General features: G+C 33.9%; 1 long non-coding RNA gene and 2 pseudogenes across 1 annotated transcript; all 3 read left to right on the plus strand.

Annotated features, from left to right (window-relative positions):
- The first annotated feature begins 38680 nt into the window (after window positions 1-38680).
- On the plus strand, window positions 38681-38781 carry LOC112826241 (U6 spliceosomal RNA; annotated as a pseudogene).
- A 4165-nt stretch (window positions 38782-42946) lies between these two features.
- Window positions 42947-105519, plus strand: LOC141372496 (uncharacterized). Its single transcript, XR_012377760.1, has 3 exons — window positions 42947-43051; window positions 60405-60477; window positions 105316-105519. It is a non-coding gene; the product is annotated as an uncharacterized lncRNA (long non-coding RNA).
- A 6560-nt stretch (window positions 105520-112079) lies between these two features.
- Window positions 112080-113601, plus strand: LOC112826120 (ETS domain-containing protein Elk-4 pseudogene; annotated as a pseudogene).
- Window positions 113602-144179: the final 30578 nt, after the last annotated feature.

Below are 144179 nucleotides of genomic sequence, written 5' to 3' on the forward strand. Positions count from 1 at the left end.
CATACTTGTTTTTTATATCATACTTTAAATATCATTCCAGTAGTCTTTTCATTCAAGAGCAAAAAAATATATATACTCTCTAAAAATAGGAGTAAGAAAATTTCCCTAGGGTGACTTTCATTCCAAAAATGTTCTTTCCTGTTCTTATAAAACTTCAGATCATTATATAAACCTTTTATTTTATTTTTTAACTAAAAATCATAGCCACATATTTCCCTATTGGGGATTTTATTTACTATGTTTACTGAAAAGAAAACTCTACAGAAAATGAACATATTTTCAAAGTGATTTCTCAAGCCTTGTTTGCAATTATATGCAGTTTGATATTGTAAATTATGTTTGTGTGAGCTCTATATAAGGTGTGTTTCATCTGAATATATTTTTGTTCTCAAATTTATTATTAATAATAAAATAGTGAATGGATACAGTTTCACTGCTGAGTCATATATTGGCTTGAAATTTTGGTGAAGAAGTGAAAGCATGGAGGGTATGGAAAGGGTGGATGCATGAGGGACACAGAAGAGGAAGAAAGAATAACAAAAATGTAGATATGTGAATTGGGAATTTATATAAATAGAGAAAATCATATTCAGCAATAAACTCAGCAACATGGGCCTAAGGGGGAAAAAGGGAGAATATTAAAAGTAAACATTCATAAAATAGAATTAAAAGCACAAAACGACATGGAAAAAGTCAGCCTTTTCTAAATCACTTAAAGTACATGTGCAAAGTATATATTTTTGGAATGACATAAAATAGACTTTAAGTGTATGTAACTCAAAATATGACACTATTTTAGATTGAAATGATAGATATTAAAACATTTCAAAATATCTTGGTAAGTACTAAAGGGAGAATAAAGATACTGACAGTGTTATAAGTTTAAAATCAATGGACCCAAGCCAACATTTTTAAGAACTGCCTTTCCTTTGAAATCTGTTCTTTTTCCAGTCTATACTTTGCCACCAAGAGTATTAATCCAATGTGGGTTTAATTAGAAATGAAAAAAATCAATCATTCTTAGATACTACTCTATACTTTACTATGATATTTCCTGACAAGGGCATTAAAGTGAGCCTTGAGGAGAGGGAAACAAAAGACTATAAAGCTTGAATGTAGAATATAAGAAAAACATTAAATTTTATTCATTTTCTACTTATTTTAATATGTTAGGGTGGAAAAGGAGGGCTGGATATGAGGTGCTTTACAAGAGATCTGCAAATCCAAGTTAAAATGTCCATATTTACCAGTAAGTAGTCTGAAGAAACTGATTTGGATCTACTTGAGTGCCTGTGAAAGGGAGGTATGAGGAGTAAGTGCAAGTCTGCCCACTGAATCTATGACCCCACATTCGGTACAGTGATCTGGCACTAAGATCCCTGATGGTCACAGGTCAAATGCCTGATGATCTTCAGGTCTCAGTTCATATTGGAGAGACAGTGAAAAGATAACTTGAAAATCTGCTTTCATAATGAGGTCTCATCCATTAGTTCGCTTCTCTCTGGGCTTTCCTTAAAGTTCTCAAACCTTCATAGATATAATGTGGCAAATATAACAACTTCTCTGATTTCTCTGAGTGGACTTAGAGAGTTTTGTTTTTAATTTTTAAATTCTTTTCATTAATTATTGTTTCCTGTAGGGATGGACTTTCTTTTTGTCTTTTGGGTTCTTTTCTCTGTAATTGATGGCTTTCTGAATATGTCTGTCAATATTCAGTTGTTTATTCATATTTTAGAATAAATATTAATTAGTTGGCTTGAGTTTCTTCTATGACTGGGTGATAAGCTTCTTCCATGAGTGGCAACTTGGAACTCTTAAGTGTGTGTGTTGGAGCATGGGGGTTCAGGGCAGGGTGGGGGAGGACTGGCCTAATTCTAGCTTCCCAAACTGCAAAACTTGATGGAAGTCAGCTGTCCCCCTGTGGTGTCCCCAGATATTAGAAATATAATAACTTTATATCAGAGAACACAGAAAACAAGTGTGAACTGGTACTATCCTGAACAAAGCAGGATGTGTTCACCTTTTTTGTAGAGAACAGATGCTGTACAAAAGCTTGCTGACTTATCAATGTAAATACAAAAGACTTGGTTATTCCAAAATAGTTAAAATAGCTCCACTGTCAGTGGGCATACAGATTCTTTCTGCATTTCTACTCAAGTATCCTAATATCAGATTCTATTCTCAAGATCAATTCCTGGTCAAAGACAGCTACTGGAGCTCCAAATTTCACAACTGCATTATAGGTTAACAGACATACAGACGGGGCAAAATACTTTATTTGAAGGATTCCTTTCTCATTCTCTCTCTCCCCCCACATATACACACACACACATAAATGCTGTATTATATGTGTGGGCCTGTGTTTTATTTTTATATTTTTGTTTTTCCCAAAATATTCCTTACCAGACACACACACTTATCCATGTGCATGTGAGCAAAATTTTCTGTAAGAAACATATGGAAAATAGATTTGCTAATATTATATATATACTTTGCTTCCCCCTAAATTGTACTAATTTATACTTCTGGCAAGAATATATGATTATTATCAAATTCCTCAATGTTTACCAATATGATCAGTAAAAAAAAAAAAACAGTATTCTATTTTTATTTAAATTTGAATTTTGCTAATTACTAATGAAATTGTGTTTCCTTCCATGTGTTATTTGTCCATTTCCATTAGTTTTCTGTGCTATTTACATTTTTTGCCCATTTTCCCATTAAATTGGTTATCTTTTCCTAATGACTACTATAAGCTCATATTATATAGGAACAAATTCTTTGTAATATATATTTTATTTTTATATCAGCTTGAAATTTGTCCTAATATTTTTCTATTCTACATTTTGTCATACAAAATTTACATATTATGTAATCAATGTCAGTTTATCAAAAATTTTTGAATTTTCCTCTTTTTTTGAAAGAGTTCTCTCATTACAAAATTATAAAATTAAACTATTCTGTATTTTCTACTTGTATCTTTTGCACTTAGCTCTTTAATCTGTCCAGATTTCATTTTTGCATGGTATATAACATAAATTAGTCTTATCACTATCCTGTTGAAAATGCAGATTAATTATCCTAAAATCACTTGTTTATTAAATTGTTCATCTTCCCTCAGTGATTTGAAATGCCTATATGTTATTTTAGAATGTATTTCATACTTATTCATATGAATATATGTTTCCTGTATTCTAGAATGTGCATTTTATTCTGATTCATATTTTTAAACAGCACTAGGCTGGACTTCTGACTGCAATGGGAGCTTCAACACACAAAATAACAAGATGATGATTTTAAATTATTTATTCAAGGCACAGTCAGAGCATTATAAATCTTCTATGACATTTGTAAAATTGTCATGCTGGATCGATGAAGTTGAAAACAAAATAGTGAATTTGATTCAATGGCTTACAGTATTAAGAAGTAAGTTAACATCACAGTCTCAGCAGATTTCTGATACTCAGTTTGGCAAATTGTTTGGAAAAGAGTGGGAATCTGCACATTGAAATAGGAAACTACCGTGGATTTGGATGAATCTGAATATGTGGAATTCCTTAACGCTGCTGAGTTTCCTTTGCTGTAGAAGCAATTTCTTACCCCATCTGATGAGCCTAATCCTGCTTTGTATAAAGATCATAGAATGCCAGCTTTGATCATTTATCTTATAGGGAGATGAAAATTTTTTTAACTCATCATCTACCCTACCAACCCTCATTTCCTTCTGACCTATAATGAGTTTGCAGCAGATTCCAGAAATAAGTACAAAATCTGGCCAACCATGAAATGAATTAAATAGCAAAAGGATGAGAGGTTGTTTTGTTTTGTTTTGTTTTGTTTAATTTATATTGACAGAGATTGGCAGAATATGTTTTAGAATGAAGTACAAATCTGTTAAACCACATTGGGAAAAACAAAGTATGAGACTGGAACAAATTTATCACTATGGATGCATCTATCAGACTGTAATTTTTTAATTTCGTGTGCTAGGTTGAATAGTTGGAAATGGCTCTATTTGCTACGCTGGTTTTCGAGAACAGGAAGAAAACTGTCACCTACATTAAATAAAAATCAGATTCCGAAGTTTTCTTGGTATAACATAGAGAATATAATTCAAAGAGTTAGTGAGATTAGAATGTTAGCGTTCTTATATCAGTTCAAATACCTTATTTGAAATACATTTTGAAATGATATTTTATGCAGTTTATATAACTCAGACATATGCTTTCATTTTGGGTATCTAAAAATAAAGACAATGGGTTCTTTTAGTTTTATCTCTCTCTATATATATATAGAGAGAGAGTATATATAAAGAATAGAAATACTAATTAATTTACTATAAGTAATTGGTTCACAAGATTGAAGATGATTCACAAGATGATTATGGAGACTACATTTTAAGATTTATAATTAGCAAGATGGAGATACAAGAGAGTTGATGGTGTAGTTCCAGTCCAAAGGCAGGAAAAAACTATGTCAAAGCCCAAAGGCAGTCAGACAGGAGGAATTCCTTCTTACTCACAGAAGGATTTGCTGCTTCAGTACTGTGGGAATATTTCATCCACAGTGCCACTGGTATTCCTCTGATATGTTCAGGATGATGATGAGAAGAAGGGTTATGTTTGCATGGAAAGTCTGCCAACAAGACTGTCAAGTGTCAATGAGCAAGAGGAACAGAGAAGCCTCAACTGAAATAGATCTCCCCAAGAAAACAGACGCTGACCACATATGGGTGATTCTAAGTTCACTGTTGTTGATTCAGATTGACCTCAGCTTCTACACCACAGACTCATGTGTGAGGATCTAGGAGAGTGGATAGCTGAAACAAACCTTCATTAAAATATTTAAAAAGCATTAGTAATACAAGGCACAAGTGTAGCAGAGGCTGGTAGGGAGGTGTAAAGGCACTTTCGAAACACAGAATTATATGAAAATGGCTGCAGCAGCTTAGAGCTGGAATATCCAATATTAGTGCCTAAATAGGGTGTGTCAGTCTGGAACCACCATAGAGTCAATAGCTACAACTTATTTGCCATGCTTAGATATCATCATTCCCATTTTTCTTTGCAACAGCAGACATCAGGGAGTGTGAAAAAAAATGGCTAACTCCACATGCAACCATGTTCGAAACTATGTCAGCAAATTCAGATGTGTGTGGAATATTAGAGTGTTGGGAGGTCTCATAGTATCGAAAGGAGTCAAAACCAAAGAAATATTCCAATTCTGTGATTCCAAGTTCCACTGAAATTCTGTCTCTCTATGGATTATAAAAGGTCATTGCAAACAGCTGCTATTAATTTACTATGTTTAATAGAATATAAATTGAAGTATAGTTATTTTGTCACAGGAAATATAAGACAAAATGTATTTTTTCTTTCTTACTGAATTCCTTCAAACTAAGAGAATGAAAATTTTGTGTACCATAGGTCTTAATATGGTGAAACCTTTTTTTTAAACATCTTATAGGTGATTGTTTGAAATGCAGATAACTCCCAATTATATACCATAAAATTATCACAAGTATATATAGTGTCGTACCATTTATTCTATATTATTTGTGGCTCTCCAAAAGTTTTCCTTGTGGAAGAAAGCTCTCTCAAACTATTTCCACCTCTTCACTCATGCTTTACCTGTTCATCATTATCGATATACTAGAAGATATAATATGATTGTGAAATGTTTTCCAAAACTTATGTTTCAGGAAATCTGCCTGAAAGATATTGATCCCTAGATATCAAAACATTGATGACGAGGGTAAATACTTGCCAACATCACCAAGCGTGTGCACACACACACACACACACACACACACGTGCACGTATATGCACACTACCCATATGGATCAATGTCTACCATGTGCGTGTGCTCAACATTCTTTATGTGGCAAATACCAGGCAGATTACTTGGAAACTTCCAAGGATAAGCTCGTAATACCTATGCTTCCTGATCTTTTGAAAATTGGGTGTTCTTTGTGGCATAGGTAAACAAATCTATGAAACCTAGGAGACCATGAAATCGTTTTTCTCATATTCAAAATCAGCTGCTATGAATATAGTATTTAGGAGTGGGTTTTGTAGGAAAACTTTGGTTTAAATACTGCATCTGAATTTTCTAGCTGTGTTATCATGAACCACTAACATAGAAAGTTTTTAAGCTTTGATGCCTGTGTCTGGAAATGTCTCAAGATAATTATACGAACCTCACAAGATCCTTGGGAGGACTTAATGAAGTAATGTCTAGAAAGAGATTAACACAATGCCTGACTCATAGTAAGTGATCAATAAACTATTAGTAGTATTATCATTATAAATTATAAAGAAAACAAATTTTAACTCCAAAATAGCTTTATTTTAACACCTAAGGAGAATAGCATTTTTGAGCAGAGACTGGTTTCTTAATGCTGCATTAGTAAACATATTTTCAAACTGACTCATATTCTTTTTTCCGTCTCCTCTTTTTCCTTCTCTTTCTCATTTCCCTGTTACTCAAACTTGAGGTTTTTCTTTAGCTTTATCATAATTCATTTAGTTTTGCCAACAAATTAACTCTTTTAGTATTTTAGCCATCTAGCTCTGAGAGTTTACTCAGTGTTTCTTCATATAAAAATATGTTACTCAGCTATAAGTATGGTTTGCTTGTTTTGGCTGATCTAACTGAGTGCACGACTTATGATGTTTACCTCTCCATGAAATTTTACCTTTTATAATATCATGTGTTGATTGGATACATAGCAAGGATTTATGATGAATAGATTTCAATGAATAGTTTGATTATTTCTATAAGCCTCTAATTCAAGATTCTCATGTTTTTTAGATTTACTCAACTATTGCAACCTAAAGATGAACTTATTTACTTTATATAGAAGTACATAAAATGCATGCATACCATAGTTCTCCCATATAGATGATAAAACAAAACAAAACAAAATAACCCAGCGCATTGTAAGCAGAACTGGATTTACAATTTATATATCCTTAGTTTCCTGTCTAACGTTGATCTGGGGGATAGTAGAAGCTTAGTCCTACTCATGTTTAATAGATCAATGGAACAGACTAGAAAGCCCAGAAATAAACCAAGAACTATATCATCAAGTAATCTTTGACAAAGCAGGAAAGAAAATCCAATGGGAAAAGGACAGTCTCTTCAACAAATGGTGTTGGGAAAACTGGACAGCAACATGCAGAAAATTAAACTGGACTACTTTCTGACACCATACTCAAAAATAAATTCAAAATGGATTAAAGATCTAAATATGAGACATGAAACCATAAAAATCCTAGAAAAGAACACAGTGGGTAACATCTTTGAAATTGGCCATAGCAAGTTTTTTCTAGATATGTCTCTCGAAGCAAGGGAAACAAAAGCAAAAATAAATTATTGGCACTACATCAAAATAAAAAGCTTCTGCAAGCAAAGGAATCAATAAAAAATAAGATAACCTTCACAAGGGGAGAAGATGTTGCAAATGACATATCCAATAAAGGGTCAGAATCCAAAATATATGAAGAACGTATAAAACTCAACACCCAAAAATAAATAATCTAAATAAAAATGGGCAGAAGATATGAATAGACATTTCTCCAAAGAAGATATATAGATGGCTAACAGAAACGTGAAAAGATGCTCAACATCACTGATGGTCAGGGAAATGCAAATCAGAACTACAATGAGCTATCACCTTGCACCTGTCAGAATGGGTAAAATCAACAACAGAAGAAACAAAAGGTGTTGGTGAGGATGCAGAGGAAAAGAATCCTCTTGCACTGTTAGTGGGAATGCAAACTGATGCAGCCACTCTGGAAAACAGTATGAAAGTTCCTCAAAGAGCTAAAAGAGGAACCCTGCCCCTCCACCTTGCTTGTGCTTGTTCTCTCACTCACTCTCTCTCTCAAATAAATAAATAAAATCTTAAAAAACCTGCCATGGTATCAAAAATCAGAAGACAGGATAACAATGTTATATGGTAACATGGATAGGACCAGAAAAGATGCCTGGATAAGATTATGGAACAGAAAAGGAATATTAAGTAAAAGCTAAGGAGATGTAAATAAAGTATGGACTTTAATTAACAATGATGAACTAATATTAATTCATTGATTGTGGCAAATGTATCATACAAATGTAAAATGTTAGTAAGAGGGAAGACTGGGTGTGGGGTATATGGGAACTCTGTAATATTTTGCAATATTTCTAAAATAAAAACTTTAAGATATCTGTTTAACAGGTAGCTTACAGATACACCTCCACACTTAGTGAGATAATCAAGAAGGTTTTTTTTCCTCACTCTATAGCAAAATAGTTGTTTTATTGTTTTTGTTTTGTTTTTGTTTTTTTGAGCAGGCTTTCTATAGTACATTATTAGAGGTTGTTTTGGAAGTATTGAAATATGTATTTAGAAGTTATATATTTTCTAGGAAGAATATATTTATATATTTATATATTTATTTTCAGGTTAAATAAAAATAAAATATAACTTCAAGTTCTAAAGAAATTTGCAATCTACTGAGTGCTTTCATATTGTCTCTCTTTTTTTAAAGGGAGTAGAAAAAATATTGCTATTCACAATTTTATAATGAGGAAACTAAAGTGCAGGTACATTAAATGTGGTTTGTAAAAAAAAAAAAAAAGACCATCTTCTTTCTGTTTAATCCAGATGCCTTTAATCTCTCTTTCTTTCTCCCCTTTCCTGCCTCTTAGATAGGCTTACATCTTATTACAGTACAACTTCCTACAACTTCCAGTACTATATTAAACAGAATTGATTATATGGACATCCTTGTTTTATTCCTATTCATAAGTGACTGAAAGTCTCTTCTTTTTCACCAATAAATATGGTTTTAAATGTGTTTTTTTTTCCATAGACGTCCTTTATCAGATTGAGAAAGTTCCTTCGTATTTATAGTTAATTGAGGGTTTTTATACAGTTTTGGATTTTGTCAAGTGATTTTTCTGCAACTGTTGAGATTCCTCTGTGGTTTTATTTTTCCTTTCTTTCTGTTATTATGGCACTTACATTAATTGGTTTTAATATGTTAAATCCACTGGATCATAATATATAACCCTTGTAAAATGTTTCTTAAACCCTTGAAAATATTTTGTTAATGATTTATGTTTATGTTCATGAATGATATTAGCCTTTAGTTTCCTTGCAATGTCTTTATCTTGCTTTGATATATAGATAATCATGACCTCATATAATAAGTTTGAAAGTGCTCTATCTTCTGAAAGAATTTCTGATGTTGGTATTATTTTCTCTTTAAATATTTGAGAGATTTCATTACTAAAGCCATTTGGATTTTCCTCATGGATACAGTATTAATTACAAATTCAATTCCTTTACTCATTAATGATCTATTCAAATTTTCATGTTCTTCTTGAGTCAGGTTTGTAGTTTGTGTCTTTCTAGGAATTTTTACATTTTATTAAATTGGCTAATTTGTTGGTATAAAGTCAACCATGTAAGCCTTTTCTTTTCTGTAGGGTCAGTAGTGACCTCTCTCTCAGTCCTGATTTTTGTAATTCGTGTCATATATCCTTTTTTCTTGGTCTGACTAGAGATTTATCAGTTTCGTTCATTTTTTCAAAAAGCTCACTTTGGTTTCATTTATTTTCTTTTTTTGTTATTTACTATTGCATTAATTACTGCTCTAATCTTTACAAATTTTTTTCTGCTTCTTTTGGGTTCAGCTTACTCTTCTTTTTGTAATTTCTTAATATCCTGTTTACATGATATATCTGAAATACTTCTCTTATAATATAGGCATTTAAAGATACATTTTTTCCTATAAATATTGCTTTAGCTGTATCCCATGCTTTATTAAAATGTGGTGTTTATATTTTCACTTAAAATATTGTTGAATTTCTCTGCAGATGTCTTCTTTGACTCATGAGTTGCTTAGTAGTAACCTATTTAATTTTCAAATATTTGGGAATTTCCCAGGTTTCTTGCTGTTGCTGATTTCTAATTTGATTTACAGTAAGAAAACATATTTTGTTTGCATAATTTGCTTGTTTTCAAACTTACTGAGACTCATTTTAAAGGTTAGTTTGTGTTCTAAACTAAAGAATGTTCCATGTGTGCTATCTTTCAGTTGTTAGTTGTAGATTAGGTCTCACAGTACAGATTTTTCCTTTTAATAAATAGATTGAATATCTTTGGGTATGAGTGATATAAATCTATCTTATAATAGAATTCCCCTTACTAAATAGAAGAATGTAAAGCATTGTACTATATGTGAGTCACTATATATAACATGAATTAGATATTTTTTCTTAGCCCAACTCATGAAGAAATATTCTTATATCTTTGGGAGTATTAACCCTGTCCTTACCACTGTGTCATGAAAATAGTAGGTATATAAAATGCCCTGTTTTAGTTTAATTGTAAAAATTTAATTGTAAAAAGTCCTGGAAGATTGGTTCTAGTTGTAGATACATTTTTATAGAGTAAATGATTTTATTTCTCTTGTAACACAAATGATTAAAATACTGAGGAACCATTTGAGTGTTGCCTCTTTATTGATGTGTGAAAGCAAGGTTCTAGCATAAATTAACACTAAAGGCTCTAGCATAAATTAACAATAAAATTTTTCATTTTGTTTAGCTGCCATAGGTTTTTTATGGGAACAGCAGCATGTGTAGAACTTTTTAAGCTTTTATTACATTTGGTTACTTTTCTGGTAAAGTCTTTACTATAAGTACTTTAATTTGTTGACAACAATTGACTACAGTAATCCCCATGGTGTTTTCTACTCCTTGGAAATTAAAACTTAGCTTCAGGGATAATTCTGTTGCTGTATATTTGTACATGCTGATATTTTATGTACTTGAAATGAGGAATGTCTGGGGCGCCTGGGTGGCTCAGTTGGTTAAGCGACTGCCTTCGGCTCAGGTCATGATCCTGGAGTCCCGGGATCGAGTCCCACATCGGGCTCCCTGCTCAGCAGGGAGTCTGCTTCTCCCTCTGGCCCTCTTCCCTCTCGTGCTTTCTATCTCTCATTCTCTCTCTCTCTCAAATAAATAAATAAAATCTTAAAAAAAAAAAGAAATGAGGAATGTCTGAATAAATAACATGATTTTCTCTGGCATTTTTCCTTAAATATTTTGACTAAGAGAATATTTAAGAAAAATACCCAGACTCAAATCCAACTTTTTGTACTATTACAAAAAAAAATATGTATACCACTTACTTTTAACAGCTTTATTGAGATGTAATTCACATACCATATAATTCACTCCCTAGTACAATTCAGTGGTTTTTATTATTTTCACAGAATTTTATGCAAACATCATCACGATTTTAGAACATTTCATAACTCCAAAAATAAACTCTATGCATATTAACAACCATTCCTCATTTCCCTCATAAGATCCCATCCCTAGTAAATGACTATTCTACCTTCTGTCTCCTATTCTATATATTTCATATAAATGTAATCAGATACTACGCAATCATATGTGACAAGCTTATTGGACTTAACACAATGTTTTCAAGCTTCATTCATGTTGTAGAGTATATAAGTAGTGCATTCACTTAAATTAGTGAATAATATTTCATTGAATTTACACACCACATTTTATCTATCTACTCTTCAGTTGACTGAAATTTGGGTGGTCACCACTTCTAGGCTATTTTTAGGAATAATGCTGCTGTGAACATTGGTGTACAAGTTTTTGTGTGAACATAACTTTTCATTTTCTTGGGTATACACCTAGGTATGGAATTGCTGCATCGCAAGATAACTCTATGGTTTAACATTCTGAGAAACTGCCAAACTGCTCTAGAGTGACTGTACCTTTCCACCTTCACATCTGCAAAGTATGGCAGCTCCAGTTTCTCCAATTCTCACAAACACTTGGTGTTATCTGTCTTTTTGTTATAGCCAACCTAGTGAGTGTAAAATAGTGTCTCATAGTGGGTATGATTTGCATTTCTCAAGTGAGTAAAGAATTTGTGATTCCTTTCACGTCCTTATTAGATGTTTGTACATATTCTTTGAAGAAATGTATATTCCTTTCCTTTGTACTTTTGAAAATCAGATTATTTTTCTTATTATTGTATTGTAAGAGGTCTTTAAATATTATAAATATAAACATTTTTAAAATATTCTCTTCCGGCGTCTGGGTGGCTCAGATGGTTAAGCGTCTGCCTTCGGCTCAGGTCATGATCCCGGGGTCCTGGGATCGAGTCCCGCATCGGGCTCCCTGCTCCTTGGGAGCCAGCTTCTCCCTCTGCCTCTCTCTCTCTCTCTCTCTCTCTCTGTGTCTCATGAATAAATAAATTTAAAAAATCTTAAAAAAAATAAAATATTCTCTTCCAATCTGAGGATTGTTTTTTTCACTTTCTTGCTAATGTCCTTTAAAGTATAAAAGTTTTAAATTTTGTTGCATTCTGATTTCTCTATTTTTATTTTCTTGCTTATGCTTTAGGTGTTATATCTAACAAAACTCTGCCTAACCCAAGGTCACAAAGATTTACTCATTTTTTTCTTTTAACTGTTTTATAACTTCAGCTCTCACATTTTGGTCTATGATCAATTTGGAGTTAATTCTTGTGAGTACCCAGCTGTCCTAGAATCATTCATGAAAAGATCTATTATTCTTTCCCCATTGAATTGTCTTGGCACAATTGTTGAAAGCCAATTTTATATCCCTTACTTTGTTTTACAATACCAAGTGGTAACTTTTCAACTAGACCTTATTATTTTAATCTTAATTGAATGCACTGTTAAAAACAAAAAAACAGAGGGGAAAAAAAGAGACAAAACAAACAAAAAACTCTTAATGATAGAGAACGAACTGCTGGTTACCAGAGGGGAAGTGGTGGGAAGATGGATGAAATGGGTAAAGGGGATTAAAGAGTACACACATCAAAATGAGCACTGACAGTACTGTATAGAATTGTTGGATCTCTATATTGCACACATGACATCAATATAACACTCTATGTTAATTATACTGGAATTAAAATTTAAAAATAAATAAATGTACTGTTAATATTTATCAAGTGGCTCTAATGAATATTTAATTCTTGATTTATTCACCTTATTATTTTATTTCTCAATTTACTATCAGTTGTATGTTAAATTTCAAGTGATGAAATATGTATTTATTGGCTTTCTTGATAAATCAGTCATCAAAGTACTCTGAATTGATAAACTTTGATAACAAAAATGAAAATTGCTACTATAAGTATAAGGTGCACCTCAAATACCTGCTTAAAATTCATCTTACCAAAATAAATACTAGTTGAAAATATTAATATTTTTAGAAAATCAGGTATATTATGAATTAATGTCTAGAGGTGATAAAGTTAAGTACATTGTAGGAACTTAAATGAGGATAAAATTCCCTGAGTAGGGGTTTTCAGGGAAGAAAAGAATGCAAGAGAAGATTAGCCATGTCTGGGTCATCTGGACCTGGGTAAGACATGTTTAGGAGTTTTGAATTTATTTCAAGAGAATTGGAAAAACATTATAATGTTTTACATAGGACATGTGAACAGATTTGTTTATTTGAAAGAATGTTCTACCTAAGATTAAGCATGGATTGAAGAAAAACACAACCTGAGATGAGAATGCCAATTGGAAGCCTATTTTGTATTCAAAGAATACCAAATATTAGCAGAGACTGATGACATAATAACAGCTTGGTTCATAAAGAAGGGAGTAAAAACAGAAACAAGTAAATGGGTTTGAAAGAGATTTTATAGATAATTTTAAGGCCTTTGTGGTGGATTGTGTATGGACAGATTGGAGAAGTAAGAAAATCTACGTACATCTCTAAATATCTGAGTGGAACTCCCTGTGTTTGGTTGTGCCACCAGTGTTACCTGATCATGAAAGAAAGAACCAGAACATTAAGAGAAGAAAAATGATGAGATTATACACATTGAACTTGACCTTCCCATATGTTATAAAATAAAAGTATCCTATAGGCAAATAGATAAAATATCAGGAACTCAACAGTGAACTCCAGGCAGAGAATATTGTGGACTTTCAGCATATAGCTCATAACTGGGGACCTAGAAGTCATTCATCTCATTCAAAGAGATGTCATAAAACAAAAAGACAAAAGATTTTTGAATAAAGTAATGAAGGAATTCAACCTTGGAGATGAAAATTTCAAACTCAAGTTTTATTCTGGGGCCAGGTGGTGTAAATTAATAAAATAGTCGATGTAAAAAATAATAATAATTGCATAAACCGATGATAAATGGACACTGACATTGTGGTTCAGAGTCAAGTTTCAAAGAAAGTGGTGGAGACAGTGGTGGGCTCTGGAACAAATGTCTTCAAGGGAGTGATGTTAATTCCAATAAATTTTTCCTATTATAAAATTTACCTAGGCTTTTGGCTCAGGTTGTGATCTCAGGGTCATGAGATCCAACCCAGTGTCAGGCTCTGTGCTCAGCATGGAGTCTGCTTGAGACTCTCTCTCCCTCTCCCTCTGCTCCTTCCCCCTGTGCATTCTCTCTCTCTCTAATAAATAAATGAAAATAAATAAAATTTACCAAGGAAAACTCAAACTCTGGATATTAATATGATTCTTAAATATTGACAACTATTTATATTTTTAAAAAAGCAAAAACATTGTGAGTACCAAACAAAAAATAATGGTGTGTAGACCAGATTCTATATACGACCATCCCATCCTGTTTAAGGAATGAAATGAAAAAAAAAAAAGAGAGAGAGAGAGAGAGAACCAACAGAGGAGACTTAGAATGTATGAACAGAGGTATAAAAATGCAGTGATCTTAAAGAGTTAATAGATGTCCTTATCCACAATCAAGTGGTGATAAGCTGTGGGATACTAGATCCTTGTGCTTGGAAAGGACTTCAAATATTAAACAGCTTGTTTTGATATTATTCATAACTTTGCCTTAAAGTCTTCCATTTCCTACTGTTCATGCTCATCACATAGGTCTTACTGTGTTCCCATGTGTATGAGTTGCATTTCTAGTTGTTCTACTGGTAAATGGAATAAATAGTTCATCTTTTCCAGAAATATCTGTCATTGTGGTTTAACATTTCTTGTACTTCCAAATATTGTTTCAGGAATGTATTCACCCTAATTCTTTTTACTTCAAGATATTTTCTTCTATTTTTCTTTCCTTAAATAGCACAGCAATATATTCTTATTGGATAGTTTTCTTGATAAGCTTTTGCAAATGCTCCAACTGGAAAAGAATGTGGTTGCCAGGATCTGTGTAGTTGGAACGACAGAAGTACATTTTTTTTTGAGGGATTTATTGGGTAGAAGTCAAACCCTGTATTGACTTGGCTCTAACAAGTTTTCTCTTATGCACCCTATAAGGTATTATACTTTCTTGGCAAGTATGAAGTGCTAACTCCTCTCTCCTGGGATGGAGGCATATCTTACCCAAGCAGAAGGATGAACATGATAATCTAGGAGGTATTTTTCCAATCATGACTACTGTGATCTAAGTCCAACAGACAGCTAAAACTTTTTAAGCATTTCATTGAAAAATAATTACACTTAAATTATCTTAAAATATATCCTATGAAATATATTTTTGCCTTAACATACACTGAAGCATTCTGAGCAATTTCTTCCAGCTGTACTTTGCTTTATCCTAAAGTTTTCAGAAAGAAAATTGGGAAACCCAATGTCCTATATAATTTCAAGAGAATGTCAAATCTGAATTCACATTGTGAAGGATGGTATTTTCTCAGGAACTGTATCAATGTATTAAACCCCCAATATTCATGTTTTCTCAAAATTTATATAATCCCCAAATTTACTAATATCACCCTAATCTGTAACTTTCTTTATAAAATTTGATAAAATATGATGAAAAGACAAGCCTGTGAATGTTTCATATTTTTAATTTCTACCATCATTTGAGTCATTAAAATAAATCTAAGTATTCAAAACAAGTACATAAGTTTGTACAAATTTTTACTATATATGAACCTGATTTATATATCAATGCAACTGGGTAATCAGCTATGTTCACCTATTCTTTCATCCCTAGGCATATGAAATTTATATTTGTACTATAAAAAAATCAATATGTATTAGCTTTATGGATTCTCTGGTCTCCTATAAAGGAAAAAAGCTAGAGATGTTGAAACCCCAAATGGCAACATTTAAAAAACAAATAGAGTGGTGGGGGGTGGGAGGGATGGGGTGGCTGGGTGATAGACATTGGGGAGGGTATGTGCTATGGTGAGTACTGTGAATTGTGTAAGACTGTTGAATCACAGACCTGTACCTCTGGAACAAATAATGCAATATATGTTAAGAAAAAAAAAAAAAAAAAAGGATAGCGGGAGGGTAAGAATGAAGGGGGGGAAATCAGAGGGGGAGACGAACCATGAGAGATGATGGACTCTGAGAAACAAACTGAGGGTTCTAGAGGGGAGGGTGTGGGGGGATGGGTTAGCCTGGTGATGGGTATTAAAGAGGGCACATATTGAATGGAGCACTGGGTGTTATACGCAAACAATGAATCATGGAACACTACATCAAAAACTAATGATGTAATGTATGGTGATTAAAATAACATAATAAAAAAAGATTAAAAAAAACAAAGTACAGGTTAGAAATAGTAGAAAACTTTACACAGTAATCACTGTGTTCATCCTCTCCCTTCCTAACAGTCTATTATGTGGTTATCACAAAGTGCATTTCTCTTCAGCCTCTCTACCAAATGATTCTTCCTTGACTGCTTTTTATTTCTTACTGTCTTTTTGTTTCTTTCTCATTCCATTTTCTTTATTAACCACTTTACTGGGTTATAGTAGACACACAAAATGCTGTGCATATTTAATTTATATAACGTAATGAATTTGAAGATAAGTATACACCTGAGAAACCATCATCATGACTTATGCCATAAACATACCAATCCCCTCTGAAAGTTTTCTCCTGCCCTCTTTATTATTACTAATACTATTATTATTATTTATCTGTGTGTGTATGTGTTTATGATAAGAAGACTTAACACAAGATTTTACCCCATTAGCAAATCAGGTAGTTATTAGTTAAAGAATATAATGGTAAAGTTATACAAGATGAGTAAGTCCTAGATATCTTGTGTACAGCATAGTACCTATAGTCTACAATACTGTATTATGTACTCATTATAATTTTTAATCTTTAATTCACCCTCATCTTGAGGAAATAAAGCATGTGTCAGGTAAAACGTAGAAAGGAAATAGAAGCAGCAAAGGAGCGTTAACTTAGTTTGAGTACTTACAACAAGCAGTTTACTAGCATCTTTTTCAGTATTCACACTAAGCCCCAATACTTCAGTGTATCCCACATTCTTCTACTTTATCACTCTCCATATTTAATCTATTACTACGCCTAAATACCTCTCATATATTTTATAAATATCTCAGTTATGAAATCACTTCTATCCACCCTGTCAAGTATAGGCCACTATTATTCTTCACTAAAAAATTTATAATTGATTTCTCCATATAGACTTATTTTATTTGCACTATTGTTCAACATAGTACTAGAAGTCCTAGCCTTAGCAATCAGACAACGAAAAGAAATAACAGGCATTCAAATTGGCAATGAAGAAGGCAAACTCTCTCTCTTTGCAAATAACATGATACTTTATGTGGAAAACTCAAAATACTCCATCCCAAAATTGCTAGAACTCATACTGCGATTCAGGATTGTGGCAGGATACAAAATCAACGTACAGAAATCAGTTGCATTTCTATACACTAACCATGTGTCTGAAGAAAGAGAAATTAAGGAATAGATCCCATTTACAATTGCACCAAAAACCATAAAACGCCTAGGAATAAACCTAACCAAAGAGGTAAAGGATCTGTGTACTATAAACTACAGAACACTTATGAAAGAAATTGAATAAGACACAGACAGATGGATAAACATTGTTAAAATGTCTATGCTGGTCAGAGCAATCTACACACTCAATGCAATCCCTATCAAAATACTATTGATATTTGCTATGTTTTATTAAAACAATATCAAAGATGCATACTTGTTATGACATTTCAACAGCTTAAAATCCTGCACTGGCTCTTACACAAGACCTATATATTTCCAAGTATGTGTCAAATTCCCAAATGATTTACTCCTGCCCACCCTTCCAAATTTACTCAGTGTCATTTTTTAACATGGTATCTAGAATTATTCAGTTCCTCAAGTATTCAAAACTCCATTTGACTGTAGGGCATTTTCACATGCTTCTCATCTGCATGGAATGCTCACCAGAATCCATCGCCACCACCACATGCAAGTTGAACTTCAGGTCTTTCTCTTTCCATGGCATGGTTTTCACCTAGATTCCATTTGGTTCTCCAGCCTATACTTTGCAAGAACTTAATACTTCTTTTTGACAATTAATTAAATTTGTATTTAATTACATTTTTACATGTGTTTTTCCACTCTGGGTTGTAAAACCCAAGTATCTCTAAATGCTTACAGTGTTTAACATATTTTAGAGTTGACAAATATTTGATAATGAATAAATAAAATAAGAAATAGCCATATATGAATAATTTGAATTATATTTTAGGATATGAAATTCCTAAATGATCTCTCTAAATATGACTCACATAGGTAGGTAGGACGTTTGACCTATATTTAGTGCTCAACAGATATCATTACGTTAAAGATGACTTAAGACATGAATTATGAGTCAATTTAAAAATGTTTTTGGTATAAGTAGTATATATCTAATAAAGGAAATCTTTTATTTTTTTTTTAAACTATGGACAAATCCAAGTGGAACAAATGGTTTTTTTAATATCTCAAAGGAAATGTCAATACTGTGACTAGAGTAGTTTTCATTATCAAACCATTGTTTCCACTTATCTTTTGACTCTCAGGTAAAAATGTATATTTTGGAATATTTGGAGGATATTTTAAAAATGGAACAAACCATCAAGGTGCTAATGAATAGCTTGAATTTTTAAATTACAATATGGAGTACCGTGGCTTAATTCACTAACAAAACACCACAATTAAATTAAAAAACATTTTCACGCATTCATTTACTACTTATTCCCCCATTTTTTTCTATAATCCCTGAAATCCTTTCTGCCCATTTTTCCTGCTTTTCTTTAGCTTCCCAGGATCATGGGACTTCACCAGAATATCAGGTCTGCTCACCATAGTGTAGTTAGAGAAGTAGTACTGTGTTATGATTAAGAGTGTGGCCCCTAGAGCCAGCCTGCCTAGGTTTCAATACTTATTTTATCACTTATTAACTATAGAAATATTTCCTAAGCATCAAAAATATGGAGCAGTTAATTTGATGGCCTTTAGCTCAGAGTGTGAATGCTTATATGAGGTTTTTTTTTTTAAGATTTTATTTATTTATTTGACAGAGAGAGAGATAGCGAGAACAGGAACACAAGCAGGGGGAGTGGGAGAGGGAGAAGCAGGCTCCCCACTGAGCAGGGAGCCCGATGCGGGCCTCGATCCCAGGACCCTGGGATCATGATCTGAACCGAAGGCAGCCGCTTAACCGACTGAGCGACCCAGGCGCCCCAATGCTTATATAAGGTTAATGCTGTGCCAAAAAGCTCTAAATAAATATAAATAATCTGCCAACCTCAACATTAACAAAAAATTCTAAGGCAAAATATCCTATGATCCTAGGTTACCTCAACAATTTGAAGACATGCTGCTTACAACATCACTATTACAATCAAAGACTCATTTCCTTTAAGCATTTCACTAGACATAGACCACTGTACCCACACACACACACACACACACACACACACACACACACTACAATACAATACAATAAGAGAGAATTTGCACTATGCCAATCGACTGATTGAAGTATTTGGGGCAACTTTTACCAAATGTTTAAAGTTTATAATTTTTCCTTAAAATGGAAAAATGTTTTTTTTTTAACTTAGAAACCTTAGATTTTCAATTGGCAAGGAGTAAGTTTATAATTTCACTTTTTATAGGTACTTTTTCTTGTAACTTTATAGATGATTAAAATAAGTTAATAAATAAGTTACACTGGATTGCAAAAGCAATAATTGCTTTACTGAATCAATACCATGAATGCACTTCTATTCATTTTTAATTCATTCTTATAATGCAGTGCTGATATCAAATTATTTCATCTTAAATAATCATATTTCATAGATAACTAAATAAAAGGAAATTAATGATTTTTTCTTCTTAAGCAACGATAGTTAAGTAAAATATTTGGAACTACATAGTTAATGTAATATTTAAAAGATGCAAATTATATGTAGCAAAAAATAATTTCATTAAGTATTTTCCTATAAAATTTGAGCTAGTATTACATAGTCAAAAATGACCTACTTTTGTTTGGGGGCTTAGATATGTTTTTTTTATATAAATCCTCATTTAGAAAATTTAGAATGCATTTCTATGTATTTCTTGGCTATCTATGTGCTCTCCCACTTGTACATATAGCACAAATATTGTCAATGGCATGATGACAGTCCAGTACAAGAGGAATACCTTGGCTAATATACCACAAGTCATCCTAGGCTCAGTTCAGAGAGGCATTCAATATAGGTGCATGTTGGGGCACGTGGGTGGCTCAGTCAGTTAAGCAGCCGACTCTTGGTTTTGGCTCAGGTCATGATCTCAGGGTCCTAGAATCAAGCCCAGAGTTGGGCTCCATGCTCAGTGCGGGGCCTGCTTGTCCCTCTCTCTCTGCTCCTCCACGCCCCCATAAATAAATTAAAAAAACTCTAAAAAAAATACAGGTGCATGTTAACCCTGGCTTAATATAAATCAGAAATGATTAAACTAAAGAGGGTAAGGTCCAGGTCAGAGATAGGAGTACTTTGGTTGTCTGTTAAAGAAAGTAACTCTAATAACATAAATGCTAAAGAAGCATAATGAAGAAGCTTTTATCCTAAGAGCTGCATTGCCATCCAGTGGCTCTTCCCTTTCTCCAAGAGTGTAGTTGTAAAGGGCTTTAGAGTTAATATCACAAAAACATTTAGAGTTCTAGTGGACTAAAAGCAAAGAAAATCTTTCTAAAATTTAGCAGTACAATTGGCTCCCTTAAAAAACAATGAGATTCTTTAAAAAATGAGGAGTTCAGAGGTCAAACATTACTACAGCTGGGGACATTACAGAAGGCTTTATTGTAATCAAGACTATTTCCCTATATGTTTCACTTGCCTATCCTTATGCTCTCCTTCTAACTGCTCCAGACAATAAAGGGAATTAGTGTCATCACTCATCCACATGACAGACCTTCAAATATTTTAAGGCAATTCTTTGGTATCCCACTGCTTTCAGCTGAATTAGGGAAATATACATATTCCCATACTAAAGACCTCTTGATTTCTTGGATAAGGGGCACAATATAGAATTTGGTAACTCCAAGTGTCTGGCAGATAAATGGAAGTTTTCATCATCTTTATCACCAGTGTTCCAACACTGTGGTATTCACTCTTTCCTCAGACAGATACAGGGCTCAGGCTGAGTCTGTTAGAATGACATTGAGGTTTCCCAAGTCACATATGTTCCAGACCAATACATGCTGTATGATAAATAATCAGCTGCTGACTTGAGTCACTTTAAACTAATTTTCTGAAGCCTTCCCTCTGCTATGGCTAAGAATCATGTATCCAACTCCTTTTGCCTTCTCAAAGTCTGGAACACTCCATGGAAAATCTAGATATTTCACAATGGAAGTCTGGTAAAGTTATTCTCCACTCAAACCAAACAGTGGCAGCTCCACAAGAAGAGTTTATGATTCTTTCTGGAAAAGTGTTATTTGGGGGATAACTCTTTTTAAGTCTGTTGCTCTATTGTGGCAAAATCAACCACAAACACTAAAATACAACATACACCTCTCCTCTTGTGCCTAATTTTACCCTGAGTTGATTCCTTGGAAAGGAAAGCCTTCCCAATTTGATTATTTTGTTAATTCACCTGTTACCCAGAAGTCTTCTAGTTTTTTTTTTAATAGGGATATAACTTCCGTTCATAGGACCCAGCCATTTCTCCAAAGGCTCCTGTGAGACACCTAGAATATTATTCAAAATATGTCCCTATTCCAACATTCATGGATTACCAGCATATTTTTTTCACTGATACTAAAGTTGGAGGTTATAAAAATACCTTTTTGCAAATCACAGTACACTGCATTCCCCTTCAATCCTCTCTGGTCTAGCTAAAGATTATGAAATATGATATCATTAAGATGCCAGATTTCTACCTTCATGCAGGCATTAAAAAATTAAATCTCACATTTTTATAGCTATGATATTCATGTATGTTATATTTCCTTGGTTACAAGTGAGAGATAAATTTCAACTAAACCAAATTTGTGAAGTTAATACTTCTGTATCAGATTCTACACCAAGATGGAAATGAAACAAAAAGAGACCATACTGGGGTGCCTAGGTGGCTCAGTGGTCAAGCGTCTGCCTTTGGCTCAGGTTACCATAAAAGGGTCCTGAGATCAAGCCCTGCATCAGGCTCCCTGCTCCGCGGGAAGCCTGCTTCTCCCTCTCCCACTCCCCTGCTTGTGTTCCCTCTCTTGTTGTGTCTCTCTCTGTTAAATAAATAAATAAATAAATGAATAAATGAATAAATGAATAAATGAATAAACCTTTAAGAAAAAAAGAGAGACCACGCTAATTTCTGTTTGAGGAAAGTACTACCATTGTTGTTTTATGCATAATTACAAATCTTCCTCTGGCATTGACTAAATACACATGTTGGCACTTGGAAATTGTGAACAAATAGCTTTTAAAATTCTAAATGAATACATTTTGTGATATGAAAGCAATTTATCATACAAACTCAAAAATTTTCAAACCCATCAATATTATTTAGAATATTAAGTAGTCTCATGATCTTTGTATGCTCATATTAATGGCTGTTTTCAGTATTAATGTTTGTGAACCCTCATGGAATATTGATATTTCTTCACACTGTGTTGAATAATTTAAAATATGTAAAGCATTTTAAAAAGAGGCTTGAAATATAGTAGGCATCATATGAATATAGCCTATTATAAATACTGAATTATTATAGGAATATAAATTTAAAATAATCTTAATGTGATACTAACTTCCATTCAATTGTGAAATATTTATCATGAGGAATCAATGTATTATATCTTCAATGTCACAAAAATAGACAGGTTTTGAATTCATGTGTGTTTCATTCTTTATAAGTCAGTATACTGTATTATATAACATATGGGTTTAATTATTTTGATATATTTGGGAATAGAAATTCATCCTTGGGCAGAAATAAGAAAGAATCTATTTTATAAAACACATCTCTGAACATAAATTGATCTGATGAAAATATATTCATTTTGAAAGCAAAATTTATGCTTTCAGATCAGTCTAAAGAAAGAGTTAGTCTCAGTGTAATAGTTCTATATAATAAAGAAAGAAAAGGAAAAGGAAAGATATTCCCAGAATTGACTGGAAATGTTGACAGGATTTTACACAGGTTGTTATGCAAGCCAATAAAGTGTGACCAAAAAATCATAGCTAGATTCAAGAGGAGGTGTTTGTAGTGTTTTCTGCTATTCCATGGTATAGATTTCCCAAGCTCAGCTTGCTGAGTTAGAGGGATACATATGGCATTCCATGTTATGTGTATGTGTATTAATCAAAATCAATATGTTGCTTAAATAACACAGGTGATGAACAACTTCTGATTATTGATTGTATTTGGGGGTATTATGTACATATATAAGTGACTCTGCCTTAATTCCTGTGGTTTTTTAAGATAGATTCTTAAAGATTTAAAACTAGAGATATCAGAGAAAAATTACCTTAAATTTAGATCAGTTTTAAGAGAACCATTACTGTGTTATTTCATATTTTTTTAATTTGAAAAAGTATTACAACTAAAGTTTGCTTGTGTGATATGTAAGGTATTAATACTCCAAGGGATAAAAACTGAACTAAATAACTGTTTTTAATGTCTTTCATGGATACTTGAAGAAGTAAAAAAAAAAAAAAGTCACTACAATGAGATTCACAGAAATGGAAAGGGATTTAGGTGTTTACAACTAATATATGGTCTTCAAAATACATCTATTATATTCTGCTACTTAGACAAACCTAGAAGGAAATCAAAATATTTGCAACAAAAATGACCCAATTTAAAAGTGGGCAAAGAACTTGAAGAGACATTTCTCCAAAGATGATACACAAATGACCAATAAGCATATGGAAAGGTGCTCACTATCACTAATAATAAGAGAAGTGCAGGTCAAAACCACAATGAGCTATCACCCTACTATTAAAAATAATAATAATAAATTAAAATAAATTTAAAAAAAAAGGAAAATCGCAAGTGTTGATAAGGATGTGGGGAAATCAGAACTGTTGTCCACTATTGGTCTTAATGCAGTCCTTGTGAAAAACAATATGGAGTTTCCTCAAAAAAAACAATTAGTATACAATATAGCAATTCCTCTCCTGTGTGTATGTATATATAAAAGAACTGAAAGCAGGATCCTGAAGCGATATTTGTGCACTCATGTTCATAGCAGCACTACTATGGTAGTCAAGATATGAAAACAACCTCAACGTCCACTGATAGATGAATGGATAAATAAAACATGGTATATACATGTCACGGAAACCTTAAAAAGGAAGGAAATCCTGTCACGTGCTACAGCATGGATGAACCTCAAGGACATTATGCTAAGTTAAATAAGCCAGTCACAAAAGAACAAATATCATATGATTGTACTTACATGAACTATCCACAGTAGTTAAATTCGCAGAAATGGAAAATACAATGGTGATTACCAGGAGCTGGGAGGAGGAGGAAATGGGGAGTTGTTCAATAGGTAGAGCTTTAGTTTTGCAAGATGAAGTTTGCAATACAATGAAAATATACCTAATACTAATGAAATGTTGAAGATGTTAACATGGCAAATTTTATGATTATGTATTTTTGCCACACTTAAAAAAGATTAAGCAACTCAGAATAATTTATAAAAATGTTTGATTAGAAACAGTCACTAGAAAGTGTAACTTCGCTTCTCTCCTTTATACCTTCCAATACTGATGCTTTTCTTGCTTGTGTTTTCTGTTAGGAGAGAGATCTACAGTATAATCACCTGGGCAACGCCAGCTCTCTTACTAATACTGTTTGCATCGTATGTATTTTTTCTATCCTTGTACTTTCAACCCATTTGTGGTTTTTGAATATAAGTTGTATCTCTTATAGACAACATACAGGAAGTTCTTGCCTTTGTATTCAGTCTGACAATCTCCAACTTTTGTTTGGAATGTTTACACCATTCACCTTTACCCAAAATTTTCACTGACTATTAGCTGGATTTACATTTACTACTTTGTAGTTTGCTTTCTATGTCTCTGTCTTGGTCTTCTCCTCCTCACTTACTGCTCTCTTTTATGTTAAATTAATATTTTTTTGTACCTCTGATTAATGTTATTGTATGTTTTGAGTTACTTTCTTGTAAGATTGCTCTAGGGATTTAATATTTATCTTAACTTTTCACAGTCTACTTCAGATTAATACTAATTAACTGTGATAAATATAAAAACTTTACTCCAATATAGCTCTCCTCCCTCCCCCCTCTTTTGTGTTCTTATCATTTACATTATATCCATGCATGTTATAAACTCAAGTATAGGGTATTATAATAATGATTTTTTTAATCTTAGATCTTTAAAGGAGTAAGAGCAAAATTGAGAAACTTATTTATAGTACTTTTATATCTACCCATATATTTACCACTCTTAATGTTCTCCATTGCTTTTTTTAAAAGTATCGCGTTGTCATTTGTTGATATTTCCTAACAACCCAAAGGATTCCTTTAGTATTTCTTATAAGTCAGGTCTGCTAGCAACAAATAATCTTTGTATTTGTTTATCTTGTAATATCCTTATTTCACTTTAACTTTTGAAGAATAGTTTTGCTGGATATTGAATTCTTGATTGAGAGTTCATTTTCTTCAGTGGTTTAAAAATTTCATCTCACTGTCTTTGTCCCCCTTGTTCCAGTAAATCTTTCATTCTCTAGTAATCTATCTGCCAGTTTCATATCTCAGCTAATGTATGGGTAGGAGAGTGCAAAGTTAAATCTTTTCACAAATCTTCTCTGGTTTTCATTTTACACTGGACCGTTTTGTGTCTCATATGTACACGTGCACATATTTGGGATTGGTTGGAATATGTGGTTTGCTTGGGCCCTCTCAGCCGCCACTAGACATGCACACAGTTTCAGCCAGCAATACTTTAGCCACTGCCACCAATGTAAACTCTGGCTAGTAGAGCCATTTGTCTTTCTGACTCACAGAGTGCTAGGTCATTTCCACTAACAATGCCGCTACATGTGAGCTCAGTGCACATATGTCAAAATCTTTGCAGCTACTTTTTTTGGCACAGGACTGGAAATTCTGTTTTTGCAGGTCAATATGCCTAAGTAAAAATAATTTTCACTATAAAATAATTTAACAAGTAGTTTAGTCTACATGTGATAATTCCAAAACAGGTTTTTGAATTTTCAGGGAAAAAAAAATACCTATGGATACAAACACAATCCAATATCCATTTTTGTTTTCATGATTTTCTTATTTTTTCCCATTTTATTGAAATATAATTTAGATATATCACTGTATAAGCTTACAGTGTACAGTATAATAGTTTCACTTACATTTATTGTGAAATTATTACCACAGTAAATTTAGTTACCATCCATCATCTCATATAGATACAATAAAAAAAGAAAGCAAAAAGAGAAAAAAAAGTCCTTGTGTTAAGAACTCTTAGAATCTACTCTCTTAACATTCATATATATCATGTAGCCATGTTAGTCACAGACATCATAATATAAATCATACCCTTAATACTTATTTATGTTGTAACTGTAAGTTTGTACCTTTTGACCACCTTCTAATTCCCCCTCTCTCCAACTCCTTTCTCTAGTAACCACATATATCTGATGTCTTTTCCATGAGTTTGGCTATTATTTATTTGTTTTTAGATTCCACATTTAAGTGAGATCATACCTTATTTGTCTTTCTCTGTCTAACTTATTTCATTTAGCATATACCCTCAAGGTCCACCCATGTTGCTACAAATGTCAGAATTTCCTTGTTTTTATGGTTGAATAACATCCCATTCTGTATGTGTGTGTGTGTGTGTGTGTGTGTGTGTGTGTGTGTGTGTGTGTGTATATATACCACAATTTCTTTATCCATTTATCTGTTGATACACAGTTAGGTAGTTTCTGTCTTGGCTATTGTAAATAATGCTGCTATGAAAATGGGGATTTGCAGCTACTTTGATGCTAATCCTTACCACTCATCTATCTCTGGCAAAAACTCCATACTGACTTATCTGGGAGGGGATTGGAATTGGAGTTTGGAGCAGTCCTGGTCAAAAATGGCAAGATTTCTTCTGTTCTTATGTAGAATTTAGCATTTTTTAAACAAAATGCTTCTCAAGTTATGATACACATTTTGTCAATTTTCAAAGCTCTGAAATAATTTTGTTAGGTTTTTGTTTGTTTGTTTTTAGTTTTAGAATTTCTTTAAGAAATAGGAGATTTTTACTTCTTCACTCAGTCATATCCAGTAATGGGTGAAGGGGTGAGGAAGATGTAGGCCTCCAGTTATGGAATGAATGAATCATGGGAATGAAAGGCTTAGCATAATGATACAGTCATTGATACTGTAATAGCTATGTAACAAGACAGATGGTAGCTACACTGGTGGTGAACATAGCACAATGTATAAACTTGTCAAATCACTAAGTTGTACACCTGAACCTAATGTAACATTGTGTGTCAACTATATTCAAATAAAAAGAAATATAGGTATTTTTGTTAGTACATCTCAGTTTTTTTCACAAGTAATGGATATTAATCTGAAGACCAATATACATCTTACAAAGTGCATTTCTGAGGATGCTTGCATATATATTTTTTAAAGATTTTATTTATTTATTTGTTTATTTATTTATTTATTTATTTGGGAGAGAGGGAGGGGGAGGGAGAGAGAGAGAGAGAGAGAGAGAGAGCATGAGCAGGGGTAGGTAGGGGGCCGAGGGAAAGGGAGAAGCAGACTCTCCTCCAAATAGGGAGTCCAGCACTTGATCCCAGGACCCTGAGATCATGACCTGAGATGAAGGTAGATGCTTAACTGACTGAGTCACCCAGGTGCCCCAAACTTGGTTTTCCACAGTGTAGATTTTTGGTACTGAGGTGGGGATGAGTTTTCCCTGATGGCAATTTTGGCAGTATCTGGAGATATTTTTGGTTGTTAGGACTGGGGACAGAGGAATTATTGGTATTAGTGAATCACAGACAGAGATGCTGCTTAACATCCTACAATGCACAGGACAGCCCCCACAATAAGAATTATCCAGTCTAAAATGTCCGCAGTGCCACTTTTTTAGAAACCCCAATCTAGATTATCCTTCTTCAATTGATATGTGTCATTCTTCCAAAACTTATTCACATGCTTTCCACAAAGGCACTCCTAGCACTTTAAGAACCAGAGAGGATTACTCTCATTTTCTGCCCCTTGAGAACTATAGTTTCTTAATCACATTTTTGTCCCAGGAACAAGCACATGATCTGTATAAGAGTAGGCCCTCAATAAACATTTGTTAAATAAATAAATGAAGGATGGAAGTGTTGAAGGAGGGAAGAAAAGGAGTACATTCAATGGGAATTAAAACAATCATAAAGATGTAGGCTTTTCATGAGAAGACAAAGAGGAATAAGATTTTTGAAAGTTTATTTTTTAAAACACTTCAGCTAAATACAAACCACTGTTTTTGCCTACAATTTTTCTATTCATTTTAAATAATACTTATAAAACTATAACCCACACTGAAAAATTTTGCACAAAGGTAGTTTGAAAGTAAAAATTAAGTTATTAAAATTGATTGATATTTTATGGATATCTGTAATACATAGCTCACCCATAGCTACTTTAAAGCTGCATCTTTTGTACATAATCAAAGATGATATGCTGTGCAGGATATCATGCATTCCTCCTTCAGAGGCAATTCTCAAAGATGATATGCTGTGCAGGATAGATGCATTCCACCTTCCTCCCAGCTCTTTAAAGTATGCCTTTATTAATCATCCTTCAAATTATACAATTTGAATGAGTTTCCTCTATTTCTAGCTGGGACGTTGGCTGTTACCATATAGAAGTAATTTCTAAGAATATGTTGGATATTATAGATGACGTTACAAAAATAAAAATATTAGTATTTCCTATTTGGCAGACACATGTTTAAACACTATAAACTTCATAAAGGCAAAGGAACTGGAGACATCTTTCAATTCAGTCCCTCTTCTCTACTTCTAATGTCATTGTCCCATTTTAGACTTTCATCATTTATTATGTGCATTGTGATAATTGCCCTGTAGCTCTATTCTCCCTGCTTCCAGTGTTGTTCTCTTTCAATCTATAGTCTAGAAAAAAAATAACCAAATATGCAAATCTACACAGATTAAATCACTGCTTAAAAATCAGCAACAATTAATCACTACCAATGTCAAATTCTAGCTCTATTTTTTGAACTGCTTAGGGTGTTAAAGCACCACCTTTCTAATTACATTAGGAAGTAGTTAACTATTGACTCTGGACAGCTAATAATTATCATATCTTTTCAATGTTTTGAAAAATTAGTAGTTGTTACTAAGAAATTACTAATTCCTAATTGATATAAAATATAAGCTATGAGATTTAAAGAATGGAAGAAATATTTGAGAACCACCTGATGGCTACAAGATCAGAAATAAGATTAAGAGGACAACCAAAATCACAAGATGCTTATGTAAATTTTAAACATATATTTTCTATATAATGCCTTTATTTTTAGTATTATGTGAAAGCAAGCATTCAGGCATATAGTCGATTTACATGACAGCTGTTTGTTCACCATTGAAGTATGTAATTGTAAATTCATTCTGTGGTCATCACTCAACATACACACTGTATATGAAATGCATTATGTTGCATAAGCATCTCATCCAAGTTTTTATATGTATTAATTTTAATGGTAACATTACTATATATTAAATGTATAACAATATACAGTCAGAACAATATATTTTAAAATAGCTTAGGGAAATGTAATAAATAATCCTAAAGATTCAAAAAAATACAAATAAGAAGCAATAAGAGAATAAAAATCACTTCAGTCACAGAGAAAAGTGCTTTCTTTATCTTCCCCTCTCCCACTGTCTCTTTCTCTCTCCACACACACACACACACACACACACACACACACACACTTAGAATAACCTACTTTTTTTAACATTACATTGTGAGCATTTTCCTTTAGCCATAAATCTCCTCTAATGACAATATTGTTATATGAAAATTGCTATAATCTGTATACCTAAACTCTTTTTTAAAATATTTATTTCTACTTTTTTCTTTTCGAACAATGCTATAGTAATGGTCTGTGTGTGTGTGTGTGTGTGTGTGTGTGTGTGTGTGTACAGCCAAAATAAATACTTAGAAATTATATTTTTGAGCTAAAGTACATGTAGCACTTTAAGAATGTCAATTTGCGCTGGCCACAATGTCCTCAAAAAAGTGGAACTATGTTTTTAATAACTCAAAACTATGTAGTTCTTCATGTAATGTCTTTCAAACACAGAACTAAATAAGTAAAAGGGAAGAAGACAGGCTGACTTATTACCTTATATTTTATTTAACTCTAATTGTACATAATATAAGAAGTAATTTCACAGGGTTCATTTTACAAAAAGTTCATTTATTCTTTCTACCCTCACTCTCTGCTCCCTCCAATGAACACACACACAAATCCCTCCGTGGCTTCCAAATAATTTAAAATATTAATGAAAATCAGTTTCATATAATTTTCATAGATATATTTTTAACCATTTAATGCTGCACAATTATAATACAAAATTACAATTCCTGAAAATTTAATCTATTTTAATCTATTCACTAGTGTTAAAAAAAACCTTTCATTTTGTAGGACTTAAAAATGAGTGTGAACATCTACTGTCTTTCTTATCAAGAACTGTACTTTGTTCCTATTATTATTCCTTTTGTCTCATAAAAAAAAAGAACTAAATATAATTAAGTGAGCAAACTGAGGCTTTTGTTAGAGATTTTCGAAGCAATTCCTGAACTTTGTGCCAAGATTAGTCCTGCCATTTTTCGTATATATTTCAAATAAGGGTGCATTTCTGTGCATCATTACTAAAATTAATGTTACTAATATAGATACATGAGCAGAAAAATCTAGCCCGATAAGTAGGATCATGGCTCAACACTGAAATGAGCCGAACTAAATACTGTATCAGTCCAGAGTGACTTGATTTAGGGGGTTAGGGAGACCTCTATTTTTAAGATCATTTTAAATGAAAATGGCCAATGGCAGAATTGTCTAGGAGAGATAGGCTTATAGATGTTATGTGTATGGGTGTGTGGGTATATGTATAAACAGCTTTCCCTTCAATTCTATTATTGCCCATTGACTGTACAATGATCAATTTTGCTGGTGTTTACACTTCCTCAAAGTCACTAGAGAAACTTCAGGAAGTTACTGAATTATGAGTTGGGACTCACATCACAATAAGGTGTTGAATTGTGCTGTTTTGGATATGAAAATTTTTAAATCTCCTACATTTTTTTAAGTGAGAACAATTAATGTATATTTTACCCTGTATTTATGACTAAAGTTGAACCACACAACTCTTCCTATAGCACTTACTAGTTTTTTGTTTCCCAAAATATATTTTTAAACAGACTTGTCAAAATCATACAGTTAGTAACTACCATGAGTGAAAAGTATACATTAAGTTACTCTAAAACCTAGTAAATCACTGTGTTACTCTGCTTCCTAGTTAATTATCTATTTCTCTTACTATAAAGTGTTACTTGATTTTCAAAATAGTTAAAAAATAAATATCCTTTAGAAACCATGGATAAAACTGCTTTTAGTTGTCTTTAGTGGGGGGGGGAGCCAAATATCCCAAACACTGTGTTATTCCCAATTATTCTGTAGGAAGAGAAAAGCTTATGCATTTGATGTTTTATTCAAATTATGTATGTTGGCTATGGAGAAAACCCAGGATTCCACAATGGGTTCAGAACAGACTATCTTTTCCCCATTTAATATTCTTTGCTCCCTTGTAAAATATTAGTTAACCATATATGCAAAGGCTTATTTCTAGTCTCTTGATTCTGTTACATTGGTCTATGTGTCTATTTTTAATGCTATTACAATACTATTTTTATTACTATAACTTTGTAATATAGTTTGAAATCAGTAAGTGTGACTCCTCTAGATTTGTTCTTTCTCCAGATTGCTTTGGTTTTTCGGGGTATATGTGGTTCAAAACACACTTTAGAATTTTTTCTATTTCTTGAAAAATCCCATTGGAATTTTGATAGGGATTGCATTGATTTTATAGATAACTTTGGGTAGTATGGTCATTTTTACAACATTAATTCTTCCAATCCATGAACATGGAATATCTTTCCATTGATTTGTGTCTTCATTAATTTCCTTTAGAAGTCATAATTTTTATTGTAAAGATCCTTCCCCTCCTTGATTAAATTTATTTGTAAGCATTTCATTGTCCTTGATGCTATTGTGAATGGTATTTTCTTTATTTCTTTTTAATATATTTCAATACTAATGTAAAAAAAATGTAACTGATTTCTGAATGTTAATTTTGTGTCCTGCAACTTTATTAAATTTGTTCATTAGTTCTAAGAGTTCTTTGGTGGATTCTTTAGGATTTTCCATGTATAAAATAGTATCATTTACAAACAGAGACAATTACGCTTCTTCCCTTCCAATTTATTTTTTCTAAGATCTTTATTTCTAAAGATTCCACAGAAGACTGACTTTTTTAAGTATCACTTGTATAAGGTGATAAATCATATGTATCCTCATTCTTGGCACAATTCAGTACTTGTCTGGATATTCAAAGGCATTTAGCAGATTTTTTTTTTGCTTCTACCTTGAAACATGCATTTTTTTATTCTAGTAGTTTTACAGACTCAGGCTTATCCAACAGTCCATATTCCCATTTTTTATAAAGAAAATAAATAAGAATTCGCTTAGTTCAGATAGTACTGTATTACTAAATCTGTAAGAAAGAGAAGTATGATAAATGTTTTTTATATAAACTTTTATATTAGTAATTCTGTTTCTTTTAATATTATATGAGACTTTCAAAAAGTTAAAAAAATAGAACTGGAATTGGAGGTACTATACAGGTGTAGAAAAGATAAATCAATTTGTTTGTGTAGCATTTGTATAACTTAGTTAATATCATATTAGTCTGCTTATAGATTGATTTTTTATAGAAATGCTAACAAATTGAATCATGAAATGAAATATATTCAGTTCTCCATCCAATAGTACAGATTTCTTCAAATTGAATCATGAAATGAAATATATTCAGATCTCCATCCAATAGTACAGATTTCTTTGACAAAATAAAGAATCAGTATTAAAATATTGTGGGACAAGCATATTAAATCTTCAGTTACTCCTTTATAAAGTCCTATCCTTCAATATATTCAGAATGGTCTGTTAGGGAGGCATCAGATGTTGAAGGAATAATATTCTCTATCATCATTATGTTCCTCTTAAGTATATGCATCTTTGTTTCTCTATTGTTCTTCTTCAAAATGAGTAAGTTCAATTGATAACACTGTGAATTTTTAGTGCTCTTGAGATAGCTGGTTTTAAAAATTGTAGGCATTGGATGTTGGGAAGAAAAGAATAGTAGTAGAAAGAGACATTGAGGTGAAATAAATAGTGCTTTTAAATTGAACTTATACATAGATCTGTTAGAGATAAAATTATGGCAATTCTCATATAGTTGTATATAAAATTATCACAGATAAACTAAAATCTACAGGGTTGTTTGTGAAAAATAATTCCTCATTTGTGTCAAACCCATCAATTAAATGCTTGCTACCACCTTCTATCTCAGAATTAAAAATAATTTTGAATTTTAGTGGTAGTCTACCGCTGTAAGTCACATTAATTAATTATTCACCTAGCAAATAATTTTTGTGTAACCACTACATCAGAAATAGTACCATGTTCTGGAAATATGGTGATTAACAGGAAATACACAGCCACTGCCCTCTTAGAGATTTCCATGTTTTAGGGAGAATGATTTTGAACAAATTATACTAAAGCAGGTTGAATAACTATAAGAAGCAATAGGTATGCACAACAGGAGCACCTAAGCTTATCTAGAGGTGAGCTGGAAAATTTTCTGAGGTAATAACATTTGAACTGAAACAAAAGTCATGAGAAATAATTCTCTAGGTAGAGGGAGAAGGAGCAGAAAGAAAAAAAGAGAATGTGCAAAGGCATGAAAGCAAGAGAGGTTTGGTTTACTGATAATGTACAAAAAAAATAATTCAGCATGGCTATGCATGGGTGTGAAGTAGAAAAGGATAAGTAATAGATAGCAGAAGACAGAACATGTAGGACCACATAAACCTTGTTTTAAACTGCATCCTAGTTTAGAAATAACCTACTAGCTGCAAGACAGAAAATGGGGTTATAAGTGCAAAGATGTGAGAAGAGGAAATTATAGTTACTCAGGTGAGGGATGATGATGGACTATTTAATGATGAGGATATTGAGGAATGAACTGGATCAGAAATGTGTGTTGTAGGTAGAATAGTAAGAACATAAATGATTGAATGTAGGCAGGATATAGGGAGAAATAAAATAATGGTTTCTAGGTTTTGGATTTGACTCCTTGAGTCAGTAATGGTGATATTCACAATGTAAAGTGCATTCGTGAGAAAAGGGAGCTGATATATTCAATTTTTAACATGTTGATTATGTGGTAACTGAGCCAACCACCAAGTAAATATGTCTAATGAACATATAGATACAAAGTGCACAAGAAAGGCACTAAGCATATATAGTGATCACAAATGTAGTAAAGTATAAGTTGATGGTGAGGGTGACAAGTAATGGGATCAACAGAAGAGGAGGGAGATCTTTCAGTGCATGATTCAGGACTGTCTGGAGCTGCCCAGAGATGAGGTATAATTACTTATTTGCCTCACTAAATAGTTTATAATTTGAAGGGTTCATTCAGCTTTATCATCTTCATGTCCCTCTTCACCCTTCACCACTTTATCAGTTTCTTGGTGAGGACACTCTATGGCTATACACTCTCTGTGTATAGCTAAGCATTTCTTCTATATAAAGTAGGAAGCTGTAACCTGCTCCTTCTCTGTTTTGGGCCCAAGTCCAAAGCGTGGATAATGCTTATTGAACTCACATTCTTGAAGTCTCAGTTCTCTGGCTTCAGTGCCAGGATTGAATTTCCAAGTCCTCTCTGCCTCCATTTATGTAGATTTCTAGCAACATTTTATACTTTGATGACTTATAACAACAAGGTATTATTTTCTTGAAGGTTTTAAATGTTCACTTAAAAAATTATTCCCAACATTGATTCAGTATCTTATTACAATAGAATTCATCTTTTAAGTTTTTATTTAAATTCCAGTTAGTTAATATACAGTGTTATATTAGTTTCAGGTGTACAATTTAGTGACTCAACATTTCCAGACATCACCCAGTGCTCATCACAAGTACACTCCTTAGTTCCCATCACTTATTAAACCCATACCCCCACTCCCCTCCCTCTGGTAACCATCAGGTTGTTCTGTATAGTTAAGAGTCTATTTCTTGGTTCGTCTCCCTCTCTTTTCTTTTCCCTTTGCTTGCTTGTTTCTTAAATTCCACATATGAGTGAAATCATATGGTATTTGTCTTTCTCTGACTGACTTATTTCACTTAGCATTATAATCTCTAATTCCATCCAGGTCATTGCAAATGGCAAGAAATCATTCTTTTTTATGGCTGAGTAATATTTCAATGTATTCCAATGTGTGTGTGTGTGTATAATCACATCATCTTTATCCATTTTTCAGTAAAATTCAAATTCATATTTGTAGTGGTATAATTTCTTTACCTTTGAATGTATCATAAGTTATACAAGAACTTCTGTAATGATCTAGCCATTAAGTTACACTATTTATTCAACACGAATAAATAAGATGAAATGCATGTATTTGACTCATACTTCATCTTTTTCAATATTCTCATATCACTTAAGATATGTTTTATTTCTAATTTATAGACCTGTGTCTTTGAACAAAGTCATGAATTTAAAATTCTATAATTTTTGAGTACAATGAATGGTTTATGTATAACCTATTTAAAATTCAGTGAAAAAATTATAGGAAATACACATTTTCTTTATTGAATTTTTTGAGGAATGTTTGTAAAATAACCATGACTTTTTTAGTTGCTCTAGGAATACGTATTTGGAAAGCCTTTGTAAATAATTTTTATATTTTTATTATATAGTCTAGTTTCTATTATGCTGTATTATCTTGGAGGGTTTTTTTTTTAGTTCTGAAGATGACTTAATAGTAAAAATTATTTAGGGAACATTTTTCTTAAATGGAAAATTGTATTTTGGGGGAACTAATATTTCCTATGATATACATACTTGCATAGCATTCAGTAGCTTTTGTATCAATATGCTATTTCTTAATTTTTTGATACTAATATTAAATGAAAATTTTTTACCATTTAAATTCATAGAATATTAGATTATGTGACAAACTTCACTTAAAATCAATTCTGCATTTTAGTTTTGTTGACTATTTCCTTTGCTGTGCAGCAGCTTTTTATCTTGATGAGGTCCCAATAGTTCATTTTTGCTTTTGTTTCCCTTGCCTTTAAGAAATGTCTTGCAAGAAGTTGCTGAAGGAAAACTGAAGGGGAAGAAATCAGAGAGGGAGACAAACCATGAGAGACTCTTGACTGTGGGGAACAAACTGAGGGTCACAGAAGGGGAGGTGGGTGGGACGTTGGGGTATCTTAGTGATGGGCATTAAGGAGGGCACATGATGTGATGAGCACTGGGTATTATAGGCAACTGATGAATTGTTGAACACTACATCAAAAACAAATGATGTACTCTATGTTGGCTAATTTAATTTAAATAAAAAAATCGATGCTGCAAGTAACTCAATAATTCTATAATCTTAGACAAAATAAAGTTTAGAAATTTTAAAAATGTTGTCCAGGTGGGCTACATTTTTGTTGGGCTTCTTTCCTTGTTTTTAGCATAAAAAAACAAATCTAACCATATTCTGGCCTAAGAAAGCTAACAATTATTTTTACAATCATTTTATTAGTATATTTTTGTGAATTAGAAGTCATAGTCAATAGAAAGTAAGATTTTCTTTGTTAGGTATGTCTCCTTTCTTCATGAACTTTAAAATTCTACAATTATATTCACCAAATTTTAAAATAACATGAAAACTAAAAGATAAGTTAGAGTGAGTGGTATATGTAAATCAGAAAAGCAGCTTCTTCATTTAATACTTACTTTATAATGAATTAAGTCAAACTGGTTTATGTAGAGGTCCATTTCAGGAGTATCAAACAGATAGTGTTGCCTTTTAATCAATATCAAATCCTTTTATTATAATCCTCTTTTTTTGCTTCACATAACATTCTTAAATTTTAACCTACATAATAATGTAACATATACCTTCATATATTATACTCTTTACTTACTAATTTATAATTTGAAATGTACAATTGGTTATTACCTTAGCACTATCTAGGATGTACTTAATATTTATTCAGTTAGTGATATAATCTTGACATATGGAAAAATTAGATGCTCATTAAAACAAGAGCTAGTATTCACAAACTGTTTTAAAGTCCCCCAACAAACTTTAGATAGACAGATACATCATCGATAGATCTCTCTTCATTTTACAAATAAGGAACATAAATTACCATAAACTGTTAGTAAAGATTACCCTCTGATCTCTGCTATTAAAACCTAAAAAAACATTCTCTCAAAGGCTAGCACTTTATTGACTATTGTAAACTTATGATACAAATTATAAATTTTCCATTGGAGACTCCTGTATTTTGAGAAGTTATAACTATAGTCACCTGAATTATAGATTATTTAAATATATTAATCAACTTATCAAGTAAGTAATCACTTTGACAAAATGTAGAAGACAAGAATATATATTAGCAATTTATCCATATTAAAGATAGGTTCCATTTCAGGCCCTAAACTTTGAGTAAAAATGGATGTTCATATATGAATTACTAAAGATTTTAAACCAAATAATAAACTATCAAAGTTAGTTCAATATTTTATCATGAAAAATATGCCTTCACAAGAACCTGAAAGACCAGGATGAATTTCAAGTTCCTATACTCCTCAGATGTCCGTGTTTGAATGTTTTGGCCAGAGAGGAGCAAGACCGCAGCCCCATGTCTTCAGCCCACAGCTTCTCCCGTTGTCTTTTTTTTTTTTTATGATGTTATGTTAATCGCCATACATTACATCATTAGTTTTTGATGTAGTGTTCCATGATTCTGTTGAATCACAGACCTGTACCTCTGAAACAAATAATACATTATATGTTAAAAAAAAAAAAAAGAAGAAGATAGTAGAAAGGGAAAAATGAAGGGGGGAAGTCTGAGGGGGAGACAAACCATGAGAGACTATGGATTCTCCCATTGTCTTTTTTTTTTTGGATATCAAAATCTGGATTTATTTTAAAAGAAATAGGTAAGAAGAATGAGTCAAAATAATGAAACCAATTTTATCAGAGATCAAGAAAAAAATCCTATATTTATGATTAAAAAAATTAAACATACTTCAACAGCACATATACTGATATTGGAATGATAGAGAAAGTTAGCACAGCTCCTGTGCAAGAATGACACATAAAGTTGTGAGGTGTTCCATGTTTTTTCTTTTTTAAATTTTTTTCTTCTTTTTTTTTATTATGTTATATTAATCACCATACATTACATCTTTAGTTTTTGATGTAGTGTTCCATGATTCATTGTTTGCATATAACACCCAGTGTTCCATTCAATACATGCCGTCTTTTTTTAAATAATTTTTTATTGTTATGTTAATCACCATACATTACATCATTAGTTTTTGATGTAGTGTTCAATGATTCATTGTTTGTGCATAACACCCAGTGCTCCACGCAGAATGTGCCCTCTTTAATACCCATCACCAGGCTAACCCATCCCCCCACCCCCCTCCCCTCTAGAACCCTCAGTTTGTTTCTCAGAGTCCAGAGTCTCTCATGGTTCATCTTCCCCTCCGATTCCCCCCCCCACTTCATTCTCCCATTGTCTTCTAATAACTGACCTTTTCTTATTCCTGGAGGAAGCTCATGCTCACAAGTGTGAACACTTCAGCTCTTACTTTCAGGCTCCATCCAAACAGTCTCCCTAAAAAGCCTCCCCTTGGGGGCCTGGGTGGCTCAGTCAGTTAAGCATCTGCCTTTGGCTCAGGTCATGATCTCAGGGTCCTGGGACTGAGCCCCGCATCAGGCTCCCTGCTCAGTGTGGAGCCTGCTTCTCCCTCTCCCTCGGCCTCCCTCTCTGCCTGCCTCTCTCCCTACTTTGCTCTCTCTCTCTCTTTTGAATAAATAAATAAAATCTTTAAAAAAAAGAATTTATAAAAAAAATAATAAAAAGCCTCCCGTTGGCTCTTCCTTAGACCTAGTAGCATGTGCACAACAGTATCCTCCCCTAAGCAGAACAGACTCAAAGTAGAAACCCATGTAGAAACCGGAAATATGGCTCTGGGTCATTTGGGCAAGGCCTTCTAAGGTCCTGAAAACCTAGAACATGGCCCAGAAAAGGAATCTGTGGGCTCTGGTTAGTCATGACTCTTTGGCTTTAAAGCCTCCTCCCAGTGATGGGTATTATGGAGGGCATTCGTTGTGATGAGCACTGGGTGTGATTTATAAGTGATGAATCACTAAATTCTACTCCTGAAACTAATATTATACCATATGTTAACTAACTGGAATTTAAATAAAAACTTGAGGAAAAAAAAATAAAGACTCCTCCCAGGTCATGGCCCCTGTTGCCCTGCTATATAGATGGTAATGTTTATACTACCTATTAAATATAATCATTTTCTTATTATATTTGCTGGCATAGCCCTAAATCCCAGCTAACATTAATAAGTGATTAGATAAATGGATCTCATCATCATCATCATCATCTTTCTAGTAACTAATTTGCCCTCAGGAACACAAACTCGTGTATTATAGAGAACTAACTATCCTCCATTTTAGCCATCACTATATAGCAGGAGTTGTTTTTTGTTTGTTTGTTTGTTTGTTTTTTGCTACAGGTGTAATGATGGACACATAATCTGTTGCCATAGGATTGTTTGTGCCAAAGCTAAGTAAAGAGAATAGGTCTCCTTGTAGTAGAGAAACTTTGAAGTATGAGATAGGAGGGAACTATCTGGGAAGCTACTCTTTTCAACCAACTGGACAAAAATCTAAGAAAATGATGACAGTATGCAGAAGAAAGCAGAGAAGGGAGCTAGTAAGTCCCAAATAATATCCCTGGTCTTGTTAGGACCGAGCCAAGCTTCAACACAGCGCTTTTCTCTAGGGCATAAGGACCTTATAATTCATTCCCTTTGAGATTTCAAGACCTAAATTACATGGATATTATCAAAAAGATTATGAAAACTGCAGGAATAGCCATCAGCTTTTTGGAGAAAGTGTTCCTCTTCACTTTATCTGAGAATATCACTTATTTTACACTAGTCTGAGAGCAGCTTGCTTCTTAATCCTGTGACAGATTTTTAGTCTCTAACCTGTGAGCGCAGGGGATCCCTGTGAGTGCTAGAGACCATATGGTGCTTCTCTGCAGTCATATGGAAAACCAGCTGGGCTGCCTAAAGATTTATGATCAATTACCTATGCTCAAAGGCCATAAACCCATGGAACAATGGCTCTTTCTGAGTTTCTAGGAGAGGGAAATACCAGCTATTGTAGAGTTGCTTTGTCAATGGAAGAAGTTATTAACTCAAATTATAAAACTTGATAATTCAAATGGGCTCTTTAGTTGATAATAAAATTAATAAGTGTTTTGACAGAAGTTTTAGTCTTCTAATAATAAACCTATCCACAGACACAAATGTGCACAGAAAATATACTCACACCCACATACACAAACACTATCAAACTTGCCAGTATGATTTCAATAAACAGTGCCCTGGGACTTTTATATGAAAATCATGACTTTTTAATTGTTTTCCTTCTATATTTTCATGGATCATGTTATTCTAAGAGGGGCAAGCTTTAAAAATATTTCATGAATCTAATTCCCATTTGTGAGTCTTGTATTAGCCAATCATTTATCACCCTCTAATTTGGTGGCTAACTGCTTTTGGGAAAGTACTGAATTCTTCTCAGGTTCTCCTTAATGTAAAAATTATTCCATTTATTGGGAATTTGTTTGCATGTTTACTGTGTCTATTGGCATGTGCACATGTTTTATATCCACCTTGTTCAGGAGGAATTTGAGAAAGAATCTCTATAAACTACTTTTACTAGTTTGAGTAGATTCTTATTTATTAGTACTTAATTTCCAATATTGGTATGTTAGAAGAGAGATGTCCCTTTATTAGAAAAATGGAATATAGTTATTTCCAACTCAGTTGCCCAGAAGAAAAGAATATAGAATGATTGGAAGACTTAATAAAAAAAAAAAACTGAGACTGATTAGAAATGGGGCCATTAATTTCTCTAATCCAATTTCTTTAAGGTAAAAATCTGAAATTAAGAAAAATTATATTACATTGTATCAAAAGTCACATTTGAATTATTTACCTCCAAAAGTTTTGTATATTAGAATGAACTCTGCTATAAGCTATATTCATGTATTTGATATTTTTATCATGAATTTATGACAGTCATTTAATATAGTAATGTGAATATATTACATAAGCCCCAGGTGATTGTTTTTATATTGTAAATAAAATTTTGCTTTTTAACTTTTTATAATGAATCTGTACAAGAATCTTTAATTATGATTAATTGTAAAAGTACAAATGAATTACAAAATGGATGAGCTTTGTTTTAACAAAATCTCAATCAAAAATTATTTATGCTCTGCCCACTTTATCAAAACAGTAATCATATTAATGCTCTCACTTTATTTATCTTTATTTGGTTTTTATATACATGTCTCCATACCACTATAAAGAAAATCAAAAGCTATTTTATGAGTAATTTAAAAATCTATTTACTGTCAAAACAAAAATCAATAAACTTGAATCTTGACAATTTCATTTTTTAATTAATAGAAGTTTTTGGTACACATTTGGTACACATCCCAAGGTACACATTCTGAGATTATAAAATTATATTCAATATGTATTATATTCACACATTTCTTATTAGATTGTCATTGATATCCAAAAAAATCAAAGACAGCCAAAGCAAATATTATTTTCACTAAATTAGTTTATAAAATTATTAAATTCAGTAGAAGAGTAGCTATTTGTTTTCTATAAGATGAAAAATAGTGAGATAATAGAATTTTCTAAAATAGGCACACTGATGTTAAACATTATTACTAATATTAATGTTATCAAGTTCATAAAAGCATTCAGAAATTCAATGAGATTTTTTAATAAAATTACTTAACATTCTTTTTTTAATTACTTAACATTCTTAAAGATTAGTTTTCCAGTGTCTTTCAGCTTTACATAAGGAAAACATTTCTTTCTAAAAATTTACATTGGGCATGGCTTTGACTAAGAAAATAATTGATACAAAATTGCAGAGGTTTCCCCCCAGTGCTATATGATTTATTTGTTCTCTTATTTTTTTGTGGATTGTTACATTGGGGCACGTTGTTAAGTCAGAAAGAGAAGAAAATTGTAAATAAAATTTTCAGAAAATTACTGATAGAATTATTAATCTGTAAGGACACATATGCTCTTTATCAAGTCTCTGAGCTTCCCTAACTACATCTGTTACTACAAAAAGAACCCCTTGGCTGTAGAAAGTCTACACCATGTGGAATCATAATGGTAGAATTCTTCTCTCAGAAAACATATGGTCAGTGTGACAAAATAAATTTAGTGAGTAAATAGTAAACTTGTTCTCTAGACAAAATTTATCATAATATACCAATGTGTACACGATAATACCATATGCAAGTGGGAATCATGAACATAGATTAAGGTCTGTAAAATATTTTGAAATTTTCTCCTTTTGGAATTAATCATTATTTAGACCTTATTTAATTAGAACATGTAATTTCCGTTAGCTTTTAAATGTTTAGAGTACTAAAACTATTTTACGTATGCCTGTAAGCCTTAACTTAGAAAAGCTTTAGTGTTCATTCTCACTGCTATTCAGTCTTTTGCCTTTATTTCCACTGCTAAATCAATGAAACATTTTAAAAAATTAATTCAGACTTTGGGACATAGCAATGTTATAAAAACAATGCCTAAAATTGTGATTAAGGATGTCCATTTTTAAAGCTCCAAAATATAATTAGGAAAGATGAAGACGATATCCGAAGCTCATATCTGTTTGCACTGCCTCAGTAAAATCAGACATAATGAGCTCCCTCTAGTCATTAAAAAATATGAAAGGTGATTTAATTGTTTTGGGGGCTCCCAACCTGATGCTTATCCCAGAACAGCAGCTCAGACAAAGCATATTTATCATGTACCATAACAAGTGAACCTATAAAATCTATAGAGCAAAGTGTTATAAATCACCAGGCAGTAAATAGTCACTGGACCTCTGGACTTTCAGAATTCCCACTTCTTCAATGAAGCAATATGGACTCTGTAATAATGGTAGAAGAAAATTTTAATGATCTAGAACAGAGATGACAAACTGGTGGATTAAGGGGGTAAATATTTACTGGACTTGTGGGGCTTAAAAAATTCTCATTTCTTTGATGAAGCAAATGAATTTTTATATGGTTAAAAATATATGTAAGGATGATCTACCAAAGAGGTTGCACACCAGTGACCTGAGGGATTTAACTTAAGAATGTGTTGCGTTTTCATTGAATTGAGTAGGTAGGCAATGTTGATTCCAAATTTAACGCAGTTATCAACATTTAAAAATCTCTGGTTTTCATGTAAAAATCCATTTTCTAGTTTACATTAAAACTGAGAGAATCAGGTAGCATGGTCCTTCATCAACACAGGGACAATCCATTAAATCTGTGTAGCAGCTATATTTTAGGGTGACTGTTTTACCTTTAATCAGGATTTGAACCTCTCCTCTGAGTCATGAAGGTTGGATTTTACCTGCAACTGCCTGAAAGCCTTCCCTGACACACCCACTCGGCTTAATGCCTATCCTGTATCTCTGCACTATATTCATGGCAATTATCACTATTGAAAATTTCTTCTTTGTTTACTTCCTAATCATTAGTCAAACTTTTTCTGGAATGTAAATAACCCAAGTTTAAGGATGTTGGCTAATTCCTTAGTTCTTGCCCAGGACCTAGAATACAGACTGGTGTACAAAGGAGTCTATATAATATTTATTAAATGAATGCCAGGTGGCCATCAGTTGTTATTTATTTGCACAGTGCTTCTGTTGTTTTGCTCAGATTCAATAAAAAATATCAAATTCTTGTAGCTAAAACTCCATCACAAGTAGGAAATACAAGATTAACAAAGAAGACCGTATCTTATTTATATTTTACTTGTTTCATATTTTCTTATCTTCTTTTTGGGAATATTTTCAGTATTATTTTTGTTTAAAGTGAACAATTATACCACTGCTTTTAATGTGATTTTTCCATTTCTTGTTGATTTGTAAAAGTCTGTTTATCATATATTAGTGTTTAGAAAAAATACTGTGTATTCAATGGATTTTCACAACCTTTAAACAGCACTATTTAAATTCATTATAGCTTTATCATGCTGGTTCATATTCATTATTCTAATCTACAACTTTCTTTTTTCATAGTATCATCTCTTTATCTTGTTACTTTCCCCAAAAGAACTCAAAAATGACTGTCAGAATTGCAATACATATATTCATTTATTGGAATCAACTTGTTCTGTTCATTTTATCATCTCTACTACTTCATATTATTATATTAGTTTCATCAAATAAATTATACATTGGTTGATAAATGTTACTAATTTTGTTTTATATATTCATTGCCAAATACTTTTAATAGATTTATTCTAATTCCTTTGTATTTCTATCTCTCATTCATGTGATTATTAAATAATAGCATCTCTTGCTTTTCAAAAAATTGTGCTATTCCAGAATTCAAGTATAATGTTAACTGTTGATCTAAAGTAGTAACCATCCTCATTTTAGGAAAATATCTTTACCTTCTTAATCTTTTTTTGTGACTGTTGTAAGAAAGTGCTTAAATAAATTTTTCCAAGCTTAGACCTCTATACTTATTTATATGAAATAATTAACAACAACAGACATGGAAACAAAGAGGTATATGCATGGCATATTTTATGTAGGATGATTAAACATAAGAAATCATATTATTATATTAAAACATCTAGTTTCAATATATTATTGACTTTTTCTCCAAAACCAAGGTACATGAGCATAATTGAAATGAATCTACACAACAAATTATTTGATATATTGAAAAAAGCTGCAAATGATCTCAAAAGTGTGTTTCTTTCTTGTGTTTTCTATTTTTAATTATTTAATTATGAATAATGTACCAGATAAAAAATGGATAAAAATCCAATTTTAATTTTTAGTTCCGGCCAAGGTGGAATTTCACTCAGGATCTCATTATTACAACTAAAATATCTGGTTATAATACAATCATAAGAAGTTTAACACAAACCCTGGATTGAAACAAGCATAAGATGATTCTGAAAGGTGAAAAGAAGAAAGTAAACTGCCTAGAGACTTCAGGACTTGAGGAACAACACAGCAGTGTGTTCCTTGGGTTTACTTATTGCTTCCCATATAGCCTGAAAAGGTGCTCCAGAAACCTCCAACCTGGAACTGCCACCAAGCACAGATAAAAGCTTTAAGGAAAGCCTGGTTGCCTGGGCAAAGTCTGGGAAAAGGGTGGTCTGGCAATATACCCCCACCTCAGCCAAATATCAGTGGGAACCCTTCACACCATCCTGTACCACACCCATGATTTTAATGGTCAGGGAGCAGGGAAAACTGATCTTTCATCCCCCTCCTAGTGGAAGCAGGTCCTGCTCTAGTTATTTCACCAGGCCAATGTCATAAGTGTCTAATGGCAAGGTAAGTCTTGACTTACACCTTGCAGCAAAGACCGTGACAGTGCAGTTTGAGGTGGGTCTAGTCATCATTATGCTTCATTGCCCCACCCCTACTCCAAGTGTCAGTGGGGCCTAGGGAGGAGTGGAACCTCTACCCTACCCTGCATTATTGAGACTACATGAGGCATTGTGAATTGAAACTAGGCAATACTCCTACTTTCTCCTTACCCTGTTGACAACAGGACCCAACTGGGAACCTAGGAACCTGAATTTTGACATATACCCATCAGTAATGAGACTGAATAAGGTAGGTGGTAGGAAGCAGGGTGAACTGGCTCTCTGGTACCCTTCACTGCCTCCAGTGTCAGTTGGCCCCAGTAGGACTCTATAAATAAATCAATGTAGAATTTAAAAAAATGTTCACATACTCCCAGGAAAACAAGAAAAAATACACAAAGGGACAAGACACCAAGAAAACAGACAAAAAACAATTAATGAAAGGAAATATTAGAGCCATAAAATATCAATAATTACCTTAAATGTAAATGTTGTAAATATACCAGTTGAAAGAGATTGGCAGAATGGACTTTTAAAAATAGAGCTAACTGCATACTGTTTACCAGAAATCCATTTCAAAGTCAATGACAAAGGTAAAATGTAAGTAAAAATACAGGGAAAGAAATATCATGCAAACATTTTTTTTTTTTAAAAAGCAGGAATGACTATGTTATATTAGATAAAATAAACTTCAGTCCAAAGATAATTCTTAGAGATGAAGAGGAATATTACCTAATAATATTAATATTAATCTACCTAAAAGACGTAGTGAATCTAAATGTTTATGCCCCAAACAATAGATATTTATTTATTTTTTATTTTTTATTATTATGTTCTGTTAGCCAGAGCTTTAGAATATATAAAGCAAAAATTGGTACAGCAGAAAGGAGAAATAAATGTGTGATAGTAGTTGGTGATTTTAATACCCATTCAGCAATTGATAAAATTATTAGACAGAAAAACAGCAAAGATATAGGAAAACTCAATAACACAGTCAACTAACGCAAACTAATTAATATAGATAAATATCCAACAACAGCAGATTGCACTTGTTTTTTTTTTTAGCGTGCATGGAATATGCACCATGATAGGCCATATCCCAGGCCAAAAAACAAACCTCAACAAGTTTAAAGTAAGTGAAATTACACAGTGTGTTATCTAATATGCCAAAATCAAACTAAAATCAATAAGAGAAAGATGACAGGAAAACTTCTGTATATGTGACAATTAAGCAATATGCTCCCAGAAAATCCATAGGACAAAGATTAAAACTAAAAAAAGTTAAAAATACATAAAAGCATAGAACCCAGTAAAAATGAAAATAAAATATCAAAGTGTGCCGAATATAACTAAAATAATCCTAAGAAGGGAATATATATCACTAAGTGTTTACATTAGAAAAGAGGAAAGATCTCAAATTGAAAATCTAAGTCTTGGGGTGCGTGGGTGGCTCAGTCAGTTAAGCGTCTGACTCGTGATTTCAGCTCAGGTCATGATCTCAGGATTGTGAGATCAAGCCCCATTTGGGCTCTGCATTGGGCATGGAGCCTGCTTAAGATTCTCTCTCTCCCTCTCCCTCTGCCCCTCCTCCTCCCCCCTCTCTCTCTCTCTCCCTTCCTAAAAAAAAAGAAAGAAAGAAAAGAAAATCTAACTTTCTCCCTCAAAAACCAAGGAAAAAAAGAAAAATAAACCCAAAGCAAGCAGAAAGAAAGAAATAATAAAGATGAGAACAGAAATCAATGAACTTGAAAACAGAAAAACAATAGGAAAAACAATCATTGAAACAGAGCTGATTCTTTAAAAAAAAATGATAAGCCTCTAGTAAGATTAATAATGATTAAAAGATAGAAGACTACTAAATTCAACCAAGATGAAATGAACATTCTGAATAGTCCTATAAAGTTAAAGAAATTAAGCACATTGTTAACAAGAACCCAAAAATAAATCTCCATGCTCTTATGCTTTTTTTTTGAAGAATATTGTCAAATATTTAAAGAACATTAACACCACTTTTACAAAGTATATTACATAAAATAAAGGAAGAAATACTTCCCAATTCATTTTATAGGGCCAGTCTTACCTATACCAAACCAAAGAAGTGGAAAAAATATGATTATAGGCCCAAATCTTCCATCACCTTACATGCAAAAATCCTCAAGATAATATCTGCAAATTTAATACAGTTGTATATAAAAAGAGTTTTAAGTCCCATGTCCCAATGATACTTTTTCCAGGTATGCAAGTTTGGTGCAACATTCAAAGATAAATCAATGAATCCACTATATGACTAATCAGCAAATAAAAATTTTATGATCATATTAACTGACAACAGTAAAAGCATTTTTAAAAATCCAATGTCTGATTGATAAAATTTTTCAGTAAACTAGAAATATCATTAGAAAATGATAAAGAAAACCTATAACAAACAAAAAAGTTACAGCTAATATCTTTTTTAATGGTGAAGGACTTTTTCCCTAAGATCAGGAACAAGGCAAAAATTTCTGCTCTCACAAAACTATTCAACATAGTTCAACATTTCTTGCCATTGCATATGGCAAGGAAAGGAAATAAAAAGCAGACAAATTAGAAAGGAAGAAATAAAACTTTATTTTTGCAGATGGCATGATTATCTACATAGAAAATCTCAAGGAAGCTACAATAAACAAACTCCTAGAATAAATGAGTTTGGCAAGATAGCAGGATAAAAGATCACAACAAACAATTATATGTCTGTATACTAACAGCAAACATGTGAAAACTAAAATTGAAAACACAACACCATTCAAAGTACAGGCCTTTCACCTCTGTGGTTAAATTTATTTCTAGGCATTTTATTTTATTTATTTTATTTTATTTTATTTTATTGGTGCAATTGTAAAATGTGTGTGTGTGTGTGTGTGTGTGTGTGTTTTAATTTCTCTTTCTGAAACTTTGTTGTTAGTGCACAGAAATGCTAATTTCTGGGTAGTAATTTTGTAACCTGCCACCTTTCTAAATTGTTTTTTACTTCTAGTGGCTTTTTGGTGGAATCTTTAAGACTTCTTATGTATAGTATCATGTTGTCTGCAAATATCGACAATTTAACTTCTTCTTTACCAATATGGATGCCTCAATTTTTTTTGGCTGATTGCTGTGGCTAGGACTTCTAGTACTATGTTGAATACAAGTGGTGAGAGTGGACATTCTTATCTTGTTCCTGACCTTAAAAGGAAAGCTCTCACTTTTTCCTCATTGAGGATGAGGTTAGCTGTGGGTTTTTCATATATGGCCTTTATTATATTGAGGTATGTTCCCTCTAACCCATTTGTTGAGACTTTTTATCATGAATGGATGTTGTACATTGTCAAGTGCTTTTTCTTCACCTATTGTTGATGTGTATGATGTTAATTGATTTGTAAATATTGAACCATTCTTGTATTCTAGGTATAAATCCCACCTGAGTGTAGTGAAAGATATTTTTAATTTATTGTTGTATGTGGTTTGCTAATATTTTGTTGAGGATTTTTACATCTGTGTTCATCAGGAATTTGGGCCTATAGTTTTCTTTATTTGTTATGCCTTTGTCTGGTTTCAGTATCAGTGAAATTTGCTCTCAGAATGTATCTGGAAGTTTTCCTTCCTTTTCTAATTTTTGGAATAGTTTGAGGGGAATAGGTATTAGCTCATCTTTAAATATCTGGTAGAATTCACTTGTGAATCTATCTGGTCCTGGATTTTTATATTTTGGTAGTTTTTTTATTACTGATTCAATTTTGTAACTTGTAATTGGTCTGTTCAGATTTTCTATTTCTTCTTAGTTCCGTTTTGGAAGATTGTATATTTCTAGGAATTCATCTTTTTCTTCTAGGTTGTCCAGTTTGTTGGCATATAATTTTTGATAGTATTTTCTTATAATCCTTTGTATTTCTGTGGTGTCAGTTGTTATTTCTCCTCTCTCATTCTTGATTTTACTTGAGTACTTTCTCTTTTTTCTTGATGAGTCTGGCTAAGGGTTTTCAATTTTGTTTATCTTTTCAAAGAACATGCTGTTGACTTCATTTTTTTCTATTCTTTTTTAGTCATTACATCATTTATTTCTGCCCTGATCTTTATTTCCTTTCTTCCACTCACCTTGACTTTGTTCGATCTTTTTTTAATTCCTTTAGCCATAAGGTTAGATTGTTTATATGAGGTTTTTTCTTATTTCTTGAGGTAGGCCAGTATTGCCTCTTAGAACTGCTTTTGGTGTATCCCAGAGATTTTGGACTATTTGTTTTCATTTTCATTTGTCTCCATGATTTTTTTTTTATTTCTTCTTTGATTGCTTCATGGAGCCATTTATATTTTAGTCTCCAAGTGGTTGTGTTTTTTTCCAATGGTTTCCTTGTGATTTATTTCTAGTTCCATACCATTGTCATCAGAAAAGATGCATGGTATGATTTCAATCTTCTTAAATTTATTGAGGTTTGGTTTATGGCCTAATATATGATCTATTCTGGAGAACGTCCTATGTGCACTTCAAAGAATGTATATTCTGTTGTTTTTGGATAGAATGTTCTGTATATATGTTATGTCCAACTGGTCTAATGTGTCATTCAAAGATATTGTTTCCTTATTGATTTTCTGTCTGGATGACCTATCCATTGATGTAAGGTGAGTATTAAAGTCCCCTACTGTTATTATATTACCATCAATTTCTCTTGTTACATCCATTAATATTTCCTTTACATATTTTGGTGCTCCAAATTTAGATGCATAGATATTTACAAATGTTATTTCTCTTGTTCTATTGATACTGTTATCATTACATAATGTCCTTATTTGATTCAATGCAATTCTTATCAAAATTCCAATAGCATTTTTCACAAAACTAGAACAAATAGTATTAAAATTTGTATGGAACCACAGAAGACCTCAAACAGCCAAAGCAATCCTGAGAAAGAAGAACAAAGCTGGAGGTAACACAATTTCTGATTTTAATATATACTACAAAACCACAGTTATCAAAACAGCATTCCATGCTCATGAATTTTAAGAACAAATATTGTTAAAATATTGTCTATACCACCCAAAGCAATCTACACATTCAGTGTAATCCCTATCAAAATACCAGCAGCATTTTTTCACAGAGCTAGAACAAACAATCCTAAAATTTGTTTGGAACCACAGAAGACCTTGAAATAGCCCAAGAAATCTTGTAAAAGGAAAGCAAAGCTGGAGACATCACAATTCCGGACTTGAAGTTATATTACAAAGCCATAGTAATCAAAACAATATGGTCCTGGTACAAAAATAGACGTACAGATCCATAGAACAGAATAGAAAACCCAGAGGGGAAGCTGCACTTATATGGTCAATTAATCTTTGACAAAGCAGAAAAGAATATCCAATGAGAAAAAAAAGAACAAATGGTGTTGAGAAAACTGGACAGCAGCATTCAAAAGAATGAAACTGGACCACTCTCCTACACCAAACACAAAAATAAATTCAAAATGGATGAAAGACCTAAATGTGAGACTTGAAACGATAAAAATTCTAGGGGAGTACATAGGCAGTAACCTCTTTGACATCAGCTATAGCAATTTCCTTCTAGCTATGTCTCTTGAGGCAAGGGAAACAGAGCAAAAATCAACTGCTGGACTACATCAAAACCAAAAGCTTCTGTACAACAAAGGAAACAATCGGCAAAACTAAAAGGCAGGCTACAGGATGGGAGAAGATATAGCAAATGACATATCTGATAAAGGGTTAGTATACAAAATTATAAAGAACTTATAAAACTCAACACACACACACAAAATGGATAATCCAATTTAAAAAATGGGCAGAAGACATGAATAGACATTTTTCCAAAGAATACATATGGATGACCAACAGACATATGAAAAGAAGCTCTATATCACTCATCCTCAATCACTCATCCTCAGGGAAATACAAATGAAAACTACACTAAGATAACACCTTACAGTTATCAGAATAGCTAAAATCAACACCACAATAAATAAAAGGTGTTGGCAAGGATGTGGGGGAAAAGGAACCCTCTTGTACTATTGATGGGAATGCAAACTGGTATAGCCACTGTGGAAAACAGTATGGAGGTTCCTCAAAAAACCAAAAATAGAACTACTCTACAATCCAGCAATTGTACTATTTGGTATTTTCCCAAAGAATATAAAAATATGAATTCAAAGGGATACATGCATCCCGATGTTTATAGCAGAATTACCTACAATAACCAAATTATGGAAACAGCCCAAGTGTCCATCGACTGATGAATGGATAAAGAAGAGGTGACATATACAATGGAATATTACTCATTATAAAAAAGAATGAAATCTTTCCATTTGCAAACAACATGGATGAAGCAAGAGTATTATGCTAAGTGAAATAAATCAGGAGAAAGACAAATACCATATGATTTCACTCATATGTGGAATTTTAGGAACAAAACAAATGAACAGAAGGAGGAAAACAAAAAGAAAGAGAGCAAGGCAAATCAAGAAATAGACTCTTAACTATAGAGAACAAACTGATGGTTCCCAGGAGGGATGGGTGGAATAGGTGATGGGGATTAAGGAATGTACTAGTGATGAGGATCTGTTGTTGCATGGAAGTGTTGAATCACTATATTGTACACCTGAAACTAATATTACACTGTATGTTAACTAATTTGAATTTAAATAAAAACTTAAAAAATAAAATAAACACTATAGGACTGGCACAAAAACAGACATATAGATCAATAGAACAGAAAAGAGAATAGAGACTCAAGAAATAAACCCACATTTACATGGTCAATTAATATATGACAAAGGAGGCAAGAATATGCAATGGGGAAAAGGCAGTCTTTTCAACAATGGTGCTGGCAAATTAGACAGCTACATGTAAAATAATAAAACTGGACTGTTTTTCTAACACCATACACAAAAATAAACTCAAAATGGATTAAAAACCTAAATGTGAGCTCTGAAACCATAAAAACCCTAGAAGAGAAAACAGGTAGTAATTTCTCTGACATTGGCAATAACAGCATTTTTCTAGATCTGTCTACTAAGGCAAGAGAAACAAAAGCAAAAATAAACTACTGGGACTAGATCAAAATAGAAAACATTTGCACAGCAAGAAAAACTATCAACAAAACAAAAAGACAACCTATTGAACAGGAGAAGACATGGCAAATGGTATATCTGATAAGGGCTTAATATCCAAAGTATGTAAAGAACTCATACAATGCAGTACCAAAACAAACAATACAATTAAAAAATGGGCAGAGGGGCGCCTGGGTGGCTCAGTTGGTTAGGCGACTGCCTTTAGTTCAGGTCATGATCCCGGACTCCCGGGATCGAGTCCCGCATCGGGCTCCCTGCTCGGCGAGGAGCCTGCTTCTCCCTCTGACTCTCCCCTCCTCTCGTGTACTCTCTCTCTCTCATTCTCGCTCCCTGAAATAAATAAATAAACCTTTAAAAAAAAAATGGGCAAAGGACCTGAATAGACATTTTTTTCCAAAGACATAGAGATGGCCAACAGATACATGAAAAGATGTTCAATCAACATCACTTGTCAGGGAAATGCAATTCAAAACCACACAGAAGGGTGCCTGGGTGGTCCAGTTGGTTGAGCATCCAACTCCTGGTTTCAGCTGGGGTCATGGTCTTGGGGTTGTGGGATCGAGCCCTGCATCAGATTCTGTGCTCAGCAAGGGGTCTGCTTGGTATTCTCTCTCCCTCTGCCCCTCCCCCTGCTTGCTCTCTCTCTCTCTCTCTCTCTCTCTCAAATAAATAATTAATCTTAAAAAAAAAACCCACAGTGAGATACCACCTCACACCTGTTATGGATAAAATCAAGAAGACAAGAAACAAATGTTGGTTGGCATGGAGGTAGAGAAAAAGGAACCCTTACACACTGTTGGCAGGAATGTAAATTGGTACAGCCACTGTGGAAAACAGTATGGAGGTTATTCAAAAAAATTAAAATAGAAATTGCATATGATCCAATAATTACACTTCTAGATATTTATCCAAGGAAAACACTAACTCGAAATGATATATGCATCCCTAAGTTTAATGCAGCATAATTTACAATAGTCAAGACATGGAAGTAACCTGTGTCCACCAATAGACAAATGGATGAAGAAAAGTGGAATGTATGTAAGTGTATGTGTGTGTGCACACATGGGATACTACATAGTCATTAAAAATGATGATATGGTGCCATTTGAGAAAATATGGAGGGACCTAGAAGGTATTATGCTAAATGAAATATATCAGACTTTGAAAGACAAATACCATATGATTCCGTTCATAAATGGAATCTAAAAAATGAATAAACAAAAAGAAGAATCAAACTATAAATACAGAGAACTGATGGTTGCCAGAGGGTAGAGGGGTGAGGAATTGGGCAAAAGGCGTGAAGAGGAGAGGAAGATACAGACCTCAAGTGTGGAGTGAGAAAGTCATAGGAATAAAAAGCAGAGCATAAGGAATACAGTCAATGATATGGTCATGACAGTGATATAATGGCAAGGATGGCAGCTATGCTTGGTGGACATAGCTTAATGCATAAACTTGTCAAATCACTAAGTGATATATCTGAAACAAATGTAACATTGCATGTCAACTATATTCAAATAAAACAAAACTTCTAAAATATAATGAATGATCATAAAATAAATTTTAAAAGACTCAGTAAATTGAAATCATGTCATGTTCACATATTGGAAGACCCAACATAGTGAAAATGCCAATTTTCCTCAAATTAATACACAAAATTAATGTAATTTCTACTAAAAAAGCAAGGAAAGATTTTGGTAGACACATATAAGCTTATTCTAAAATTTATATAGAAAGTACAGGACCTAGAACAACTAAAACTATCTTGGAAAATAAGAAAGAGGGAGGAATTACTCTGTCTAATATTAAGTCCTACTATATAGCTATAGTAATCAATGGTCTTGGTTTAACAATAGACACATAGATCAGTGGAACAGAATAGAGAACCCCAAAATAGACCATACTAATATTCCTAATTAATTTTTTACAAAGGTGCAAAAACAATTTAATGAAGGAAAGTATTTTTAACAAATGGTGTTAGAGCTAGAACTACTGGAAATCCATAGGTAAAACAGTAACAACAACAACAACAAAAAGACAAGAACATCAACCTAAGTTTCACACCCTATAAAAATATTAACTCAACTTGGATCATAGACAATATAAAATGTAAAACTATAAAAACATGTAGAAAAAAGACATTGGAGAAAACTGAGATCTATGGCTAGACAATGTTCTTAGATGTGATACCAAAAGCATGTCCCATAAATATAAATACTGACAAGTTGCACCTCAACAAATTTAAAATTTTTTACTCTACAAAAACTCATTGAAGAAGATGAAAAGATAAGCTATAGTCTGGAAGAAACTATAAACCCCATAGCCAACAGAGAACTTGTATCTGGAATATATAAATAACTCTTCAAGCTCAATTTAAAAAAAAAATCCAGTTTGGAAATGGATAAAAATCATGAGCAGATATTTCACTGAAAAATATATACAGATGGCATATAAGGACATGAAAAGATGTTCAGTATATCTAGCCATTAGAGAAAACAAATCAAAACCACAAAGAGATATCACTCTACAGCTATCAGAATGGCTAAAATAAAAAATAGTGAAAACCCAAATGCTAGTGAGGATGCATAAAATGGATGGATATCTCATACATTGCTGGTGAGAATGTAACACAATACATCTGCTGGCAGTTTCTCACTAAACTAAAGTTGCACTTACATATGGACCAACAACTGCACTCTGGGACATTATCCCAGAAAAATGAAAATTTATATTCACAAAAAATCTGTATTCAAATGCTCACAGAAACTGTTTTCATAATAATCCCAAACTTGAAACAATTCAAATGGCTTCCAATTGGCTATTGGCTGGACAAACAGTGGCATATCCACAGTTGTAGTCCTCAGCAAAAGAATACTACTTAATAATAGAAAGGAACAAGCTACTGATAGATGCAGCACATGGGATGGATCTCAGTAAAATTGTACCAAGGGAAAAGCCAACCCCCACGTTTACAAACTGTTTTATTCCATGTATGTAAAATTCTTGAAATGACAAAATTATACAAAAGGAGAATAGTTTAGTGGTTGCCAGGTTTTGTAGGGGACATAGAGGAAGTTTGCTGTGGCTATAAAGGAGGGCACAAGGGATTGTTGTGGTGGAAGTATGTTGTATCTTGACTGTGGTGGTGGTCACACAAATTTACAGATGTGATAATATTGCATAGAACTAAATACATATGCATACATGTGTCCTCCCCCCCACACACACACATAAATCACTGCAGTAAAATTGGAGGAATCTACATAATGTCCAGGGATTGTATCAATTCAATTTTATGGTTGGGATATTATAGTAGAGTTATTTAAAATGTTACTGTTGGGATTAATTGGGTGAAGGGTACACAGGATATCTCTGTATTATTTCTCTCCGTTGTATGTGAATCTGCAATAATTTCAAAATAAAAATATTAAAAATAAATCCAATCCCTGGGAGAATCCTTGTCTCAGTGTAAGAATTCAAATGTCTTTGCTAAATTACTAAATAAATTGATACTTTTTATCTTCTCTTTTTCTTTCTTTTCTCTTTTTTCTTTTTTTTTTCTTTTCTTTTAGAAAGAGAGAATGTGCGAGCAAGAGAGAAGGAGGGAGAGGGAAGGGGCAACAGGAGAGAGAGAGAATCATAAGCCGACTCTACACTGAGTGGGGAGCCCTACTCAGGGCTTGATCTCACAACTCTGAGATCATAACCTGAGCAGAAATCAAGAGTTGGACACTTATCCAACTGAGCCAATGAGGCACCCCTCTTCTATTTCTTCATTAAAATAAGTCTAAATCTAAAAAGAATTCTTATATGTGTTATTTTGATGGATGGCAAGAACAATTTTGTATGGCCCTGTTTTTTGGTAAAACTTTATTTCCCTGTCCTCTATGGTTTCATCTACCATAGTTGCACAGGGTCCTGGTTAGGTCTCTTTATTTTTCCCCAACATTCCCTGCTTCATTGTAATCTGTTTTAGGAGATTAATCCCTAAAAGAAAGTTTACAATTAGAATCTTTAAATCAGGGCTCCTGGGTGGCTCAGTTGGTTAAGCGACTGCCTTCGGCTCAGGTCATGGTCCTGGAGTCCTGGGATCAAGTCCTGCATCCGGCTCCCTGCTCAGCAGGGAGTCTGCTTCTCCCTCTGACCCTCTTCCCTCTCGTGCTTTCTATCTCTCATTCTCTCTCTCTCTCAAATAAATAAATAAAATCTTCAAAAAAAATAGAATCTTTAAATCATCTCTCCACAAGATTAAAGCAGAAACAATCTAATTAAGACCTGCATCACTGTTTACCTCAACCACAATAAGAAGTCAAGACTCACAAACTATCCCTCATACCTAATTCTTTCACAATCTCACTTTCCTCTCTGACTTCAGGAACGCTTTTACTGTGCTCTTGAGAACTCACTACTGATAATTAGAAAAATCCCCTATATAAAAATCCCCACTATGAATGTTCTCTCCACCTTCTTACCCAAAGCAGACTGATTGATGAACGTGATCCCACTGTACAGAGATTAGGATCCATAAATTGCAACTCTCTCAAGTGCGTATGTGCGGAAGCTCGTGTGTATGGGGTGGGTGTTCTTCCCCAAACTCTATTACCATAAACCTGGAGGTAAGAGTGTATATTCTCCAGGCTCCTCATTGCCACTTGCCTACATTTTTTTCTCCATTCATCTTAAAGTCTCCAACTTTCTGGAATTATAGGTCACTTCTGTATACTATTTGAAGATTTTATCATCTAAATGCACCACGTTTTCTTAAATAATTTGTTATGATTTCAGTCGACATACCAGATCCTTGTAGTATCCTAGTCTTCTATTACTTTGACTTCTTTTCCTGTATTTCAACTCACCTATTCAAATTTATGATGAAATATGAAAAACATATTTCTAGGTAATGCACCCCTACCATTATCTTTATTTAAACACTCCACTCTGTACCACAGCCATTAACCTGTTCAATATTCTCCCTCTGATACCCCAATTCTCATAACTTTTCAAATACAATGGCACCTGCAATTTATTAAATATTTTGTTTTCATCCTCAAACTTCAGCTCACTCTTTTCTTATGCGGCTTTCAGAAGTTCTTCCCCGGGACACCTGGATGGCTTAGTTAAACAACAGACTCTTGATTTTTGGCTCAGGTCATGACCTCAGGGTCATGAGATGGAGCCCTGTGTGGGGCTCTATGCTCAGGGTGGAGTCTGTTTGTTTCTCTCCCTCCCCTCGCTCACACTCTTTCTCTAAAATAAATGAATAATTAAAATCTTTAAAGAAGTAATAAAAATTAAAAAAAAAAAAGAATTTCTTCCCCACGTATATCTTTAATCACAGTGTGCTGGAAGCAGTTCCTATTGCTTCCCAAGAGCATTTGTGTGCTCTTCCCACCTCATATAAAATAATGCCAAACTGATAGCTTAAATATTTATACCACATAGTCAGTAAACATTTTCTAGTGCACTACTGTCTTCTAATCCCTTATGCTCACACTCATTCACAATGTGTCTGTGAATATAGATCTGGCTTTATCTTCTCTGCACTTTGATCTCTGTCTCTGTGTCTCTTGTCATTTATACTATGCCTCTTCTTTTCTTTATAACCCCTCTCTCCACATTTCATAATTATTTGTTCAGTTATGTAAAGTCTACTTCCCCCTATGAAAACAACCTCCATAAAAGGAGAGGGTTTTTTTTTTCAGTTTGGTCCCTTCTGCTATATGAAAAATAATTTAGAATAGTTCTTAGCACATTAATATTAATAATAATTATCAACAAATTTTATTGAATTAATTTTGAATAAATGATATGAATAGTTTTGAAACAGATTTATTTCTTTAATTATTTAACATATGTGCTATTCCATAATTTTAGTGCAATATTGGTAACATAGAATCATAAATCATCATAATAAAAATCAACTCCCATAAAAAATCTGCATTTTAAGAAGTAAAATAGTACCAACCCAGTGTTTTCTCATCTATCCCGTTCTCCTTGTTCCTCTCAGAGGTAACAATTAAATTAAATAGGGATTTATTATTTCCATGAATTTTTAAAGTAGTTTCATCATAAAAATACACTGTTTGGTTTTTAAAATGATATCATACCTTGTGTAGTTTTCAAGAACTAACTTTTTTCGTTCTCATATGTGTTTTTTAAATTTAAGATATTTTATGTAGTTGTGTGATTTTTTTTTTTTTTTTAGTTTTGGTTTATTTTCAACAAGTGAACCCATGTTTTACTTAGTCACTTTAACGTACATTGTTATTTCACATATTTGAAGATATTGTGAAGAGTACTATTAAGAAAATTCTCATAAATTCTCATAAATATTGGCTGGTACACAGCTCCATGATTTACTCTGGAGTAAACTAAACCAATTGTATTTCTATTTACTATCAAGAATGATTTTATTTTTTTTTAATTTTTTTAAGATTTTATTTATTTATTTGAGAGAGAGAGAAACGGAGATAGAGAGAGCATGAGCAGGGAGGAGAGGGAGAAGCAGGCTCCCCGCTGAGCCGGGAGCCTGACCTGGGGCTCCATCCCAGGACCTGGGATCATGACCTGAGCCCAATGCAGATGCTTAACTGACTGAGCCACCCAGGGGCCCCTATCAAGAATGATTTTAAAAATAAAAATAATAACATTTAAAATAACTTAAGGGGCACCTGGGTGGCTCAGTTGGTCAAGTATCTGCCTTCAGCTCAGATCATGATCCTAGGGTCCTCGGATGGAGCCTTGCATTGGCCTCCCTGCTCAGTGGGGAGTCTGCTTCTCCCTTTCCACTCCCTCCTTCCCGCTCATGCTCTCTTTCCCATATGCTCTCTCTCTGTCTGAAATAAACAAGTAAATCTTAAAAAAAAAATAAAATAACAAAATACAAAACGCTTAAGAATTATAAGATGTGAAAAAAATCTACACTGCTAAACTATAAAACTGCTGAGAGAAACTAGAAGATTTAACTATGTTGCAAAATATACAATATTCATCTAGTAAGCAATTAGTACCATTAAAATGTTAATCTCTTTAAATTCATCTAAAGATGCAACACAATCTCAACCATGATAAACTTTTAACTCAAAAAACTTAGTATTGTATGGTGACTAATATAACATAATAAAATTAAATTAAAATTTAAAAAAACAGTATTTTATAATTCAAAATTTAATACAGGTATTATTTATATTGCAGTATTTGGAGTATTGTGCAAATTCAAGCCACAGTTACTTCTAACAATGTGGAGAATCAAAAGCTTAATCTTAGAGTAAGTATTAATGACTCCAAGGATCTGGGAAGGACCCAGGTGTTCCTTTTTTTTTATGTTATGTTAATCACCATACATTACATCATTAGTTTTTGATGTAGTGTTCCATGATTCATTGTTTGCGTATAACACCCAGTGCTCCATGCAGAACGTGCCCTCTTTAATACCCATCACCAGGCTAACCCATCCCCCCACCCCCCTCCTCTCTAGAACCCTCAGTTTGTTTCTCAGAGTCCAGAGTCTCTCATGGTTCGTCTCCCCCTCCGATTTCCCCCCCTTCATTTTTCCCTTTTAATGTCAGGAAACAAACTGAGGGTTGCTGGAGTGATGGGGGGTGGAGGGATGGGGTGGCTGGGTGATGGACATTGGGGAGTGTATGTGCTATGGTGAGTGCTGTGAATTGTGTAAGACTGTTGAATCACAGACCTGTACCTCTGAAACAATAATACGTTATATGTTAAAAAAAAAAGAAGAAGAAGAAGAAGAAGAAGAAGATACCAGGTGTTCCATTTTTAAGAAACTTTCAGGTGTTTGTGTTGCATGCCAAAGTTGGGAAGAGAGAATCGTATCTTTGTACTCAGTTTTAACTTAAAAGACTTTGATTTCCTGGTGTACTAATTCTGAATAAAATGTGGTCATTGAAGTCTAAGCAGTACTGCAAAAGCCACAACTTTAAATTTTTGCATTTTTGCACTTAACAGAATACATCAATACTTAAGAGAGTAAACTTAATTATTTTTGCATGTAAATTTTATAAATAATCATAATTATCTGTTAAAATGATACTGGAAAAGGAAATATTGTTCAATACTTCATAAGATAGCAAAAATTTCATATGCTTTATAAAAGTTATGGAAATGTGAATTATAATTAAATTCTATTATTATAAGAACTGAAAATTATTTGTTAGAATTGCAAAAGCACAATATATTGAGGGTTATTTGAGTGTTTTATTTTAAAATGGCCGTTGCCAAACATCAAAGAAAAAAGCATAAAACCTTGCTAATGCACCTAATACTACACTACAAATACTACACTACTACACTACAGGTTAAATTTTTCTCCAAACCATCTGGAAAGCAGTTAAAACTCTGAAGCATGAGCACAGATAGCCCTTTTAATTTTTATCCTTGCCAATGTAGGTCTTTAAAACATTTTATAACTTCTAAATCAGACATGTTAATGTTACCATCAGAATACAAAATGGTAGCATGATCAAAGCTCAAGAGCCTGATATTCAACAAAATTTCTCGTGTTACATATTGCATATTATCTTGGGTTGTAATTTATGTTGAGAATAAAATAAAATAACATGAAACAAAATCAAATGCAGTATATCTCAATAGTATATTTACCTGGAGTATGCCCAGTCTCTATTTGTATAAAATGGTGTGTGTGCCAAAAACAGTCAGACACTTAACCAACTGAGCCATCCAGGTGCCCCTGAACTCACCGTTTGAGCCCACATAGCACTTACCAGATATGGAGTTTTAGTCATTGCCTAATATTTTTGCTTTATTTTCCCCATTCTGAGACATACGGCATTAATATCTAACCAGAAAAATGCATGAAAATAGTGAGGTACATAATAAACTTTCAGACAAAGAATTCCTTTCATTTCTATTACTTAACATATTAATAGTATTACTATTGTACTAGTATAGTATACTATAATATAGTATACTAATATAGTATTACTAATATACTTATGTAATCTATTAATATAGTATTATGATTCTACTATTAGTAATAGTATTACTAATTCTATCACCACTGGTGCTGCTACTTGCACTGGATGCCTGTTTGAATATCAAAAATCATGGGTTTAATTTATCTATACCAAAATATGTGGTGTTAAATGGCTCAGGGGTTTTGTAATATTTTTCTTCATAGTATGGACTAAAATCTGTCCCCCATTAAGTTTTATCTATTTTTTAATTTTTTTTCTCTTTATGGAAACAGCTTCCCACTTGTAATAATCCTATTTCAGATACCTGAGAAAAAGTGTCATATCTCAAGTTTGTTTATCCCATTTTCTCAATCATTTCTCATGTAAAGTTGTTGCTATTATCATTATTGTCTTGTCCTCCTTTATATATGGTTTGGCTTATCAGTGTTCTTTGCAAATGTGATGTTGTGAATCAAAAGAAGTATTACACAGTCAGAACTTCTTATACAATTAGTGTTATAAAGTCAGGAAATATGTTTCTTTTTTACATTTTAATTGGGAAACTTACTGTTAACTTTAGAATTTTGATGCCTTGTTTCCATTAAACTTCCTAATATTTTGATGACATTCTTTTCCTGGCCCCTTTAATGAAATTAATCATCTAACTGTCATGTTTTCACCTCTTAATTATTTCTTTTTTAAAGTACACATCTGTCTCAATATCTATAATATTTTGCATTATCTCTTTGCTTGGCTGTCTCTCTTATGGGACTTGGCGGGGGGGTCTTTGTGTATAGGGAAAACCAGATTCATCTTGATATCTCCAGTGTTTTTTAAATAAACATATCAGCAAATGACTGGATTGGGGATTCTAATTTAAAAGTCCAAGATCTGGTGTTCACTTTTAAATTAATATACTTAGTAATAAAATTTCCAATCATAAAACTCTTTCCAGTAATTTATTTAAAATGATGAACCAAAAAAAAAATAAAATGATCAACCAAGAGATAAAAATCATCTACAACTTACCTCTGAAATATGTACATTCACTATGTAAAATATGAGCATTTTGTTCCTTTAATGCAAAACACAAAGTCATTTTAAAGGGTCATTTAGATAATGCTATAATATTATGAGTACTGGCACAAATAATATTCAAAACATATTCTAAAACACAGAAAACATTATATCTATATAATACTACATTAAAAAATAAGATTTTATCTAGAACCCTTTTCCCTCAGCTCAAATTATTAAGTTTAACAAATTAGCTTTTTTAACAAATGTACTTGTCTTAATATCCAGGCCCAAATCACAAATTACTAATGCAGAAAACTTCCCCTCTAGAAATGTCTATAAAGAAATAATGATTTTCTTAATAACCTAGAAAACTGAGGTTTTAAAAAATGCATCATAGCATTTACAGATGGTAAAAAATTTAGATTTTCAAGAGCCATCCGTTGATGAAAACTTTAACTGCTATTTGTTGGCACTTGTTTCAGGATAAGTCATTTCAATTTTGTATCTATTTTTAGTAAAGTTATTTCATAAAATTCAACTCATTTAAGATACTGCTATCAAGTATTAATAGAACAAACATGAGAATGTTATCTTCAGTCATCTTAGAGCTGAAAAGTGTTCTAATGACAGAGTTTCATCTAAAATTTTTAATTTTTAATAAGGATATTATAATTAAAAATATTTTTCCATGCCAAGGCTATAACTAATACTAAAGTAACTAAATAATTAATTTGATAAACTCAGAGCAACTTAATTGATTTTTTTTAAAATCAGTATTTACCTTTATCTTAAAACAAACAACAAAACAAAACTAAGTGTTCTTTAACCAAAGTTTAAAAATTCTTTTACATCCAACATAAGCTTCTCCAAGGTTTAAGTATATTGAGCCTACCAGATAATTTAGTTTTTAAGTCAACAAATCCTTTAGTGACTATTAATGACTGCTAGCTCAAAAAAGTGATGTTCCACATTGAAAAAAACAAATTACAATGTTTTCCTTCATTTTTATCCTCCTAGATTTACTATCTTTTTTGATATAATTAACTATCAAATGACACTGACATACAAAAAGTCATTGGAAGGCATGTCCCAATTCTTGTCCCAAGTGCTGCATTTTAGCATGGAAAATTTGTTGGACCCTGAAATATCTTTTATAACTTCTTAGAGCAATATTGGCCTAGATGTGAGTCTCTTTCAATATATATTATTCTTTATCCCTCCAAATTATTCTCAAAGTCACTATTTAAAGAAAATGAAGATGGAAAAAAGTAGGATTTATTTATACCTTTTGAACCTTGAGACATGTAGCACTCAGAATGAAATCTATATAAAATTTTTTGAGATATGACTTTAAATATCAGTCATGTAAACACATGTTTTAATTGGGATTCTATATGAGGTAGCAATTCATTCAATTTTCCTATCCAAAGAAGTATTTTTTAAGTAAATATTAAGTACTTGCTAAATAATTAATTTATTATTCAAGAGATTAGAAGTAATGAAATCTTTTTCTCAGTTATATACCTTATGTCTTCATAGCAGTGAATTATTTTCTACTTTAAATAAACATTTTTATTACCATTTTTTATGAGAAAAGATCTCCTTTGCCCCTATGTATTTTCTACTCATTTTGTACCTTCTCCATGAAACCTTATCTGATCATGAACACTTCAACCACACACAATTTTTTCTCCTCAATCCTAACTCATTTCACAACAAAATCTTCATGTCTTTTGAATCAAGGATTCCCCTGAACTTATTTCAGAACTATTGTGTAAAAATTTTATGTGCTTTGTCACCCTATTTTCCTTCTACTATGAAACTGGAAGCTCCTCAAGGCCATAGGCCATGTGGTAAATTTCATCATACTTTGTCACAGCACCAACACTGAACAATGCACAGAACAAGTAATTAAAAAATACATTCTGAATTAACTTACGGTTTTGCTGTTTATTGCAACTAATTTTACGTCAGAAGAACAAGTGTGTGGGGCAAACAGTATTTAGTCTCTAATAGGCATTGGCATAAGCGATTGTAACTCTGGCAAACATCATGCTGCCAGTCTAAAAGAAAACAGCTGGCCAAGAACCAACAAACTGAAATACTCAGTATTTTTTTCAAGGGTAAACCTAGGGTAAATTAAAGCTCTGAAGTCTACTAAAACAAGAATAACTAAAACATATAATTTATACTTTTTTTTCCTCCCTGTCAACTAAATAGGCATGGTTTTATAAGCATAGTTTAATCCAAAAAGCAGATGTAGTTTTTCCTTATGATACTAAATAGAGCCAACTGGCTTGCATAGCACTTTTTCTCCCTGTGGTTATTGGAAGTGGCAGGTTGAAAGAACCAAGAATTATAATTTCAGGACATGGCAGTAGATACAAAGAACTGAGTTCCAATCCTTCAGAGGAAATAGAGAAAAAAAAATGGAGAAGGAATAAAAGACAGACATTTAAGGGAAGATTACTGACATTAAAAAAAAATGATGTCAACCAGAGATTGCTTATGAAATAAGCAGTGACAAAACCGAAAAGCAAGTATTATAAGTCCCTACATAGCTCTTTAACATGTATGTAAAAGCCTCCTCTATGTTAAATAGATCAATGTCTATTCAACAAATTTGTTTACATTTGCTATCATTTGATTACTCTCCCTGATAATACATAAATCCCTTCCTCAAAGAACCCAAGAGATCATATTTTTTCTGGTATGATGGCTTGGGAGGCTTTAGTTTTTTAATCTATTGACTGTTTGGATAGGTCTATGGATTTCAGCGCCTATATGGGTCAGATGGCTAACTCATTTCTGCATTCATACCATATAGGTTAGTGCCTGCTACTCCTTAGCTACTTTTTGGCATTTTTATATACAGGATTGTAATATTCAGATGAGTTGAGTATATACTTTTCGTAGTCAGAAAAACCTCATTCTGAGTCCAACTCTGAAACATTCAAGCTGTATGATGTAGGGAACGTGCATAAATTTTAAGACTCTTTTGTTTTTGAATTTATTAAATATTTAAATTAAACTTATGTAAAGCACTTCTCTGTACACCTGGCATTTATTAAACATTCAATAAATGGAATTGTTATTAGTAATAACAAGCAAACCTAAGGGCATTACAGAATTTGATCTTATAGTGAAGAAGACACATGACATTCCAGTTCTCTTCTGGGTCACAAAAGAAAGGTTTTAAAAGTCCTGGCACATTGAGCATTCCAAGCTTGCTTTTGCTTTCAAAGTCCTAAGTCCCTAAATAGAACCACACTGTGGCAATCCAGCAGAGTCCTTAATAGGACTATTCACCTTGATTGGTGAAGGAGCTAAACAACTCCTCACAAAGTTGGAATTATCAGTGAGTCTTACACACTTTCAATTCACATCAATAGCTAGCTTTAATACAGAATGAGGCAGTTCAGTTTCAGTTTAGGTATTCAGGATACCAGTAAGGAAAATTAAAATTTGAGCATATATTAAAGACCTTGTGACTGCAGGCAATAAACTGAGAATAAGGTGAAATGGTTCATAACTACTTCTCTCCTATGTATTGTGTTATATATCAGGAATTCAACAGTGTTTAACAAGAAATACAGGGCATTTTTGTTGAAATTGGGTTCATTTTGTAGCTAAATCTAGTGTGGAATGCATAATTACATTTCAGTGTGGGTGCCAGGAATCACATGTTCTTTGTGCCTTGTAAGCTATACAAATGTGCCAGAAGAGGAAAGCCAAAACTTGGACTCTTATGTGTGTACTACAGGCTTTCAAAAGGCTCAGTAATAACAATGATAACAACAACAATAATTATAAGAGCAACTAAAATGTTGAGTGTTTATCATATATATGCCAGGTACTGTTTTGTATTCTTTACCTATATTAACTCATCTATCATCACCAGAACTCTTTAAGTCTTATTATTTTCCTTATTACTTAGGGTCCTCCAGAGAAACAGAACCAAAAGAATATTTATAGAATATATATACATATAAGAGGAGATTTGTTACAACAATGGCATCATGTGGTTATGGAGAATAAGTCCTGTGATCTGCCTTCCACAAGCGGGAGAACCAGGAAAGCCTGTTGTCTAATTCAGTTCAGGTTCAAAAGCCTGAGAATGGGAAAGAAGAGGGTAGATGTTTTAAGTCCTGGTCTGAGTCTGAAAGCCCAAGAACTAGGAGCACTAAAGTTCAAGGGCAGTAGACAACAGATGGATGTCTCAGCTCAAGCAGAGAGAACGAATTAACCCTTACTATGCTTATTTGTTCTATTCAAGCTCTCAGCCCATTGGATGATGCTCACTTGCATCTTGCATTGGTGAAGGAGATCTTTACTCAATCTACTGATTCAAAGGCTAATATCTTCTGGAGACACCCTCACAGATATATCCAAACATAATATTTTACCAGCTTTATTGGCATCTCTTAGGCCAGTCATGTTGACACATGAAATTAACCATCACATTATCCAAATATTACATACGGATAAACTGAGGGTTAGAGAGGCTAAATAATTTCCTCAAGGTTAACTCTAGGTAAATAAATAAGTTTAAAATGATTTTATAAATTTGAATACATCTTAGGGGATAGGAGTAAATAATTTGTCTAGTTTCTCTTGCGAGGAAAGCTCTACTGCTGCTAAAATGAATTATATATTTATTTTTATTTAACATTATTTCATAGTTCATATTAAACTTTAAGTTAATATCTGATAATTCTAGATTATTTTCTTTAAATTACATTTTGATTATATTTTGATTACATGCTATATCATAAAAAGTATGAATTTTTAAAAATCTTTTAATTATCTAAATTTAAGATAGATAAGACATGCTGGTTTCTGGTAGCCTCTCAGTCATTCAGGAAATGCAGATTACTACAGAGATATACAACATAGCCTGCAATTTATGGAGACTGGTGGTTAGTACTCTACCAAGAACCTGCTGGCTGAGATCTAACTTAAGAATCCTTGCAAAGCTGCGGGGTGCCTGGGTGGCTCAGTTGCTTAAGCGACTGCCTTCGGCTCAGGTCATGGTCCTGGAGTCCTGGGATCGAGTCCCGCATCGGGCTCCCTGCTCAGCAGGGAGTCTGCTTCTCCCTCTGACCTCCCCTCTCTCTCTCTCTCAAATAAATAAGTAAAATCTAAAAAAAAAAAAAAAAAGAATCCTTGGGCTGTTGCATCTCAACCTAGGCCACAGGGAGGCTTTTCTCCACAAAGTAGGATCAGATTACTTCTTATTACCAGGATTTTTCTAGTATCCATATTTCTCAGAATCTGGACTCAATAATTCATAGAATTATTGAAAGATGTTATCCTATCTCTACAATTCATATTTTATTCTCTATGATCAAGTTCTTCCCATAATAAGTGGCTTTGTGCAAGTTCACTCCCTGTTGAGGAAACCCCAATTTCTACCTATAGGTATATGACCTGCCCAATACCTCAACCAAAGAATCACATAGTTATCATACATAGATCTCAAAATACTGCATTTACATTAATACAATAAAATACATAGGATTATGAGAAAAAAACAATCATGTTGAAATAGATGGTCTTTATACTTTATGCTTTAAATAAATAGATATAGTGATGGGTCCAATTAAAACCATAATTTTGAGGGAGGAGTTAAAGTGGCAGAGTAGTAGGGGGACCCGAAGTTGGTCTCATCACTTGAATACAACTAGATAGTTACCAAATCATTCTGAACATCGGAGAAATCAATCAGAGATCTGAGAAAACAAATGCTGCAAGTCTACAAGTAGAAAAGTGACCACCATTTTGAAGGTAAAAGGTATGGAGACTTGAATCTGGTATGATATAGCTGGGGATAAGGCAGAGGGGAGGGGGGCCGCTTAAGGAGGGTACCACAAAGTATTAAAAGCAGCAAAGTACAAAATTAGAACTTTTAGAAGTCTGCTAGAGTGGGAGACATGCTTGACTTAAAGATTCTCAGGTGGTAAAGTGGGGCAGAATCCCAGGTGTGACAGCAAGGTCTCAGGATCCCCAGGGTCACAAGAAGAATGGGTGATGCCTGAGTGCAGCAGAGTTCCCAGGCATAGGAGCAGGTAAGCCAGCTGAGAACAATGAATCTAGGTGCTGGTTTTCTACTCTGTGTTGCCATAAAATGCAAACTGCTGCAGGTTGTGCAACTGCTTTCCTGGGAGGGGTCCAGCAAAAGGCAGAAGCCTGGTAAGACCACCCCATCCTCCACCCCAGGAGAAACAGCCTGGGTCCAGTGGCGGGAGTGGCTAAAATTTGGAGTTTTGAAACTTAGTTGTGTGCCTAGGATAAGAAAGTTTGGTCACAGGCCAAGTGAACACAGAGTTCTGATGGAAACTGGGGAGACAAGAGTGATTGATTGCTTTTCTATGATGGCTTCTGAAAAGTGAGGGGAGTGAATTTTCATCTCTAGGGCTAGAAAGTGGGGCAGAGCCATATACATCCTGCCCATCAGTACTGACAGACTTCAAGGAGCAAAACAGTGCCACCTAGTGGCACCCAGATCTGCTTATACCAAGCCCTGCTTCTGCGCACTGGAGGTGCATTTCCACCAGGGCAAGTCCAACTGAGAATCAGCACAACAGGCCCCTCCTCCAGAAGACCAGCATAAACAACTCACTCTCACCAACTTTACTGGTCATAGAGGGCTGCAAAACTCTTGGGGAAAACAGTATACAGCATTCTTTCTATATTTTTATTCTTTAGTTTTTAGTATTATTTTTTCAATTCTTTTTTATTTTTTATTTCTCTTTATATTTTTTGTTTCCTTTCATTGTATTATTATTTTTCTTTCTTTCTTTTATTAAGCAGACCAAAACACATCCAGGATCTAGCTGTTTGTTTGTTTGTTTTCGTTGTTATTGTTGTTTTTGCTGTTGTTTTTCTCTTTCTCTTTTCTTTTCCTTTCAGACAAAATGATGAGATGGAGAAATGCAACCCAAAAGAAAGAACAGTAGGCAGTACTCACTGCCAGGGATTTAATCAATATGGATATAAGTAAGATGTCTGAACTAGAATTTACAACAATGATTATAAAAATACTAACTAGGCTTGAAAGAAGCATAGAAGGCACTAGAGAATCACTTACTGTAGAGATAAAAGAACTAAAATGCTATTACTGAGATGCAGTCCCAGGTGGAGTCTGTAAAAATGAGGAAGAATGAAGTAGAAGAGCAAATCAGTGATATAGAAGATAAAATGATGGGAAATTAGGAAGCTGAAAATAAGAAGGAAAGAAAAGTATTAGATCACGAAGGTAGACTTAGGGAACCCAGTGATTACAGAAAGCAAAATTACATCCACATTATAGGAGTCCCAGAAGATATGGAACAGGGAAAGGGGGCAGAAGGTTTATTTAAACTGATTATAGTTGAAACCTTCCCTAATCTGGGGAAGGAAACAGATATTGAAGCCCAAGAGGTTCACAGAACTCCCCCTCAAAATCAACAAAATAAGTCAACACCTCAACATATTATAGTGAAGCTTGCAAATTACAAAAATAAAGAGAAAATCCTGAAAGCAGCTCAGGACAAGAGGTCTGAAACCTACAAGGGTAGACACATAATGCTGGCAGCTCACCTGTCCACAGAGACTGGCAGGCCAGAAAGAACTGGCATGATATATCCAACTTGCTAAATGGGAAAAATATACAGCCAAGAATACTTTATCCAGCAAGGCTGTCATTCAAGGTAGAAAGAGAGATAAAGAGTTTTTAGGACAAACAAAAACTAAAGGAATTTGTGAACACTAAACCAGCCCTGCAAGATATATTAAAGGGGAAGAAACAGAGACAATCTACAGAAAAAGTGACTCTACAGGTAATATAATGGCATTAAATTCATATCTTTCAATAATCACTCTGAAAGTCAATAGACTAAATGCTTCAATCAAAAGACACAGAGTATCAGAGTGGATCAAAAAACAAGGCCAATCAATATGCTGTCTGTAGGAGACTCATTTTAGACCCAAAGACACCTCCAGATTTAAAGTGAGGGGGTAGAAAACCATTTATCATGTTAATAGACATAAAAAAAAAAAACCTGGAGTAGGCATCCTTATATGAGAAAAACTAGATTTTAAACCAAAGGCTGCAAAATAAAATAAAATAAAATAAACCAAAGCCTGCAATAAGAGATGAAGAAGGACACTATGTCATAATAAAAGGGTCTATCCAACAAGAACATCTAACAATTGTAAATACATATGCCCTTAACTTGGGAGGAGCCAAACATATAAACCAATTAATAACAAAATTAAAGAAACTCATTGAAAATAATACAATAGTAAGGGATTTTAACACACCACTCACAGTACTGGACAGATCATCTAAACAGAAGATCAACAAGGAAATAAGGGCTTTGAATGGCACAGTGAACCAGATGGACTTAACAGATACATTCAGAGCATTTCATCCTACAGCAGCAGAATACACATTCCTTTTGAGTACACATGGAACATTCTCTGGAATAGATCACATAGTGGGTTACAAATCAGGTCTCAACTGGTACAAAAAGACTGAGATAGTACTATGCATATATTCAGACCACTGTGAAACTTGAAGTCAAACTTGAAATTTGGAAGAACCACAAATACATGGAGGTTAAAGAACATTCTACCAAAGAATGAATGGGTCAACCAAGAAATTATAGAAGACTTTAAAATAATACATGGAAGCAAATGAAAATGAAATGTATCCAGCAATACAGGCTTTCCTCAAGAAGAAAGAAATTGAGGAAGGCACAAAGAAATGGAAAAACATTCCATGCTAATGGATTGGAAAAACAAATATTGTTAAAATATCTATGCTACCCAAAGCAATCTACACATTCAATGAAATACACAACCTAACTTTACACCTAAAGGAGCTAGAAAAAGAACAGCAAAGAAAGCCTAAATCCAGCAGGAGAAGAGAAATAATAAAGATTATAGCAGAAATCAGTGATATAGAAATAATAATAATAAAACAGTAGACTAGATCAACGAAACTAGGAGCTGTTTCTTTGTAAGAATTATTAGATTGATAAACTCCTAATCAGACTTAACAAAAAGAAAAGAGAAATGACAAAAATCTATAAAATCATGAATCAAAGAGAAAACAACCACCAGAAAAGAAGTATAAAAATTATAAGAGAATATTATAAGCAATTATATGCCAACAAATTAAGCAATCTGCAAGAAATAGATAAATTCCTAGAAAATATAAACTACCAAAATTAAACAGGAAGAAATAGAAAACCTCAACAGACCCATAACCAGCAAAGAAACTGAATGAGTAATCAAAAATCTCCCAACAAACAAGAATCCAAAGCCAGATGGCTTCCCATGGGAACTCTACCAAACATTTCAAGAAGAATTAATACCTATTCTTCTGAAACTGTGCCAAAAAATAGAAATGGAAGGAAAACTTCCAAACTTATTCTATGAGGCCAAAATTACCTTGACCCCACTAAAAAGGATAATTACGGACCAATATCCCTGATGAACATGGATGCAAAAATTCTCACCAAGATACTAACTAATAGGATCTAACAGTACATTAAAAGGATTATTCAGCATGACCAAGTGAGATTTATTCCTGGGATGCATGGGTGGTTCAAATTCTGAAAATCAATCAATGTGATACACCACATTAATAAAAGAAAGGATAAGAACCATATGACCCTCTTTATAGATGGAGAAAAGGCATTTAACAAAATAAAGCATCCTTTCTTGATGAAAACCCTCCACCATGTAGGGATAGAGGGAACATACCTCAACATCATAAAAGACATATACAAAAGACCTACAGTGAATATCATCCTCAACAGGGAAAAACTGATAGTATTTCCCTTTAAGTCAGAAACACAACAGCGACGTCTACTCTCACCACCATTATTCAACTTAGTACTGGAAGTCTTAATCTCAGCAATCAGACAATAAAAAGAAATAAAAGGCATCCAAAGTGGCAAAGAAGTTAAACTTTCACTCTTTGCAGACAACATGATACTTTATGTAGAAAACCCAAAAGACTCCACCAAAATATTGCTAGAACTGATACAGGAATTCAGCAAAGTCCCAGGATATAAAATCAATGCACAGAAGTCTGTTGCATTTCTATAAACTAACAATGAAGCAGCAGAAAGAGAAATCAATGAATCGATCTCATTTACAATTGCACCAAAAACCATAAGATACCTAGCAATAAACCTAACCAAAGAGGTAAAAGATTTGTACTCAGAAAACTATAGAACACTCATGAAAGAAATTGAGGAAGACACAAAGAGGTGGAAAAATATTCCATGCTCATGAACTGGAAGAATAAACATTGTTAAAATGTCTATGCTACCTAAAGCAATCTACACATTCAATGAAATCCCTAGCAAAATACCATCAGCATTTTTCACAGATCTGGAACAAACATTCCTAAAATTTGTATGGAACCAGAAAAGACTCCAAATAGCCAAGGCAATCTTGAAAAAGAAAACCAAAGCTGGAGCCATCACAGTTCTGGACTTCAAGCTGTATACAAAGCTGTAATCATCAAGACAGTATGGTACTGGCACAAAAACAGATGCATAGATCAATGGAACAGAATAGAGAGCCCAGAAATGGACCTTCAACTCTATGGTCAACTAATCTTCAACAAAGCAAGAACGAATATCCAGTGGAATAAAAGACAGTCTCTTCAACAAATGGTGTTGGGAAAAGTGGACAGCCACATGCAGAAGAATGAGACTGGACCATTTCTTTATATCACACACAAAAAATAAACTCAAAATGCATAAAGACCTAAATGTGAGAGAGGGATCAATCAAAATCCTAGAGGAGAACACAGACAGCAACCTCTTTAACCTTGGCCGCTACAACTTCTTGCTAGACACATCTACAAATGCAAGTGAAACAAAAGTAAAAATGAACCACTGGGGCTTCATCAGGATAAAAAGCTTTTGCACAGCAAAGGAAATCATCAATAAAACCAAAAGGCAACCTACAGAATGAGAGAATACATTCACAAAAGACACATCAGAGAAAGGGCTAGTATTCAAAATCTATAAAGAACTTATCAAATTTAACACCAATAAAACAAACAAACAAACAAATACAGTCAAGAAATGGGGAGAATACATGAGCAGACATTTCTCCAAAGAAGATATATAGATGGCTAAGAGACACATGAAAAAATGCTCAACATCACTGATGGTCATGGAAATACAAATCAAAACCACAATGAGATACCACCTCACACCAGTCAGAATGGCTAAAATTAACAATTCAGGAAACAATAGATGTTGACAAGGATGTGAAGAAAGGGGACTCTTCTTACACTGTTGTGTAGATGTAAGCTGGTGCAACCACTCTGGAAAACAGTAAGGAGGTTCCTCAAAAAGTTAAAAATAGAACCACCCTAAATCCAGCAATTGTACTACTAGGATTTACCCAAAAGAAACAAAAATACTGATTCAAAGGAGCATATGCACCCCAATGTTTATAGCAGCAATGTCCACAATAGCTAAACTATGGAAAGAGCCCAGATGTCCATCAACAGATGAATGGATAAAGACGTGGTATAAACATATACAATGGAATATTACTCAGCCATCAAAAAAAATGAAATCTTGGCATTAGCAATGTCTTGGATGGAGCTAGAATGTATTGTGTTAAGTGAGATAAGTCAGTCAGAGAAAGATACATACCATATGATTTCACTCACATGTGGAATTTAAGAAACAAAACAGGTGAACATAGGGGCAGGGAAATTTAAAAAGAGAGGGAAGCAAACCATAAGAGATTCTTAACTATAGTGAACAAACTGAGGTTTGGTGGAGGGTGGCTGGGGGATAGGCTAAGTGAATGATGGGTATTAAGGAGGGCATTTGTTGTGTTGAGCACTCTGTGTTATGTGTAAGTGATGAATCACTAAATTCTACTCTTGAAACCAATATTACACCATATGTTAACTAACTAGAATTTAAATAAAAATTTGAAAAAAAAAAGAAGTCAAGAGATTTCTATTGTCACAGGTATTGCTATTAGTTTGGAAGTTAGAGAAAATAGAGATAAATTTGTTTTACCCATAACTGTTCTACCTGCCCCTAGCATTTCACCTGCAAACTCTTTGAGGGTGCTTGCAATTCAGGTTATCAACTCTAGTGTAGAGAAGCAAGTAAGAGAACCTAAACGTCTACATATAAAGGGGCCTGAGAATAATCGCTGATAATTGAGAGACAAAAAGTTTTTAGGAACAATGAAGTCTCTTAAGTAATTTAAATAAGGGAAATGAACACAGTATCTCAAAACCTGGGAATTCAAAAGTGGGAATTCTGCCCACTATTCATACATAAATGTATAGTTGACCCTTGAACAACATGGATTTGAACTGCATGGGTCCACTTATACACAGATTTTTTTCAATATATATATTGATACATTGTTTGGAGATTTGCAGCAATTTGAAAAACCTTGCACATGAACCACATAGCCTAGAAATACCAAAAAAATTAAGAAAAAGTTAGGTATGTCATGAATGCATAAAATATATGCAGATTCTAGTCTATTTTATCATTTACTACCATAAAATATACACAAATCTATTATAAAAGTTAAAATTTATCAAAACTTACACACAGAAACACAGACTGTATATGGTGCCATTTGCAGTTGAGAGAAATGTAAACAAATGTAAAGATTCAGTATTAAATCATAACTGCATAAAATTAATTGTAGTACACACTTTACTGGAATAATTTCATAGCCACCTCCAGTTGCTATTGCAGGGAGCTCAAATTTTGCAAGGGTCAGCTTAAAACACCATGTGACACTAGTCAGCTCCATGTGAGCAATTCATCTCTCCAGTAAATTACGTATCACACTAAAAAGTGATATCTTGTGATTCTTGCATCTTTTTCATCATGTTTAGTACAATTCCACAAATGTTGAAATAACACCATGAGACCCATACGAGGTGCCACTAGTGATGTTGGAAGTACTCCCAAGAAGCAGAGAAAAGTCATAACATTACAAGAAAAAGACTTGCTTGGTATGTACCATAGATTAAGGTCTGCAACTGTAGTTGCTTGTCATTTTAAGATAAAGGAATCCAGTGTAGGGATAATTGTAGAATTAAAAAAAAAAAAAAGGAAATTCATGAAGCCATCCCCATAGCTACTCTAGAAGGTGAGAAAACCTTGTATTTTTGCAAAATACCCTTTTATCTTGAAAATATAGTTTTTATGTGGGTGCAGGATTACTATAAGAAAGGGATACACCTACAAATTTTAATATGATTTGAGGAAAAACCGGAATGATTAGACAACTTAAAGCAAAAGGAAGGTGAAGGACCTAAAACTGGAGAATTTAATGCCAGCAAAGGATGGTTTGATAATTTTAGAAAGAGGTTTAGCTTATAAAGTGTCAAGATAACAGAAAAAGCAGTTTCTTCCCACCAAGAAGCAGCATGCAAGTTCCCAAATGTCAGTACAAATATCAGTGAGGAGAAAGGATACCTGCCTGAATGGGTTTTTAATATTTTCTTTATTTATTTGACTGAGAGAGACAGTGAAAGAGGGAACACAAGCAGGGGGAAGCTGGGGAGGGGGAAGCAGTCACCCTGCTGAGCAGGGATTTCCCCACGCGGGGCTCCCTCCCAGGACACTGGGATCATGACCTGAGCAGAAGGCAGACGCTTAATGATTGAGCCACCCAGGCACTTCATGAACAGGTTTTTAATGCAGATGAAATTGTCCTTTTCTGGAGGAAAATGTCACCAGGACAATTGTTAGGAAGAGAAGAAAGCATCAGGGATTAAGGCAGGAAGGGATAGGCTAACTCTACTGTTTTGTGCAAACGCAGTCTAGTTTATGATCAGGACTGCCTTTATCTATAGGCCCCTAAACCCCAAACTTTGAAGAGAAAAGATAAACAACAGGTGCCGTTCTTCTGGTCATACAACAAGGCCTGGGCAATGACATTTTCTCTGGATTAGTTCTATTGATGCATTGTAGCTGAAGTCAGGCAATACCTTTCTAGTAAGGGACTGCATTTTAAAGTTGTTTTGATATTGGACAATGCTTCTGGCCACCCCTGAGTTCAACACTGAAGGTGTCAGAGTGGTCTACTTCTGCTGAAATGCAACATTTCTAATTCATCCTCTATATAAGGGGTCACAATGACCTTTAAGTTTCATGGCATATGACACTCTATGGAAAGGATTGCCAATGTTATGGAAGAGAACCCTGATAGAGAGAACATCATGAAAGCCTGGCATTGAAGATGCCATTGTTGTTAAAAACAAACAAACAAACAAACAACAACAACAACAACAAAAAAAAAACCCACTGTGAAAGCCATCAAGCCCCAAACAATAAATACTTGCTGGAGAAAACTGTCCAGATATTGTGCATTACTTCACAGGACTTATGACAGAGCCAATCAAGGCATGAAAGAGAGTGTGGATGTGGCAAAAAAAAAAAAAAAAAAAAAAGTTGGAGGGTGAAGGGCTTCAATATATGAATCAGGAGAAATTCAAGAGTTAATGGACACCACACCAGAGGAATTAATGAAGACAATTTGATGGAGATGAGTGCTTCTGAACCAGTGCCAGACAATGAGGAAAAAGACGTAGAAGAAGCAGTGCCAGAAAACAAATTGTGATTAGACAATCTGGCAGAAGGGTTCTGATTATTCAAGACTGCTTTTGACATCCTTCATGACATGGTACCTTCTATGATTTGGCACTGGTACTAAAGCAAATGGTGGAAGAACGATTGGTTCTGTATAGGCACAGTTTTGGAACAATGACAAAGCAGAAAACTCAGGAAAAAATTGATGTATTTCCATGGTTACACAGAGTGTACCTACCTCTCCTGCCTCACCTTCAACCACCTCTATATCTCCTGCCTCTGCTGCTCCTCAGACAGCAAGACCAACACTTCCTCTTCTTCCTTTTCAGCCCACTCAAGGGGAAGATGATGAGAATGAAGACCTTTATGATGATCCACTTTCACATAATGAATAGTAAATAATCATCATGACATACAGTTTGAAACCTTATCTCTTGAGCATGTGTGTGCTTTCATGTGAAAATTTAATAACTGTACAACAAGAATTGTGTCATCAGCAGGCAGCAGCTAAGTATTCATCATGTAGAGGTTCATGTGCAAGTTTTGTGTGGAAGGAGATAGTCTATCCCTACATAGGCATAAGGTCAGTGATATTTGATATAAAATTAATAATGTATTAATTTTCTTACTGTTTTATAATTTTGCTTTCAAAGAATTACATTATCATACAGTATGCCTCTTTCCCTCATAAATGGAAAAAACTATATATCAGCCTATCATCACAGGTGAGTGGCTTTTTAAAATATGGAACAATCTTTCTAATAATGTATTAATAATATTATTGTAATACCCTATGTCACACAAATTTTATAACAACTTATTCATTAGTGTATAGTCTAGGTTTCCATGAAGCAATCCTATCAATTACACTAGGCTACTATAAAGCAATCATATTGATGCTTCTTCATTATCAATACATGAATTGTAATACCTGTAAATAAATATGAATTTCTTTTTCAAAATAAATTTATAGTATCAATAAATACAGCATACTACTGTAAATGTATTTTCTCTTGCTTATGATTTTCTTGATAACATTTTCTTTCTCTAGCTTACTTTATTGTAAGAATACAGTACAAAATACATATAACATGCAAAATATGTGTTAATTGACTGTTTGTTATTGGTAAGGATTCCAGTCAACAGTAGGCTATTAGTAGGTAAGTTTCAGGGGAGTCAAAAGTCATGTGTGGATTTTCCACAGCATGACTTGGTGTCCTTAACCCCCACATTGTTGAAGGGTCAACTGCATTTTAGGAGACAGAAATCAAGAAAAATTAGATGTTTTATTTGGAGAGGAAAGACTTGGGACATTATATGCACTTGAAATTAAAACTGCATTGGAAAAAGAAACTCAGTTCCATATGGAAGTTAAGAAGAAAAAAAAGGAAAACAAAAAATTGGTTGAGGCAAACCAATTATATTGAAATATATAGGTCCCCAAAAGAAGGAGATTGAGTTAATCTTTTTTGAATCTCAAAATATAGAATGAATTTAACTGATATCCGAGTAATATAAACTATGTAGTGATGAACATCTTTGCATAAAACTTTGTGTACATCTGTGTATGATTTCCTGGGATAGATTCCTAAAAGTAGAATTTCTGGTATAGAAATGAGTATAAAGTATAGAGAACAGAGTATAGAGAAATGAATGACATGATGATCATAAGTCCTCTTGTTTTAAAGAAATAAAGATACCTGTCAGACACTTGCTTCTAGGTTCTCCTCACCACTGTACCTTCTGGTATCTGCCACTGGACCACCTTTGCTGGTTTCCTTCTTAGAGCAGCCATATCTATTAACATAGCCACTCCACCTGCTACTAAAAGAGTTAAAACCTAGTTGGGACTGAAAAACTAAAAGTCAGCTGAGCCTGAAAATTTAAAAAGTAACCTCACTATTAACTACACTGGGAGATCAGACACTTCTAATGCCAGTTGCAGAGTTGATAGGCGATACCGTTTCTCCCAAGGTCACTTAGCAGCTATAAAATGGAAGAACAATTGCCTCTAAGTAACTAACTGCTTTATTACCAGTGATGCTCCAACACTCACTCTGTTCTACCCATCTATCACTGGGGATACCCAGTTGTTAAACTACCCTCCCCTCATGACAGCAGCCATCTCTATTTTATCCCCCTTCTTCAGGTCCTGTCACAGAAACAACTATGTACACTCCCTTTAGTCTCTTCCCCAGAATCTCTCAGAGGGAATCTGAATAGTACAAAAGATGTTTTCCTTCTTCCGCCATGGTTCCCCTGGAATTCCCTCCTTCATTGCACAGAGTCAGTAAATCTGAGTTTGTCAGAGTACAGGCTTGTGCCTAGTGGGGTTTTGGCATTAGTAGCTCCCTCAGATTATGAGTTGTCATCAAGCACATGAATGCTTCTCACTAACTCAGACAACCACTACTAAGTCATGTAGTTCCTTCCCACAATAGGCTCCTCTATTCCATCACTGCTTCATCCAGTTTTCATTCTCTGGTACTAACCACTTATTTCTACTTGTCTCTGACTCCCATGACTACAGTAGACTATTAAAGGCTGCTTGGCGAAGCCATTGCCTCTACTCACTGATATCATGAGGCTCTTTGGTCTTTTCTGCTGTAAACCACTTTGAATTTCCTACTTGACATCTCATCCTCAACATCTCAAAAGCACCTAAAACTTAATATGTCAAAATGTAAAGTCTTGAGTTTCCAACTGGAACTTGATGTTTATTCAGTCTTTCCCATTTTATATATTCTATATACTTGGTCAAGCTAAACACTCAATGCTCTCCTACAGCTCACTCTCACTTCACTAGTTCCAAGCCATCAACAAGTTTTGCCAACTCTAGTAGTAAAAAATAGATCTTACAGCAGCCTCTGCCTCCCAACTTCCTTCCATTGTCCAAGCCACATTTTTTCTCACTTGGTCTTCTATGATAGGTTCTAAATTGTATTTCCAATTTATTTTAGTTATTTTATATACAAATTTTTAATTTAAAAAATATACCATTCTTTTTAAATGAAATAAACTGTAAATTTTTTTTCTTTATGTTTCAGTTATCATCTCTGTGATAGGTACTTTAACAGATGCTACAGATACATGATGAGGTGGTACACCTTCCCTATCCACAGGATCATGGAGAAATCAAGGATTAGAGTATGAGAAGACAAGGGGAATAACTGAGAAAAATGTGGAAATATATGTGAAAATATAGTAAGAATATTCATAAGGATACTTACAATGAAGCTAATTAAGCTCAAGCTAAAGGATTTCTCATTTACATAAGCCCATTCCAAAGCCCTGAGAGAGGATTCTAGAAATCTGTTTGCAACATCATGTTTTTGTAAAATGGCAGAAGTAAGATATTTTAACCACAAATGTAAAGACCACTGTCTTTTCCCAGTCAGACTTCCTTCAGACACACATCCTTTCATCTAAGGTAGCACTGCAGTGACCATAGACATTTTGGGGAAATCTGGTAATAAGAAGTTGGGTTGGAAATACCTTTAGTTTTGGTTAAGTGGAATACACTTTTGTGGTTCACAGTTATTTCAATGTATAGTTATATTCTTGCAAGCCATTATGCAACAATAATGACTGCAAAGAATGTACTTCCCCTTCACTGTGCCAGTTCACCCATCATCTTGATATAAAAATCAGGACTATAGATTGTACCATAGATATTCTGAATTTTAGCAACTTAAATTCAAAATAAATTTAATAAAAATTTTCCCAAATTTGGATCATAAAAATTTACATGACATTACCAACAACAAATCTTAAAATAGAAAATTTTTCAAAATGCCAATGATAATTTTAAAAGAAATTATTTTTCTATTCTTAGAGAAATTTGTTTAAGATTATTGTCATATGAAGAGGCAATCAAAGAGGCTGAAACTTGATTGTTTAAAAAGTATCGACTTCTAACAGTTAATTATTTTATTATTTTTACAAATAATATATTTATAGTATTAGCCTTTAAATTTTTGTTTTCATTCCAAATAACTGTGATTATACCTAGTGGGACAAGTAATAGAGAAGGGGGCAAGGAATCCAAACCATCACTTCTGGAAACACTAGACAACAGTCACAGGAAAAAGAGAAAAGAAAGGATCACTTTGCAATTGACAGAGGAAGATATTGAGGAAGTACTTACTTAATGATCTGAGAGAAATAGACAGCTATTCCTATTCACTAAAAATAGGGGGAGAATTCGCTACATCAAAAACTAATGCATAATTGTGACTAACATAACATAATAAAATAAAATAAAAAAAATAGAGGGAGAACAAAAAGAAAAAAATAATGGTGTGGCACCATATTGGAATGATAAATGCCCAGAGACTCAGATATATTACCAATCAGGAGTGAGAAACCAGATCTTTCCATATTTGCACGATTTTTCTTACAGTTCTTATAAACTGAGATGTAAGAGCCTATTAGTTAAGGGTTAGAAAGCAAAGAAGGTAAAGTTTGAGAGTAGCTAATAGGTTGTGAAAATGTGAAAATATTTGAGTATCAGGTGGTTAATTGTAGACATTGGGGATATTAGAATGAGTTAATAAAAGGAGAGAAAGTGGTAAAAAAATGAAACTGAATAATGAATAAATGAAAAAGAATTTTCAGAGTTGGCTAAACTAAAGCTATTGACACAATTGAAGGTGTTCATAAGAATTAAACAATAGCCAAAGGATGTTTAATTCAAGTTTTGGTGGTGGATAATGAAAGGCTATATCAAGCAGACAAAAATAGGATGAACAAATGCTATCCTATTAAAGAAATTTGTCCCTTCCATTGGTCTCACCTCATTTCCCACTTGGAAAAATTAGATAAACAAAATTATTTAAAATTTTAATTTTTTAATGAACAAAGACTTTAGGCAAATATTTTATTTACTTTTTAGCATGATGAAATTTAAATAGGATGTGATATTATTCTAAGGAATCATAATTTGATTTTTTGTTCACATTACTCTGATCTTTTAATTATTGAATTATTGAAATATTATTTGAGTTTCTATTATATTCACCAAATGTGAAAATTGCCTCTCTTAGGTCTCTGATATTTAACAATTATCAGGTTTGCCTACTACATGCACAGAATAGACGCTTTCAAAGTCAGCCTCCCTAGATCTAGATATGACGGTTAGTCCCTAAATATATGTAATAGATATAATCATGTCTGAATAAACAGGAATGCCAAAGGAAGTGAGATAGAGGATGCTACAAGAATTGAAAATTCAAATTTATTGTTTTGTATGTATTGTTACAATGATTTCCATTAGCATTTATCTTATACTGAGTTTTGTTGTTTCAAAATTTTTATGCTCCTGTAAACTTAAACTTTTTAATTAGTGAAAATGGTTTTGTCTAGAAAAATTATTCTCAACCTTAAACTCTGATCATAAAAAAGTTAATATATCTTAAAACTCCTAGATTCTGATCAAACGGGGAAAAAGTTTCCACTCCTGAAAGAATTTAGGGCTGAATAGGTTGGCTGAATGCAAATTAAGAGGAAAAACAGTATATTGAACACCTTTGGTTTTAGCTTGAAAGTAATGTTAATGACAAACATAAATCTCTGTGAATTTTCACCTCACATTTTCTGTCAGTTGTCTTAATAAGAGCATCTCCCATAATGTTAACTTTGCCTTTGAAGTAATGTCAAATATTAGTTAATTTCCAATATGTTGCTATGGTGAAGAAGCCTTTGCTGTCTGCTCTTTGAAGGTAGTTAAGCTGAAAGGGTTGTGTAGCTTTCTGATTATTCTTGATTTTATTTGCAAGTCTGCAGCTGGGAAGAAAATCTTCCTAAAGAACTATGATATACAACTTGGTCAGGAATCAAAACACTTTGAAGTGGCTCCTGAGCCAGTGAAAGAAACCATCTGTTTGTGAAATATCTGTGAATGATGTCTGACAGTAAATATCAGGGAAGTGAGTGTTATGTGGCAACAGATAGCCACACACAGTTACAGTACACACTATTTCCTTCTATATGCACATTCATATGGACATCTAATTTTACTGACGAATAGCAGTCATTGCTTAGCCCATCTAACCCATCACCAAATGCTTTTTGGCATCTGTGTTGGGATGTCTGTTATTTAACCCTTTAGAATGATCTAATGGGAGTGGACAAGAGGGAATGTGGAGAAATTAAGCCTGCTAGACCAGATTATTGAAGGAATTGTCCAGGTCAATAGCCTCTCAAGAAGTCCATTCCTTTTGATCAATAGATTCCTTTACATAATTCAACCCTTACACTTGGTGATGATCAGGAGTGCTTCTTCATTTCTGGTTTCCTTTAATTAGGTTAGAATTACTTAGCAATACATTTGGGACAAAAATCATTATGGTACTTTCAGAGATAAACTCCATTAATATGTTTGCAAAATATCTTCTGGTTTTTAATCTATGTAAATATACATATATATGATATAGTACATATATTTATATAATATGCTTTTCTATAAGTATATTACATTTAAATAAAAAGGCATAAATATGTATGGAACAACTATTTGTAACTTTTTAATATGACAACATTACATGGAATATATCATTGTATTATTTAAAATATAATTTTAATCCTATAAACCATATATTCAATATTTTACTTAACTATTTTTTCTTTTCCAGTTATTAAATATTATAAGTATTTTATCAGATAAACTTTTGCATAATAGTCAAGATTATGAAAAATATTTTGACCACTTTTTCAATTTTATCCTTAAAGTAGGATACTAGAAATGAGTAAACTGGTATTTGATATGATTTTTAAAAATTTTAATAAAATTAAATTTCTAATAGTAATATATGAAATATTTTATATCATTATTCCAAGCCTAATTGTATTTTAAATTTCTGCCAAATTATAAAGAAAATATTTATTGATATAATTCTCATTACTATGAATATTTGTTAGGTTGGATAATCTTGGCTCCTTTCATTTCTTTTCATGGGTATTGTCAAGTCATCATTTATAAGTATATGTGTCATATTATGCAATATACAATATGACACACACATATATAACTCACACAACATTGTATTTATTTTCTGGGGGCTATTTTGTTCTGTTTTATTGGTATACCTTTTAATATTTGTGATGATAATACATCATTTGCCAACTGTATTTACATATTTTAATATTTAGTAATATAAGTATCTCCTCAATATTCTCTTACAAGATTATCTTGGCCAGGTTTGCTCATTATTTTTTTCTGGATTTCTTTAAAGTTAAATTTCATTTTTAATCAGAAACTTTCACTCAATCCACTAAAGGACATTATGAATAAAGGTGCTATATACATTTATGTATAAGTTTTGTATGAATATAAGTTTTCATTTCTTAGGAATGAATGCCTCAGATTTCAAATATTGGGTCATATGAAGGATGCATGTTTAGGTTCCTTAAAGAAACTGTCAAATAGTTTTCCAGAATGATTGCAATATTTTATATTTTCACCAGCAATTTTCTCTGCATCCTCATCAGAATGTGGAGTTGTCACTATTTTTAAACTCAGCCATTCTGTTAGGTTTATACAATAAAGAAGTGATACCTTATGGTGGTTTTAATTTCTCTAATAGCTCATGATGTTGAACAATTAAACATGTGCTTATTTCCTCTCTGTATATCCTCTGCCGTGAAAGTTTTCTTCACGTTTTGTCTATTTTCTAATTGGAATATTTGGTCGTTTTAATGCATTTGAGTTTTGAGAGCTGTTTTATATATTATAGATAATAGTTCTTTGTCTGATATATGATTTGCAAATATTTTCTTCCAGAGCTCCCAGAAACAGCTCATTTTTTTCATCATCTTATTATCCTTCATAGATCAAAAGATTTTAAATTTGATAAAGCCCAACTTACCAAATTTTCCTTTTATAAACCATGTTTTTAGTGTGAAGTCAAAGAATTGTCCCACCCCAAGATTCCAAAGACTTTTCTATGTTTTTCTCTTAAAATATATATATAGTTTTTTGTAATGCTACTCATTAACCATAGTAGGTAGTCATTCTCACTGGGGCATTTTCAAATCTGTAGAGGTGAGGGAGACATTTACTGGTGTTTCATAGAAAGAGACAAGGAACAGCAGACATGCTCAAATGCACTCAAGTCTTGCACTATAAAGAGTTACCCAGAAAGCTATCTGAGTTACAAATGCACTGCTGGACATTTACCTAGATGGGAAATGTATTTATTGATACATTTAACTTAGATGTTAACTCTGTTTTACATAAAAATGCAAAGTATTTTTCACAATTTACTCTGCACAGATGGTAACTACTATTAAATCAATAGAAAATTTTGTTTGGTTTGAAAATGTATTGAGAATTATTTTCTGAATCCCCCACCTCAAATTTGTATCGGTCTGTTTCTGTATCTGTCCCGTTCGCCCTACTTGCTGGCTCAGTGAGAAGGTACAAGTGTGTGTCTTCTTCATTATACCTACCTGTGTAATCATGCCTATACATTTCATATGAAAAGTATTAATTTATTATGAATCACTCCCTTTTTTATTTATCCTTTATATTAGCATTACAGCTTTATATAGGGTTTGTTTGTTTTTTAAGTTGTATGTGAGAGTAAAGTTACACTATCTACTAATTTCAGTAAGGTGTTTGTTACAAAACATTTGATGTGAAAAGGAGGCTTTTTTCTGGTAAGTTTGAGAATCACTGAGTTAAAGTAACTTAGTGATGTTATTCATTTTTATGACACTTAGCTAAATATAAGTGCAGAATACATAATAAAAATGTAGGAAAGTGCACATTATTAAAGTGATTTCCCCAAGGGGTGCCTGGGTGGCTCAGGTATTTGGGTGTCTGAGCCTTGGTTTCGGTTCAGGTCATGATCTCAGGATCATGGGATCAAGTCCCACATTGGGTTTCATGCTCAAGAGGGAGTCTGCTTGAGATTCTCTCTCTCTCTCTGCCCCTTCCCCACCCCTCTAAAAAAAATAAATAAATCTTTAAAAAAAATTTTTTAAATAAAGTGTTTTCCCCAAAGTATCACATCTTTCAGTTTTTAATAAGATTTAGATAATTAATAATTCAAACAAATTTTTTCTAATAAGCCTAGAAAGTTATGATGTTGTCTCTTGCTATTGAGGAAAGATTTATGCTTCAAAATACTGGATTCAGTTCTATGAGCGATAATAATCAAAACTACTGAAAAATGACAAATTTGAAAATATGCAAATATGGTTAGCAGAATTAGAATGTGAAGCTTACTGGAGAGATTAACCATTGAAGAAGATTCAGTAAAATAAATCATATAATTTGATTCAAGTTATTTCTTATCTATATTTCCTTTTCCAGAATTAGTATTTTTTTCCATAAGATTATGTGGTACACTAGAAATAAAATGACAAATAAAGAATAATGGATAACTGTTAAGTATATTTAGAAGAGGCAAATTTCATTTCTGAAATTTTCAACTCTCTTTATCCAGACATAAATTTAAATCTGGAGAATTTATAATTTCCTAGGAAATGATCCTAGGAGTGTCTCATCTAAAAGAAAACCATCTTAAAAATTAGATTATAAGAACTGTCACAAATGCAAAACTGTATATCTTCAATGTTCACTCACAATAGCACAAATTTAATTGTTCCTAAAAATAAATGTGCCATGCTTCCTTTTTCAAAATTTTCTCTCAACTGTGGGCAAGTATGAGTTGCCCACATTCAATTATAAAGTTCATTGGAATGTTTGGTTAAAAAATGAAAAGAAAGTATAAATCTTTAACATGGACATGCACAGATGTTTTCAATAAGTGTATTGATATTATAAATGATAATTAAATTTTCTTTGGGGGAAAAGTTTCCTGTGCTGCTCTTATTATTGTTATTTCATAATGGTTAAACTTAGGTCCTAGGGTAAGAGCAGGTACCCAGTAGGGAGTTCCAGCAATTGAGCCTTGCAGAAACAACTAGGTTTATTGTTTTATTTAATTTAATTTTTATTTTGCTTTAAAATGTGAAGGCAAAAAATTAAAAATAAAAAAATAAAAAATAAATAAAATGTAAAGGCAAATACATATAGTATTCAATCATGTAACAAATGCTACTTTTCATTTTTCAAGAAATAAATGACTCCATTCTTGGTTCAAATAATCAAATAACACTTTATGTACAGTAAAAAAAAAAAAGTTTATATAAACCTTAAGGTTGGAAACCCCATTCAATCTCCATTCCCTAACTTCTATTCCTCATTTCCATAAATAAATAAATAAACACATTGTTTACTTTGTTTTATAGCTTCCCAGAACATTCCCTACACATACATACCCCTCACACATGCAAGGGACTGTACTATGTGTGATACTGTGAATAATATTTTGTAATGTAAATTTAAATTACACTCTGAAAATTCCCACATAATATGTATTGATTATATTCAATAATTGTAAAATTGACTAGTAAACTAAAATAATAGTTTAGGGTTTCCAAAATCAATATCATTTATTTTTCCAAAATTTCTTAAAATGTTAAATACGTATATTCTATGGGATACAGCCATTCAAAACTCAGGTATTTATCCGGGAGAAAAGGAAATGTGTGTCTATACAGAAATTTGTACATAAAAACTTAGAGCAAATTTATTTGCAATAATTCACAAGGGGAAACAAGCCAAATATCCATAAACAGGTGAATAAATATACAAATATGGTTTACCATAAATTAAAAACTACTTAGTAATAAAAGAGAAAGGACCATTGATACATACAAGAACAAGAACAAATCTCAAAATAATTATGCTGAGTGAAAAAAGTCAGGTAAAAAATTATATATATAGGGTAGGTGTGGGTCAAGGAAAGAACTGGGAGAACTTCATGATACATATTTTCATGTTTGTAGGAATGGTTTTATGGTTTTACACGTAATGTCAAAGCTTATCAAAATATACACTTCAAATAGGTGAAGTTTATATGTCAATTATACCTCAATAAAACTATTTTAAGTGTCATCAAAGAGATACCACCCACACAATGAAGAAAAATTCTTTAAATTACATATATCGACAATACCCAGTGTTAGTGAGGATCAGAGCAGATAGAACACTTATACATTGCTGGTTGAAATCTTGCATGGTACAAACACTTTGGAAAACAGTTCGGTGTTTTTTTAGAAATATAAACATACACTTATTATAGGATCAAGCAATTTCACCCCTAAGTTTTTACACAAGAGAAATGAAACATCTTCTGATAGTTTATCTCATGTGTCAACCTAATTGGGCCAGATATTTCGTCAAACATCATTCCATGTATGTCTCTGGGGGTGTTTTTTGAATGAGATTACCTTTTGAATCAGTAGACTAAGCAGATTGCTTTCTCTAACATGGGTAGCATTCATTCAATCAATTGAAGTTCTAAATAGAATAAAAAGCCTAAGACGGAAATTATATGGCTTGACTGCTGAGATGGGACATTGGTTATGGTGATTAACATAACATAATAAAAAAAATATTAAAAAAAGAAGAAAGGAGCTGGATGATTATGTATATAAAACCCTCAAACAAACATTTTTGAAAAATTAATGACTATAACAAGATTAACTGGTTGCTCCTAATGTCACTGCAAAGTGAGGAAAAGATTAGTTCATGGATTCAAATGTCCAGCCCAAATGCTGCATAAATGATCTGAAAGCTCTGTATGTGCCCTGAAAGAGACCTCCATCACTTGTAGCCACAGAGCTGAGATTGCTAAAAGTCAAACCCAGTCCCATTCTGTGATTATCTGAATAGCAGCCCAAATTGAACTCCCAATCTCATAGGGTATTAGTGTTAATGTGAGGGCACTGCCTGGGAAGAAATGAGGTCCTTAAAGTTGGAACAGGGACATGTGGAGAGATCCTGATGAAGCTAAGGATACTGAGCCCCTAAATTCTGATGAGTCAATTTGGCAGTGGAAGAGGCCTCCCTGCCTCATTCACCACCCCTATCTGATGTTATTAACTCTGGATTGTCTAAGAAAACTGTAATGGCCTCCCATGAGGCAGTGCTATTCAAAGTAATGTTAAGTTTCCTTAGGAAACACCCCCACTATCACTTTAGACTTATAACTAGACTCAAGTCCCAACAGACCCCTAAAGATGAGGCACAAAATGTGACCCATCAGAGGTATACTACACTCCAAAAGACTTGCGCATATACTGCATGGAGCACTGGGTGTTATACACAAACAATGAAACATGGAACACTACACCAAAACAAATTATGTAATATATGGTGATTAAGATAACAATAAAAAATTAAAAAAAAAAAAAAACTAATGATGTGGGCGCCTGGGTGGCTCAGTTGCTTAAGCGACTGCCTTCGGCTCAGGTCATGATCCTGGTGTCCCGGGATCGAGTCCCACATTGGGCTCCCTGCTCAGCAGGGAGTCTGCTTCTCTCTCTGACCCTCTTCCCTCTCGTGCTATCTCTCATTCTCTCTCTCTTAAATAATTAAAATCTTTTTAAAAATGTAAAAAAATAAATAAAAAATAAAGGATATTTTCTTTACAAAAAAAAGTAAAAAAAAATTTAAAAAAACTAATGATGTAATGTATGGTGATTAACATAACATAATAACAAAAAAAATTTTTTAAAATAGACTTGGAAATTGAAACAGAAATCTGGGGAATGTATCTGAAAATGAATATCAATACCACCATGAGATAATGGTGGAACAAAATAAAGTAAATAAAGCTGAATTTCTTGATATGGGTTTAGTAGGTAAAGACTTTGTATTTAATGCTGCAGCTTGGGGAGCAAGAGACTGTAAGAGTCTAATTTGGTTGGTTGGTTAAGTGTCTGCCTGCCATTTTCCTTGCTACCCCAGGATCCAACTACTCCCATTTCATGGAGTTTCTCAATTCAGTAACTGCAATTCTCACTGTAAGGTCAGACTAATGCTTAAACATGAGCCACCAAATTATTGAGATATATATATATATCTTACTGGTTCTGTTTCTCTGGAGAACCCTGAACAATACACAAGATATATATTCCAATATTCAAAGCAACACTATTTAAATTAGCTAAAAACTGGAAGCAATCAACCAGTGAATGAATAAACAAATTGCAGTAAGATACTACTCAGCAATTAAAAGGAATGGACTGTGAAAACATGCAACAGTCTTGATGAACCTCAAACACATTATGTTCAGAGAAATAAGTCAGACACAAAAGACTACATACTGTATGATTTCATTTATATGGCATTCTGGAAAAGGCAAGACTATAATTAGAAATCAGATAAGTGATTTCCATGGGGGTTGAGGGGAGTGGCCTGACTCTAGGGGGACACGATAGAACTATCACAGAGTGATAAATGTGTTCTATGTATTGATTCTGGTAGTAGTTACATAGCTGCATATCCCTGTCAAAACTCTTTGAATCATACATTTAAAATGGTAAATTTTATTGTATGTAGATGGTACTTCAATAAAAGTGAGTTTAAAAACAAACAAAAATGAACTTTAAAGGGTTGTTCCCAAATTTCACATAGAAAAAAACACAGGAAAAGGTTCCAGTGTGAATTAGCCAGTTAAAATAAAAAAGATTTTTTTTAATTAAATTGTTAGGGACTTTTAAAATGTTGTCCACAAATTTCATAAGGTAATTTACCAAAAAATATTCTCCACTTATGTACAGCTGCATTTTCATCATTTTTAAGGATAGTATTCAAAAGTGAAAAAAGATAACTTTTTGAGTAAATGACCAAAAATGAGTTGGAAAATCTGAGTAAAAGTAGTTGCAGGAAGTGAAATTGATCAATGTGGTGCTCACTCAGTGTAGGTAATGTCATCTTATGTGCCCCAACTTCTTAACAAAAGTCAAGTTCTGCAGGATGGGCAGAGTCAGTCTAATGGGGAAAAAAATAAGATTATTTAGTATGTACTTTGGCAGGATGTGAGTAGCCTTCTAGAATAACACTATCTATAAAACTAGTTGGCAGTATTTATAAGGAAAAATGTCTGCCATTTTAAATTATGATATACATTTCTTTTAAGAATGCCTATAACAGAATATAATACCACTTGCCTTTCAGAAATTGCCCAACAGATGCTTTTTATTTATATTTTGCTCAAGCACAATATTTCATTCATTCTTAATTAAATGTTTATATGGCTCAAATTTAGGTTAACTTGAAATTATGTGTTTTATTTGAATCCTGAGAGTAGGCAATGCCCCATCCCATCATAGCATAATGTAAAAGGCAAATTACTTCAAAATATTTTCTAGTGAAACAAACCCTTGTGTTCTGCACAGAGCCTTTTATTAGCACTGAGTACTCTGCTCAGCAATTAAAATTCTTTTTTTTTGTGAGCATTATAAAGAACTATAGTGATTATTTTAAACCTGTCTACAACAAAAGGTTACTTTAAAATGTCATTTTTGACACTTAAAAAATAAATATTCTAGAACTTTAGACAACACGTGTACACCACAAGGCAGAGTCAAATTGAATTTTCAAATTCAGTTTTTAACTCAGAAGGTCTAATTTAGGGAAATTTATGAATACTCATTTTTTAAAAAGTTTTATGGCAATGTCATTATATGGTGCTCTTATAAATAATTTTCCCCGAGAATTTCAGATGATTTGGAGGGGAAATAAATAAAAACAAATAGTGAAAGTAGTCATGAGGGTCCTCATAATAAATCTAGTGAAGAAATTTAGTTTCTTAAAGTGGACTGTCAAAGTCTGTCCAGACAGTATACGATACTTTCATTCTAGTAACTTCTCTTGGAAGATATTTCTGTAGACTGTGCTGAGCAACCGGTATATACTATAGTGTTTCAAGGAGAGGAAAAAAGAAAATGTGTAGTGAGTATTATAATCTTCTTCCTGTTAGAAGTGGAAATGTGTTTTCTTTTCTGTTTCAAGTATAAGCAAATCACAGTGAAATGCCATACAAGAATGACAAAGATCAGTGCCGTTAAATACATGTGTAACTACTCAATCCCACACGTCAGAGAAGCAATAGGTTTAGCACATCTCCTCCTAATAAGAAACGACAATTTTTTAAATTAACATTTACATTACATTATCATATATTTCTTTTTATGTGAATAGATCTATCATTATAGTCTTTATTCAGCTTCAGATAAAATATTACTGTAGTTATCTAAAGTAATATTTACAAAATCTTTACATCCTGACCCTGATGTCTTACTGGACAGAGATATTATAACTGATTGGAAACAAAGAAAACAATCTACACTCTCTCTCTCCTGTCTCCTTTTTTATCTCCCTCTCTTGTATATGTGGGTGTCAGTGTATGTGTGCACAATAGAAACATACAAGCTAGTAACTTGAATGCAAAGAGAGATTTTTAACAAAAGAAGGAAGGGCCCCATTCTAAAGGTATTTATTAAAGGGCAAAACTCCCAAAGTTCTGTGGGGGCAAGGAGTAAGCTACACATGCCGCTGAAGTAGTAAAGCAAAATAAAACACAGATCAGAAGGAGTTGATACTAGGCTTAACCTGGGTGATAGCCTATTGTAAACATCACTTGTAGAAGTAGGAAAACAGACAAAAACAATGAAAGTAGAATGCATCACTCCCTTGGTAGTCAGAAGATACCAAAATGGATTCATATTGGATTTGGCTATTATTCTCACACAATGAATTTTCAGTCTTTGTTGACAATTTAGAGTCTATCATTCAAAACAAACTAAAACAAACAAAGAACCAAAATGCTATGCTTGTTGTTGTTGTTGTTGTTATCAGTATTAAATAGAAGCACATAAAACTTCTTCCCAATAAAATTGCTTCTTACACTGATACCTTGGTTGAAAAATATCAGAGCAAAAAGGACCAAGTAACCTTGTGACAATGTTTCTACTGAGTATAAAATTGGTAGCAGTTTAGAGAGAGAGGTTGACTGGAGAAACTAGACCTCAAGAAAGTTGAACTTTTGTTATAGTTCTAGATACTTTGCCAAAAATAATTTAACCACTTTTTTTCCTCCAAGATAATGGCACAAAATTTTTTTTTTTCTGAGTCATTCTTTTTATTTCTTTTACTGTTGATCATTCTGTCGTATTATGGGGGTATTTTCTCAGCTATTTATAAATACCAGAAATTATTCAACTAATTATTTTTCCTAAACTAATTTTTCTTTAAAAAATATGTAATTAATTATTGCCATTTCTTGTTTCCTCTGGGCTTCTGAAAAAGAAAAGGGATATTTGAGTAATCCAAATATCCTCTAACTACAGACTGGGAAAGTCTTTCTTCAAGACGGCATGCATTATCTTTATGGTCTTCTTTTAACATCAGCATTTTCTGATCTTTTTTTCTTAATGAGAAACTTTAATCCCCCTCCCATAATTCCAACTTAAAAACATAGATAATAATTTATAATTATTATAAATTATCTATTTAAAATCCTCTCATACTTTCTAATATCTTATCATTGAAGGAAAAATAAAACATATAAAAAAATAACATAGCCAAAAAAAAAAAAAGTAGAACAATAGAACAGATCCTGGGATTACCAGAAGGTAACATTTAGGAAAATAATGTTTTCCAGACAGAACAGTAGCCTACTGCCATTTGGAAAAGAAGAAAGAAAGGAAAAGCACTTGTAATATATGGCAGTGTGTATAAAAACATGAAGAGCTGTATCATGTTGGATCATTGTTCTGGTTAGTTATTGTTAAACATATGACTCCAAAATTTTGAGACTTAAAACAATTAACATTCTTTTATTTTCTCTCATGGTTTCTGTAGGACGGTCTTGGCTGCAATCTCTGGCTCGGGGTCTCTTACATGGTAGTTATCAGATGGTAGCTGGAGCTGGGACAGTAGAGGGGGATGTGGAGGAACAGGGTCTTCCCAGGCCCCTCTTTCCAGGACTTCTCTGCAGTCTCTCTCTGTGGGGGCTGGTTTGGACTTTTTCACATTGCAACCCTCAGGACCATCACACTCCTCACACGGCAATACAGGGTTCTAGTGCAAGTATGTTGATGAACAATGTGGTAGATGCATGTTCTTTTATGACTTGAATTCAGAATGCATCTTACATCATTCCCTCTGTACTACAGTGGTGGAAATAGTCACAAACACCCACCGAGTTCTGCCAACCTTACATAGTAAGAAGAGCATGCGGGATGAGAGATACCACACTATAAGAAGAGCATGTGGGATGGCAAGTTATATTTGGAAAATCCAACTTTATTAAAAATTTGTTCATTTTTTGGTTTTATTAAAAACTGATGTCAATTTACAAAATATTTTACTTTGATTTAAAGTAATCCAAGAAGAAATGAAAAAAAATCCAAGTAGAAAAAATAATGTCAAAGAACCACAAATATGTCATGATGAAATTTATGTTTTCGAAAGTCAAGAATACCAACAGCCTTCCTGGACATTAGCATGCCTTGACTAGCAGTTTCATAATTTCATTTGATGCTCCCCCTTCAAAAATTATGATAACGACCAACTGTTTCAGAAACTGTACAGCTACAGGACAAATTGTTACATACATCCTCATTCAGTCTTCACTGCTTCCTTCTGAAATAAGTAATGCCCCAAGGTTTATAAAATAAGAAAAAGAGGGGGGGTGTCAGGTAATTATGAGTCCCTAAAGACACAAAGTTGGAAAATGGCAGAAATTGGGTTAAAATTTAGATAGCGCTGACTTTAAAGAATAACACCTATTCCAGGGTTACCAAAATGTGATATGGAGAAATGATTTTAGGTGGCACGTAGACACATACTCTAATTACATTGACTCAGAACCTGAAAATGACTTGTTTTATACTTCTTTTTATAGTCTGTATTAGTCAAGGAAGAAGCTGTAGTATGAAAATACCCTGCGTTAGATACCTCTCTAATACTTAATAATTCCCCTTTCTGGGAAAGAAATAGAAGACCTCATGCTAGAGCTTTGGTTAAGCAACAATATCTATAAAACCTTTTATATTTCTTTCATTTCTATTAGATTTATTTTTAGCTATATCAGTGGGTATTGGTATTAGTCTTCTTTTTGCCAAGAAAGCATGCATTACAATTTTCAGGTCTCAAACAAGTCAACTTAAAGGAAACTAGTAAGTAAGTGGTAGTGAAGGTGGTATGTGCATGTGTGAAAGGAGTGGAGATGAAGCAGTCCCCTGACTGCAGGTCAGGCTAACCTGTGCTTTACACAGAGAGCAAGGGGGAAAGTAACTATCAGAAAAGAGCCTTAGGGCTCCTGGGTGGCTCAGTCGTTAAGCATCTGCCTTCCGCTCAGGTCATGATCCCAGGGTCCTGGAATCGAGCCCCACATCGGGCTCCCTGCTCGGCAGGAAGCCTGCTTCTCCCTCTCCCACTCCTCCTGCTTGTGTTCCTGCTCCTGCTATCTCTCTCTGTCAAATAAATAAATAGAATCTTAAAAAAAAAGAAAGAAAAGAAAAGAGCCTTAAAGAATTTCCAAACATTCACATTTTCCGTCAAATATCATTTTATAGTTTAACTTAACCCTCTACCCTAGATTTTGTACACTTACCTCAAGTGTTTCCCATTGTCTTCCCTTTTTAACAATGATAAATGCGGCATCTACCTTGCAGCCAAGAGACGGATGGAATCTTCTTGGCCTGCTATACTCATCATGAATAGTGGACTCCGGAAGGAATGCCAGGAAATACAGAAGTCAAGGACCACGCATATACTTCTCTCATTTGGCAAGCTCCCTGAAGTCAGAGACCATCACCAATTTAGCAGTCATGGAATTAGGAGAAAAAAGGGGAGGAAAAAGGGAGAGAAAAAATGTGATTGTTCCTATGATGCCTATTTTATTAAATAACATTGATAATAATAGTAATCATGCATTTAAAAGAATAAATAATTGCTATCATTCGCTTGCCAAGGAAACAGCTGGCTTGGTTAAAGTGTTGGCTAGCCCTTCCTGTAATAATTACTTTCACTTGTACTTTCAGAAAATAATTGCTTGATATATTAATTTTAGGAATCACCAAGGATTATAGTAGTATATGTCTCAACACACCATATTTATTTTAAGAATAATTGACGTAAAAATTAACATATAAGTTAGTTTTCATTGTAAAGTGTTTAACTGAAATAATCTCTAAATTCCAAAAATGTGAACATCAATTTTGGATATTCACAACCATAAAATGCCCCAAACTTTCATAATTACCAATACTGTATGGGTGATCTGCTCTTTTCAGAGCACCTCATATTCAGAATATGGGAAGTTGGAAATTACCTGCTTGAGATCAAGGTCAGATTGACAGTTTATTGGAATCTTTTGTTGTGTTACAAAGTTAAGCACTGGATCTTAAATTTGTTGTAAATTCTTCCGATTTCACTTTAAAGCAACAATAATGGCAAAATAAGTGTTACAAAAATATAAACCACCTCCTTATCTATAAATTTTACGGATAGTTCTAAGTAAAATTCTTCACTATTTGAGTTCACATTGAGCCTATTTATACTCTACCCACCTCACTCCCATAGCAGAAAACATATGAGATGTCAAACATCTAATGTGAAAGGAATTTAATTACCTTAAAAATACATAGGTACAAGATATACTGTACATATTTCACATGGAGCATTTATAGAACACTGTTCATCCCAAAATGTTTACAGGTTATCATTGTAAGACAGTCCTTAATACATAGAACATAGGTGGTCAATAAATTATTTTCCTAAGCTTTGTGAATGACTTAAAGAAAATCCACCGTGAAAGACCAGATGGCTCAGCAGATTGGCAATTTATGAGCTAACTTTAATCTCTCACTGGACAAAATGACTAAAGGTCATTGTCATCTGCCATCTGCCATGTGGCATGTGAATAATGAAGTGGTGGGCTTAGTCTCGTTACCATAGACAGGTGCCTACCATAGAAGATGTGAGCCTCATTCCAATTGGAAATAATTTATTTACATCTCCAAAGAAAAACCTTTGATAAATGGTGAAAGCTGTGTCTCCTGACCAAAGTTGAAAAAATCTCCAAGTTAAATTCAATAGAAAGTGAGGGACCAACAAAAGTGATTCTAAATTGTATATTTCAAGAGAGAATATCTATTTCCCCACATATGTTCATGAGAGTAAATCCATATATCTTCAGAATAAGAAGTTATAACTCACCTATTAAACTTCTAATTTGGTATAACATTTTGCAAAGTAATAATGTATCGGCACTAGATTTATATTTAGGAAACACGAGGTATTAATATGTGTGGCATAATATATATTACTTTAAATTTTAAAACTTTATTCCAAATATACATGTATGTAAGTAATTGAGACTTTTAACTATGTATAATTAAGAAGAGTAAAAAATGCATGCTTGAGAGAGAGTAAGAGCAAGAGAAAAAGAGAAAGAAAGAGATATGGTGGAAAAAATTTTATAAACATATAATCTTGTTACCCAAACTTGAAAAACCCAAGTATTTAAATGTATTTGCCAACATATGAGTTTTTTATGCTATAGTTAAAGATAATAACCCTAAATATCAACTATTGGCAAGAATCTGGCTAATATTTGAAAAAAAATGTTGAGTAGAAAATTCGTGGTTAGTATTTCTCTGTTATTCATTTTTCCTTGAACCCAGAGTGATTAAAGCTTTCATGCACTGGGGCACCTTTGCTCCATGGATATCGTGCCAAAAGTGGGTTCTGGTGATTCTGGGGATGATCTTAGGGGATGCAGAATCATTGTACTTAAATAACTTTGAACCACAGAGCTATGAAATTATTTACTTTTAATCCTTCTGATTATATAATGGGAAAATTCATTAGTAGCCCTCTAAGCATGTGCTAATCTCCTCTTTTAACAGAACAGCAGGCTGCAAAAGTTATAATGTTGACAAGAAAATCAACCTAGGTAAAATTTAATGATATTGTATATTTCTATTTTTATTTCCACAGCTACTTTGTGTTTTGTTTGTTTGTTTTGTTTTGTTTTTAATTTTTATTTAAATTCCAGTTAGTTAATGTAGAGTGTAATCTTAGTTTCAGGTACACAGTGTACAGTGTGATTCAACACTTCTATACAACACCCAGTGCGGTATGACAACAAGTGCCCTCCCTAATCCCCATCATCTACTTAACCCAACCCCTCCCCACCTCCCTTCTGGTAACCATCAGTGTGTTCTCTATAGTTAAGAATCTGTTGCTTGGTTTGCCTCTTTTTGCTTTTCTTTTGCTTTGTTTTGTTTCTTAAATTCCACATAGGAGTGAAATCATATGGTATTTGTCTTTCTATGACTGACTTATTTCGCTTAGCACAATACTCTCTACCTCCATCCATGTCGTTGCAAATGGTAAGATTTCATTCTTTTATATGGCTGAGTAACATTCCATATAATTCCATATATGTATATACGTATATGTATACGTAATAAATGCAATAAATACTATGCTTAAAAGTACAAAGTGTTTTCTTATTTACTTTATTCATATATATTCATACTATATTAAATTTCAAAATGTAGGTACAGATACCTATTTTGAAGAATATAAACTAGGGTAGTGTGATAGCAAGAGAGTGGGAAAATAGGAGAAATTGACTTAACTAGGGTGGTCTTTAACGAAATGATGATTTGGATAATATAGGCATACCTTGTTTTACTGTGCTTTCCTTTATTGCACTCTGCAGATATTGTATTTTTTAATAAGTTGAAGGTTTGTGACAACCCTGCATCAAGCAACTCTATCAGCACGATTTTCCAACAGCATTTGCTCACTTCATGTCTCTGTGTCACATTTTAGTAATTCTAGCAATATTTCAAACTTTAAAATTTTTATTATTATTATTATTATTATTATTCTGTATTTCATCATTATAGTATATATTATATATTTCAATAATACTACATATTATTATATTCATTATTATTATATCTGTGATCAGTGATTATGACTCACTAAAAGCTCAAATGATGGTTATCAATTTTTACAAATAAGGTATTTTTAAATGAAGGTATGTACACTGTTTTTTTAGACATAATGCTATTGTACATTTAATAGACTACAATATAGTGTAAATATAACTTTTATATGAACTGGGAAACAAAAAGAAATCCAATTGACTTGCTTTTTTGCAGTGGTCTGGAACTGAACCCGCAATATCTTTTTCAGACCCTGAAGAATTTCATGGAAAATGGGTTTCATATATATTCAGATGGGTGCTACCAAATTTTTACTGATGGCAAATAAAATTACTTGGCATTTTGCCAGATAAAAAGCAAATAAAATGAGGATTCTGTATACCAAATATATGCAATCTAATAGGGTTATCAAGACACATAAGTAGAAAAAGATCAGCATCTTAAAATAATGCCCAACTAGTTATTTACACATATATCTACTTACCCTCACAAATGCACAACCTAAGATTAAAAAAAAAAGTTAAAAGAAAAGTGGGACAAAGGCTAAGGTAGTACAGACCGGAAGGCATCCTAAGAAACTCTTCATGTACAGATTATTTCCAAGTGGCATAAACACAACATCAACAAGGCAAGGATAATGAGAACACGCAGGAGGTAATTACTAAAGGTGCAGAAAAATAAAAGTTATAATTTCTGTCCAGAAAGTTTTATGTAAACCTTTTGGATAGAAAAAGAAAAAATCAAATGGTAGAATGTGTGAATTAAGCAAAGCAAAGCAGATCTCATATGTTAGTGCTTAGAATAGGTACTGCATAAGTCCATTACATATATATTAATTTTAGATACATATAAAAATGAACACACACTGAGATGATCTGATGGTTCAAATTGTTTAGAGACATTTTGTCCATATACAAAGTCTGTAAAACATGCATCAAAATACCTAATATCTAATTTTAGAAAATATAAATTAATATTGCCCCTTAATTAAACATATTAAAAGAGAAAGCTAGAGAAATCCTCCTTAGCGAATCAGTGTGCAAATGCAGTTCAGGTGATTAAAAGCCTGCAAGAGTCAATAGTTGCATATCTAAGGTTGTCTTGAATTACTTTTATGTGATTATTTTAAGAAGATAAAAGTTGGAGATGATATGCAATGGGAAAATGCATTGTTCTTGCCCAAGCCTCAAAATATGGCGTTGAAAGATCATAATCAGTTCTTTTTTTTTAATTTTTTATTGTTATGTTAATCACCATATATTACATAATTTGTTTTGGTGTACTGTTCCATGATTCATTGTTTGTTCATAACACCCAGTGCTCCATGCAGAACGTGCCCTCCTCAATACCCATCACCAGGCTAACCCATCCCCCCACCCTCCTCCCCTTCAGAAATCTCAGTTTGTTTTTCAGAGTCCATCATCTCTCCTGGTTCGTCTCCCCCTCTGACTTACTCCCCTTCATTCTTCCTCTCCTGCTATCTTCTTCTTTTTCTTTTTTCTTAACATATGTTGCGTTATTTGTTTCAGAGGTACAGATCTGTGATTCAACAGTCATAATCAGTTCTTGTTCTAAGACTGTGTGAAGGACTACTGAAAAGGAGGAAAACAATACCCTTAGGATCGTTTAACAAATATATCCAGGCATTCTGTGACTTTAGGAGTTTTCAGGGAAAAGAAATTGCGTTTTTAAAGAATAATAAGACATCATGGTTTAAACCATCAAGTATCTATAGAGAACTATTTTTACCTAATGGGTAGTAAAAGGATAAAACTAAACCTATGTTTGAAATATTACAGTTTAATTGAATAGGGACACAAATTAGGACATTTTAATTCTCTGTGGTTTATCTAAATGGGAATATTAATTCTATGGTTTAGATAGTGTTAAAAAAAAAAAAGGCAAGAAATGAGAATTACTGAATGTTCCCAGGGTGATATAGCCCATTTCTTAGAGAAAGTAAACTATAGTAGCTTTTATTCCTTAAAAACTATATTATTTTCATGAATTATTTTAACAAATACTAGGATTACCTTAGTTAAAGAATAAGCAGGTAAAGAAGGGCAGTTTTTTTTTTTTTAAGGATTTATTATTTTAGAGAGAAGGCGGTGGGGAGGGGCAGAGGGAGAGAGAGTCTTAAGCAGACTCCACACCCCACGCACAGTCCAACATGGGGCTCTATCTCAGGACCCTGAGATCATGACCTGAGCCTAAACCAAGAGTCGGGAGCTTAACAGACTGTGCCACCCAGGCACCCCAAGGAAGGGCTTTTTTGAGGGGATGGAGGAATAAAAACAACAATCATAACCACCACCATGAAACACTTCTATAAAGCATTCAGACACAACCACCTGCATTCGCAGCTGCTTTATATTTGAAAAAAAAAAAATAAAACATTTGCATATGCATGCATTTATTCAATAAATATCAAGTACCTACTATACGCCTGGCAGAGTTGTAGGGACTGAAGATTAAATGATAAGAAGACAGCACCATCTGCAGCGATTATGGGGAGACAGATAAGAAATAAGCAAATAAATAATTTTAGACAGTGACATACCCTCTCTGCATACAAGAAAACACATTAAAAAGTAACGATTGGGATAGGGAGAGAAGTACTTCCTGATTTATAAGCTAGTTGCAGAAAGCATTATTGAGGATGTACATGAATGGAGTTATCAAAGAGAAATTCTGAGAAAAGAAAGTTCTGGGTTGAAAGAAGCACAAGTGTCAAGGAGGGAGTTAGAGATGAGCCTGGAATGTTCAAGAAACACAAAGTATTCCTACATGGCTGAAGCACAGCAAAAAGGCGAGGAATCCTGAGATGGAAAAGGTAGGCAGGTGCCAGCTAATCCAGCTGTGTTCCTCACTATGGAATTTAGATTTCATTCTATAACCTATAAGAAGTTGAGAAGAGACCCCTAATCACCACCTATCTATGTACTTTACACTTCATAGTGAGAGAATACAAAAGCACCCAAAGGTTAAGGGGATCGATTTATCAGTCTCTCTGGCAGCTAAATACAGCCCTGACATAAGTTTTTGCCGATGGGGTTATAAACAGATGAATCAACTGGTAGTTCAAGTAACCTTCCTTAAAAAAACATAGATGTTTCTTGTCTCCTGCTCCTTTTCTTCTCAGTTTCTTTTTCTCTCCTGCTGGCTGGAATGTGAAAGTGATGACTAGAGCTGAAGAAGCCATCTTGGAGCATGCAGTGATCTGAGATTTGGAAGTCATCCACTTTAAAATAAGACAAAACAAAGGAGAGTCCGGAGGGCCTTGTGAGAGCCGAGTCATGATTTAGCTTGAACCCCCTTACCTTTCTACTATTATCTGAGATAAAAACAAAATTCTGTCTTATTTAGGTTCTGGATATCATGAGCATTTTTTACTCACGTGCAAACCTAATCTTAAATGATTTTTCTTTCAAGTGTATGGTTTCTGTATCTACAAGCATAGTAAAATGCCATAGTTTGAATGAAGCTTTAAGTCAAGAATGGCATAATGTATCTCCAAGTATCTCCTTTAGAAAGTTAGATGCTATTCCACTTCTTTGGGACTTGGAAAAAATGATCAAAAACTGTTTACCTCTCAAAGCCAACACACATTTAGGGAAACAAATGGACTGACATTGAAAGGATAAGAGAGAGAGTTTCTTTAGATTCTGTGACACACTCTGTTGTCAGTTCTTGTCGTCGTTGCTAACTGACTGACGCTTCCATGTGGATGAAAATTGTGCTGTTCAACCACAGACAGTGGGAGCAAAGTATGTGTGATTGTTTCTTGGGAAAATAGCCAGTCTACGACTGTCTCAAAATTATTAAGCTGGAGGAGTGAAAAGAACCTAACAGGAAGGTACAATCTGTGTGGCCGGAATCACTGTTTACCCAGATCTTAAGGTTTTTATTCTTAAGAAACTAATGGAAGAAAAAATACAATTACTCATGTCAGAGGAATTATAATCAGACCTTTTCAGTGAGGACACTTCTGAGGAACTTTGAAAATGCTCTACTAAAGAGTTAAGATCTAAATCCTGCAATGAGAGCAGCTAGAATAGTTTACAATGTTGTCAGCGAAGTCAGGTCTCTCCTACTCATTGCTTCTCTCCCTTTCCTTGATCTAAATCTGGAGGATCCAAAGGCAATCTAGTTGGGGGTGGGGACAGGAGAGGAACTAGAGCCACAGCAGGCAAGACAGAGAAGAAGCTTTCCATGTCCCATGCTGCTGCTTGTTGCATGAAGCAGAGCCAGGGTGAGAGAGACAAGAGGCTTTTTAAAAATACTGTTTTGAGTTTTTACTGGCCATTTTGATAGCCACACTTAAGAATTCTTAGGATTAAAACTGACATTCTCTCGTCTAAATGTGACCAAAAAATATGAAACCTAACCTAAAATTGATTCAAGATATAGGATGGATCTGACTTGAAGAATTTAAAGAACCAGGTACCTTGGGGTGCACTGTGTGTGTGTTGGGGGGCTGTCTATGTATCCATATGTTTGGAAAGGGGGAAAAAACTGTTTGTTTGTTTTTTTTTCACCTGCATTCTATGGACTTCCGCTCCTTCAACACATAAGTAACCTAATTTGAAAAGCACATGTTGACTGCTTGGACTGTAGGGTTGCATCAGTAAAAGCTGTGAGACAATTTCAAGTAGTTCGTGGAAGTGACCAGAGTAGTTTGAACTTCAGAGAAGGCAGGCCAAGATGGAGGGAAGTAAATACTTTGGAGGGGGGCATCCAAAAGATTTCTAGGTACAGAGACTTTATAGCAGTCTGTCTCACCATCTCTGGCACAAACAATTTCCCTTAGGGAGACACTCTAACCACCCACCCCCTTTTTCATGTTTTTTCAGTCATATTAACATAGAGAGGAATTTCATCTTTACCATTCTGTTATACATTAATTCCTGTGGATCCTAGTACCTTCGTCACATCCCTTTTTCAAAGTGATTCTTGGATGTGCATTTCTTACCATACATTCAAACAGGAATAGGTATGTTTTCTTTTAGATGATTTTGAGAAATATTTTCCTAATATTTAAGAAAATCAGTTCATAGATACATGAACAGTAGAATAAAAAAATTATATATATTATATATACACATTGCCTACATTCACTATCATATGGAGAAACTTACAAATGGATAAAATGTAAAAACAGATAATCTTCATCATTTGCTACAGTACATGTTACATGGAACAAAGTTATTTTTGAAGAAAATTGTTGCCCAGAATTTATAAAGCAGTTTTGTTTTCACAATGTTATTCTTAAAAACAGTATCTGAATATAAAACTATAATCCGAAATCTATTAAAAAAAACAAAAACAAAAACCCGAGCCATCAAAAAGCTAGGAAGTAAGGTACAGGAAAACTTCCAGCTCAATTCTAAAATAACAAAACACCCAAATTATTTTTTTAACTAATAGTCAACATCTTTGAATAATCTTTTTCATAGAATATGCAAAGCTGTGCAACATTTTATTTTTCATCTCAATGTCATGTGAGCCATCTGTTATGTATGATGTATCTTACAGGGATTTTGAGACTAGCATGACTTATGTTCAAAATATTTGGATGTTTTGTATTTTTCTTGGACTTATCTACACATTTGTGTCAGTGCCAGTAAGAGAAAGGGAGAAAAAAAAAGAAAGAATTTGATCCTCATTCTTAAATGTTTAAAGCGATAACTGTTCTTGTTCTCTGCTTTCTTGTTGCAGGGCAGAATGTCTATTTTTCTCGAAGAGTGAACTAGGTGTATCTACAACTTTAACAACGTCACTACACTCTGAAGGGGATGTACCTAACAGGGCACCATGGCACAAAGCACATACTGCTTTTGACTGACAATAGCAAGAAGCTGACAAACCATTCTTTTGTCTAGACACTCTCCTCCTCCCAAAATTTAGAATAAACAAATTCAAGACGTGCAGTTGCACTGGCATTACATACGGACAAGATGGTAAATACAATCTGACTGTCTTCCTGTTAGAGTAGGCACAGATACTGGAAAACCCGTTTCCTGTGCTGTATATACCACATTTCATCTGCCAGAGGAAAGGCCTAAAGAACAATGTGCTTATGCCTATGTGTGTTATGTGGACAACTGCCACATATTTCTACAGGATTATATTCTCTCTCATTCATCAGAGATACAGTCACTGAAGTTACATTGTTTTAATTCACCAATATTACACCAAGAGCCTGCTTAGAATCAAGACTGCTTTATGTTTTTCTAACATCACTCCATTTGGGATGAAAGAATAAGCAAATTGAATTGGACAGAAGAAAATTCTACCTGTCTTTGTAGGATATATATATTGTCTCTCTTTATATAGATAGACAGATAGGTAGATATTGATATAGGTAGATAAATACAGATAATTCATATATCACAAATATAAGAATATGGCAAACTGAAATATTTTATTCTAATTTGTCATTCCATTGTTAATTTAAACATATTTACCTATACCTTTCAGCATTATTGCCCACAATCTTAGTAAATAAAACTTGTTGGTATAAGACTAACTAGGGATAAAAACACATGGTCATCTCACATGATAAGTGGTTCCACTTTTATTTATTTTTTTTTAAAGATTTTATTTATTTATTTGAGAGAGAGAGAGAATGAGAGATAGAAAGCACAAGAGGGAAGAGGGTCGGAGGGAGAAGCAGACTCCCTGCTGAGCAGGGAGCCCGATGCGGGACTCGATCCCGGGACTCCAGGATCATGACCTGAGCCGAAGGCAGTCGCTTAACCAACTGAGCCACCCAGGCGCCCCAAGTGGTTCCACTTTTAAACAGAAATTTTATGAATGGAGAAATTTAATTTGAAGTGCACCTATCCACACCATAGATGTTTCTAATATGTAATCTCTAGTATTTTTATGTTTTATTACATATTTTATTTATATCTTTATTTTAATAATCAGATATATCAGTTTGATTACTGAGGTGATGATTTTTGTTCCCCATGTCAAATGTTCTTAGGGCCTCCTTGTACTTCAACTACAGGGGCAGTGGGCAATTCTGAACGTGTGAACAGCACCTCATCACTAGCATGCTCTGTGGCTCCCTGCTTTTCTGCGTTGGGGGTTTCCCTGAAGATAAATCTCATTCATCCTTCCAGTGGCTACAACCTGGAAAGACAGTGTGGCAGATAAATTTAACCTCTGAGGAGGATTTTCAATTTTTGAGGGATATTGTATTTAAATGTATTTAAGTGTTCCAGTCTCTATTTTTAGGATGGACAATGCAAAAAAACATTTTGTTTATGTCTCCGTAAGTTCCTACAGAGTCAAGCACTTATGTGTTACCCATAAAGTGACATTGACAGCAAACCTTTCATTTGGCTTTTCTTCCTTCCTGTCTCACCCCCCCAATTCCCTCACCTACTTCTCTGATCACCTTTCCAAGTCAATACACGTTTACTCAAGTCATCTTCTTAGGCTCTCCAATTGTGAATCCCAAACGAGGACAGTTACCAGTGAGAGAGTAGGCTACACAGGACAGGGTAAATGTACATCCACTTAATTTGGTATCAATAAATTGTGACACATACCATCAATACATATTAGCCTTTTGAGACTCTTGAATTGCACTTGAGAATCTAATAAAATATATAGACCCTATACAGAGAAAAACGTAAGGAGCCCATTTATCAGGAAGTCCCACACGTAGTCTGAATTCCATAAGCATCAGATTGAGAACTTCTGCACTAAATCATCTTTTTAATTTTTAAAATAAAACTTTAGTTTTTCATTCCTGTCTGCTTTATTTTGCACTGTATAGGCAAATCCCTGAGCAAAAAATGTCAAGAACCACATGTTTGGCAAACTCTGGTATAAGGATGACACCATGTTGTCCTTTGTGGAGCAGGCCACAAAGATAGTCTCTCTTTCCCTACCTTCCATATTCCCCATCTATTGGCAAAGGGAGTACTTCATAACGGTTTCAAAGATAATTTGATACAATATCTTCCAGGGATTGCAATGCCCATCAGTGAATAGAAAAGAGAGTTAATGAAAAATGTTGTGCGTCCCAATGCATCAAAAACTCTGAGTCGAAATTTTTCTTTTCTTTTCTTTTTATTTTTTCAAATTCCTTTGGAAGGCTGAGGAAAATAAAACAAGATACTTCTGAACAAGGAGACTTCTGAAGTGTCAAGGCTTTGTTCTACAAAGAAATTTCATTTTAATTGTTACTAAAAAGAACATCTTCCTCCTCAACCCTGAAAATTGCTTAAAGCCAAGAATCATAAACCTTACTTCCACGACCATATTTTAGTGAAAGAACAACATTTTTCTAAAAATTTCACTTGGTCCTGGGTAAAGACAAACACTATTTTCTCACAGTCAAGATGTAGAAATTCCAAAATATAATGGCTCTGTAATAGCCACAAACCATTTGATGTGTCATCACAACTGAAATTGCAGAAATCAAGACACATGACAATGTTTGTCTTCCAAACATTTGGATTACACTGTTCCTAATATATTCTCATAAAATTCCATAAAATTCATTTTGAGAATTTCTGCTCTCAATTATTTTTATAATTTTTAAAATAAAATATTAGTTGTGTATTCTTGTTTGCTTCATTTTATGCTATGCAGGCAAATCTTACACAGCCTAAGATAAAATTTATACAGGAAACACTTGGTATGAGAGGCAGGAAATATTTGGTGTGAGAGGTTTGGGACTGTACAGGCTGCAGTTGACTATTATTCCATACTGAACTACCCAAGATTGGTAAAATGTGTGACTGGGAAGAGTAGGGATCCTCCGGAGATTTCAATCCAGGTAAATAGGATGAAAGACGTCCCCAAAGGTGGGGAAAATTAAAATGGTAGAAAACTATTTTGGAGTGAGGCAGAGTTGAAGGTAAAGAAGGAAGGCTAAGAACCTAGAGCTATGGGGACTTTCATAAAGCACATTAAAAAGAAATTTTCTGAGTCTAAGATGGCAGAGAAGTAGGAGCCTTAGTTTCATGTGGTCCCAGGAATTCAGCTAGATGGCTATCAAATCATTCTGAACACCTGCAAACTGAACTGGAGATCTAAGAAAAGAATAGCTGTTGGGGGCGCCTGGGTGGCTCAGATGGTTAAGCGTCTGCCTTCAGCTCAGGTCGTGATCCCAGGGTCCTGGGATCGAGTCCCGCATCGGGCTCCCTGCTCCTTGGGAGCCTGCTTCTCCCTCTGCCTCTCTCTCTCTCTCTCTCTCTCTCTCTTTCTCTCTCCGTCTCTCATGAATAAATAAATAAAATCTTTAAAAAAGAAAAGACTTATCTTTAAAAAAAAAAAAAAAAGAATAGTTGCAACTCTACAAATAGAAAAGTGACCACTTTCTGAAAGGTAGGAGGTGCAGAGAAGTGAATCTAAGGTGATATATGGGAAGATAGACCGTGGTGGGGCGGGGGGGGCTCTGTAAGCCAGCACTGGAAAGTGATACAGCAGTGGAGCACAAAACTGGAACTTTTAAAAAAGTCTGCTCTGCTGAGGGACATCCCTGCCAAAAAGATGCTCAGGTGGCAAAGCAGGGTGGAATCCTAGGTGAGACAGTGTGGTTTCAGGATGCCCGGGTCACAGAATACCCAGGGTGCCTGAGTGCAGCAGAGTTCCCAGGCATCTGAGCAAGGAAGTCAGTTGCAAACAGAGAGCCCAGGAGTGGGCTCTCAGCTTGGGGTTGCCATAAACCGTGAACCATGCCATGATTCAGTGACCACTCTCTGGGGCCCAGCAAGTGGCAGAACTGTAAGAACCAGCCCCCCGCCCCAGGAAGGCGCAGCATGGGTTTGTGCCCCAGAAGTTTGAAGACTCAAAAGGGGTCACGTGCCTAAGATAGAAATGGTCAGCCACAGGCTGGGTGAGCACGCAGTGTGGATGGAGACCAGGGAGATAAGAGTGATTGGCTGCTTTTCCCTGAGGGCACACTGAGTTTTTCAGTGTGCTTTCAGCTTTCAGCTCCAGGGCTGGGAATTGGGAGTCGGTCATTTTCATTTTCATCCTCTAAAACTGCTTGGAAAGCCTTCAGGGAACAAAAGCCACATAGAGCAAACTGGAGCAGGTTACTTGGCCTGGCCCTCTGGCAAGGGTGGAATAATTCTGCCTTGGGCAAAGACACCTGAGAATCGATGAAATAGGCCCCTCCCCCAGAAGATCAGCAAGAACATCTGGCTAAGACCAAGTTTACCAATCACAGGGAACTGCAAAACTCCAGCACTAGGGTAAAATAGTATATAGAATTCATGTTTTTTTCCCCACAATTCTTTAGTCTTTCAATTTTAATTTTTTTCTCTTTCCTTTTTCAACCAATTTCTTATTTTATCAACTTTTTTTAAAATCATTTTTAATTTTCTTTTTTATACTTACATTCTACCCTTTCGTTGTATTTAATTATATATATATATATATGTTTTTCATATATTTTACACATATATATAGATACATATATATTTTTTTTTCTTTCTTTACATTTTTGGGATGCAGTTTCTTCTAACAAACAGACCAAAATACACCCAGAATCTAGTGTATTGCTCTGTTCTCTTCACCTGTCTGATCATATTCTCTCTTTTTTCTTTTTCTTTTTTTGTTAAAGTCTTTTTTTTAATTTGCATCTTTACAATTACATTCCATCCTTTCAATGTAATTACTTTATTTTTGTATATGTATGTTTTTCTTTCTTTATAATTTTGGGATGCAGTCTCTTCTAACAAACAGACCAAAATACACTCAGGATATAGTGTATTGCTCTGTCCTGTTCCCCTGTCTGTTTATACTCCTTCTTTATTTTTTTATTTTTGTCTTTAAATTTTCATTTTTACACTTACATTCTATCATTTCAATGTGTTTAATTTTATTTTTGTACATATATAAGTTTTTCTTTACAATTTTGGGATCTAGTTTTCTAACAAACAGACCAAACTACACATAGGATCCAGTGTATTGCTATATTCTGTTCACAGCAAATAACATTCTTGATGGGGAAAAACTGAGAGTTTTTCCCCTGAGGTCAGGAACATGGCAGGGATGTCCACTATCACCACAGACAACAAAAAGAAAAAAAAAAAATGCATCCAATTGGGCAAGGAAGATATCAAACTCTCACTCTTCACAGATAACATGAAACTTTATGTGGAGAACCCAAAAAGACTCCACCCCAAAATTGCTAGAACTCATACAGGAATTCAGCAAAGTGGCAGGATATAAAATCAAGGCACAGAAATCATTTGCATTTCTATACACTAGCAATGAGACAGAAGAAAGAGAAATTAAGGAATTGATCCCATTTACAATTGCACCCAAAACCGTAAGATACCCAGGAATAAACCCAACCAAAGAAGCAAAGGATCTGTACTCAGAAAACTATAGAACACACATGAAAGATATCGAGGAAGACATAAAGAAATGGAAAAATATTCCATGCTCATGGATTAGAAGAACAAATATTGTTAAAATTTCTAATGGTGATTAACATAACATAATAAAATTAAAAAATGTAAAATAAAAAAATTTCTAATGATTTTTAATAGCCCGTATGATTTTTATTGTTGTTTTCATTTCTAATATTGCAGTGTAAACAACATTGATTCATATATATTTTTCTGATTTGATCATATGTATATTTTTTCTTGTATAAATACATTTTTGGCTGAAAATAAAAAAAAAGTCTATGCTACCCAAAGCAATCTACACATTCAATGCAATCCCTATCAAAATACCAATAGCATTTTTCGCAGAGCTAGAACAAACATTCTTAAAATTTGTATGGAACCATAAAACACCCTGAATAGCCAAAGGAATATTAAAAAAGAAAACCAAAGCTGGTGGCATCACAATCCCAGACTTTAAGCTCTATTACAAAGTTGTAATCATCAAGACTGTATGGCACTGGCACAAAAACAGACACACAGATCAATGGAACAGAATAGAGAACCCAGAAATGGACCCTCAACTCTATGGTCAACTAATCTTTGACAAAGAAGGAAAGACTATCCCATGGAAAAAAGACAGTCTCTTCAACAAATGGTGTTGGGAAAACTGGACTGCCACCTGCAAAAGAATGAAACTGGACCATTTCCTTAAACCACACACAAAAATAGGCTCAAAATGGGTGAAAGACCTAAATGTGAGACAGGAATCCTCAAAATCCTAGAGGAGAACACAGGCTGCAACCTCTGTGACCATGGCCACGGCAACTTCTTGCTAAACACATCTCCAAAGGAAAGGGAAACAAAAGCAAAAATGAACTATTGAGACTTCATCAAGATAAAAAGTTTTTGCACAGCAAAGAAACAGTTGACAAAACCAAAAGACAACCGACAGACGGGAGAAGATATTTACACATGTCTTAACACATAAAGGACTGGTACCCAAAATCTATAAAGAACTTATCAAACTCAACACCCAAAGAACAAACAATCCAGTCAAGAAATGGGCAGAAGACACGAACGGGGCGGGCACCCGGCGGGCTCGGCTTGGCCGCCGCCGCCTTCTTCGGCTCCGCCGCGGGGGTCGCAGCGGCTGCCACGCCGTCCTCGAGCTCCCAGCGTGAGAAGGCGGCGGGCAGAGAGAAGCATCACGCTCCAGGCGGAGACCCAGAGGGAGCCCCGCGCGCGGCCTCGCTCATTGCTATGGACAGTGCTATCACCCTGTGGCAGTTCCTCCTTCAGCTCCTACAGGAGCCTCAGAACAAGCACATGATCAGCTGGACCTCTAATGATGGGGAGTTCAAGCTCTTGCAGGCAGAAGAGGTGGCTCGTCTCTGGGGGATTCGTAAGAACAAGCCTAATATGAATTATGACAAACTCAGCCGAGCCCTCAGATACTATTATGTAAAGAATATCATTAAAAAAGTGAATGGTCAGAAGTTTGTGTACAAGTTTGTGTCTTACCCAGAGATTTTGAAAATGGACCCACTGACCGTGGGCAGGACTGAGGGAGACTCTGAAGCCGTGAGCTGCGGTGAAGTTGGCAGCAGCTGCAGGGACCCCGAGAGCGGGGGCAGAGAAAAGCCCCAGCAGCCCGGGGCCCGGGCCTCCAGCCGCAATGACTACATACACTCCGGCTTGTATTCTTCCTTTACTCTCAACTCTTTGAACTCCTCCAGTAAGAAGCTCTTCAAACCTATAAAGATTGAGAGTCCAGCTGAGAAGCTGGCAGACAAGAAGCCGCCTCAGGAGCCAACACCGTCTGTCATCAAATTCGTAACAACACCTTCCAAAAAGCTGCCAGTTGAACCTGTTGCCGCTGCCCTGTCAGCCGGCCCAAGCATTTCTCCGTCTCCAGAAGAAACGCTCCAGGCGTTGGGGACTTTGGCTTCCCCCAGACTGCCTTCCCTGGAAGCCCCGGCCTCTGCAGCCGGCGGCACCCCCGCCTTTGCCACGCCCCCCATCTCCGCCTCCCCTTCTGTGCAGGAGCCCCCCAGGACCCCTTCACCACCGCTGAGCCCCACCCCTGACATCGACACCGACATCGGGTCCGTGGCCTCGCAGCCCATGGAACTTCCCGAGAACTTGTCACTGGAGCCTCAAGACCAGGATTCAGCTTTGCTGGGAAAGGACAAAACAAGTAATTCCTCAAGATCCAAGAAACCCAAAGGCTTAGAGATGGCGCCCATCCTTGTGATCACGGGCAGTGACCCGAGCCCCCTGGGAATATTGAGCCCGTCTCTCCCCACGGCTTCTCTTACGCCAGCACTGTTCTCGCAGGTAACTGCCTCTTGCTTTCTGGAGCCACCGATGTTTGCATTGACCCCCCCCCCCTTTTAAAACAAATCCAGAATCGACCACCGCCCGTTCTCATGCTGCTACTTAAGTCTGTCTTAGAAAGGTGGGCTGTGACCCCATGAAAGTAACCCAGTCCCGCACCTAATCGGAACTGCTGCAGGCGAGGTTTGGAGGAGCGTTCTGAAAGAACTCATTGTCTCTGCAAGCCAAGAAATATTTGTCAACTTCCTCCTAAAATGACTATTCTCTCTCTCTCTCTCTCTCTCTCTTTTTGGGGGGGGTCTTATAAAACTCATTGGTATTTTACACAAAAATAGTGATAACGTCAAAAGCTAGAAAACAATAAATCCTGAGAACCTTAAGAAAAAAAAAAAAAAAAAGAAGACACGAACGGACATTTCTCCAGAGAAGACATACAAAAGGCCAACAGACACATGAAAAAATGCTCAACATCACTTAACATCAGGGAAATACAAATCAAAACCACAATGAGATACCACCTCGCACCAGTCAGAATGGCTAAATTAACAAGTCAGGAAACGACTGATGTTGGCGAGGATGTGGAGATAAGGGAACCCTCTTACACTGTTGTGCAGATGCAAACTGGTGCAGCCACTCTGGAAAACAGTATGGAGTTTCCTCAAAAAGTTGAAAATAGAGCTACCCTACAACCCAGCAATTGTACTACTAGGGATTTACGCCAAAGATACAAATGTAGTGATCTGAAGGGGAACGTGAACCCCAATGTTTATAGGAGCAATGTTCACAATAACCAAACTATTGGAAAGAGCCCAGATGTCCATCGACAGATAAAAAAGATGTGGTATATATATATATATATAATGGAATACTATCCAGTCAACAAAAAAAATGAAATTTTGCCATTTACAATGACATGGATAGAACTAGAGGGTATTATGCTAAGCGAAATAAGTCAATCAGAGAAAGACAATAATCATGATCTCACTGATATGTGGAATTTAGGAAACAAAACAGAGGATCATAGGGGAAGAGAGGAAAAAATAAAACAAGATGAAATCATAGAGGGAGACAAAACATAAGAGAATCTTAATCATAGGAAACAGTGTTGCTGGAGGGGAAAGAGGTTGGGGCAATGGGGTAACTGGGTGATGGACATTAAGGAGTGCATGTGATGTAATGAGCACTGAGTATTATATAAGACTGATGAATCATTGACCTCTACCTCTGAAACTAATAATACATTATATGTTAATTAATTGAATTTAAATTTAAAAATATATATTAAAAATACCACTGAATTGTACACTTTAAAGTGGCTAATTTTATAAAATGTCAGATTGTCAGATTGGATTAAAAAAAACAAAAACAAAGAAAAAAAGAAAAAGAAATTATTTTCCCAAATAATTATTTCCTTCAATTACATGAAACCCTTAATTAATGTCTGATGCAGCTATAGAGCTAAGTGTAAATTATTTTGATGAATAAAGAAATTAAATATTTGAAGGAAGCATAGTCTTAAATGAATCAAGGGATTAGGTATCAGTCAGAAGAACAGCCTGTGCCACATTTTCCTTTCCCCGATTCCTCTGGGGAGAGATCACCATCCTATGTAGGGACATGCCCACGGGTTTTAGATATGATAATTATTGATATACGGCTTATAAGCAACACATTAGTTTGCACCTAGAAGTCTTTTAATTGCTGTAAAATATATTAACTTCACTTTTCATTCTTAACTTGAAGGAAACCTGGGAGAGGAAAAATTGAATAAAACTGATACTGCAGCAAGCTTAATTAAAATGTGCTACCTTTGAAATCCATCAGATTTGAAATCAAAGGTTGGAGTAAAGTGTACCTGACAGGTTTTAAATGTGGGGTAGCACAGGGAAGGTACAGACTTGTATTTTTCAATTTTGCTTAAGCTTTCTCTAACCCCTTGATTCTTAAATTTGAGATTTCGTGGATCATTGAAGGAATTTCCATCTTCAGATTGCTAACTTTTAATTTTGTCAGAGCAGGACATTAAGATCATTCAATCATTAAGAAATTGAATTAAGTAAATATTTAATAGATACCATCATTTCATTAAACAGACTTTTAACCCTTGCCACATCAATGTGTGTGTGTATATACATGTATATATGTGTATATGTACACTCAAAGTTAGTCTTTAGAATCTACCTTTAATAATCACCACATTATTTTCCACATTGTCATATAGTGGATAGAAAGCACCATCATAGATCAACATCAGTCCTCAAACTGAAATTTAGAAGTCATTGCATGAGCTGAAATTCTTTCTCAAATTATAAATGTACATCATCTCCTTTGGCATTTCAACTTCTAGCCACCAGGGATTACAAAAACTTGAACTCAGGGGAGGACCTCTTCACAGAACGGGAGTAAAGAGCATGATGAACTCATGTTGCGTTGAGTAGTTTGAAAATTTAAGTCAAATTGCTCCAATATTTTAAAGTCAGCAGGTGAAAAACAACTTAGATACATTCGGAATAAAGAAAACCTTATATCATATTGTAAGTCTTTATTACACAGGAATGAATAATAATGAGGTGGGGGAAGTATAGGTAGATAGAGACTCAGAACTGTTGCCACTTTGAATACCAGCCAAAACTATTTTTCTTATAGATGTTTCTGTAAGAATTTTCTCTAAGCGTTCTATAATTTTAAGAAAAACTTTAATACATGTTCTTGTTATACTCATCTCTGAAGAGCTCATGTCTCCATACATATTAGCAGATTTCTCTGATGCTTTTCTTTGGTTTCATGCCACATGATTTCTGAAAAATAAAATCACCTAATAATGAGCTCCATTTCATACATCTATAACTAAACTCTCTTCTATGAATAACAAATGGACCCTTCTTGTAGCAAATCTTGAACATAAGGGATATTGTTATGATAGGTTTCCTGCGGTTGTTTAATCCTCTGTACTCCATACATATCGTTTTTAAAGGATTCAAATTACTTTAAATAATAGAGGTATTGGCTGTTCATAAAGAAATCAAACACACTTAGCTGCTATTTTCAAGTTTTTTTATTATTTTACAGCTCATATTTCTTTTTATCCACACTAACTCATGCCAAAAATTTCAAAAGCACTTTTGGCAGGTATGTAAATACTTTGGGGAGCAAATATCCAATTAATAAATTTTGGCAGATAGTCTTTGGATCAGCTTGAGAAAAGAAGAATATTTTAATATCCTTGACCAGTTCATTACTACTGACATAGCTCTGCCCACACATGGCAAACCCTCCAGGTTTTATTTCAGGGGAATGTGACTTGGAAAATCAGTCCACTACCAAAGCCTAAATGTTCAGATAACATGAAAGTGGTTTTCTTTCTTTCAACCATCCTACTTCTTTCTCAAAATAAATTAAATGAACTTTTTGTTCATTTACTTTTCTCTGAGTACTATTTTTATTTTTGGTTACATATGACAGTAAAGGATGAAAATTTATTTCAGTTTGCTGTGGTTTCACACCAGAGGGGCAGCCGAGGACAGGAACCTGACCATTTGTTCTCAGAGTAGTTTCTCTTCACAACCCTGCTCTTTGGTTCCATAAATCTGTTCAAAGCACAGACTGTTAGCTGACCATGAGATACTCAGGAGAAAAGTAATGGTTAATATTTATAAGCTGAAACAAGGTGATCCAATCCAATTGTTTCCTCTTGTGGAGGAAATGATGAGACCTGAAACAATTTCTGAAATGGAAAAACCAAGACTTAATCTTTTCAATGAAAGGATTTAATGTTAAAGTTTAAGTCACAAAGCAAGCTTCCATTATTGAAAATTACTTTTAAAACCCAGTCTCTATTTTAAAAGTCATACAGAACTTCTTTCATAGATGTCCACTTTATGGGAGCATCCATTATAGATTCAGCTTGCTACTTTTTTTTTTTTTTGCCTTTCTGCTGCATGAATAGCTTCCGGATGCTATATACAGATGTCATTTTCCAATATTATTAGAAATAATTACTTTGAGTGTTCCTGGCTACCTTTAAGAGGAAGAGAGCATTGGACCCTGTGAGAGACAGTAGTGAGACTCTGCAGAAGCCTCATGTGCTTGTGTCCAGCAGACCATCAAATCTGAGCAGCCTTCCGGTCATCTGACTACTTCACTAAGACTACAGAAGCCCCTCCTCATTAAACCTTGATCCTTTAAACCATAATGACTGTACAAGGGGACGGTGCACAGCCAAAACTCTTCTCTCTAGAATCCACTGTGGTAATGAAAGTTTGACTTGTTTTTTCCTAATTAACAACCACATCTAAAACATCACTCGTATATTTTAGGTTCTAAAGCTTCGTGCATTGTAAGTGGTTTCCTGAGACTGTGGAAATGCATATATATACAACACACGCACACATGCACATATACACACACATACACACCCATATCACACACATTGCATTTATACAGTACATTTTTGTTTGTATATGTTTATATACATAGCCACACAGTCAAATAATTTCATATGTTCTTGCTTCTGAGGTTGTAATCATTACTGAGTAAGGATCTTACTTAATTATTTTTCAATTAAACAAATACTGAGGTCCTACTTTGTAGATCAGTCCCTTTTATAAGCAGCTTTGTTGAAGTCTCATTCACATGCCTTAAAATTCACCTCTTTTAAGTGTAAAATTAAATTATTTCTAGTGAACTTACAGAGTTGTGCAAAAATCAGCACAGGCCAGTTTTTGAATGTTTTCATCCCTCCAAACATCTCTTCTGCCCATCTCTAGTGCACCTCTAGCCCTAGGTACGTTCTATTCAACGGGTTGTCTCTTTTTTGAACATTTTATATAAATGGAATTGTACATATGGGATCTTTTACACCTGGCTTCTTTAACTTAGCATAGTATTTCCAGGTTGACCCATGTGGTAATATGTATCAGTAATGCACTCCTTTCTATTGCTAAATCGTATTCCACTTTATGGATATAGCACATTTTGTTTATATCTTTACTAGTTGATTGACATTTGGGTTGGTTCCAGTCTGGGGCTCTTATGAATGATGATGCTATGAACATTAATATACATGTATTTATGTGGACATATGTTTTTATTTCACTTACGTATATACCTAGGGAATGAAATTGCTGGGTCATATGGTAAATTTAACTTTTTTAAGAAACTATCAAACAATTTTCCAAAACCATTGTACCACTTTACATTCCCACTAGAAATGTATGAGAATTCAAATTTTACCACATCCCACCAACATTTGCTTTTTATGTCATCATGATTATAGCTGTCCTACTTAGTGTGAAGTGGTATTTTGTGATTTTGAAATGCATTTCCCTAATGATTAGTTTTGAAATGTAATTCCCTAATGTCAAACATCTGTCCGTGTGTTTATTGGCCATTCATTTATTTTCTTTAGTTAAATGTCTATTCAAATCTCAGCCACTGTTTTACATCAAGGGATATAATACAAAACAAAATAAATGCCCCATCCTCACAAAGCTCACATTCTGCTAGTAGAGAAACAGGCAACAAAAGCATATTACTATGTCAAATGGTGTGGTGTTATGTGATATGTAGAAAGGGAAAGCAATGTAATGTGCATAGGGCATACCAGATTGGGTGTGTGATAATTTAAATATGATTTACATGGAAATTCTCAATGATAAGTAAATTGCAGAAGGGTCCTGAAGAAAGTGAGGAATTGACCCATATATATTTATGGCGGATAGATGTATTTGGTTTCCCATTTGCATTAAAACAGGTAGTATCATGAGCAATTATTTAACTTAGAGGAGCAAAAACACTTTCAATCCTCCTGCCAAGTATATTGTTATTTAAAGGATAGCTTGAGGGGTACCTGGCTGGCTCAGTTGGTAGAATATGTGACTCTTGATCTCAGGGATCATGAGTTCAAGCCCACAGTAGGCATAGAGATTACTTAAAAAAAAAAAAAAAAGGATAGCTTGAACTGTTAATAGAAATATTACTGTTATTATGAGTTTGGATTTTTAGTGCTTTATATAATCACTTCAAAAACCGCACATAGCAAATTATTATAGTATTTATGTAATCTATATTGTAGTGTTAACAAAGTGACTGAATTTCCAAGTTACAGCCACTGTGTGTGCATTGCTTTTTAATTCTGTGTCACGGAAATATGATAGACTCCATTTCTTCTACTATGAGAAAATGATCTCTTCTTACTAAAACAGCTATAAACACCTCACATATCATTCACCACAGTGTCATAATGAGAGGGATCTTGGATAACAGAGGAAGGATGCAGACACAGAGGTCCTACTTAGATAATATTAGAGGACCACACAGATATTTATTGTTTATTAAAAACATATCAGGTTTATTAAAAATATATCAATTTTCAGGACACACTAAGGAACACACACTCTTCTCTGATAAAAGCTCAGAACTAGAATTATACTTAGAATAAGTGCATAAACCAACAAATTCATGTAAGGTTAATAAGAATACACTAGACACCCCAGCACTACAGAAACAACATGGGTCCTACACAGGAGCCTAAACTCTGGACCAGAAATAGATCCACCCCCTTATCCCCACCCAGTAAGGGTTACCTGCAGTACTGGCAGTCTGGCATTTAATTCCTGACTTCCAATCATCTCTCTTCTACTTGCTAACTGAGATTTTTAGGAGTTTTTTGTGGTGTTTTTGTTTTACTGTATTATTATTCTTTTTGAGAGGGGGCATGCTCATAAAGAGAAAGTGCATTCCACAACATGATGACTATGTGATCACTTGACCTCTGGACAGATGCTGGCTTCTGCCTCTAGTGTCAGGAGGCAACTTTCAGCACATGCCAACTCTCTGGTTCTCGTTTTCTTTTCCCTTAGGGCTCTCCAGATGGTATCAGTGACTGGGAATGCTGCGTGCAACTCTGCTGCTCATTTTGGCCATTACTGTCCACAACAAAAGGATCTGGTTAAAATTAGCCATACACACCCAGCCACTGCCCATACAACAGTAATTTTGGAGTTACCGTCACCAAAAGCCTTACCCAGGCTGAACATCATATTTCAAGGATAAGAAGGATGAGAATGGCAGCGAGAGAGGGAAGATGTGCAGTAAAGTGCTTAACTTTTAAATAGTAAGGCTAGGAAGGCCTTGAAGTAGACTAAGGCGGCAGTAATGTATATCACAGACCCAAAAAAAAAAAAAAAAAAAAAAGTTGGACAAAAATTCTGAAACCCATAGAGGTTATACTGAGTGTATACCACTGAAAAATATGGGCATGGTCCCTGGCCCGGTATGTAAGACAGGCAATAAGGAATCCAAGAAAAGAAAACATATTAATGCTAGCTCTGTTATTTCCTCTGAAGGTAATATAAAAAGTAATAGCCAAAGCCATGTAGATTAGACTATGGAGTCAGGGAAATCCTGAGTCATGGACTGTGTAACAGTGGGGCTTAATAGGTGAAGAGCCAGGGTGATTCTTCAATGCAGAAGGTACAAAGGTCCTCAGGAATAAAAACATTTGAATTGAATTGTGCCAAAAGTGAAAAAAAAAAACCATCAGGCTGATGCAGAGAAAGCTTGGATAGAGAGTAGCTACAAATGAGCACTGAGGATTAAATAACAGCTGGATCATGCACAAATGATTAGCTAATGGGAAGGATTTGGGATTTTATTTTAAATGCAATCAGAAATAGTTGAATATTTGTAAGCTAGGGCTAACCTGACCTTTGCTTTTAACCAAGATCATTCTAGTTGCTGGGTGAGAAGTTCATTAGACAGAGGCAAGGACAGTCATGACAAGGCCATTTGGAGGCTAGCACAATAACTCAGAGGAGCAAGGACAATGATGTGGACTAGAGGGAAAGCAGTGAAAATGGAGACGAATGGAAAGATTTGATATATGTGTCGGAAGGGAGCTCAACAATACTCGGAGATAACTGTGAGGTGGAAGATAGGCAATGGAAAGTGAAATTGCCAGGTTGTTCGTTCATAACATTGATGTCAATTACTGAAATGGGGGAAGTCTAGAAGAATCCTAGGCTTGAAGGGGAAGGTCAAGAGTGCCATTTGGGGCATCTGAATTTTGAAATGTCTATTAGTCATCAAAATTGATAATGTCAAGTTACCATTTAGCTATAAGAATGGAGGTCGGAAGAAAAATCAGAGAGAAATAATAATTGGAAAGTTTCCAAAAGTAGATTGTATTTTTAAGACACAGGAACTAATATGCTTGTTTTGAATAAGGGTGTGCAATGAGTAAAGACCTGAAAATATCCAAAGATTTTAAAGGATGGAAAATGGAACAGAAAAATGAAAAAAAACTGTTAAAGACCTCACTGATATGAGGAATTCTTAATCTCAGGAAACAAACTGAGGGTTGCTGGAGTGGTGGGGGGTGGGAGGGATGGGGTGGCTGGGTGATAGACATTGGGGAGGGTATGTGCTACGGTGAGCGCTGTGAATTGTGCAAGACTGTTGAATCACAGATCTGTACTTCTGAAACAAATAACGCAACATATTTTAAGAAAAAAGAAAAAGAAGATAACAGGAGAGGAAGAAAAGGGGAGTATGTCAGAGGGGGAGATGAACCATGAGAGATGATGGACTCTGAACAACAAACTGAGGGTTCTAGAGGGGAGGGGGGAGGGGGATGGGTTATCCTGGTGATGGGTATTGAGGAGGGCACGTTCTGCATGGAGCACTGGGTGTTATGAACAAGCAATGAATCATGGAACACTGCACCAAAAACTAATGATGTAATATATGGTGATTAACATAACAATAAAAAAATTTAAAAAAAAACTGTTAAAGATATAGAAGAAAAACCAAGAAAAATGGTGTCATATGAGGCAATAAAAGGGAGAGTTTTCCCAAAGAGAAGGACAGAGAGAACTTTCCAAATACTTGTGAAAGTTTATAGAGAATTAAAAATTCTACATTGGATTTAGCCATGTTGGACTTTACCAGTGTTTTAACAAGAACACTTACAGTAGACTGAAGGGATCAAAGGCTAAATGAAGTGGGAAGTAAGGAAACAGATGCAGGTAACTTAAGCAGAGAACTTTATGAGTTAAATGTGGTGGTAACTGGAAAGATATGATTAGAAAGGATTTCTGAAAAATGAGAGGTAGTGAGTCATTTTAAAATGCTGATGGAAGTGATCCAATAGAGAATATGCAGATGAAAATCTAGAAAAAAAAAAAAACACAATTTGGTAGAGGAAATTGGTCTGGCATTTAATTGGGCCAGGCTAACCCTAGAAATGTTTCGCTCAGACTGAATCTCCAGGTTGGGTCAGGAAAGGGAGAAAGATCGTGAGACTGACAAAGTATGAACAGTATCAGGATTTTACTAATGTCACATAATGGAAGTGCTTCAAAGTTCATCATTTAACTTAGTCCTATCTGATTACCAGAAAATTTAAAAATCTTTAACACATGAAAAGGTGATTGTGGGTTTTTTTTTTTTGTGCAGAGACACCAGGTATGAATAATAATTGGGAAATACTGCCTGTCTTTGTAGAAGTCTTAAAGCGAAAGAGTATCTGAGAGGGCAGGATGGACATGGCAAAGGAAAAGAATGCAGGTCAAATCAAGGACTTTAGAGAAGACCACAAAATGGCTGGGCACTAAATCTGCCCAGGGAAGGATCCCTGCATCAAGAGTGAGCACTCAGTCGGCCCCCGTTCACCACACAACCTGGCAGTCTTTCTATCTTTATCCTGGGTTTCTACAAGGTCTGTAATTCTCTGCTCCCATATACTAAAAAAAAAAAAGTATATAAAACTAAAATGCGAATTCAACATTTGCCCCCATTATTACAAAGCCTTCACCAAACTGAGATGTAACAAGTATAGGTTATGATGTTTTTAGAGATTTTGTGGTTGTAGACACTTAAGAAAATTAAAGAGAATTCTGTGTTTTCAGAAATGGTTAAATTTGGAGCAATATCTTTTGAGAAACAAATTTGTTATAACAATATGTCCAAGGAAATAAAGATGGACCTCTTTTTAAAATAATAATTAAACTATAATCAGTAATGCATGGTCTTGAATCACCTGCTGACTCGAATGATGGACTGAGGTCTTGAGAATGGAAACTTCAGAGAACGCTGTTTCCCACAAGGTTTCCAGGAGGCTTTGGTTTGTGCCTAACTTGGAATTCCAGTACAAAAGCCTTTTCTGTGGTGGCTCCACTCTGTTTTTTTTGGATGCAGCCAATACCAGGAAATGGACTGAGATGAAGAAATACAGTGTATTTTTTTGTTGTTGTTGTTTTGGTTTTGGTTTTGGTTTGTTTCCCCACTGAAAAACTAGCATCAAAAAAAGGGAGACTGCCCTGTCTCAGAAGAGAATTTACAAAGGTGAAGTGAGTTTGTGTGCTCAAAATAGTTCTACGATACTGAGTTTTTAAATTAAAGAAGAAATAAAATACCATTTGCCCAATAGCAGACTCATGAACCCATCAGAATCTGTGGTTGCCAAAACTCTGGAGCCTTGCACTAGATTCAGCTATGGGGAATTTTTGGCCTTTAGATTGCTATTTGTATATTAATGTGTAGATATAGGTAATATTGGAGTGTTAATGGAGTTTCCCATGGGACCTAACTTAGGGTAATGAGACAGACTAGGGTAGGGGTACAGTTCTCATCATCGAGGAATTTAGAAACATCTTCTATTCACTACAATGTGTCATTCTGCTTATTCAAAATGAGGAGAAAATTGAGTTTACTGTCTGTGGTCTGAAGCCCTCCCACTTTGTTCTGGGACCCCATCAGGAGGAAACTCATAGCCTAAAAGTCACTGTGGCACTCTTTGGACACCCAAGGAGAGTAAATCTGCTTAGAAAGTGATATTAAAATTTCAGTTACAAAGCCATTTTGCAAATACGTTCTGAGTTTATGTCCCCAGGCAACTTTAAAGAGGTCACAATGTTGCTTTAGGTGTTAGGTTTTGGATAAGAGGTAAAATTTGGGATCCCTTTTGCTTTTGCTTTTTCAAGAAAAATAAGGTCAGCTCCTGGTTTTCTAACCACAATCAGCTTCATATTAAATTCCTTCCTGAACTTTCACCTTCTTATAGAGAAGTGTTCGGAAATGGTTTGAATCATATTCTATATTGGAAAAAGTTGCACATTTTGAATATTAATTCCTCTACAGTTTCAACATTGTTATTAATCTAGGTCTTTGCAATCTACACATTTCCAATCGATATGCCATACTGATATTTTATGTTATTGACATATTTTATTATTAATATTGTATCATATTGATTTCAGCTTATTTTTTCTGCACTTTTAAATTTCCTAGTTTTATTGGGTAAAATTGTGGTATTTTAGCTAAATTAATATTTGTGCACACACACACACACATACATGCATTCACACATAAAACTGAAATCTTGTTAAGAAATCTTTCCTTACAAAATTTTGTCTTGAGTTACCAAAATAAACTGTTTAATATAAACGCAGGTTGAAATGGACTTTAAGAAAACATAAGCAAAAATACAAATAGTTACATAAGCAAATCTTCTAATCATTTTACTTTCATTATTTGCATATGAAGATCCTATTCTCATTTAGCAAAGCTTTTTTCAAGCAAAACAAATATAAACTTTTTTCAAGATTTGTTTATTTTAGTGGGGAGGGGCAGAGGGAGAAAGAAAGAATCTTGAGAAGACTCCCTGATGAGTGACGTAGCCTGAGGCAGGGCTCCATCTCAGGACCCTGAAATCATGACCCTGAGATCATGACCTGAGCCAAAATCAAGAGTTGGATGCTTAACCGACTGAGCCACCCAGGCACCCCAATAAATCTAAAATTTTAAAGGTATGATATGTATATCAAAACAAGGTAGGGATTTTCTTATGGAAAATGAGAGGGAAGGAGATTGTTGTGTGATCAAGAGACCATATGAGATTAAGGGCCAGTAAATCTGTGTGCGTGTTGCTGCTTCACCCCTACATAGCAAGTCACTTACATCTTCTGAGCAAAAACAATAATTCTTAAGCAGAAAATGGAGAATTTTGGACAAGATCATATCACAGATCTATTCCAAGCCTGAACATTACCTTACTTTCAGCAATAAGAAATATTGATCTCTTTGTTGTCTTGTTTAGTTTCTTTTTTTTCTTCCTCTTGCATCATAAATGTGTTTATTTAATTTTGCTTTCACGCATTCCTGATAAACTTATATTGTTTGTGAACATATATTTTAATTTACATCAGTGGCAGTATAACAGTTACCTCTCCTTCATTTTTCCACTCAGTACTCTGTCCAAACTCTTCACCCTCACGAGGATTTCTGCAACCCTGAGCACTTTATAAACATGTGTGAACATGTCTCATAGATAAATACCTAAGAATGGAATATCTGGGTTAGACATAGAGTATATCAATAATTTGGCATATCAATGCTATGATTTTCTCCAAAATTACTCAAGCCAGAATATACTGTCATTGGCTGTATATGAGTTTCTATTATCCCACATCCCCACCAACACTAGTGTTAGCCAACTTTCTAATTTTGGACAATCAAACAGTATAAAGTGAAAGCCTTTATTTAAATTTCCATTCCTCTCATTACCAATAGGTTTGAACACCATTTCATATTGAACACCATTTTATCGTATTACCTTTCATAATTATGGCTGACCTACTTGGAGTTCACCATATATATGGTGATATATTAATTAAAAAAATCTTTCCAATAATTTTAATTTGAAATAGTTTACCATGATTAGTTTAAATACATGAGTAAACTATTTCAACAATACTACTTCAGAGGATATTCTTTTTCTTGCCTTTTATAGTAGTTTTATGGTGAAAAATATTTTTGCTACAAACCCATCTTTCTCTAGGGATGCCAGGTACTTGCTCTCATAAGAGTCATGCAGTAGAGGAGAAAGCCCTAATCTATGCTGAGAACAGTGAGTTTAAACAGCCCAGAGGTAAAGAAACATGGGCAGAGAGCCTTTGTATCCTTTAGACACTGAATTACCCATCTTTGCTGCCATTGTCCACCAGACAACTCTATTGCTCAGGGATCTACTTCAAACCCTCAGGAGAAACAACAGCACATTCTAATAGAGAAGAAAATACTTACATATGGCTTATCATATTGCCTGTTTTCACCAACTCTCCCCAGTAGAGTCTGATTTTCTGTTATGATCATGGTAACACTGGCCTGGTAGCCTGAGAATAATCACTGATTTCTATGCATAAGAGACAGGTGAAAATTGCCCCAGGGCAATGCAGGAGAGTTCTGCAGGAACATAACATAGAAAGCTTTCTTTCTACTCCCTCTGCTTATTATCTTCATACTGCTCTCAATTCCTCTGGCCCCAGTTTGTAGCCATCCATCATCTCTGAAAACTACCAGTTTAAGATAGTCTTTATTCTGCCCAGGTGCTTCTCAACATCATGAACTACACCTGACATTTACATTGTGTTCTGAATTCTACAGAGCACACTATTTCTTATATATTAACTCATTTTATATTTATAGCAATCTGTGTGGTAGTTACACAGATAGTATCACTCCTTGCTTTACAAATGATAGTATTATTCCTAGCTTTACAAGCCTAGCTTTCAAGCACAGAAGCTTGAAAATGTACACAAGGCCATATATATATATATATATATATATATATATATATATATATATATTAGGCCTTTTAACTCTGCTCTTGTTTTAGCTATTATTGTTAATGATCTTACTGATTATTTTTCTAGATATTGTTTTACAGTTGAAATGTTATAGTAGTACATATAAGAATGTATGCAACATGTTAACCTATAAATTACTCTGAATATACTTATTCCAGTAGATATGAGGGGAAAAAGATATCCCTGAAGAATTGCCAGATATGCACAAGTGGGTGAGAGAGTAGAGGATGAATAAGAAAGTGGTAGAGACTGATGTTTCACACAACATTCATCGTAGTCACATAATCGTTTACTAACCCACTCTTCATACCCAGCAATTGTAGCCTGACCATAAATTTGAAATCAAAGGAGATCTTTTGTAGTGAGTAATGTATATATTTCCATACATATATGTATGTATTCCAATATATAACTACATATTTTTTCTAGTGTGAAAAATTGTGATAGCTATTCTACTATGAAAACCATAGCTCCAAGGATCTCCTAAGGTAGTACATAATCCTTTCAGGCTGTGCATATGTTATTTCCACATATTCCTTGTTTCACTGTATGTCAATGCACACTGTGTTAGAATTATGTCTTAAAAATTATGTGTTAGAATTATATCTTTAAAACTTTTATTTCATATTTTTAATGTGCAAATTCAGCAGCAGAACTATTTTTGAATTATAAAGAAAGAACAATCTGTGTATATTTTGTGTAAGTTTTCATAAAGTTCTATATATTATTCTCTCTCCCAATCCCTTTCCTTCCTTCCTCCTTTTCTTTTCTTTTTTTGTCATTCCTTCTCTACCTGGCTAGATATCTATTGATCTACCTACCTATCTACTGCTTATATACTTCATATGTAAATAAATGGTTTTTAGCATCTATGATTAAAAGCTTATGCTTGTATTTATTCCAAACCAAATGTGTTTGAGTGTGAGAAAAAAATACCACTGTTCTTTTTGCGTTGTTTTGATTATAAAAATTAATTCTTAAGACAAAGCTCGCTTTCCATGCTTAATTCTTAAGACAAATTTATTACAGTACCAGAATTTAAGAAGGGAAGACATGTCTGCTTAAGACAATTCATAACTTGTCATAATTTTGACAAAGATAATCCTTTCAGGCTGAAAATCCCCCTTCTTGGTCTCAATCAAGAGTATTACTAAAAGTGAAGACATTTGGAGCTCAGCTGTCTTTATGTTACCAGTGCACAAACATGGAAAACACAATATTTAGGAAGTTTTCATTGTTCTCAGCTTCCTCAACTATGTTTTAATATACATTTGAACACTGGTTGGCAGAAATGCTGTGGTAAGTCTTCAGTAATACCCTGTGTGGCTTTTCAGATATTAACAATATCAAACTAACTTGAGAAAAATTTGCTAATAGAGCTGGTTGTCTACCAAGTTCTGCAGATTTGACTCTGAAACACAATTATACCCTGATGTGCTTATAAATATCCGATATCAGGAGTGTCTTCTGAAGCATATTTAAATATATTTTCCTAAACTTTTATCTATATAATGATTACAACAATAAAAATATGGCCCCACACATTTTAATTAGACCTTCTAAAGAGAGTTTACTGATTTTCTTCCATATATTTGCTCAGCTAATGTAGAACATTATAAATTAAAATTAAAACTCTATTTCATGAGTTCTGTCTTGATTTGATTCTCAATTTCAGCTAGCATGATACTCACTTGGATTAGTTTAAATATACATGTGATCACTTTAGAACTAATTCTACCAGAGTAAATTGGTCAAGAGTTTGACTGTCATTAGCTGTTGCTTGAGTGACCACCTAATTGACATCAAAAATCCTGCACGGAAGGAGTCCACTTGGAAAGTTAAAGGAAGCCATGAGACCCTGCTGATGATTATCACTTTTCTGCCTATCCTCAGTTTCTCTTCAGTGCAATTTAAACCTAGACAAGTCAGGTATATAAAAATACCTTCCGACACTAATGTGTTATGAATCTCTGAATGTGTTCACGGTTTTCGTATCTTACATATCTAGTAGTTTCCCAGAAGCAATATTCATGAGAAAGAGGCTCTAAAAAGTAGCACTGTCGAAACATTTAATGTAAACTAGTATTTTTTTTCCAGCCAGTTAGGAAAACTTAACTCTTTAAACTAAGATGTTCTGAATTGGGAGAAATGCTAACTCAAGTAAATGACAATAGTTTAGACTATCACAGAAAAATGTTGAAATGATTTTGCATTTTATTTTACAGAGATGGATAGAATTATTTATGTTTCATTAGAATGACATTTTTGGAAATTGAAATCTTCTATGAATATAGGAATAATTCATTTAATTAAAAATTAACTTGAATGGTTGAGTAAATTATACTCATCTGAAATGTGTCTTTATTTTTCAGTGTTTTTCGATATCTTTAAAATGGGATTTTTTTTCTTTCAGAGACTTTGATTTAAAAAAGTAAAATATTTTGGGAGCATCACAATATTAAAACATATATAGAGGTTCTTCTGTTAGTTAAATCTGAGTTAAACTCAGATTTAAAATTATCAGGAGTTTTATTTCCGGAGTAAAACTATCCTAAGAACTCTAAAAAGCCCAAGTATACACCCTTTGGATTATGGCTTCCAAAAAGTCTAATTATTTTTCCTATTTAGAAGGAATATATATCAAATTTATGTAGTCTTCTGTCATTCTCAGTGATAGCGTGCCAGGTGTTCACAGTTTATCACTGTCATGACAATTCAAAGATCTTTATGAAACCATGTATAGTGAAGAAATATCAAGCAGTCCTGAATTTTAAATCCTAATTTTTTATTTTTATATGTGTAAATTCATATATTTGTGGGTGTGAATGTGTGTTTCACTAATGTGTCAAGAAATATACTCCTGACTATTTTAAGGTCATAAGAAATTTATTTGTAAGTATAGACTATGATTTGGAGTCATAGTGTAGCAAATATATTTTTACAATTATTTCTAAGACTTCTGATATGTTCTTTTTTAGTTAATATCTGTACAAAGAAAATAGAGTTTAAGGATTTGGCAAATACAATGAAACATGTTTGTGTATTTGGTATTTTCCATCATTATCCTCATTTTGAAATCTTTGAGAAATCCTGTTCAAAGCATTAATGTGTGTGTGTGTGTGTGTGTGTGTGTGTGTAAATATATCTAGAGCAAATAAAAAAAGTCATGGGTATGACAAAAATCATTCAAAAAAATGTGCACTCTTGGAATTTAAGACTGAAACAAAAGAACAGCTTCTTTTAATAGTGATGGGAAACTTGAGAATATTTTGTAACAGCAACCTTTGGAAAAGCTCTTAGGAACACCTTACTCAATCAGATTTGGATCCAAAGGTCTCTGTAGTTCAGGTTTGGGTTGGAAGAGATTCCCCACAGTTGAAGAAACTTAAAAGTAATCCTTCACTGATTTTCACTCACTAGGCAACCACTTCCTAAATCTGAATGCAATACCCTTTGCTATACCTCATTCTTTCCATGGTACTTTTGTGCATGTTATGTATCAATCCTGTTATAATAATACTACCTTTACATATTTTAAGGAACCAAAGAATAAGCAAGCATTGATAGTTTTCTCAATATATGAGTGCCAAGAATCATCACTCTTGAGCAGGTAAGATATGGAAAATCAGAATAAAACTTTAGTGATACATTTAATTTGATTCTACACATATTAAACATCCAAAGTCTGGCCACAGTGACAGGAATACAAAGTGGAAATCAGAGTTCTTTTTCCCTAAAATCTTACAATACAGAGTGTCTACAACTACATAATTTTCTAATGTGATAAAATTGTGATATATATTCTATCATGAAAGTCATGGATCCAAGATTTTTCTAAGATAGAATATACACCATATTTTCTGTACTAGCTACCCCATCATTAGTTTTTGTACCTTCTATACCTCATATCCTATTTTTATTTTAAAAGAGTATTATTACAAATCTCTGCTGGAAACATAAAAATGTGCTATGGGCAATTTGAGAAAGAACATACTAGATCCTGCTGGGGGGGCAATGGAGACCTATGAAAGCTCCTTGGAGGAAGTGAAGTTCACTGTTCAAAAGTCAGCCTAATGAAATAGAGATTGTTTTTCAGGTTTATGTTAGAGAATTTAAACCTCCAGCTACATTCTCATGGTTTGTTATTGATGATAAATTTTTTAATAGAAGCAGCAAGTTAGGTGATGCCCCTCAAGTTTTGTTGAACTCATATAGTGTTTTAAGATATTTAGATTCTTCTAATATAAAAAATACAATATTTCACTTAAAAAGCTGCATTTCTAGCTTCCTTAAAATGAAAGCATGTGGCAAAAGCAAACCTTCATTTCTACTTAGCAACAGTGGCTTAAGCACATCCATTCTCATATGCCCACCTGGTCCACACCGCTAATTTCACATGGGCAAGATAGTCATAGGAGATTTTACCCCTGCTTGAGAAATACAGGAAGAAGTGTTTACCTCCTTTATTCAACAATATATATGTTTTAATTCTATATTATATCTTATAATTCTGTACTATGCATCTTATAATTCTATATTGTGTATTAAAATTATATAATTAATATAACAAATTTATTAATTAAAGTTATAATTAATTTAGTTAATTTAACATTATCTTATGAAAAGAGTAAAATGCTTCTCAGAATAAATAAAAGAAGTTGAAAACAGTCCTATCCATACTGGTAATGGGTAGAGCTACTCACTTATTTGCAATTTCTAAATCTTTAAATTATGATTCTCATAATAACTTGACCCTAAATAGTTTAACAGAGGTAGATAGAGTCTCTTTATAAACCCTAGAGAATCTGGTTAAAGAGTATGAAGGTAGATGGGAAATAAATGTATACATAATATCTATTATAATAAAATAAGTTAGTATATTCATTAGAGAGTTTAATGATTGACCTAAATTTATATTCCCATGGTGGAAGCAAGAAGCAAACTCAATTTCCAGCTACCAGGATATCATTGGCTAGATGAATGTTTCAAAATAATCCAAATGAGGCAGAAGATTTTCAAAACACTCAGAATTCATTTTATCTTAATCCTCATGATATGGAGGCCATTATGTCTAATCTATGTATTACCTATTTTTTTTTTGCTTCTATTAACCATGGATACTTAGTTTTTCATCTAAACTCCATTCCCTCAACCATCAATAGGGTTTTTGTTGTTGCTTTTTGTGTTTCAGTGCATCTTCCTGACAAAACTACCTTCTAGGAATTATACAGTGGACTTTTGTCCCTTTTTTTCTGTGCTAGCTAGCCAAGGTTTAATTCCGATAACTAGGTGAGCAGTTTATGCCAGCACCCAAGAACCTGCCTAAACATTTTGTCTGTATTACAATATACTTTCCTCAAGAATGTGATTCTATTTTTAAAAAGTACCTTTTTCAGTGTATGATAGTGTTCTTATAATTTCCAAAAATGTATCTAATTTCCGAGGTAAAGGGCATAAGTTATAAACTGATATGTGAATTACCAAGATGTTACTCATTAGTTCAAGAGACCTCAAAGCCCTAAGCACATATTTCTGATGTTTTTCTATTAAAGGAAAAGTGTCTCAATTAATGTAGATATAGACTCATACAACAATTATTTGCTTTAAGTTATTTTTATCTTTTTTTTTCTTTAGTAGGTTCATATTAAAGTTTAAATGCTCCAGCAAATGAAATATTCTGAAGAGGATCTAGAGTTGCATTTCTTCAAATATGGTTCTTGCAAAATATTTCTGAAAAATGTTCATCTGTGTTCAGCAAATATAGTTTTTATGCAAAAAGGAAACAGCGCTGCCAACTACTACTTATCCTAAGTACAAACTGATAAATCAGAGGTGGACATTTTCTCAATTCTTTAAAGCAAATGAAAAGAAATCAAATTTTTATTACAGGTAAACTTGTTAATTTGATTCTTTCCTGTCCCTCCTAAAGTCTATCTAAGCACATTGCTGAGTGAACTTAATTTTCATATTTCCAATATAAATCATATCTATTTTTAGCCTAAAGATTGAGGGGATTCAATAAGGAGAGAATATTTGATGAAAATAAAACACCAGGCCGCCTCCACGATACTTTCTGTTACAGTCCGAATCTAGAAAAGTACCCCATAATTGAGTTTTCTTAGATAGTGGAATTACCTCCTCACTTTCTGAAGTTACGGCATTCTATCACTTGTGTTTTAAGCCACAAAAGAGTACTTTTGGTATTGAAACGTGCTGTATAATGTATATGGTTTCTAAAAAAGGTGGTATATTATATATATTTTTGGAAAAAATAAAGAAGGATAAAATCTGGGTTTTCTTATTAGGATTAAGGAGAAATGTATCTAATGTATATGTATTTTCCGCCTTCATTACATTTTGCAGTTTTTATTCCCTCCGTTGTTCCGTGATCCCAGCTAGGTATCTAAACATAAGGAAGGCAGACTGTTTTCACAGCTGCTCTTACACTTATACCTGTGCGCTGCAGACCACACAGGGGGAGCACAATTGCTCAACCATTAAAGCAATACCAAGAGATGTTTTACTCAAATATATTGAATGGCCCTGCGTAGTGATAATTTCTGTGTATATATACTCCTCAGTATGGGAACATATCAGTAAGATTTATTTTGAAGAACTGTATTTTGGAATAACAAGAAAGGGAGGAACAGTACATAGCAACATTACAAAATAGCTAACGTCTTATGTTCTAGAAAGAAAAAGGCGATTGATCGTGTCCATTGTGCCCAAGAACATATGTGCCCATGACATCTCAAACACACACTTAAGAAAGAAAAAGAAGTGCAAGGAGAAGCCACAGTGTCATCATGGAAGATTTTATTCTTCTGCTTGCCAAAGTAATTTCTCAGTACATTCAATGGAATCACACCATTTCCTTTTTTTATTATTCAGTTCAGATTATCACATCCATTACACACACACATACACATACACATACACACACAAACCCCTCAAAACCAAAATGTGTCATCTGTCAGTACAATAAAGGGAAATAGAAGGAAAAACAAAACTCAAAAAACAAAAATATTGAGTCTAATATACATTGAGCATCACTAAAGTCAATATCCACCCACGTGATCAATTGCATCTTCCACTCATACTAGCCCTAGAACAAACATGCTCTAGCTTCAAGAAAAGGATGAAAGCCTCTCAGGCATTTAAATGTATAAAATGGCATGCTCTACCATTTCTTTAAAGCTTTTAACTTAAGAATATGAAGATGGGCATTTCAGATTTCAAATGTGTGACTTCTTGAAGGCTCTCTTCAAAAATGGCTTTTAAGAAAGAAGAAATCAATTGACTCGTAGCTATGAAATACAAACACAAACATTAACACTTTGATTTCTGTTTCACTATTTCACTGAGCATTCAGGCTGGTTTACAGGCTTATTTAACTCCACACGGAAGTGAGGCCAAACCACTGAAGAGAAAACTATCAGCTCAGTTTTTAATGCCAGATTGCTTCCCATAATCTCCAAGGAGGCTTTGTACCAAAAATGTGCAGCCAGACTCAGTTGCTTTTTTTATTAAGTGGCACATCGAACTCCTAGATCCTAGTTAATTACAACAATCTAAAGTTTCTTTGAAAATCAGCTTCCCAGTATGGATCTCTCTGTTCCCACCTAAAGTTGTTTCTGCCTATATAATTTTAAGAAGCCTGATAAACACGCTTATTTTTAATAAAAGTAACTGATATTTGTTACATTTTTACCCTTCTTTTAAGTCTTTTAAATGTACTACTGCATTTAATGTAAAAAACTGCACTATGAAATATATAAAATTAAAGTTGAGAAAACTGATTCAAAGACAGCTCAGGTTCTTTCTGAAAGTCGTATTGCCAGTAAAGTGGCAGAGTATGATTTTGAACTCAAACAGACTGGCCTATGAGCCTATCCTCATAAATACAATGCTAATCTGCCTCTCTGATTAGTGTCCACTCTTTTAAAACCCTAACAAAAGATAATGCTAACTGTGGTCTACAGAGAAAGACTGTTTGATCCATCTATATTTATCCTGAACATCAAAAGGATTCTGAATGTGTGCAGAGTTCTATAAAAAAAATGAAATGTTCTGGCTTATGTCTGAAAATAAATATAAAAGATTAGGATAACCAAAGGCTAGGAGCAACATGCTGTCTCTAACTGAATCTAGAGGACTTGTGCAAAAACACTATTTATAAGCAAAGGAAAAATAATAGGTAAAATAAATTTTCTTAAAGCAGATTTATATGATACTACTGACATTTTTCAGTCGAAACCATGTAATGGTAATATTTAGAATGATACATATAGTGAGTGTGATGTTTTATAGTTTTTTAACTTCATTCACAAATATACTGTCAGTAGAGCCTCACAGTTCCATATGGCGGGAAGATGAAGATAAGCCTTCCTACAGAGGTAAGAAAATAAATATGAAGATTGTCTATAGCTACTTGGTAACATTTTCAATCTTTTATCATCAATTATTTTTACCTAAAAATACTTTTTAAAAATATAGTCCTACGTACTTTAAGAAAACACAAACGAGGAATAATAAGTAGCAAAGCTGCAGCCACAAACTTGATCCAATTCAATTTGAATCCTCACAAATTTATTTTGGATTCTTCCACGTCAGGAATACACAATATTTTCCCAAAGTCAACTTTCATCAATATTTAATTGTAACTTGATCTCTAGCACCTCCTTTTACTTTTTCATCTTTGTCTAATTTAGTTAGATTCCTTCCAACAAAAATCAACTTTATACAAAGACTTCTATCCTTAGACTTGAAAACATCAGAATATTTGTTAGTCTGAAAGAAAATATCTGCAAGTTTGAAGTTTTCACATTTCACTTGGACGTTTAACATCATACAGGCATAGCTTTATTCCAGAGACATGACAATACTTTTTATTTTAAATATTTTTGTGCCATTTTTTCAATTCTTAAGAAGCCTTTTTTTCCAAGCCCTTTTTTTTTTTTCCTTTCTGGCCAATTTCAAAGGAGGGTTGTATTTTTACTAAGCCAAAGCAGGTTGTAATTGCAAAAGTGTTCGCTTATTTTAGATATATTAAGATTTTCTTGTGGGTGTCATACGAGTAAAAGTGTGCAGAATTAACACCTTTTCTTATAGTTATGATTTTTTGAGATAAAATCTACCTACAGTGAAAAACAGACATATTAAATGTGCATTTAAATGAATTTTAAGAAATATATATACCAAAATAACCAAACTACTATTTGAGATACAGAATAATTCCATCACATCAGAAAATTTGTTTTCCCCATTGTTAACCTCCATCACCATTGGCAAACACAATTCTGATTTCTATCACCATGTATTTCTAACATCATACAGTATTCTTGAACTTAATATAATTGATTCTTTTCAAATTCGTGTTGTGTGTGGTATAAAGTAGGAGAAGAGTATTTTTTCCCACTCATTTTTCCAGTTTTGTAGGAATCGTATGTTAAGAAAGACTTTCTTTTGATAGTTTGGATATTAACTTGGATGTATCATTTGCAAATATCTTCTCCCATTTAGTAGGTTGGCTTTTTGTTTTGCTGTGCAAAAGTTTTAATTTTGATGTAGTCCCACTCACTTATTTTTGCTTGTTTCCCTTGATTTAGGAGACAGATCTAGAAAAATGCTGCTACAGCCAATGTCTGAGAAATCACTGCCTGTGTTCTGTTCTAGGACTTCTATGATTTCAGATCTCAGGTTTAGGTCTTTAATCCATTTTGAGCTTATTTTTGTGTACAGTGTTAAAAAGTGGTCCGGTTTCATTCTTTCACATGTAGCTGTCCAATTTTCCAAGTACCACTTGTTGAAGAGACTGTCTTTTCCCCCATTGTATATTCCCGCCTCCTTCATCATAGTTTAATTGAGCATATCATCGTGCATTTGTTTCTGGGCTCTCTATTCTGTTCCATTGATCTATGTGTCTGTTTTTGTGCCAGTACCATACTGTTTTGATTTCTATAGCCTTGTAGTGTATCTTAAAATATGGAATCATGACACTTCCAGCTTCTGTTCTTTTTTTAAGATTGCTTTGGCTATTTGGGGTCTTTTGTGGTTCCATACAAATTTTAGTATTAGTTATTTTAGTTTTGTGAAAACTGCTGTTGGTATTTTGATAGGGATTGTATTAAATCTTTAGATTGCTTTGGGTAATATGGATATTTTAAATTAAAATAGAAATACCATATGACCCAATAATCCCACTCTTGGGCAGTTTACCCAAAGAAAATGAAAACACTAATTCAAAAAGCTACATGTACCTCTATGTTCATTGCAGCATTATTGACAATAGCTAAGATTTAAAAGCAACCATCAGTGGATGAACAGATAAGGAAGATTGGCATATATATACAATGGAATATTGCAGGCATAAAAAAAGATGAGCCCTTGCCATTTGTGACAACATGGATGGACCTGGAGGGTATTATGCTAAGTGAAATAAGTCAGACTAAGAAAAACAAATACCATATGATTTCACTCAAACATGGAATCTTAAAAACAAAGAAAAAAATCCCCAAAACGAATAAATAAAAAAGCAGAATCAGACCTCTAAATACAGAGAACTGATGGTTGCCAGAGGGGAGGAGGTATGGGAATGGGCAAAATGTGTAAAGGAGAGTGGAGATACAGGCTTCCAGGACAGAAAGAATAAGTCACAGGAATAAAAGGAATATAGTCAGTGATATTGTAATAGCAGTGTATTGTGACAGATGGCAGATGCACTGTGGTAAACATACCATAGGCATAAACTTGTCAAATCACTATGTTGTACACCTGAGACTGATGTAACATTGTATGTCAACTATATTCAAATTAAAAAAAAATAAGACAGTCTTTCTCCATAGAATTGACTTTGTGCCTAGGCTAAAAATTGACCATATAAGGACACATTTATGAACCCTCTATTTGTTTTATTGATCTATTTGTCTACCCTTACGCTGAAAGCACACTCTTCTCATTGCTATAACTTTGTAGTAACTCTTGAAATCATGTAGTGCAATTCTCTCAACACTGTTCTTATATTTCATGATTATTTGATTATTGTAGATCCTGTGAATTGACACGTTATTTTAGAATAAGCTTGAAACTTTCTACTGAAAAGCCAATGCCCCACATGAGGAACTTAAACTGTCCCAGACAACACATACTGAGCCTACAGGTCTTCTGTTACTTGCATCTGAATGAATATTGATAAATTCACTTTGTTAATGTAACTAATTGTTTTAGTGGAACAAGTGTACTCACAGTGAACAGGCCACATTACACCTTTGCACCCATAAATCTGGGAGTTAGTCACAGCTGAGGGCTCAGGGTAAATGCACCAAGGTGAACACTACTCACAAAAAACTTTCTGCAGCAAGATAACCATTCTTTTGTCCCGATTCTCTGCTTTGCCTATGCTGTTTAACTTTTACTTTAAGAAGTAAAACACATCTTTTTTCTTAGATACTTCAGTAGGAAATTATGTGTAACTACTTTTTATCTTTTCTGAATACTTATAGAAAGGGCAAGGAATTTTCTTCTTTCTCCCTCACACCTACACAAGTACTTTCTCTTGACCTTCATCTGAACTAGCAAAATAACAAGAATTTTATAAATATTCTCAAAATACAGGGTCTCATTAATTTTTTTTTTTTTGGTATTTCATTCTGGCCACAAGCTGTCATTATTGCACCTGTTAGAATATCTTGCACACATATTAGTATATTTGACATTTTGAAGAGAGCTGCTGTCAATAAAAATTATAGATATTTATTTTAAGTAGTATGGCTGGAAATCATCCAACAGAGCCTGGAGGAAGCTAGATTAGAATGAAGGCAAAAGTGTCCAAAAAATACTCCTTTTCCATATGGTGCCAGAAGCCTAAAAATTACCTTAGTACATCCATTTTTAGCTTTATTAATGAATTAAAGTTAATCTATACAAAATATTTATTATGGCATTTGTTAATTTTAAAACAATACACTTAAATATTTTTAATTTCTCTGTCATAGATAATATTTATGATATAAGATTGGTCTAATTCATTGAATACTGTCAACCATATATTATTTTATTACTTTTAGTTTTCTTTCTTATTTTGTTTGAAATGTAATACATGCTCCTATTTTAAAAATAAATTGTGAAAAGGATGCAAGTTCTCTCAACCAAAAGTTAATCTTCTCATTTCCATAATTGCTTGAATGGTAATCACATGCACACATACACACATAAACACATACACATAAACACACATTCTTTACCCACAAATTAGATCACAATGTTACCCTATTATTACACTTATGTTTTTCACTTAGTGTTTATTTAACCATATTTTAAAGCCTTTTCCACATAAATGTAAGTAAATCTATTTCACTTTTTAAAATTATGTTAAAACACACAAATAAAATATACCATCTTAGCCATTTTAATGTACAATTTATTATTAAGTATATTCACATTGTTGGGCAACCAATCTCCGGAATTTTTTCATCTGGCTAAACTGAAACTCTACATCCGTTAAACAACGACTCCTCATGCCCCGCTCTCCTCACCCCCTTAATTGCAACCATCAATCTACTTTCTGTTTCTGTGACTCTGACTACATTAGATATCTCATGTAAGTGGACTTATACAGTATTTTTCCTTTTGTGACTGGCTTATTAGTCATAATAAACATAACGTTCTTGAAGTTCATCCATGTAATATCACGTGTCAGAATTCCCTTCATTTTTAAGGCTGAATAATATCCCATTGTATGATTATACTACGCTTGTTTATTCATTTATCCTTCAGTGGTCACTAGGGTTGCTCTGACATTTTGGCTATTGTGAATAATGCTGCTATGAACGTGGGTGTGCAAATATCTCTTTGAGATCCTGCTTTCAGTTCATCCAGATATATACCCAGGAGTGGAATTATTGGATCAGATGGTAATTGTATTTTTAATTTTTTGAGGATCTGCCATAGTGCTCTTCATAGTAAATCCATTATATTACATCCCATCAACACTAAAGAAGGGTTCCAATTTTCCCACATCCTCACGAACCCGTTATTTTCTGTTTTTTAGATAGTAGCCATCCTGGTGGGTGTAAGGTCCTACTTCAAATTATAAATGTTTCAATAGTATCTCTTACATGATTATTTTATGGCTCATTTAGTAGTTTTACTTTTGATGAACATTAAGATTACTGCCATGTTTAACTAAAACTGGAGTAAGAGGGGCACCTGGGTAGCTCAGTCCTTAAGCGTCTGCCTTCGGCTCAGGTCATAATCCCAGGGTCCTGAGATCGAGCCCCGCATCGGGTTCCCCGCTCAGCGGGAAGCCTGCTTCTCCCTCTCCCACTCCCCCTGCCTGTGTTCCCTCTCTCGCTGTCTCCCTCTCTGTCAAATAAATAAAATCTTAAAAAAAAAAAAACTGAAATAAGAACCTTGTATATTTATACAATTTTATCTTAATTGAAAAAAGATCTCTGTAAGTAGAATATCATTTTTTTAAGTTTTTATTTATTTATTTGACAGAGAGAGACACAGCGAGAGAGGGAACACAAGCAGGGGGAGTGGGAGAGGGAGAAGCAGGCTTCCCGCGGAACAGGAAACCTGATGTCGGGCTCGATCCCAGGTCCCTGGGATCACGATCTGAGCCAAGGCAGACGCTTAATGACTGAGCCACCCAGGTACCCCAATACTTTGCTATTCTTTAATGAGATTGTTTTATCTGAGTTTAATACAGTAATTTAGCTAGAGATTAACATTCTATGAGGTGCATGCCAGTCTAGTTATTCATTTTTAGTAATCCATATTTCTCAGTTTACTAGGAGTATGACCATCCTAATTTTCAAGTTGAAGTTTAAAATTAAAATATTTGCCAGAGTTAGACATATATAGAACTGTTTACATAGAAATGTCACTGGCTCCCTGCTCAGCAGGGAGTCTGCCTCTCCCTCTCCCCCTCCCCCTCACTTGTTTTCTCTCTCTTTCTCAAAATAAAATCTTTTTTAAAAAAAGAAATGTCACTAATAAATAATAATTATTAGTTTCTTCCATTTCTAAATTGCTCGTTTTAGAAAATCAGTTAAAATGTTGATGTTTCCAAAAACCTTTGTACCTTCAGTGAAATATTATTTAAGAATAAGTTTTTCTAAGTTAATTATTTTATTGTATGGAACTTCATAAATCACCCTAGGAAAATGAGGATTAGAGTTTAGGAATTTTCTCTCACTTTGTACACTTCTAAATTGACTTTACATCATAAATCCAGCTAAGAGTTTATTCAAAAAGTGAAATGATTTTAGAAAAAAAATGTTCTGCCAGCGTAGGACACATTTGCAGAGAATGACTTGAAATAGACCAGGTCAACTAAAAGAACTAAAATGAAAGAAAGCAATGTTACTTGGGGAGTGGAGATATAAGGGTGGCCACCACCCATCTAGCACCACTTCTGAGAAGTAGCTATCATAACAATATAATATGTGCCAAATTGGAAAAGTATATCTGGGCTTAACAGACAGTTTCACTCTTGGAAATCTTCATATATTATGTTGAATTTAAGCAGAGTTGTTTTTGTAGATTTTCCTAAAAATTCTTATAAGACAGGTGTATAGTCAGAGACATGGCAGGTGTTTGGAGAAATGAGGATTAACTTTCTAAAGGCCTATGTTATCAGTGTGTTACAGGCATCATGTTAAGTGTGAAGGATAGGTCATAGGATTTTAAGAGTCATCTTCCTGATCTGTACTCAGCTTCTAGAAAAATAATGTCCAGGATGAAGATTTGGGGACAAGAAGCAAATTCATATCTTAGAAACATCTTTCATTTTGATGATGAAATTAACCTACTCAGAAATAATTTTATGCCTTTCACCAAACCAAGCAGACTTAGCCATAAACAACATTAAGTTTTATCAACGTGTGTTCTGTCACAGTACCTGGCTCGTTCCTAAGTAGCAAAATAAGTCAGATCCTTAAAATGGGAGTCTCTAGAAAGCCTAAAAACTTCAACTGAGTTCATTGCTAGTGAAGATTTTCTATTTGGGAGGCAACACATATGGAAGAAACTCTCAAAATGCTTCCACATCTAGTTCTAAGCCCCAACTTTAAATCCCTCAGGCAGCTGTTTGGAAAATTAGAGAACACAATAATTTCAAACGCAAGTTAAAGAATATTATTCAATCAAAACTTATACCAACTGGCTTAATAATTAAGGAGTTTCGAGCTCCATTATTTTGTATTTGATAACAGGTTTGGACAGAACTGTTCCAATGCAAAGACAAATGACAAGAAGAAAAACTAATACAAATCAAGACAAAAATTCTTCAGCAAGAAATTAGAAGGAAACAGGATAAAGTATATATTTTAGAACCCTTTTCTGGTGAAAAATATGTTTTCCAGAGAATAAATTAAAATTTGTTTGACAAATTGTTTTTAAGTGTCAAATAGGCTAATCAGACACCAAAAATAAGATTAAATGAGGCTGTCAAAGCAATGTAAATGAATTAAAAGGAAAAATTCAATTACATAGTCAAAATCTAATAAGAACATCTGATCAGTGATAGAATTCAGGCTTACAAAAAAACACAAATTGCTAGAGAAACAGAGAAAGAATAAAAATGAAAAGTCAGATTACAGTAAGTGCAACAGTTTTGTGTGTCAACTTGGTTAGGCTATAATACTCTGTTATTTGATTAAACACAAATCTAGCTGTTGCTATGAAGTTAGTCTGTAAATGTGGTTAACATCTGCAATTACCTGACTTTAAGTAAAGGAGATTATCCTCCCCTGTGATATGATGGGTCTCCTTCAATCAGTTGAAGGTCTTAGGGGCAAACTGAAGTTTCCCTACAAGGGGCAGAAAATCTGTCTCAGGGCTGTAACATCATTCCTACCAGAGAGTTTTCAACATGTCGGTCTGCCCTACAGGTTTGTGACTTGCCAGGCCCCACAATCCCGAAAGCCAATTCCTTGAAGTAAATCTCTCTCCATGATACCTGAGTAGATAGAAATATAGATACATACAGAGATACATAGATGATTGATAGATAAGCAGACAGATATCTTACAGGTTTTATTTATTTTTTATTTTTTTGAGAACCCTGACTGATACCATAGGTATAAAAGATAGGCAATAAGCAAAGACCCAGAATATTGATTGGCAGATCTCAAAAAATATATTCAGAGATTCAATACATATACTTTTTTTCTAAAATGAAGGAATATATATATTTTCTGACTAATGTATCTTACACTGGGTCAGGAAAAATTAGTGAAAGGAAATCAATTAAGAAACATATCCTCATGCAGTTATGTATCAATAGGTTCAAAGAAAGAATGTTATAAGTATGCTGGAAGATTAACTGGATCATCTACAGGGAACAAAAAATAAGGATGACCTCAGCCCTTTTAACAATATTGAGATGTCAGAGAAAGTGAGTCAATGTATATGGAGTTTAGATTAAAGGAAATGATGTAAAACAAGAATTCAGAGACCAAGGTTTTTATTCCACTGATGAGAATAGAAATATATTGTCATGTAAGAAAAAAATGAATTGTATTATTCATATACTTTCCCTAAACTATGAAATCAGAGAAAAATCAGAAAACACTTTAATGCCTGAGCCAATCTTTGTCTTTCTGTGTGTAAAACATCTAAAAACAATTTGTTTCTGCTAGAAATTATCTCTGGGAAGCCCTAGATTATAGATGAGTCCCAGAAAATATATAGATAAGATTGATAGATTTTATGATTTAAGATAAATGTTAACCTAAAATGTTAAAAGATCCAAGAAAGCTTATAATAATGAATTGGTAAAAAAAAAAAAAAAAAGGAATCGTGTGGAAAAAGTGGAAAATATTTTAATTAGAAAATAGGCAAATACTTTATAGAAAAGAAATACAAATGAACTCCACAAAAAAATAACCTCTTTAAAAGAAAGAAAATCCAAGGAAATGGCTATATGTATTTCTTTTGCTTATAAAATTAAAAACTATGTAATGCTTGCCAACTTCAGGGTTAGCCAGGCTATGAGGTAATAGGAGATGTCTTCAAATTATTAACAGGAGTATAAGCAGACACAACCTCTTTGAAATCTTTTGCAATATATGTTATCTAAGTTTAAAATGTGAACACTTTTTGCCTCAACATTTCCTATATTATAAATGTACATTACGAAAACACATTACAAATTAAAAAAAAAAAGAAAGAAAGAAATGTACACCATTGGGGTGCCTGGTTGGCTCAGCAGGTTAAGCGTCTG

The sequence above is a fragment of the Callorhinus ursinus genome, unplaced genomic scaffold (genome assembly GCF_003265705.2).
Source record: "Callorhinus ursinus isolate GAN/ISIS: 27379988/994484 unplaced genomic scaffold, GSC_fseal_2.0 scaffold4, whole genome shotgun sequence".
Lineage (NCBI taxonomy): Eukaryota > Metazoa > Chordata > Mammalia > Carnivora > Otariidae > Callorhinus > Callorhinus ursinus.